The sequence below is a fragment of the Ictidomys tridecemlineatus genome, chromosome X, assembly GCF_052094955.1.
Source record: "Ictidomys tridecemlineatus isolate mIctTri1 chromosome X, mIctTri1.hap1, whole genome shotgun sequence".
NCBI lineage: Eukaryota > Metazoa > Chordata > Mammalia > Rodentia > Sciuridae > Ictidomys > Ictidomys tridecemlineatus.
The window spans coordinates 96,761,913-96,906,091 of NC_135493.1; the positions used below are offsets into that span (position 1 = coordinate 96,761,913).

The 144,179-nt window shown below is 37.2% G+C and overlaps 3 protein-coding genes and 1 pseudogene across 7 annotated transcripts; 1 reads left to right on the forward strand and 3 right to left on the reverse strand.

The window, feature by feature from the left end:
* Window positions 1-7,141: 7,141 nt before the first annotated feature.
* Prrg1 (proline rich and Gla domain 1) lies at window positions 7,142-104,315 on the reverse strand. Of its 5 annotated transcripts, none has more exons than XM_013358035.4 (4): window positions 104,228-104,315; window positions 59,106-59,158; window positions 38,069-38,229; window positions 7,142-9,939 (listed from the first exon to the last, which is right to left on the reverse strand). In XM_013358035.4, the coding sequence occupies exons 2-4, from the start codon at window positions 59,113-59,115 to the stop codon at window positions 9,454-9,456; spliced, it is 657 nt and encodes a 218-aa protein (XP_013213489.1). In that variant the 5' UTR covers window positions 59,116-59,158; window positions 104,228-104,315; the 3' UTR covers window positions 7,142-9,453. The 5 variants fall into 5 exon arrangements, with proteins under 5 accessions (XP_013213489.1, XP_040128929.1, XP_077891099.1 ...); XM_040272995.2 differs by lacking the exon at window positions 104,228-104,315 and adding an exon at window positions 101,240-101,284; XM_078034973.1 differs by lacking the exon at window positions 104,228-104,315 and adding an exon at window positions 99,565-99,683.
* Window positions 17,936-23,098, reverse strand: LOC101963230 (ferritin heavy chain). Its single transcript, XM_078034976.1, has one exon. It carries the CDS (start codon window positions 20,016-20,018, stop codon window positions 19,467-19,469), a length of 552 nt encoding a protein of 183 aa, XP_077891102.1. The 5' UTR covers window positions 20,019-23,098; the 3' UTR covers window positions 17,936-19,466.
* On the forward strand, window positions 31,048-72,032 carry LOC144371780 (uncharacterized). Its single transcript, XM_078034977.1, has 4 exons — window positions 31,048-31,176; window positions 69,390-69,439; window positions 70,646-70,734; window positions 71,580-72,032. Exons 1-4 carry the CDS (start codon window positions 31,102-31,104, stop codon window positions 71,681-71,683), a joined length of 318 nt encoding a protein of 105 aa, XP_077891103.1. The 5' UTR covers window positions 31,048-31,101; the 3' UTR covers window positions 71,684-72,032.
* A 7,083-nt stretch (window positions 104,316-111,398) lies between the features above and the next one.
* LOC101965338 (large ribosomal subunit protein uL24 pseudogene) lies at window positions 111,399-111,835 on the reverse strand (annotated as a pseudogene).
* Between the last annotated feature and the right edge of the window lie 32,344 nt (window positions 111,836-144,179).

The following is a 144,179-nucleotide window of genomic DNA, read 5'->3' on the forward strand; positions in this document are numbered from 1 at the left end:
TTCTGTTTTTTTTTTAATGTAGCAAATCAGTGCCATAAACTTTCTTTTTAGAACTGCCTTCATACTGTCCCAGAGATTTTGATATGTTGAATCTCTACCCTCATTTATTTCTAAGACTGTTGTTTATTTCTTCTCTGATTTCTTTCTGGTCCATTCAACATTCAAAAGTGTATTATTTAATCTCCATGTGTTAGAGTAGCTTCTGTTTTTTATTGTCATTGATTTCTAATTTCATTTCATTATGATCTGGTATTTGCTAAGATTTGCTTTGTGCCTTAAAATATGATATATTTTAGAGAAAGTTCCATGTGCTGCTGAGAAGTGAATCCATTTGTTGATGGATGAAATGTTCTACAGATGTCTTTTATTTATTTTTTATTTTTTAAAGAGAGAGCGAGTGAATTTTTTAATATTTATTTTTTAGTTTTTGGCAGACACAACATCTTTTGTTTGTATGTGGTGCTGAGGATCAAACCCGGGCCTCACGCATACCAGGCGAGCGTGCTACTGCTTGAGCCACATCCCCAGCCCAACAGATGTCTTTTAGTTACATTTGATAAATAGTCATTTTTAGTTCTGAAGAATCTTAGTTTATGTCTCATGACCTATCTAATGGTGAGAGAGGTGTGTTGAAATCATCCAGTATTGGGCTGGGGATGTGGCTCAAGTGGTAGCGCGCTCGCCTGGCATGCGTGCGGCGGGTTTGATCCTCAGCACCACATACCAACAAAGATGTTGTGTCCGCTGAGAACTAAAAAATAAATATTAAAAAAATTTTCTCTCTCTTAAAAAAAAAGAAATCATCCAGTATTGTATTGTCATCTGTTTGATTCCTTATATTGAGAAGGTTTTGTTTTATGTACATAGATGTACTGATGTTTGGGGCATAAATATTTATAACCATTATGTCTTATTGTTGGATGATTCCTTTAACTAGTATGAAGTGACTTCTTTGTCTTTTCTGATTAATTTTGGCTTGAAGTCTACTTTGTCTGATATATGAGAGCAGCTATCCCTGTTTGCTCTCATTCCATTTGTGTAGTATGTCTTCTCACATCCTGTCACTTTCAGTGTGTGGATTTCTTTGTAAAATGAGTCTCCTGTAAACACCATATTGTTGGGTCTTGACTTTTAATCCAATCTGCCATTGTATGTCTTTTGATTGAAGAGTGTTGACCATTTACATTCAGAGTTGTTATAGAGAGTTGATTTTTATACTTTTGATTTATTTCTAATGCTTAATTCAGACTTCTCCTTTAGTTAAGTATTCTTCTAGTGCAATTTATCTCTATTCTGGTTTTCACTTTTATCTTTCATTTCTTCTGCATGAAATATTTCATTAAGTATGTTTTGTAGTACAGGCATAATGTTTGTAAATTCTTTTATTTTTCTATTTATCATGAAAGGTTTTTATTTCATCTTCAATTTGGACAGATAATTTTGCTGGATATAATAATTTTGGTTAGTACTCATTTTCTTTCAGGGCATGGTATATATTGTTCCTGAAAGGAAAGTGACTACAACACTTGGAGCAACCAAGAGATCTTTATTGCAGCAGTGAGAAAGAGGAGAAGAGAAAGAAGGAGAGAGAGAGAGAAAGAGAGCAGGGAAAGACAGGAGGGGGTGAGAGAGAGTGAGAGAGAGAGCGAGAGAGAGAGAGAAAACGCACAAGAGAGAGGGACCCCGCAGGAGGGAGTTTATATAGCCAAAATCTAATGGGGTCTTTGGGTCTGCAAGCTGCCTTGTTGGCATACAGGTGTTATCTTCTGCCTTCAGGCAAATGGGGCAGGGATCAGATGTGGGTTTCTGTTGCACCAGACAGGTGGGGGTCGAGTATTTAGCCTTGAGTGGGGTTGAGTGTTCTGACTTGACGCAAACAAGTGATAAAGGACCAGACTGAGGGGGGTTTGAGTGTCTGGGTTATCCTGCAACTAACATTTGTTCAGCCTGCCCTGTAGACAACTTAGTTTAGCCTTCCCTGCACCTAACAATTCCAAGCACTCCTGGCTTTTAGGGTCTGGGTTGAGGAACCATTTGAAGTCTGAGTTGGTTTACCTCTAAATGTGACCTGCCATTTTTCTCTTGTGGCTTTTAAAATTTCTATCCTCATTCTTATATTAGACATTTTCATTTATAATGCATCCTGGAGAAGACTTTAAAAAAAAACACCTTGCCTATTTTCAAGATCATATACTTTATCTTTATGGCCTGAAAAATTGTCTTCAAGGTGGTCTAATATATTGGTGATGGTTTTCATTGAATTTTTACTTTGATTGAGCCTTTCATTTCCAGGATTTCCACTTGGATCTTTATCATGATCTCTTATCTATTATGTAAATAATCTTTCAGTTTTTGTATTTTCTAGTTCATTCTTTACTTCTTTTTTAGCTTGCAGAACATTTCAATGTTGAACTTTCTAAATGATTTCTCAGATATTTCCTCCACTGTAGTGTGAATGGGGTTAGTAGCAGAAGTGTTATGGGTTGATTGGTTTTCTCTCTTGCTTTTTCATATTGCTTATATATCTACCCATATTTGGGGATGATTATTACTCCTTCTTTTATGCAAGGGACTGTTTAGTGAGCTTCTTTCTCTTAAGAGCCTCAGGCTAGGTGAATATTCCAGATATTTGTCATCTGCTTTTCCCTGTATCAGTACTACTTTGTGACAAAACACTAAACCCTATTTACTGCAATTACTTCAGAGAAAAGCCATGTAATATTCAACCTTAGAGGAGGAAAATCTTGTTGATACTGTTCTCCACAGTTCCTCTAATCCAGGTATAAACTTTAGTAAAAATCTGAAATAGGTTGAAACATTAGCTATTAAATATAATCAAATTTCTATAACATTATATAGGGGCTGAAAGGAGGCAGGAAGAAAAAATGGGCAAAAGAAGAGAGAAAAAAAGAATAGATACAACAGAAAAGAATAGTATGCACCAAGGTAGAAAGAAAAAAAATGGGTTTTCAGGGTTGCTTAAGACAATAGCAGATAATATAAGAGGGAAAAGAAGAGGTAAGAGGGCAAATGTAAACTTGAACTAGGAAAACAAAGATAGAATGATTCCAATTAGTGCTTTAAAACATTAGAAGAAATATAAAATCAAATGGGTTGAGGGCACAATATTGAATATTAGCATAACAACTATCAAATCAAAATAGAGAGTGACATATATCAAAGTTGATATTAGAGCTATTTATAGTAAACCATGCTGAGGTGAAGAAAATTCTTTTTGAGTCTTGGTTTGGATTTTCTCATGTTTTGAGACCTTTAGAAGATATCTACTCCTCGGATGGCATTAGAGCAGATTATGCTAAGTTAGCCAATCCCCAAAAAACAAATGCCGAATGTCTTATCTTATATAAGGGGGTGTGTGACTCAAAATGGGGTAGGAAGGAAGAGCATGAGAAGATTACCTCTAGATAGGGAAGAGATGTGGGAGGGAAAGGGAGGGAGAAGGGGAATTGCATGGAAAATGGAAGGAGACCCTCATCATTATATAGGATGCATGTATGATGATGTTAGGGAAAGAAAAAAAAAAGAAGTGTGTCACATTAGTTTGGGTAGAGAGAAGTGATGGGAGGGGAGGGGAGGGGAAGGGGGGAAAGGAAGGACAGCAGAATGAAATAGACATTATTATTGCTGTGGGTATATATGTGACTGCATGACCAATGTGATTCTGCAACCTGTATACTCAGAAAAATGAGAAATTATATCCCATCTGATTCAAATGTATGATATGTCAAGATCATTGTACTGTCATGTGTAACTAATTAAAACAAATTAAAAAAATATATAAAAAAAGAAGATATCTATTACTCTTTGACTTTGGATCCCTCAGAGGTGCTAAGGCCCTAGTTGCTCTGGACCTCCCCCAGCTGGTTCTTGTTTGTTAGCCCAGGGGCCTGAGACTGGACTCTGAAAGGTTGCTGTTCTGGGTCTGCTGGCTGTTTCTGTTTTGTACTGGAGCTCAGAAATACAGGGCTGAGGCCTGTGGCTGTGACAACCGCAGGTTACTCTGCACCCACTCCCATCTACAGGGTCCTCTTCAAGGTGGCATAGAGCCAGTGGCTCTCTGCAAGTATGAAACCTTAATTATGGGTTCTCTGTGGTGCACAAGCATTCTCCTAACTGACACAGATTGCCAGGGCACTGTCCCTGCTACCAGGAAAGAGATTCAACTAGTTTGCCTGAGTTTTGAGTTATCACTGCCTAGAGTTGTAAACCATGGGCATTGCACCCCTTGGCTGACTAGGACAGAGACAACTATCTTGTCTGTGTCCAAGGTCTCATGGGTTGCAGCTGCAAATCCTTGGTGCCATCCTTCTCTGCTGTCTTAGATGGTGACTGCTCCCACCAGCCTGCTTCTGAACTCTCATTTCCTACTACTATGAATCTGTGTGCTCCATCTCTGCCCTCCCATAGAGTCTGTGAAGATGCAGAGCACTGGGTCAGGGCCAGCCCTTCCCAAGTTTCCTGCTCAGGTTACTCCAGCCCACTCCCCTTGTTGGCACTAAGGGGGAGGAGTTTCAACAACTTTCAACTAATCCCTTTACAAGTTCCTTCTAGATGGATTATTGAAACATCTGACTGCAGGGGTATGCCCTCTGGTTTCATTACTCCCTTCAAGTGGGGAGATGCCATATTGATTTAACTTCTTCTTGGGAGGCTGACAAGCTGTGGACTCCGTAAAATGACTGCTATGCCCTGCACAGTTTTCAGTTCATAATTTGGCTTAAACTACTTGATGTTTAATGATCCAGACACTGCTCTGGTTGTGTTTTAACTTGGTCTGTTTCCCCACTGCCCCCCTCCAGCCCGTGAGACCTGGACACAGACAATATGTTTTTTAGGGAGTGAGCTTATGTGCTTTTCCTCTCCTTTGGTCTTGGTTTCTGCCCTCCCCCCCAACACTGGTCCAGGTTCAGGGTCAAGGAGCTCTGCCCTTATTTTCTGCTATGGTAACAGAACTTCAAGTTTCTCCAGGTCTAGTCTAATGTTGGGTCTTCTAGCATTTATATCACCTACATCTCTGGTCAGCTGTTCCTTCATTGCCCCTTTCTGTGCTGTGGAGGGGGTCAGGGGTCACCACCAAGCTCTGCTCTACCTTCTTGAATCCAGAATAGTATTATCTTTAAGGAGAAGGTATGAGGTATCCTTGGGGTGTTAGAACTGTCTTTTTTTCCCCCTTTTTGCTGTGCTGGGAATCAAACCCAAGGCCTCCTGCATGCTAGTTGAGTGCCATACTACTGAGCTGTACCATTCCTAGTCCACAATGTCTTGATATAGGTGTTGAGTCTCATTGAAATTGCTATATATTTTAAAAATTATTTTTTATGCTTTCTTGGACAAGTCCCTAGGGAAGTATGCTTATAAAATACATACTTAAGACATAAATCATATTTAAAATTTTTCCTTGAATATAAAATACATAGTTTTAATTTTTATTTTATACCATAAAAATCAGCTTATATTTACATTTGCTTGCCTAATGACATGATGTACTAGCATTTACTCTTTGAGGTGTCTATACTTAGGAGAATGCCCTGTGGTCACAATGTTTTCATCTTGTGCTTTCTTTTCTCATCTTCTCAAATGTCAAGAGCAAGCTGTTCTGCTAAGCAGGATAAAACCAGCTTTTTGGTATCTGCAAATGCCACCATTTCCAGGGCTCGACAAACTACACTATAGGGGGGTTTCAATCTATTCCTTTGTACTAGTGTTTTGTTTCTTTCTTCTTCTCTTTTTGTTTTTTTGGTACCTAAGTTGCTTAGGGCCTTGCTAAGTTGCTGAGGCTGGCTTTCAACTAGCCATCCTCCTGCCTCAGCCTCTTGAGCTGCTGGGATTGTAGGTGTGTGCCATTGCATTTGGCAAGTGTTTTCATTTTTATCATGCCAGGGTCATTCCAAAGTAGTACAGAGAGGTTTTTATTATGTATGTATGTATGCACTGGGGATTGAACCCCTATACTTGAGCTATACCTGAGCCTAGAAAGTTCTTTTTTATGCTGAGAACATCCTGAGGTTTTTACCAGGTGATTTCTGGTTTCTTTACTGAGCAGTATTCCCTAATTCCACAATAAAGGAAACATAATCACTGTACCTTATCAAAAAGAACAAATTTAATAAGAGCTTATGCAGCATGTTTATCATTTAACCATAATATGATTAACACATGGCAGAAAAGGCCTCTTGGGTTTAAAAATAGCTTTATTTAGCATACTAAAAACACAGAAACATAAGAAAACCCCTACCTAGTATAAACATAAAAATAGTTAAATATCATAATTTAATGTAAACCAAGCATTTAAAAATGTGAAATGTTAGAATAAAATACATGCTATTTACATAGAACCAAGTTAAAGCTACCTCCACAGTTATTGGATCAAATCAGTCTTGAAGAAGTCATCATTAGCAATGTAACAAACACAACATCTCCATTTGCATTGGTCAATAGGCAAAGAATAAATCATTTTATTTCCTTTAAACAAATATGATTTATTGTGACTTTTAGAGTAGGGAAGCAAAAAGTGCCAGTTCCAGGAATCCAGACACAACCACTGCATGTGGAGGTTTGTAAAGCATTCCGCTGGAAGACCATTGAGTCCATTCTTTAATTTCAATACAAACTAGTTGATTCAGCTTAGTTACTGCTTAAGAAAGGTACTAAATACATTCTGCAAAAATAAACCTTTATTAAAAATGATCAAAGGTGAATGCAATATCAATCAGATAAGAAAGGCAAAAGCATAAAAATATATATTATTCCAGACAAGCCCCTTAATTATAATAAATGTTAAGAAACTCAGTTTATAAAACCAGATGGGGTAGCAAAAGGGATTTTAAAAATATAAAACCCAAACCATATTCAAACAAAACAAACCTAAGATAATGTTTCATGAAGAAAGTGGTATCTTGTTTATTCACTCATCATTATGTGAAAGCTGCCATGAGATTTTGTGGCTGATGGAGCTATTACTATGGAGTAGGTTTTCTTTAACCAACATTCTAAAAAGCTGTAGTTATCAGTTTAAAAATTTGGCTTTTGCGTCAAGGATCAACATTCTGTTTTTTTTTTTTTTTTGTACTGGGGATTGAACTCAGGGGCACTTGACCACTGAGCCACATCCCCAGCCCTATTTTGTATTTCATTTAGAGACAGGGTCTCACTGAGTTGCTCAGGGCCTTGCCTTTGCTGAGGCTGGTTTAGAACTCACAATCCTCCTGTCTCAGCCTCCTGAGCTACTGAGATTATAGGCATGCATCACTGCACCCGGCCAATATTCATACTTGTACTTCAATTCAGGAGATGGCATTAAAACCAGTATCAGGAGTTTAAAATGTAAAATAACATCTGAAGAATAGATACAAAATATAGACTATTGTGTTTGCCTAATCTTATAGTTCTCAAACTTTTGATCTCTAGATCCCCTCTTTCTACTCTTAACATTTATGGGGATCCGGATGCCAAAGCACTATTACTTAGGAGATTTATGTCTATCAGTATTTACCATATTAAAAAATAAACTGGAAAAAAACTAAGTATAATTCACTTAAAAATTCATTATGTGCCAACATAAATAAATAATATTTTGATGAAAAATAGCTGTGATTTCTAAAACAGAAAAAAGATGTGTCGGAAAACAGTATTGATTTACATTTTTTAACTCTTTGTTAAGAGAATGAGAGTGAAAAGTCAAATAATCTCTTTATATTATGATGAAAATTAGAAACCAAAGATCACCATGTAGTCATGGCAAAATTTGAAACAATATTATTGTTCCTGAGACCACTATCAAGATATCATCAGTTTTGGTCTATGGAAGCTGGGGCATCTATTAACTACACTCACATGTTTTATTTTCCTTTCCATTTCTAAACCTTGTTTGATTGAGTTGGCAATCATTTTTAAGTTGGCACAGCTTTGGTATAGACTAGAGTATAGCAAGGGTTAGGCAATAGCTCACATACTCAGACTGGGAAGATGTTAGGCATTTAAGGAGATGCCTGTTCTATTTCTCACTATGTGAAAGCTCTGATCAATTTTTGGGAAACAGAGGGAGAAAATTCTCCCTGAAGCACAATAATAATACCAGAATCTCATACTTGGATGGCTCTCCATGTTGGAGAAATTATAATATGCACAATCTCAGTTGATGCTTTTTTTTTTTTTCCTTTCTGAGCCTGTTCCTTCTGCTTCAAGGGAAAAATAAAAACCCTGCATTTAAAAAAAATCGAATGAAAATACAAAATGAAATGGCAACAATAATGAGATGTGTGTGGGACTGTAACTAGATTTAGTGTGCACCTGCCACAACATGTATCTTGTAGTCTTTTTTCACCAACTGAAGGGCAATGTAAAAACCACAGTTTAATTTAATGGCAAGTGGTCTTGTAATCATCTTGAGGCAAAGACTTCAGACTGTACAAAAACATTAAGAATTGCAGAATTTTTATTTTAATTGAACTCATGGGTGCGTGAAGATTTTGTGGTGGTAGGAGAGAGTGAGTTAATAGTACAGTATAAGGCAACAAAATTGCAAGAAGAAAATAATTACTGCCTCCCCCCAGGAACAAGGACTAATTGGTATCTATTGCCTGTTATTAATACATTTATCCTCCTTAGAAATTATTCCATTGCTAGGAAATCCTCCCCACCAAGATATTAATAAAAATAGCATGAGACATTCAAAGATGCTAGACAAAACATTTAAAGGCAGGGGTGGGTGGTGGGTGGTAGTCAACCAAGAAGAAAATCTCTAGTATAAAATGAGCCAGATACCACTAAGGAGCAAAGATTTTGTACATGCTCTCTTTATCTTTTTCTGAGATGTTTCTAAAATGGAGAATGACTCCATACTTTTTTTTGCTCTTTTAAGGAGATGAAGAAATAGGTTAACAAAAACCCGTAAGAATTAGGAAACATGCTAAGTACATCCTTTTTGCAAAACTCTACACCTTGTTTATGGCTATGTATGACAAATTCTTGGTGCCCTTTTTTCCCCAGTTATGGTGAGTAATGCTGTCTTTACAAGTGATTTAGATAGAAGTTAGTGGATTTTTAAGACAGTTGCAAATATACTGGGTTGATGCACACACATGGATATATGTATATGTGTGTGTGTGTGTGTGTGTGTGTGTGTGTGTATATATATATATATATATATATATATATACATACATACACATACATACATACATATACATATATCACATGAAGACTCTCACTGGTATGTTTTTCCTTTTTCACATATTTCCTCTAGCAAAAATTAGCATGGATAATGATTTTGTGATAGGAAACAAAACTAAAAAAAAATCAAACCAGTAAGAATGAAGTGGTATGCTGAGTCTAATAAAATAAGTCAATACACATTTATGTAGTGGTAAAGTGCTAGAAAGTTCTTTCATTAGTATTTTAAAAAATGATTAGAATAAAAAGAAGTTTGCAGCTTCATTTGATGGTGGTGACCACAGGCACCATAGCTATGGCACTGGCTGAGCTGGAGTTGACTATGTCCTCATATTCAGGGGGTGGATCTAAATGAGGTTCTGTTTCACTCCTCCGCAGGTTCACCTGGCCAGTGGCTTCCTCATAGGTTGGTGGGGGATCACAATTGGACAGGCGAGTGGAGACAGAATCTGAGCGCCCAACTACATATTCCAGAAAGCCTGGAGACAACCCAGTGCTCTCGAACACTTCATCTGGTGGGGGAGGTGGAGTGATGATGTTAAGGTGCTGAGGGAAAGGAATGTGGCTTTCAGTCACTGTCTGTCTACGAGTTTTGTTTCTTAGGAAGCATCTCCAGATAAGGAAAATGACAAGGAGGATAATGAAGAGGCCAAAGATTAGTGGAAAGGTAAGATAAAACTGAAACCAGTCACTTCCTCTGTTACTCTCTCCTTGTTGCGCTTTTGTGTAGGTGCTCCAAAACTCCTTCTGAAAATACAAAACAAAAGAAGTCAAAGTCAGTATGAGTGTGATCAAGAGATGGGAGATATCACATGAGCAAATCTCTGGGTTCAATGAATGTCATGAACAAAAGACCAAAACCAGACTTGTTGGTTTGAATAACTCACAGCCTGTATTTTCCATGACAAGAAATTACGAATATAGAAAAACGTTGACTTAGGATGGGGTGATGTCCCAATAAGCCCATCATAAATTGAAAATATCATTAATTTGAAAATTTTTGTAATAAACCTAACCTACCGAACAGCATAGCTTAGGATCACAGCACAATGTAGAGTCCTGGTTGCTTGGCTATTTGCCCTGGATATTGAGGGGCTGACTGGGGGTTAAAGCTCCCTGCTGCTGCCCAGGATGGAGAGAAAGTATTTTACCAAATAGTACCAGCCCAGGAAAATATCAAAATTCAGATTTTGATGTATGATCTTTACAGAATGCCTATCCCTTTCACCATCACAAAGCTGAAAAATTCAAAGTCCACCATCAGTAACTGGGGACCATCTATACTTTATTGTGCTCCACCTGGATCCTCCTTAAAATATTCAGACACCAAGACTCTTTTTCAAAACTTGGAGATATTTGTATTTTCTGCTATGACATTTTAGATTAAAAAAATCAGGAATGAGGATTTTTCTCCTTTTCAGATTATACCAAATAATTTATCATTAAAAATATAAGTTAGGGCTCAGTTGGTAGAGTGTTTGCCTTGCATGCACAGGCCTTGGGTTCAATCCCCAGCACCACAAAAAAAAAAAAGTCACTGTCCATATCCAACTTGAGGTCCTCATCACATGATCTCCATCATCATTAATAGTGTGTGTTTAGGCAAGCACTCTACTACTCCATCCCCAGCCTTTGCCTCTATTTTTCCATGCTTAATCATAGTCAATAAGTACTTTTCTTACCATCTGTTATTTATTTGCAGGTGCAACAGGTCACTAATATTATTTAAATCTTTTTGTATCAATGGAGGAACCCTTGGAATCCAACTTGGGAAAAAAAAAAGGAATTGTAGAAGGGATTTTGATCATTACCCAAATGGGAAAATTGAGGGAGTTTGACTACATCAGAGATTCTAAACTCAGTTGTTCCATGGGTACAGTAGTGATGCAAAGTCATAGTATTCTACTGTGCAACTAGATCTTCTCTGAGGGGCATTATTACTACAACATTTTGTGATTCTAAGATGCATTGGGATATGTTTTGAGAAATATTGTGTGATTTACAAGAGGCTTGTGCATATTTCAAAAGATATACTTAAAAATATACAAGGTTCAATATTAAAATAAGCTCCAAATAGAAAAAGTATACCCTGTGTACTTTTCAATTTCTAAAGATGATTAAAGATGTACAAACAGTTTCTAAAGATGATTCCAAAAACTTGAAATTGTCAAATGACTCATTTACTTTATTACTATTAACAATATAAACACAGGTGAAAACTTGTGAAATATAGATGGATGAAGACATAGATATATATTTAGTCATTCCAGAGTTAGAATCCAGGGTCTTGTGCATGCTGGGCAAGTACTCTACAACAAGCTACATTCCCAGCATAAGCTTCTTTTAAATAAGCGTACTTTAAAAATTCTTCATTAATTCTTTTTATAATTGTCATCCTAATGATGGAAAATTTAAATTTTGTACAATAATGTTTAAAATGTAAAAAATAAATTAATCATACAAAATTTCATTAATGCAGAAAAAGATAAAACAGAAAGCAAATCACTTGTAATTTCATCACAAAGATATAATGTACTATGGACATTTTGGTTTACATAATTAGAAAAGTATTTTCATCTGCTCTTTCTCCCATGCTTTTATCAATCATGGTTGCCTCCCTACACAAGTATCCACTCTTTACAAATTTGGAATCAAATTGCAATAAGTGGAATAAAAAATATTAATCAGCTATTTCTAGAGACCTATCAAGTATCTTATACAGGCTCAATTTTCCTTTACCTACAGGTGAAATTTTACCCTCTCTCTTAGTCTCTCAGACCACCACATCCTTTGCTTCCATTTCATCTTATCTATGAATGCAAATAAATGTGATATCAAATAATTATATAATGTTAACCCTAAATAGGCAATAAAAGTGGTCATTTCATATTATTCACATTGCTTTAGAATAACAAGCACTAATAATGCACATGAAAATGAATCTTTTTTGCATGTCTGGATAGCATAATTCAGTTTGTCTGGTTTCTTTGGTAAGACAGGATATCAAAAATCTATAAGCTATTTTTCTGTTTCCTTTCGAAAAAATTAAGGAAAAATACATTAATTTTGAAGGGACTTATTAAACCCAATTTTTATTTCACATGAAGCCACTCAGCATTTACTACATCAAATAATGCAGTTACTCTTATAATCCCTAATTTGCATATGAGGAAATGGAGGCCCAAAGAGATTACGTAATAATAAACTCAAGATCATTTAAAATGTAAATTTTGGAGCTGGGGTTTGAGTCCAAGAGGCTTGGCACCACAGCAAACTAAAAAGCAGTCTGTCTTGATGTATAAGGTATTTCAAACCAATTTGGCCACTCTCCTAGAAAATTCAATCTTGCCTTCATGTTTGATGTGTAGTCAAAAGCAAGCCTGCTCATTTTACAGATAAAATATTTCCAATTAAAGTAACAATGATCTGAATAAAAAGCTCCTGACAGATTTATTTCTTTGGGAAATACTTATTTTGTCCTTGAGGTCAGAGGATCAGAAGAAAATTCACTTAAAATCAAGACTAATACTGTAATTGCCATTCAGACAAATAGATTCAGTTCATGTCTCTAAGCTATTTGAGCGGATCTTTATCTCACTGAAAGCAGCCAAAATTTACTTAGAGCAAATAAATTTCAACATTTTAGTAGAACAGTGCTTTAGTAAGAATGAAAACTGATGGTTTATAGTTATGCTTACAGCAGCACAAATTTTGACATAGCCAATGAAGAACTTCTAAAGAATTAAAACATTTTATAGCAATCTACAGTTCCATATCAAATATTTGTTTAATAAAGAAAAAAGTGATTAAAGAGAATCCAAAGTTTTAGAACAGGCTAAAGTTATACAAATGATAGACATGATCTGAAGCTGCCAGAAAGGTCATGTTAGAAATACCCAAGTACCTGCTCCAAAGTGGGTGGGCAAGGCAAACTTTACTTCTGCCATAAAGGTGAGCTACAGAACCTGCCTAGCAAGTGCCTGAGCAGGCAGTCCATCTGTTTGTATCTCTCACACAACACTGCCCTTCACCCTGATTGGAGGAGCATGGGGTTACATCTACGTGATTGGCTAATTTTAAAATTGGGGCGGGCAAAGGGAAGCACTACAATTAAAATGGCTATAATTGAATCCAATGAAGGCTGAATACTATATTCTGAAAATGGACCACCAGACTTTCTGTTTCTCTCAATCTGACAATCATTTCAGAAGGAGGAGCCCAAAGAGGCAGACCTTTCATCATGATAGGGGAGTTATAGAACAAAATTCAGTAGATACAAGATTCCATCAAAGACTATCTGCTTCTCTTGTAGAGAATGTGTGCTTTTTTTACTTGCTGCCATTTATGAATAAAATTTGAGAGACTCAAGGCATGAAGGCCTGTTTTCCTAACTGGAAAGAGTAGAGCTGAGCATACTTTTACCATATTTGATTAATCAGCTCAGAACCTGGGAAAGTTGGGAAGTGAGTGATTTCCCTGTGAGTTTGTAGTGCTGAGAAGGGCCCAGCAGATTGACATAGAACACTTTCGTTGACTTCTTTCCTTGAACAATAATGACAGGGAAGGGAAGGGAAGGAACTAGGCTGAGCGCGGTGGCGCTCACCTATAATGCCAGCAGCTCGGGAGGCTGAGACTGGAGGATCGTGAGTTCAAAGCCAGCCTCAGCAACTTAACGAGTTGCAAAGCAACTCAGTGAAACCTTATCTCTTAAAAAAAAATGCAAAAAAAGGACTGGGGATGTGGCTCAGTGGTTGAGTTGCCCCTGAGTTCAATCCCTGTTACCAAAATAAATAAATAAATAAATAAATAAAAGGAGGGGCTAAAAATGAATTCTAACTCCCAAAGGCTGCTTTTGAAAACTATGGATTCCCTTTAATATCTCTTTTCTTCATTAAACAAATAATTTACTTGCTATTTAAAGTTGCTATAAGAATGTTTTAATTATTATAGACTGAAATTAAGAGCTCCAGTGAAATTGACGACAACTTCCTCAGGCCGACAGTACAAGCTGGAGGGCAGTCCCTGCCCTGGCCTGGGGGACATCAAGGAAACTGAGAGTGCAGATCTACCCTGTCCTAGGGCCTGTCTAGCATAGGCTAACTAAATCTGCATATGTTTATATTCCACCTTTTGTCTCATTTTGCTGCCTTTTCACTTTTAAAAGCTTTCCTTTCCCCAGAGCCTCCTGAAGATGGAAAATTTGAAACCAAAAGTTTCTTCTATCTTCCTTCAAAGCTGGTATTAGTGCCATCTGGTAACACTTTGTTGAGGTCAGAAAGTCAAAAGAACTGCAAGTTGGAAATCCAAGCAAGAAGTCCAAAATTCTTCAAATTCTTTATCAAGAGAATTCTAGGGAAAATGGCTGGACTTACATATAAGTCACCTAACAGGTGTATCTAACTTCTGAGAAAATAGAATATTTGTAAATTAATACAAAAAGTAAGGTATTTTCGTGAAAACGGACACTAGGAGGTAGTGAAGTGTCTGGGAAACAGTATCTGCACTGGGTAGGTTATGTGCCAACCCTTTTTTTTTTTTTAAACTTCTAGTTGAAATACAAACAGCTGGGGGATGAAGAAGAGGGGAAAGGCTGGCTTTGTCTTGTGTAGATTAATTTTGGGGACTTTATTTTTGCAAGGTGGCAGAGTACATAAAGTAAAACGTCTTTAATTTAGATATGATTATTCAGGACACTTGGATGAAACCAATCAAGGTGGTGGATTTGGTAGCTGTCTTGGTATACCAGGCAAAAGGAAGAATGCCAGGTCCCCAAATATCACTAGTAACTAGTATGTAAAGTTGATTGACAAAAATTTATTTGAGGAAAATTAGCAAGGTGAAGGAGCTTATCAATGAGGCTACTGTTTGGGTAAAGTGTGTGTGGGGGGCATATGTCCATGCATGCTATATAAAACAAATGGATGTAAGACTGTACAGAAAACTTCTGAGGAAGGCTACCTATTGTGGCAGGAAGGAAGATACTTGAGAACCTGAGGACAGCCCTAGGCTTCATCATTAATCATTTTATGTTTTATTCTTGAACCTTTTGGATATATTACTTCTTCCAAAACATAAAGAAATTCATTCTTTCAGGGAAGTCAGGGAATGACCAGATGCAACAAAGAGTGAAGCCAGATTTACAGATAGGTAGTTAGTGTAGTTAGGTAAATTGGGTCTGATATCGAGTAAGATAAAGAAAATAGAGACAGGATCTACTTTTGAGTCCTGTAATTCTCTTGGCCTTTCCTCATGGTGACAAGGTGACTTTGTCTGCTCCTGGCATCACAGTCTCATTCCAGCATCCCAAGAAGGATGATTACCAAAAAGATTAAATGCTTGCTTTCCACAAAGATTTGTCTTTAAAAAAAAAAAATCAGGGAAGCAAACATTTCTTAAAACCAGATATTTCCATGTATCCTTAGTCCAGAAGTCATATGGCCACCCCAGTGGCAAGAGTGACCAATAGAGTATCTTAAAAAGGGAACCTGACTGCCATGACTAATGTAGACTAATTATGATTTATTAATAAGAACTGGGCATACTGTCACTTCCCCCAAATCAATGTTGTGTTAATAAGGAAGAATAAGTGGAATGGCTGTTATCTAACAATGTCTATCCTACCATACATACTTCCCTTAGCTGGAGATGTAACATTAAATTAGTACAATCCTAAGGAAAATCAATACAGTTCATGCTTTCCTTTTTCCAGAGGATGTCTGAGGTGGGGAAATTGGTGATCAAACTGCAATGAGCATATTATAAGTATAAAGATAGTTGAAAAGATTTGGTAGTTTTGGCTAAATTAAAGGCCTATGAAAAGTTACTATAAAACAGTGTCAGGTATCCAGTGGTACATGCTTATAATCCCAGTGGCTTGGATGCTGAGGCAGGAGGATCACAAGTTTGAAGTCAGCCTCAGCAAACTAGTGAGGTCCTAAGCAATTTAGTGATACCCTGTCTCAAAATAAAAAAATTAAATTAAATTAAAAGGGCTGGGGTTGTAGCTCAGTGGTAAAGCACCTCTGGATTCAATCTGCAGTACCAAAACCAAACAAACAAAAACAAAACCAAAAGTGTCAGCAAACATTTTCTCTTAAGAACTTGACAGTATTTTGGACTTCGTAGAACAAAGTCTCTATCATACATATGAACTCTATGCTGTTGCATGAATTCAGCAATAGGCAAATGGACATGCATCTGTTCTAATGAAACTTTATTTACAAGGCCAGATGGGCTGGATTTGGCTTCTATACCATGTTTTTCCAACTCACGTTTGTGATAAAACAAGTCGGTTTTAAAACCACTTTTGGAACAGAATGATTAAATGTGTGTGTCTATGAAACAAATGGAAACAAAAGAAGGTATCCAAATCTCTTTGGATATTTGTCGGTTCATTAATAGCTGTTGAGATATTCTAAGTGTTTGGTTCAGTATGTGCATGAGGGCAGAGTGGATCAGTTGTTTAAGTTTGAAAAATCAGTATTATTTTTTAGCATCCTAGGTAATCCCAGGGTTGACAGCCAGTCTGCTAAAGAATGCTTCACAACTGTCATTGAGCATACTCATCATTTGAACTTTCTTTGAAGGTAGATTCTGAATCAGCAGGTCTGGGATAGGGCTTGACATTTTGCATTTGTTTAAGCTCTCTGGTGAGGTTCACGCTGTTGGTTCACAGACCATTCTTTGAGCCACATGATACTAGCATGGGTTTTCAATGACTTGAATGCCTTTGTCCATCCCAAAGGCTTATGCATTCGGTCTGGGAGGAGACCAGGCACTGAGATTTTTCAAAGGTGTTCCAGAAGACTCTATGTGCACCAGAGCTTGGGAACCTTCACGCTAAAGCTCATGGTGCTTTATCAGTTGTAGTTTTCATTAGACACAATATTGCTTCCTTGTTTTCATTCTCTCCCCACCCCTGACCACCCATTTCTCTCCTTTTCAGATCCAAATATCCAAACAAATGGGCAGCAGAGTTAGCACTTCATTCTTCTCCTCTCCATCTGTGCTGAGTGAGGAGGAAGTTCAGAATGGAACTGGTAGGCTCAGGCACCAGGCTTTCGGGAGGAGAAGCACAAATTGTTCTAGAGGTGATTTCACAGGAGGGCAGGTGGAGACAGAACTAGGGTGATAACCATGGAAAACCGCCACAGCAAAACTCACCTAGATTACTGGGCCTGGGTTTGGGGCAGGGTAAAGAGCAAACCACCCTCCTGAGACATTTGGCACCTGATAACCAAAGCAGTCTCTATGGATTTTCCCTTCTCAGTAGGCAGGGTGACATGGTGGATAGAAATGCAAGAGACCCCAGGGATGAGGGATGGATGTGAAATGTCTTCCTTAAAGCATAGACATCACAAAAGAACCTAGAAGTGATGAATTTAAGATGACAGTAGTGAAGCTGATGACAAAGGATGGCTAACATGTACAGTTCTTACACTGTGCCAGACACTCTTCTAAGAGACTTACATACCTTAACACAAAGGGTTGGATGCTTTTATTACCCCTATTTTACATTTGGGGAAATGGAGACACAGATAAGCTAAAGGCCAAGTCCATCTAAGAGGTTGAACAGGGATTTGAACATAAGGAATGTGAGGTTAAGAAACCACTAGAGCAAACTGCCTCTCCAAAATGGAGATATAGGAAGGATCCACAGTGAACAATTTTAAATACTCACCAATAGATGACTGTTTTGCTCTTCCTCATACGTAGGAAAAAATTGTATATTGACATACGCACATATGAGAGACAAAGAGAAGGGACTGAGTTTCTCAAAGCAACCAGAAGAAATACTGTGAGAAGAGGCAGTTAGATTATAGAGAAAGGACATTGAACACTTTCTGAAAACTCAAATAGCCACCATCCTTGTTTTGAAGAAAGTGCTAAAGTATAATCAAGAAATGTGAAAGGTAATTGCTAAATCTGTTCACATTTTACTCACAGTTCAAACCAGTCACTTAGCTATAAAAGACTCCAACTACCCATGTAACTTTGAATACTGCATATGAAATATGTAATTATTCTGTTTTCTTTGTAATCCACAAGTAGAAGAGAAGGCTTCCAGGCCTTCATCCTCAGACTGAATTGCACCAAATGGTCCCTCTTGTTCTGAGGCATGCCAGCTCCTTGGACTGAGTAACTACTTGTTTCTCCAGCTCTCCAGCCAGCAGATGGCCATTGTGAGGCTATCCAGCTTCTGACTGTGTAAGCAAATATAATAAATACCATTTCATGTTTCTGTTCTTCAGGATAACCCTAATACAGTCTCCTAACTGGAATTGAGGCCTTGACCTCAACTTCTCCTGCCCCTGTACATTATTCCAAGCTGCTAGAATCATAAACATACCATTCAGGATGACTTATTCTTTTATGTTCAGTATCAGAGGTATGCCCTACATACTTGGCCTTGTATTTTACAGTCCTTCTATGAGATAATGTAGATATATTTGGTACCACGTCACTTTAATGGAAGAAAGGATACACTTGGGGAAAAAAAACCCCCAGAAGTGCAAGTATTCGAGGGTAATATGTATACCTTTCATTAGTGACCAGAGTAAGTAACCTTGTGTCTATGGGGAAGCCTGGCTAAGGCATAGTCCTTTTATCACTGCGGTCTACTGTGAGCTGGTCAAAGTACTCTGACAATCATCTTTCCAGGGCTCTCATCTTGTTACCCAGACTCAACAAATGTTAAAGATTTACATTCTGGTAAGCTAAGTTTTCAGGTAAAGGTAAAGATTCCTTTATTTCAATATATGCTCAATCCCATTCCCTTCACTTTTCTCCAGAGGCACCAAGTTCTTACACTTTTATCCAGCAGTGAATAACCACAGAGACCCCATGACATCTCCCCACACAGTCCTATTCCTCTTGCACACATTCTTTATAAGGGAAGATTAATTTTGTGTTTTCCAGGGGCTCCTGGTATACCTTTCCTCTTTACCCATGGAGATTCTGAGTAGCCTGTGGATGGGACAAGGGTGGTCAGAAAGAATCCTGGATACACAAGGATCTGCCCTCATTCTGGAAAAGTGAGAGTTTCTCTCTCTCTCTCTCTCTGTCTCTCTCTCATACACACACACACACACACACACACACACACCAACTAAACACCTTTATTTCACTAAAAACCAAATAAATAACTTTATTGGAAGTAACAATCAAACGGAAAGGCCCAAACTGAAGGGAACTTGCTGAAAGGGCTCCGTGTAGGCCCGGCCTGGGGACCCACCCGGGGTGGGATGGGTGGCATGGGCTGGGCACAGTCCTGCTCAGTCGTCCTTGCAGCTGTGGCCCAGGGTGAGCCTGTCAAAGAGGATCTCGGCCATGGGGTCTTCCAGGGTCTGAATCCTGCGCAGGTTGGTCAGGTAGCCGGCCAGCTCGCGGATGATGAGGACCTGCTGGTGCAGATAGTGGCGCTGCAGGAACTGGCAGAGGTGGGGGTCGCCCCTCTCGGCGGCCAGGTGGTGCAGCTCCAGGAGGCCCTGGTTGAGGCTCTTCTCCAGGTGGAAGGCGCACTCCATGGCCTGGAGGCCGCTGTGCCAGGCGCTGCCCTCGGGCTGCTGGACGTCGTGGAGCCGGACGTGGCCTCCGCGCTGGTTCTGCAGCTCCATCAGCTTCTCAGCGCGGTCCCTCCACTCGTGCGACAGGCGCAGGAAGAAGCTGGCGAAGTGCTCCAGGGCCACTTGTGGGCGGTGGCAGAAGAAGGCCAAGGACAGGTAGACATAGGAGGCGTGCAGCTGCCCCTGGATCTGGCTGTTGACGGCGGCCTCGCAGTCGGGGTGGTAGTTGTGGCGCACCTGCGACACCATGATGGGCACCATGACGGGCGCGGGCAGGAGGGGTGCCACCACGAAGGCGAGGGCGGAGCGGGCTCTGGGGCTGCGCAGTGGGCAGCGGCGGCGGCCGCGGTAGCGGCGGCGGGGTCCCCGGGGCGCTGCCAGGGTGTCTGAGGGCGGCGCCTGGGGTGGTGGGCGGTGGGCGGTGGGCGGTGCCGGGGCCTGGGCGGGTCTGACCTGGGCGGAAGGCAAGCGGGTAATGGCGGCCGTGGAGCCTGGCAATGGCGGTGGCGTTTTCCTGGGGGTTGAGGGTCAGGGGTCAGGGGCCTGGCGGTACCCGGCTGTGCCCTGCTGTGCCCCGCAGAGTTCCCTCAGTAACCTGGGCGACTCCGCTGGGCGTCTCACCTGCGTAATGTTTGAGTTACAGGCCTAGAGGGACGGGCGTCGTGGTAATGGTGGTCAGGTAAGAAGAGGCTCCTGTGAATGCTGTCCAGTGGGACCCTCTCATTAGAGGCAGGGCTTCTGGGACGAGGCTTCATTTGAATGGCAGCTTTCCTCTGTGACGTCAGTGTCTAGACTAACATATCTTCATAAGGATTGTCAGGCATTGTGTTCATTGGTCCTTTGGGTCCTGAGTCCGTCAGCAATAGAAGAGACTGCATTGTACGGTCTCTAGTGCATTTTAAATTTTTCAGTAGTATTTGCAGAGTCTGGGGATTTTCTATTGCCCCTTTTTATCATAATTTGTTTTCATTTTATAAGTCAATGGTCTTCCTTATAATTCTGAGAATATGAATTTGAACTTTTTTTTGTAAAGTTTTGTTCGCTATATTATATCTGTTTTTTCCCCCTCCAGAATTAGCTTTTTGATTCATCATGATCTCCTCTTAAGTCCCTGAAATATTTGGCCCAACTTTGTCCATTCATATCTGGGAATCAATGACGACTTGGATTTGTCCTAGGGAATGAGCATGACTCTGATCCATAGTCGTTAAATCTTGTAAGGCCCACTTCACTAACAGACTTCTCTTCTCCTTTGGGGATGCATGGCATGGAGGTTGCAGGTGGGCTAGGGATCATCTCAATTCCAAAATTTGGGCATATCCAACATTAGAAAGCTTTAGTGGATCTGTCTTCTAGGTAATATGTGCTTTTATTTTGTGTCCCTTCTGTGCAGTTCCTCAGTTGTCTCAAGCTCTAGTGTTACTTGGGTTTTCTTTCAAGTCAAAGAATTCAGGGTCCTTGCAGTGTAGCTTTTGGAGATTAAAGTTGACCAAATGCTATTGGTGCTCATTACTCACTTTAACACATTTGGGTGAGGGTTATAGCAAGGCAGGGGAAGCAGGTCTGCTGTTTAGAGAGTAATTCTTTTTTTAAAGACTTTTTTTTTTAATTGTAGATGGGCACAATACCTTTATTTTATTTATTTATGTGGTGGTGAGGATCGAACCCAGTGTCTCTCACATGCAAGAGAAGTGCTCTACCACTGAGCTACAACCCCAGCCCTAGAGAGTAATTCTTTAATCTCACAGTTGACCTAGGTCTTCAATCTTATTGACTCTCCCTTAAATTTTCTCTGAATGTGCTTCAGTTAGTTTTCTGTTGCAAGGGTTTCATTTTTTTTTTGAACAAAGCAATGTGATGATATCTCCTTTTCCATCTTCTTAGAATTCCTAATAAGTTTTGGTAATGGTAAGGGTATTCTTGTGTGTGCCTGCATGTGTGTGTGTGTAGATACTTTTTGTGTGTTTAGTTACTACCATGATTCCATTAGCATTTTTTAAATTTCTAAAAATGCAGGCTGGGTGTACACTTTAGTTTCAAGTTCCTACCTTGTGTGTATGAGGCTCTGGGTTCAATCCACAGTACTGTAATCATTTTTTTCTAAAAATTCAGATAATTTTTTCAATAGTTAATATATTTACATGATTCAAAAGTGATACAGCCCTCCTCTCTAGAGGCAACCAGCAATTGCTTGTTAAGATCACAAAGTGAAAGACTAAAAAAGAAATAATATTCAAGTCATAGATGAAATGAACTACAAAAAGCTAAGTGATAAACACCCAAATCAAGCAGAAGGAAGGAAGGAAGGAAGGAACTGGTGTTTAAAAGGAGAATGCAGTGAATTAGAGGGGGTGGGAGGGAGAAAAGCAAAATTGCTGATATTAAAAAAAAAAAAAAGATAACTCTCAAGACAACTTGGTTAGGAAAAAAGACACAAATTACCAATAGGAATAGTAATGAAAGAGAAGGCATTACTACAGATTAAAAAAGAATAATACTTCTATGTAGTAATTGGGTATATATTCACTCCTAAAAATTGGGGTTCTCTTGTCAAGGAAGAAGAGGTAAAATCGGTTTTAGATCAGTAATCAAAATTTTCTGCTGTCTTTGTTAGCAACACAGAATATATTAATTCAAGAAACTGCTTTCTTTTATTCCCAGGGGTGGTAGTGGTAGGGCAATTAATGATTAAATTGCAATGAACCCAGAATTTGTAGGGTAATGAAATGAGTAGTACAAGAGATGATAGTATGAATAAGGCATAAGAAGGCAGGGGTCCACACTGAAAAAAATATCTCTTTGTGGTTTCAGTGATACTAAAATCTCTGATAGATAATTGTTTATCTGTTTTGTCTAGAGTTTGCCCTGAGTTTAAATATTTTAAATTAGAAACAAGCAAACTAAATGGAACATTTCTAGTGAAAAAACTAATATAAAAGTCTGGGTTTATTCAGAATTATAATCTTTTACTCATTTATCCCATTTCACTTATTAGCACATACCTAGATCTTTATAATATAATCTATACTTCAGAATAATAAAAAATGAATCTCTGTAGCATTGAAAAAGTATGATACTTTAGATAGGACTATTTGTTTATCATCTTGCTACCTCTTTATACTTATAATGGTAGATCTCAGTTCACGTCTATGTTCTTTTCAAATTGGTCCAATTATATTGCAAGATCTATTAGGTTTTTTTTCTTTTCAAGACATCTTTGTGTTTCAAGTGTGTCAACAACATATACTGATGGTAATTAAAAGCCATGAGTTCCAATTCCAGTTAGAAATCGTATCATTGGTCTTTATGACACACAAAATACTGTTTTAAAGATGGGAAAATATCACTTTGTCTATCCCAGTCGATATTGTTTTTAAAGCATATTTTTAAAGTCATAAAAATAAGCTAGGGCTGGGGATGTGGCTCAAGCGGTAGCGAGCTCGCCTGGCATGCGTGCAGCCCAGGTTCGATCCTCAGCACCACATACCAACAAAGATGTTGTGTCCACCGAAAACTAAAAAATAAATATTAAAAAATTCTCTCTCTCTCACTCTCTCTTAAAAAAAAATAAGCTAAATCCCAGTACTAGCCAGCACTTTTTCTATCATATTGACTTTGAATAAGTATTATGGGATGTACATTTACAAATGCCTAATTAGGACTAGAATAAGAAACTTGACGGTAAAATTGTTTATTGTAAAGCTCCTAGCATAACCATTACCAATTAAATTAGAAGAGCATTTATTTTCATTGAAGAAAGGGAGGAAGAAGGAAGTGGGGAAGACACAGAATTAGGAGACTTGGAACCTGGGTCCCATTTCTGACTTTATCAGTATCTTGTAATGGGAAAAATAAGCAAATCAACAACTGCTCTGGAGCTGTTATTTCCTCATTTGTGAAATGAAGAGTTTGACCTACTTGGTTTTTGTAGATCCTGTGAGAAGATGATTAAAGCTTACTCAAAGAGTCTTTTGTCAATAATGGAATGGTATGAAAAAGCAGTCTTTAGCCTATTCATGATAAGCAATGCTTGGTATCAAATATTAGCTTTGGGAATTATATTATCTTGACATTCAAATAATAGTGTCATTTTAAGTGTGACCCTCTAAAACATATAATTCAAGAAAGCCATTACCCTCTTTGGATCTACTGGTGCTGTGTGTTGCAGTAAGGGATATATTCCCTATTTCAGCCTGATGGTCCCTAAGACTTGGGCTAATGATATAGGTCTATAGTTGGGTTCCAAAATTATTTTGCAACTGATTTTATTGTACATTGGAAGTGGCTAGACTAAATCTTAACTTTTACTATTACTGATATTCCAACCATGAGAGCCATGGTCAGATGCCCTGGCCCAAGGGGACCATATCCTAACCCTAGAATAAAGAATCACTGACAACCCCCAGTATTAAAGGGATTGGCAGCCACCTATTGTAACAGAAATTCATTTCCAGTAGTGTCCTCATCCACATTAGAATCTCTGGGAGTAAGCAGGGGTGGTAATTGGTTGCTGTCCTTTGGCAAATATGCCATGAATTGAAAAGGATACCATTTTTATATATTGAAAAAAAAGTCAATTATTAATTAAATTTCAATTAATTCATGATATATCATTGTTTGTAAAATGCATATCAATTTCAGATAAGTTAAAATGTGAATAAATGAAGAATAAATGAAATATTATATATATTAGGTTTTGTCATCCACTGATCTGGATACATCTATCAAAATAGCTATACTTTGTTTTTTTACTATTCATGATTATTTATAATTTTGGTAATTTATTTATGGCTTCAATTAATAGTGTACACTGTCAGTTTTACAGTATGATGTACAAAGACAAACTATCAAAAACTGTAAAGATCAGCATTTTCTGTTGGCTATTGTATTATTTTGCATTTCAGTGATATTATAGAATTGTTATTTCCAATTTTTTTTCCTTTTCCTTTTTTGCAAGGAGAGGTTTAGTGCATTATATTTAGGAATATGATGTGTTGGGTGACAGGTTGCCCCCTGTTCTCTGGATTCCTAGCTTACCTTCTCTCAGTGGCTTAGGAGGCTGAGGCAGGAGGATCACAAGGTCAAAGCAAGTCAAGTTGCTGTACTGGGGTTCCATTCAAATCCCAATTTGAGCATGAGGGTTTTATTCTCATCAATTGTACTGACTAGCTGCAGTTCATTATTGGAAAGCCTCCACTTGTAGGTTACCTGCAAGAAGGGAACACTGACATCTCATTTCCCACATGGATGTCTGCTCAAACAGCTGACTGGTTGATCTGCCCCACTTCTGTACCATGTGCCTGTGTGATGGTTGGGGTAGATTTGAGGAAAGAGCAAGGTTGAGAATAGGGTCAGTGATCGAACAGATCCTTTACATTGACTAAAAAGAGCATTAGGAATTTTCCATAGGTTCATTGGAAAGCTTGAGCCATGTTGTTATGTTGTTGCCACTTTGTCCCAGAAAGCTGCTTGCTAGGCAGAGGGCCCCAACAGCAAGAGAGAGAGGTAGGCACAGTTGGAGTCAGTTGAGAAAGGAGTCAAAAGAGACCAACATGGAGTGATAACTCTGCTTCCCTGGAACTGTGTTGTAGGGAGGCCCCTTCTAGGCCTCCTTAAAGAATGCTATGTGGAGGAGAGCCAAGATGGTGGAGTAGAGGAGACACGGCTTCTGGTGGCTCTGCGCACAAATCTGAGAAAACAGTCAAAAGGCTTCTCCACCGGGTCCTGCCTTGACGGAAAAACTACATCTCAGAGCATGTGACAGGATACCATACAGCAAATCTTTCGCAGATTCTACCAGAGTGGGGAGCACAGTGAACGCAGAGGCTTTGCTTGCCAGTAAGACTCCAGACGCTGGCCCCAAAGCCCATAGTCTGAACGCAGGCACCGAACACAAGTGGCAGATCAGAAGTAGAAAATGAGCACCTCTACAGAACTGTAGGTCGCCAGACTACACTCTGCTCCCATGCAGGTCACCAGACCAAGTTCAGACCACAGTACAAGGTCACTCCAGCACCCCCACATCATCAAATACCCGACATCAGAAACATCTTGGAAAACCTTTCTCTCCATCTCTTGGTGGGTGTGGTTACCAGGGTGGTTCTGCGGCTGATCAGGTACCTGGTTCCCAACTCCCCCACCCCCAGATGTGATAACTCAAAAGCTTTCCCACAATTTTTTTGGGGGGGCATGGCAATTGTACAGGCATCTGGTTTCCAACTCAGAGAGACTAAGAGCAAGGAGGCTCCAGGCAGAAGCTCAAGCCCTCTCACACTGGTTACCTCCAACACCCTGAATGCAGAGACTCAAGCTAGGAATAGACAATGCAGCCTACTGGAAGAAAAGAAAACAGAATTCTAAGAGATTTTTTTTTCTCTCTTCTCATCCATTTTCCTCTACCCTTCCCCCTCTGGTCCTCACAACCCCAACATATGTGAAACCAAGAACTTTGCATGAAATAGGACTTTAAGAACTGAATCACCAGAATCATATAATATAGAGGAATTGCATAAGCCCCTCCCTTTTTTCTTATTTTCTTTCTCCCTCTCTCTTTTTTCTTTTTCTTTCCTTTTTATTTTTCTTCCTCCCTCTCTCCCACTTTCAACCTCCTAACTTTTACTATTTTTACTTCAGTTAATTTTCTAAATACATATAGGTGTTTGATTTTACGCATTCTTCCCTAAACTACCTCCTGTCTATTCATTAGCGTTCTCCTCCAAAGTTGCTAAGATACATTAACCCTATATCCTCATAGCTTCCCCCCCCTTATAACATCCTACTCCTGACCCTCAGTTCTCTATATGCCACCAGAAACTGTATGCCTTTTATGAAACTAATGACTGTATTTTAAATAATAATTGAATCCAACATCTCTAGACATAGAAACTAACTATAAATGTATTAATAATGAAAACTTGCCACAGATGATGCATTGTTGATATTGGGAACTGTTAACATTGTCTTTCCCCACAAAGGAGAGATTTTGGAACTATACAAGAGCAATATAAATCTATAGGGGATAAACAATAACACAACAGAAAGAAACGTGAACAACATGAAAAGACAAGGAAAGAAAGGACCATAAACAATGCAAGACAATACATCATTAGAAGAGGTAACATCTTCATCAGAAAAAATGTCAGATAAAGATTTCAGAATATACATAGTTCAGATGTTCTAGAGTCTCAGGGAAGATATTAGACAACAAATGCAGACAATGAAAGATCACTTTGACAATGAATTACATAAACAAATCCAAGAAACAAAAGATCAACTCTACAGGGAGATAGAGGTTATACAAAAACAAAACAAAACCAAAAAAAAAAAAAAACCAAACCAACAACAACAAAAAACAGAAATCCTAGAAATGAAAGAAATGATAAACCAAATTAAAAACTCAAATGAGAGTATCACCAGCAGAGTAGACCACTTAGAAAATAGAACATCAGACAATGAAGACATACTTTGTCAACTTCTATCAACTCAAAAAGAACATAGACAGCACAGCAAAACTGATAAGAAGCCATGAAAGCAGAATATCCAAGAAATATGGGATAGCATAAAGAGACCAAATTTAAGCGTTTTTGGGATAGAGGAAGGTATTGAGGTCCAAAACAAAGGAATAAGCAATCTATTCAGTGAAATAATATTAGAAAACTTTCCAGAAATGAAGAATGAAACAGAAATCCAACTCCTAGAAGCCTACAGGATGCTGAATGTGCAAAATCACAAAAGATCCACACCAAGACACATTATAATGAAAATGCCCAATATACAGAACAAGGAGAAAATTTTAATAGCCACAAGAGAAAGGAAGCAGATTACATATAGGGGTAAACCAATGAGGTTAATGGCTGATCTTTCAACATAGACACTGAAAGCTAGAAGATCCTGGAACAATATATTTCAAACACTGAAAGATAATGGGTTCCAATCAAGAATCTTGTATCCAGCAAAATTAAGCTTCAGGTTTGAAGATGAAATAAAAACCTTCCACGATAAACAAAAGTTAAAAGAATTTGCAGATAGAAAACCGGCACTTCAAAACATCCTTGGCAAAACATTTCATGAAGAGGAAATGAAAAATAACAATGAAAACCAACAGTGGGAGATAGTACACTAAAGGAAAAACTAATCAAAGAGGAAAATCAAGTCAAGTTAAAGAAAAAAATAAACAAATATAGCTGGAAATACAAACCATATCTCAATAGTAACCCTAAATGTTAATGGCTTAAGCTCACCATTCAAAAGACATAGGCTAGTAAACTGGATTATAAAAAAGACCTAACAATATGCTGCCTACAGGAGACTCATTTGATAGGAAAAGACATACACAGACTGAAGGTGAAAGGTTGGGAAAAATCATACCACTCACATGGACCTTGGAAACATGCAGGGGTGAAGTAGACTTCAAGCCAAAGTTAATCAAAAGAGTTAAAGAAGGACACTACATACTGCTCAAGGGAACCATACACCAACAAGACATAACAATTATTAATATATATGCCCCAAACAATGGTGCAGCCATGTTCATCAAACAAACTCTTCTCAAGTTCAAGAGTCAAATAGACCACAACACAATAATCATAGGTGATTTTAACACATCTCTCTCACCACTGGACAGATCTTCCAAACAAAAGTTGAATAAAGAACTATAGAACTCAGTAACATAATTAATAACTTAAACTTAATTGATATATATAGAATAATATATCAACCAACATCAAGTGGATACACTTTTTTCTCAGTAGCACATGGATCCTTCTCAAAAATAGACCATATATTATGCCACAGGGCAACTCTTAGCAAATATAAAGGAGTAGAGATACCACCATGCATTTTATCTGATCATAATAGAATGAAATTGGAAATCAACGATAAAATAAGAAATAAAAATTCATACATCACATGGAGAATGAATGATATGCTACTGAATGAACAATGGGTTACAGAAGACATCAAGGAGGAAATGAAAAAATTCTTAGAGGTAAATGAAAACACAGACACAACATTCCTCCTAGAAATAGAAAAAGCAGTCATGAAATTCATCTGTAAAAATAAGAGACCCAGAATGGCTAAAGCAATTCTAAGCAGGAAGAGTGAAACAGGTGGTATTGCTATACCAGACCTTAAACTATACTACAGAGCAATAGTAACAAAAACAGCATGGTATTGGCACCAAAACAGGCTGGTAGACCAATGATACAGAATAGAGGACACAGAGACTAACCCACAAAACTACAGTTATCTTATATTAGACAAAGGTGCCAAAAGCATGCACTGGAGAAAGGATAGCCTCTTCAACAAATGGTGCTGGGAAAAGTGGAAATCCATATGCAACAAAAAGAAATTGAATCCCTATCTCTCACCATGCACAAAATTTAACTCAAAATGGATCAAGGATCTAGGAATTAAACCAGAAACTCTGTGTCTAATAGAAGAAAAACTAGGCCCTAATCTCCATCACGTGGGGCTAGGCCCCAACTTCCTTAATAAGACGCCTATAGCACAAGAATTAAAACCAAGAATCAACAAATGGGATGGATTCAAACTAAAAAGTTTTTTCTCAGCAAAAGAAATAATCTGTGAGGTGAACAGGGAGCCTACATCCTGGGAGTAAATTTTTACCCCTCACACATCAGATAGAGCTCTAATCTCTAGGGTATATAAAGAGCTCAACAAGCACAAAAAAAAACCCAAAAAACAAAAACAAATAATCAATCAACAAATGGGCCTAGGACCTGAACAGACACTTCTCAGAAGAGGATATACAATCAATCAACAAATATACGAAAAAATGCTCATCATCTCTAGCAATCAGAGAAATGCAAATCAAAACTACTCTAAGATACCATCTCACTCCAGTAAGAATGGCAGCCATGATGAAGACAAACAATAACAAATGTTGGCGAGGATGTGAGGAAAAAGGTACACTCATACATTGCTGATGGGACTGTAAATTAGCACAGCCAATTTGGAAAGCAGTATGGATATTCCTTGGAAAGCTGGGAATGGAACCACTATTTGACCCAGCTGTCCTTCTCCTTGGTCTATACCCAAAGGACTTAAAAACAGCATACTACAGGGACACAGCCACATCAATGTTTATTGTAGCACAATTCACAATAGCTAAACTGTGGAGCCAACCTAGATGCCCTTCAGTAGATGAATGGATAAAAAAAGGGAGATGACTCAAAATGGGGTAGGGAGGAAGAGCATGAGAAGAAAATTACCTGTAGATAGGGAAGAGAGGTGGGAGGGAAAGGGAGGGAGAAGGGGTACTGCATGGAAGAGGGAAGGAGACCCCCTTAGTTATACAGAATTCAGGTATGACGATGTGAGGAAAAAAAAAAAGAAGTGGGTCACATTAGATTGGGTAGAGAGAAGTGATGGGAGGGGAGGGGAGAGGAAGGGGGAATTGAAGGACTGCAGAATAAAATAGACATTATTATTGCTGTGGGTATATACGTGACTGCATGACCAATGTAATTCTGCAACCTGTACACGCAGAAAAATTAGAAATTATATCCCATCTGATTCAAATGTATGATATGTCAAGATCATTGTACTGTCATGTATAACTAATTAAAACAAATAAAATAAAAAGTAAACAAATGTGGCATTTATACACAATGGAATATTACTCAGCACTAAAAAAGAATAAGATCATGGCATTTGCAGGGAAATGGATGGCATTAGAGAAGATTATGCTAAGTTAGCCAATCCCCAAAAAACGAATGCCAAATGTTTTCTCTGATAAAATGGGGGTGACTCAAAGTGGGGTAGGGAGGGAGAGCATGGGAGGAAGATTACTTCTAGATAGGGAATAGGGGTGTGAGGGAAAGGGAGGGAGAAGGGGAGGATGGTGGAAGGAGTTGGTCATTATTATACAAAATACATGTATGAAGATGTGAATTTGGTTTCATCATACCTTATATACAAACAGAGATATGATAAATTGTGGTATAAAGGTGTATTAAGAATTGTAATGCAAAAAAAAAGAGCTGACATATAATGGCATAATCTGGAGTGAACATACTTTATATACAGAGTTACAAAAAACTGTGCTGTGAATGGATAATTATGAATGTAATGCATTCCACAATTGTCATGTATGTAAGAAGAAATAATAATAATAATAAGTAAATAAATATTCAAGGAAAAAAAAGAATGCTATGTACCTCCCACCCAACTTATAACTGAGCTCACCATAGGATTAGTGATAGTTAAGAAGAGGCTATAGCAATACCAGTTAACATTTTTTTTCTTTTCACTTACTTCCTCCCAGTCCTCAAAATACCAGAGAAGAGAGAAGTGGGCGAGTGTAGGAGTTAAACAAGAGACTATGCCCCCCTCTCCTCATTCTATGATCTATGGTCAAAGTCTAACAGCAGCTGAAGGAGTGGAGGAGGAAGAAGAGGTAAGCATAAAGCACACTGAATGCTGAAGTTAAAAATGGACAGTTTTAAATTTTTTTAATTACTATTTTAATTATATAAATTTATGGCACACAGGGATAATTTGATATATGTATGCAGTGTGGTAATAATCAAATCAGGTAGTTAAAATTTCCATCTCCTTAAACATTAAAATTTTTATTAACTCATAATAATAGTACATATTTATGAGGTACAGTATGATATTTCAATATGTGTATACTTACTGATCAAATCAGGATAACATTTCTGACATCATTAGTTTGGAGGCTTTGAATGCCTTTCTTCTAGTATTCATAAAATATATAATAGCTTATTGTGAAATATAGTCATCCTACCATACTGTGGAACACCAAAACTTACTACTTCTGTTTTGTGTACGGGTTATCTAACATTGCTCTATTCTCCCTTCTCCACCATTCCTAGCATTTAGGAATCACTATTACACATTCTGATCAACTTTTTAAAACATCCACATATGAGGGAGAACATGTATTTTGTCTTACTGTGACTGACTTATTTCACTTAACTTAGTGTGTGGTTCAGCTACCTCACTTCTGGGTATATATCCAAAGGGAATGATATCAGCATAACAAAGAGACACCTACATGCCTATATTTATTGCTGTATCATTCACAATAGCTAAAATACAGAATCAGCCTAGATGCCCATCAACAGATGAATGGATAAAGAAAATGTGTTAAATATACATGATGGAATATTATCCAGCCATAAAAAAAAATGATATCTTTTTTTGGTGAGGGATGCTAGTGGGGATTGAACCCAAGAGTACTTAACCACTGAGCTACATCCCCAGCCCTTTTAATTTTTTTTTTTTTTGAGACAGGTTCTTGCTAAGTTGTTTAGGGCCTTGCTAAGTTGCTAAGGCTGGCTTTGAACTTGTGATCCTCCTGCCTCAGCCTCTAGAGCCACTGGGATTATAGGTGTGTGCCACTATGCCTGGCAAACAGGACATTTTTAACTAGACACTGCTGTCTATAATATGCAGAATTATTAAATACACAGTGCAGTTTATTCTGCAAGTGACAACAAATGCACCTGCCCATCTCACTAGTACGTGTTCACTAAGTTTAGATCTGAAAAAGGTTAACTGGTGCTGGGAGAGAAAACCTGCTGAGGTCACTGCAGGTCAATGTTAACACACTGCATAGAAGAAGGGACTCCCACAGGAGCCAGTATACTACTTTACTAATATCATATGGGTTGAAACCCTCCTAATTATGTTAGAACTATAACCCAACAAGAATAACTTGAGACTACAGAGGATTTATGAATTTACAAAAGGGCCCAACTACCAGAGGCTAAAATTCACCACAAAATTAACATCAAAATCAATAATATGATCAATAAAAACTTAACTTTGATCGTATAAGGGACAATGATGTCTGCCTATAGAAACCAGATCTTCCTCATCTCTGCAATAACTCAGAGTGCCAATTGTACAAAATGACATATTTTGTCCATTTAACTTATTCTCAAGAGTTCCCAAAAGAAGTAGTAAGGAAGCCTTTGAGAGCCCCCAGGAAACCATCTCCAGCTGTCTAAAGGGGAACATCTTATTTGGCTCACTTAGGAGGGCCTAGGATGAGTCTAGGAATGGTGCAGGGAAATATGGCCATAGTGATATGTCAAGTTTTCCTCCTGTATTTCTGTGCTTAGGTTCATCTTCCACCTTTCTTCCTTCCTGAATTAAAGTTCTAAATCTAGCTCAAGTGTCATCAACAAATCATGAGAACCTAATTGAAACAAGAGTATCTCTAAGAGTGCCAAAGAATCTGAGTTTCTGCCTGCAAGTAAAATGAGTAATCTCCAGGAACTAATGATGAATTCTTAAATACCTCAGACATGAGCACTTCTTATAATTATTGTTGGTAACCACAAGTGTTTACATGCTACCTTTTTGCCATAAACTCTGAATTCAAAGATTTCCAATGTAGCTTTTGTAACATGTTTGAGGGGATACTGCATGTCCTTTTCTTTCCCAGTAATTTCTACAAAAAATTAAATGACAGCACTTTGGAATGAGAGGGATTATCTTAAAATAGAATTGCTGGACTTAGATCTCAAATTCTTGGATATTAACAACTTAGTCTCTAAATACATCTGTAACTTGGAGGTGGGTTGAAGCATGGGGTGTACAGGAAGCAGAACGACTTGGGATAATACCAGACATAACAGTCATCAACACCCCCAGAAATAACACACACTGTAGAAATCCTCAAGTATAAGTTGGATTTTGCTAAACAATTTGCTTTAGAATCTAACAAAGTGTCATCTATTAAAGCAAGTTCCCTGAACCCATGAAGTCCTGTGAACCCTGGATTGGGCATTTTTAAAATGAACTCTCTTAGTTTGGAATAATTTTAAATTTTACAAAAGTTGCAGAGATGATATACAATATTTCCCAATACCCTCACCCCTAGTGTTTGTTAGCTTTTATATTAGCAATGGTAGATTTATTATAATTACTGCACCACTACTGGCCCACTGCTATTAACTAAATTTGGATTTCGCTAGTTTCCCCATTGTTGTCCTTTTATTCTGGCATCTAACCCACATTCATTTAATCATCATGTCTCTTTAGTCTTTGCCCTGTGAGAGTTACTTCAGTGTTGTTTTTAAATTTTTTTATGACCTTGACAGTTTTGAGGAGTCACAGTCATTGTTATGGTTTGGATCTTAAATGTCCCACCAAAACTCATGTGTTGAAGGCTTGGTCCCAGCTGGTGAAGCTAGTGGAAGGTGGTGCAAACTTCAGGAGGTGGGGCCTAGTAGAAGGAAGTCAGATCACTGGGGGTGTCCTTGTAGGGCATCCTGGGACCCTGGCATCTTCCTGTCTTTCTTTGCTTCCCAACTACCATGAGGTAAGTAGGCCTTCTCTGTCATATACTTCTTGCCATAAAGTACTGTCTAACCACAAGCCCAAACTGATGTAGCCAGTTGACCATGGACTTCTGAAATTGGGAGCCAAAATAAATCTATCCTCCTTTTAAGTTGATTTTCTCAGGTATTTTGTCACAGTGCAGAAAGCTAACTAAAATGGTCATGCATTTTATAGAAAAATTTTAAATTTTTTCTGTAACTTTATCTACACCTTGAAGTTTGGTAATAACCACTTTGGAAGTCAAACAAAATAAACCAGAAATTGTGAAAAATAAAGTTATGAAATTGTTGTTTTAAAGAGTTATTACTAGGACTGGGGATGTGGCTCAGTTGGTAGAGTGCTTGCCTAACTTGCACAAGGCCCTGGGTTTCAATCCCTAGCACACACACACACACACACACACAAAAAAAAAAAAAAAAAAAAAAAACACCAAGAAAACAATTATTACTATTTTCTTCATGGCACCTCCAGATTAAAAGCTCCAGTGGTTCAGGAGGTTGAGACATGAGGATTGCAGGTTCAAGGCCAGCCTCAGCAACTTAGCAAGGCCCTAAGCAACTTACTGAGACTTTGTCTCAAAATAAAAAATGAAAAGGGCTGGGAATGTGGCTCAGTGGTAAAGTGCCCCTGGGTTCAATCCCCAGTATTAAAAAATTATCAATAAATAAAAATAAAATGGACTGGGGATGAGGCTCAGTGGTAAAGTGCTCCTGCCTGGGTTTGATTCCCAGTACAAAAAAAAGTTCCAAAATGCAGAGAACCCTCATGGTCCCATAGACAGGAGAGAAAAATAACAATGGTAGAAATTAGTAATGATTCCTAAATAAAGTATCTATAATTCACCTAAAAACTAGAATAAAATGTATTTATTGAAAGCTTTCTCTATGCTAGGCTGTGGGTATAATTTTCCCCCTTCAAAAGACATAAAAATAAATGGTGAAATGTTTACTACAAAGCAATACAGTCGGTAGATGGCAGAGCTGAGACACCAACAGATCTATCTAATTCTCTACAGAGAGGATTTGGGCATGCCATTCAGATAATTACTGCTTTTTCCTCCTTGAGCTTTACTGAGGTATAAGTGACAAATAAAAATTGTATATATTTAAGATGTACAGAGTGTTTATGAACTTTTGTGTATATGTCAGCTAGCTACCTCTATTAGATCTCAAAAGCCATGAGTGAGTGGCAGGTTATTCACTGTTATGTGTCCTATGTCTGGTACGTAGTAGGTATTCAGCAGATGAGGTCTGAGTACATCTGACCTAATTTCTATTTGGTGATAAGGAGGAACATTAAGCACAACACATTTTCTCCCATTGTCTAATTATACTTGTGTTCCCAATTAGGTAAAGAATTATAAATAGAATTTCAAGTAAAATTTCAGTCTACTGAAAGTGGACTTTTAAAATGACAGAGTCTACATTTGGGGATGATGAAAATATGTGTAAGTAAACCTGTTCCAAGCAATAGAATTTAGTTTAAAAAAAAACATAATAAGAAGTCTAAGAGTAGAAAGCAAATCTCAAAAGCCAAGCATTTTCTTCGTTGCCAAGATTAAGATGAAACTGTGTTGTCCAATGCTAGATCCTTCTTAGCACATAAAAAAACCCACTATTCTGAAATAGTTGTTCTAAAGCAAATAAAGGATGAGATTGCCAATTTTATTACACTTAGACAAAAGCCCTTCAACACACTTTATTGTAAATGGCCTTTTAATGGCATAAGCAAACCTGGATTACAGACTTTAAACCATAAAGAAGAGAACAAACATAATGTCAATATAATAAAAATCCATTTTAAAGTCCACCTCTTTTAGTCAATGTGTGAAAAAGTTTTAAATCACATTTTCCTATGCATTAAATGTACTTCATAATATGCCAATCCATTAGTTCATTCCATCATCAAATATTTATTTAGTGCCCATTATGTGCCAGCTTTGCTAGGGACCATAGCTAAGAACAAAACAGATGAGAAATGCTGTTGTCATAGAGCTAAGAGTCCTTGGGAGAGAGTGATCAATTAACAAATACAACAAATGGATGTTAGATGGTGATAAATGCTGGGAAGAAAAATAATTCATGGAAGGGACTCCAGGTTGTAATTTAAGGTAGGATACTTTCTCACTGAGAAAGTGAACTTGAGCAAAGACCTGATCGAGATCAGCAAGCTCAGATACATCCATCAGGAAGAGCAAAGCACAAGTGCCAATGCCGAGGTAGAACTGTGGTGTGTGTGTGTGTGTGTGTGTGTGTGTGTGTGTGTGTGTGTGTGTGTGTGAAGGCACAAGCAAGCCACAGCAAAGTGAATATAAAGGGTGGAGTGTCATAAGAGATGTGGCCAAAAAAATAAAAATAAATAAAATAACTACAGAGCAGTGGAAGTTTGAGATGGAGATGATTATGTAGTATCTTATATATGATTCTGAGTGCTTTGGCTTTTACTGAGGGAGATGAGAAAATGCAGAAAAGAGATTTTAAAGTATGGCCTGCTGTTTTGAGAATCAATTATGGGAAAGAGGGCCAAGAAATCATACAGATGAGAAGGTGGTGGTGACTTGGATATATAATGGTAACATGTAGAGAGGCTGAAATGTGACTACATTCTGAATGTAATTTCAAGATAGAACCAACTATTGGCAGATGGAATGTGGGATATGAAAAGGAGAGAAGAATGGTGAATGAAGCAACTTCTGGACACCAGCAATGAGATGGATGGATGAAATTAATATTTATGAAATCAGAAAGGCTGTGGTAAGAACAAATTTTAGGGGAAAGGATATAAACTGAAAGAAGTCCTAGTAAAAATACTGACTTTTTTTTTTCCTGGAGCTAGGCAAGTTAATATTAAAAGTTATCTGGAACATCAGGAATGCAATGCTCACAAACCACTGAAGAAGTCAATACAAAGGAGAAGTAGTTCTAATTTACACTAAAACATACTACATATCCACTATAACTAAAACAGTATGGTTCTAATATTTGAGCAGCGGGATGGCCCAATGGACCTATAGGGAATTGCCAAATAGACATATGGAAATTAAGTACATGATAAAATGTTAACTAAAATCACTAGGGAGAAGAAGAGCTTTATATTAAATGGTGTTTGGAAAACTGGGTAGTCATGTGGAAAAATCAGATCCCTACCTCATACTATATACAACAATAAATTCCAAGTGAATCAACAAAGCTGATGAACTTCACAGATTATCAATTTCTAAATGAATTTTGCTTTCACTGTATATACTAGAACCTAGCAATCATGTCTCTCTAAGCATCTTCCCTTGAGCTCCTTCTGGGGCTTTCTCTACCTAACAAAAGATCAAAATCCCTCTCTTTAAAACTCTTCTGCATCCACTGCTCTTGAGGTGTGTTCTATATTCCTCCAGCACCTCAGCCATCACTTGTTTAGCAGCTAGTGATATTTTCATGGTGCAGGGCACTAGATCTTTCTACAATGGTTACCTCTGATAATGTGATTTCCAACTGTGAAGCAGTTCTATAGAATATACACCCCTGCCTTGTGATTTCCCATCCCTGCTCTCCTTGAAGAGCATACAGTCCAGAATAAAGAGAGGTAAAGGGAAATAGTCTCACTGAATGGGGATGGGGAGTCTAAATATGTTTTTTCTTTAATAGGAGAAGTAAAACATTTAAAAATATTATCAGCTTTCATTAGCTTCCTCCATCCTTTCTCTTTGGTAGTAGGTAAGGATATTATCTTTCTAGATCAAAGCCTTGGGTGAACTAAATTCTTCTCCCTTGCCAAGTTGATGAATCTTTGCTCTTGGCAGAATCCTGTGGAAACACACCAGTGAACAGGGAAGTGAACTTAGCTTTCCCACGCATGGAATGTTATTACATGCCACCTTTCAGGCTTCCTCGAAAAAGTTAATTTTTAATTAATAACAATGTGCATACTTCGGATCTCAAATATAAATCAAAACGTAGGCAAAATGCTCGTATACTTACAGTTTTCTCATTATTTTCAAAAGCTTCCCTGGCTTCTTCGAATGTGCAGACTTCTTCTTTGCACTCACGTTCAATGTTGCCCTGTCTTATTTCTTCAAAAAGTCCATTAGCTCTTCGGTAGCGTTTTAATACTGAATTGGCTCTTTCTCCCGTGAGGAAAACTAAAAAGAGATATAATAATAAGCATAAAAATGGAATGAAAATTCCATAAGGTAAATTACAATACAAGATGGAAACTGCCAGATGTTCTTCAGATAACACAGGCAACATCCTAAACCTCTTTGTGTGAGTCAGCAATGAAGTAACACTTAGCTCACAAGCACTGCATCTGCTAGCTTCCTCATATGTGAGTGTGTCCTTTCAGTAGCAGTTGCCCCATGACATAATTTACCATGTTATATTCAAACTTTAGCACATTCCTGCCGAGTATGAGTGTTTAAATATAGTAATAATGATACCACTACTTATATTCATTACAGTAAGTGGATACCCCAAGGCATTCGGCTGCTGGACAGCAGCAACCAAATCTAAATTCAGACTGTAGAAGTCTTTCAGTATTTGTCCATCTAACTAAGAAGAAATAGACCTGCAATTGACCTAATAATATTTACCCAGAGAACCCTGACTTCAAAAGAAGTGACAAAACAATAATAAGAAGTTAAGATCAATTTGGCTATAATTCCTTCCAAGGAAACACTAATAGTAATTTTGTTCTAAATGCACTTAAGTATAGTGTGGTGACACTTTACCACACCCCAAACTCATTTTACTGTCCTTCTTAAGGAAAAGGAAATTATTTTGCATAACTTTTAGAGGCATTTCATATAAACATTCAAAACATGTTTATGACGCCCAGTATAATAAATTAGGCAATAGTTATATGTGCTCTTATGGTGCATTCTTTTTATTTTTATACACTAATACAATTTAAGCTGTACTTTAACAATGTTTTTCTAAAAGTGTCTTGCTTGTTGGAGACATAAATTTAATACCACCAGAATTTAATCTCTGTTAATGTTAAAAGATTAGAAAATTTCCTAATTTTATGAATTTATAAAAAATATGGGAGAAGGCATGAAACAGATTTGGGGGGGTATCAGGGATTGAATCCAGGGGTGCTTTACCACTGAGCTACATCTCCAGTCTTTTTTATTTATTTATTTTATGTTGAGAGAAGATCTTGCTAAGCTGCTGAGGTTCTCACTAAATTGCTGAGGCTGGCCTTGAACTTGCCATTCTCTTGCCTCAGGCTCCAAGTTGCTGGGATTGCAGGCATGTACCACCATGCCTGGCTCAAAACAGATATTTTAAGATGATAAAGTGAAAGTTCTCCATTTTCCAAATTTCAAGTATTTTTTCAAAAAAAAATTTTTAGTTGTAGATGGACACAGCACCTTTATTTTATTTATTCATTTTTTAAAATGTGGTGCCGAGAATTGAACCCAGTGCCTCACACATGCTAGGCAAGCACTCTACCACTGAGCCACAACCCTAGTCCCTCAAGTATTTTTAAAAGAAGACAATGACAGTGAATTTATGTTTTACCTCATTATTTAAATATATATTTCAGTTTAAAGAAGATACAGATTAATTATTTAGGATTCTTTAAAGTATCCAAATTAATATCAGCTAGATGGTACTTACACTAGGGTAAAAACCATGGTTGGCCTTCAATAAGTATTTCTTTTATTTTACACCTTGTATGGGAAACCATCTATAAAATGAATTGAGTTATATAATATCATTAGAAAAATAATTTAAAAATACAAATTATGGAAAATGCTATGAAAGAAACCAAAAGGGCACTGTTGAGTTGGAGAATAACAACAGAATTTACTAGAAGTGCTTTTCACATTTTTGGCAACATCAGAATCTCCTAGGACTCATTATTACACAGATTGCTGGGACTTATCAGCAGTTTCTAATTCCAATGGTCTTGGCCAGAGTCAAGAAATTACATTTGTAATCAGTTCCCAGGTAATGTTGATGTTACCATTCTCATTATCACAATTTGAAAATTACTACTCTAATGCCAACTCCTTAGAAAACTAGTTCTCAGGAAGTTGTTTATGGAATGCGTTAACAAATTTAAAGAGAAATCTTACTACGTGATGTTTTTAGGGCCCTTAATATATATTTAATATATACTTGCACATCCCCTGAAAGGGAGCATGGTATATGCATTTGTCATATTTTTTGACTACAGTGGTCTTTTTCAAGAGACATTTCACTGAATTACAACTTCATAGCCATTAGTCTAAATTGGCTCTTATACAACCTAAGTCTCCTCCAACTAGCACATGAAGAAAGGCAGTAATTGTTTTCCCTTGGGGCTTCTCTTTTCCAAGGTAAACAGGTCTTTTTTCTTCATCTGTTTGTCATATAAAGTGAATATCTGCACCATCTTTCTCTCAAAAAATAGTGTCCTATGTTAAGTGCAATAATCTGTATATGGTCTGACAAGTGCAAAGTTGATCAAAACCATAAACTTCCTTGTTTTTAAACAAAGAACATTTACTAGTGCAGTTTTAAGCTATCTCTGGGTTTTCAATCTGTTTTCCTGAGGAAAAAACAAAAAATCAGCAATAATGTATTTTGAAGGCAGAAAGATCAGCAAAGTAGAGGGAAAGGGTTGGGGGTCAGGGGAGGGGAGGGGAAGGAGAGGTACTAGGGACTGAATTAGAACAAGACATATTCCATGATTTTATAATTATGTCAAAATGGATTCTACTGTCATGTAACTAAAAATAACCAATAAAATAAAAAAGAAGACAAGATATGAGATAATGTCTTCTGGATTTGGCAGAAATTCTAATGTTCCTTGGTAATAATACACCAGCATTCAAATCTTTAATCATCATCATCATAATAATGTACTTTGAGCTTTTAGGAGGAAAACTTACAAAACACTACAAAGAGAAAATATTTTTTCTTGCATGCTAGCTAAATAGAAAATAAGAGTTAAGGAAAACGGTTAACTCTAACCAAACAGACTAATTCAGAAGGATAAGTAACTGGGAGGTAATGAAGCAGGACACAAGATCTTCTAATCCCAGCCTAATCAAATTACCAAGAGCATTCCATAAACATCTCCTATGTATTTCTTGTACCAAGAGGCAATGTAATATAATACTGGGAACTCTAGATGGACTAAGCTGGTGAATATATCTTATCTCACTTGCCAAATACAGTCAATTAAAAGATATTACTTGGAGTAAAAATCTGACCAGCAAGAAAGAAAGACATTACTATAGATTAGTTATGGCCACCAGATACTAAAGAACAGGAATTGGTGGCAGAGCATTTGCCAGTCCTTTTCAAAGTAATCTGGAAATCTAATGAATCTTACATGATAACACCAGAATTAGAATTCTTTTTTTCAATGTGGAAAATAAAGGAGAAGGTTATAGCTTTGACTTATAGGATGAGATCAGATCATCTCCTTTCAAAAACAATGGGCAATTTCCAGGTTGGAAGGACTAGGATTAGAACTTCAAAATTCAAAACTAGGGGCTGGGAGTGTAGGTCAGTGATAGTACTTAGCACTTGTCAGGCCCTGGGTTTAATCCTCGGCACCAAAGGGGGTAAAAAATCAAAACTAAAGCAATGATGTTTGACACTTTAGTTGAACACTTCCCTCTACTTCCTTCTTCTTAAATTGTGTGAGTTAACCCACAGCTGTCAAGAATCACATGCATGTCTTAACCATAGATTACATGATGTGACAAATGTACACAATGTAAATGTGCCTTGAGATGCTACTTAGAACACGTAGTTTTCCTTTAATAGGAAATAAAGTAAAACCTAAACCTTTTTTCAGATTCAGTTGAAATTACTTACAGAAAATATTTCAAATCTAAGATTGATAAACTCACAAATATGTTCATTAAAGAATAATAACCACTTTTTCATAGTGGTTAATAAATAAGCTCTCATGCTTTCTCTTCAAAAGAAAACAATGGAAACAAATGAAATAAGAGGGCTACTCAATTTATTCCCTAAATTACTAACTTAAGCCAAAATATTTGATTGTCCCATCCATTTTATATTTAATGCACTGAAGGTTACTAAAATTGACATTTTAATGTAAACAATCTTTAGCTAAGTGAGATCATGTCCATAAATTTGCTGAAAAACAGCAGAGGATAGGGCCTAAAAATTAACAGCCTCTTTGGAAAAACCTTTACTCCAATTATCTAATTGGGTCTCTTATCTTGGGCCCAATATCATTGAAGGAGCCAGTATTTAATGGTTACATTTTTATTTTAAGTGAACAAAATTATTTTTCTTAGGACATATTTACTGTATGCAATGAGAATATGACAAGTCACAAAGATGAGTAGCAGATGATCTCTGCTCCAAGGTTCTTCAATGCAAGAGGTAACAAAGATAAAAGATACATAAAAACTCTGCTGTAAGACTGAACTTTGATATTCTTTGAGGTCTATTTCCACTAGATACATGTGCATTTAGAAGTGAGGGGAAGCACCTGGGGAAGGGTCCCTGAAAAGTATACCTGAGCTGGTTTTTCAAAGAGTGGCAGGATTGGAACGTGCAAAGCTGGCAAGAAAAGATATCCTAGGAAAACAAAACAATGAGAAATGGCTTGGAACTGAGCAAAGGGACACAAATGAGGCACAATGAGCTGGTTAGTAGGGCCAGAGTAGAAGATTCAAAATAGCTGGGAAATGCAACTGGAAACTGGCCAATTTCCAGGTCATGGAGGCACTTAATGTTAGGCTTACACATTTTGAACTATTTAGTAGCCAATCAAGGTTTTGGATCAATAGTTGGGGCAGGCGGGGTGGTGGGCAGTGGGGAGTAATCTAGAAAACAGTGTATATACACACAACAGGTTGGGGAATAGAATGATGGGTAAAGGCCAGGAAAAGACTGCTTACAATAGGCCAGGCTAAGAAATAATGAGCCAGGTGAAGTGGTGCACACCCACAATCGTGGCGCACACCCAGGAGGATCACGAGTTCAAAGCCAGCCTTGGCAACCTAGCAAGGTGCTAAGTAACTCAGTGAGACCCGTCTCTAAATAAAATGCAAAAAAGAGCTGGGGTGTGGCTCAGTGGTTGAGGGCCCCCGACTCCAATCCCTGGTACAAAAAAGAAAGAAAAAGAAAGAGAGAGAGAGAGAGAGAGAGAGAGAGAGAGAGAGAGAGAGAGAGAGAGAGAGAGAGAGAAGAAATAATAAGATCATTCATTAGAAAAGGACATGAAAGATATGAATATTGAGTGATTTCTTTGTTGCTTAACCTACCATGCATCTGATTATCAGCTAAACTAAATCTTAACCATTCTATAAATTGGCTGTTTTGTGCCTCTATAATTTTGCACCTGATATTTCTTCTGCCTAGTGAACTCCTATTCCAGTGTAACATCCTCTAAAGCCTTCCCCAGACTTGACTTCCTACTTCATTAGATAGACATGCTAAGGACTAGAGCTATTAAGCAAATTTTATTATGATTTTTATTATGACTCTGGTTTCCCCTTAAGGTTATAAACTTCTTGAGGACAGGAACCCATGCATTATTAGTATTTTGACTCAAACTCTTTCTTTTGTAACATCTAGTAAAGAACTTGGTACAGAATAGGATTAATGAAAAGGCAGAATGGGAAAGACTTGGAGAATGAATGAAAAGAATCTTGTAGGCCATGAACATACCTCTAATTATGAAGCAGTACTGAAATTTTAAAATATTGTTGTCAAAGGTATTTGTATGTTGTGTAAAATATGTTCGTAGCCAAGTTTCTAGGAGATAGCTTTTTTTTAGCTAAGAGAAACTAACTTTGAAAATTTATAGAATACTTCTATTTGTACTTCCCATAGAGCACACAGTTTTGTTGTTCTGTAAGAATGATTTAGTTTCTTTCAGTAGTTACTTAGATGTAAAATAGCTAGGCATCTACTGTTCTGGGAAGAGGGAGTAGTCAGTTGCTTTTTGTTTTGGCAAGAAACTAGCACCCTGGTTCCCAAAGTGTGTAACAAAGCCCTTGGGGGTAATCACAGAGGATATACAGTATACTTTACATTTTTGAAGGAGATCCAGTGATTTTTGAAGGAAATCATTGATAGTCAACATCTGTCAGACACCACAGAAACTAGAGCTTGAGGTACTTCACAGTTTTATCATTGGATAGATCTACATTCCTTTTCCTTGCAAAGCTGGATTTTCAGCTGTGGTTAAAAAAAAAATACAAGTGCCATGTGAAAAATCAGCATGGAACAAAAAAATGGGGGTAGCAGTAGCCAATCTGATTCCAATGTTTGAGAAGCCAGCAGGGCCCAATATGTGCATACTTTCTATTAGTATATTGCCATGTTATTTAAGATGAAGATAAAATATTGTTTTCTTCCAATTTATGCATATTACTCTTTCAAACAGCTACTATGCTGTCAGGATAAAAATGATTAAACTGTTTGGACCTAATTACTTAATAAATGTAACTATTAGGTCTTTCTTTCACCTGATAGCTGTGTTCCTCAGTGTGGTGGTGGACCTTTAAGAAGTGGAGTCTAGTGAGAAGTCCTTGTCACTGGGGCATGTCCTTAGAAGGGACTGTGGAACTCCAGAATCTCTAATGTCATCCTATTTGGAGATATGATTTCTTCTTCTCACACATGCCCCCCATCACTGCCATTTGCCAAAAGATGACAGTTGAGGGAGGGGCTCTTACCAGAGCCTCTACCATGTTGTTTGGACTTGCAACTTCCCAAACTGTGAGCTACATAAACTTCTTTATAAAATTAGCCTGCCTTAGGTATTTCATTGTAGCAACACAAAACAAGATAATACACCAGAGATAAGAAAGCCTAAACATTAGGTTCATTAAATACTGAAATATCAAAAAACAAGCCTATTATGCAATGAAGTAAGCACAGGAAAGTGAAATTCTGGGTAGAACAGTGTCCTCCTAGCATTGTAATTTACCACTAGCCTAGTTGGGATAACCTATGTTATTACTGTAGTGATTTCTCTAGATACATTGGAACTATTCTGAGTAATAGAAAGCCTGATTTTTGTGTCCTGTTTTTTATGTAAGACTATATACCAGCGACAGTATCAAGAACATCAGAATACTGGAGAACAGGAACTTTCTACAAACGAACCTAGCATTCCAGTATCTTTTCTTCAATCCAAGAATCAAGTCCTATCCCTCTAGACCTAATGTGAAATTCTGGAGTTCTTGGATTTACTATGGGGACAGGGTTGACTGGGAAAGGAAGAAAAACACTCTTGCTGTTATGCTTTGGATGTGTGATATTCCCCCAAAGCTCCTGCTAATGCAGGAATATTCAGAGGTAAATGATTAGATTATAGGAGCTATGACCCAAGCAGTGCATTCTAATTTGAATGGAATGTCTGGATGGTAGCTGTAGGCAGATGAGGTATAGCATAAGGAGGTGGTCCATGGGGGGTGTATCCTGGAAGGGTGCATCTTCCCTGCATCCTCTTCCCACTCTCTCTCTGCTTCCTTACTCTACCAGATGCTGAGCAGCTTTCTTCTATAGGGCCCTTCCACCATGATATTTTGCCTCACCTTGGACCGAAAGCAATGGAGTCTGCCATCTATGAACTGAGACTTTGAAACAATGAGCCCCAAATAAGATTTTTCTCCTCTAAGTTGTTCTTGTCCAATGTCTTGGTCACAGCAACACAAAAGCTGACTAAAACACATCATGGGTAGCTTGTGATTGTTTGATTTGAAAAACAAATGTGATGTCATTGTTATCCCAAACTAGTTAGAAAGTAAGTAAAAGTATTCCTCAAGCAAACAGCTATTGAGGAAAGAAAAACCTAAGTATCATTTTGGGATCTATAAATTTGAATAGCAGTAGAAGGAGGAGGAACAGGAAAAGGGAAGTACTGGGGATTGAATTGGAGGAAATTATATTTCATGCCTGTATAATTATGTCAAAACCAACCCCAATATGATGTATACTATAATGTACTAATAAAAGTTTCTTTGAATAAAACTAATCTCAGTTATAAATGAAGTAATGTACATAGACTGCTTTGCTCAGAAATTAGCAAAGAATGGATGTTCAATAAATAGTGTTATGACTTGTGGCAGTTATTGCATGAAAAGAAAAAAAAAGATTTACCAAACCGATAATAAAATTGCACTAAAGCAGTCATGGTGGTGCATACATGTAATCTCAGTGACTCAGAGGCTAAGGCAGGAAGATTGCAAGTTCAAGGCTAATCTCAGCAACTTATTGAGACACTGTCTCAAAATAAAAAAAAAAATTAAAAGGACTGGGGATGTAGCTTGGAGGTAAAGTGCCCCTGAGTTTAATTCTCAGTACAAAAACAATTGTACTTAGAAAAATCAGAATAAATGAGCAAGGACTGGGTTAGCTTGCAATGAGTCTATTTGCCTTTCTGCTTAACTTCAGGAATACTGGGAGTTTGGTTCCCCTAGGTCAAATCTGGGATAAAATATACTAGCTTTACAAAGCTCAGTTTAAAGTCTGAAACTCCTTTATGGGAACTCTATTAACTTTTCTTAGTTGTTTAATGAAAACGTATAGATAATGTTTTGCACTTGATTTAATTGATTTTACAGCCTAGTTTCAGCCATATAACTAGTGGGATATCAAAGAATCATGAGAGCCTTGTACCTATCTTGGTTGTTCACAATTAGAAGAGAAATGTGTTGTGTGTGACTAAAAATGGCCTTGGGAGCCATTTTCCCCTGTGCATCTTACCTTTGCTATTATTAAAGACTATGAGGATATACCCTATAGAATCTTCTAAGTCTTTTCAATTATCTAATGTGGTATTGTTGCTACAGTATATTTTGATGAGTCATAAATATTTAGGGGGCTGTCACCAGATTTTAAAATTTCAGAGATTCTTCTGAATGTAAATTAAGGACTGTTTCTAGTCCTTATTTATAAGGACCTGGTATTTGTAACAAACTCACAAAGAAACATCCTAGGCTATAATTTGTATGCTTGCTTTTACTTTACTTCCTTTTTGTCGAATGCATTTTGATAGATAACCTATCATCACTGGAATTTTAACAATAAGTAAGTCACAAAAAAAAACTTTTAGAAAGGATAGATTAAGAAAAGAATATTGCATATGTGACAGATATACAAGTTTAGAGAATCATGGGTAGTTACAAAAATACACTGGTTAAATTATGTTCTGTTGAATTTTAGGATGATAGTTCATGTGGCTATTCAATATTTTATATAATCATTGTGGATATTAATGATGGTAATACCTCATTTTTGCATAAGTCACTCAAATAAATCCATTCTCATAAACTCAGAAACAAAGAGATAACCAAGGTCATGTATTATAACTCATGTTATGCTTTACCTTCAGGGGAGCCCCAGCCTCCTTAAACAAATCAAGGGTCAGTTTTCTCTATCCATGTCCACCAGCCTGGCTGTGAGACTACAAAGCCTCACTGAACATTAAAACTGAAAAGTAGAAGGGTCAGTGTAGGCTGAATTAGATCAATATACTGACAGAAACAAGAAGTGAAAGCTAATTAATCCAAAGGCAAAGGAAAAGAAAGACAGAAGGCCCTTGGAGGGATATTTAGAGAAGGATCTAATTCCTCTCATGCTGACAGCTTCCAAAGCAGTAGACATCAATGATTATGTTTATCATGGCGAATCTGAGTCACCAGTAAAGGGCCATATGATGTTCAAGATAATGTTTACAGAGGCACTAAATTATATTATCCATTTAGAACTATTTCTATAAAAATAGTACTTTAAAAATTTATTTATTATTTTTAAATTTATATATTTATTTTTTAGTTTTCGGCAGAAACAACATCTCTGTTTGTATGTGGTGCTGAGGATCGAACCCGGGCCGCAGGCATGCCAGGCGAGCGCGCTACGGCTTGAGCCACATCCCCAGCCCTAAAAATTTATTTTTTAATTTTTTTTTCAGTGATAGGACTCAAACCCAGGGCCTTGCACATGCTAGGCAAGCACTCTACCACTGAGCTACACCCCAGCCCAAAAGATTTTAACACATTAAAAAAGGGAGGCAATCTGCCAAATATATTTATTCAAATGGAAAATTTGGTCCCAGACAATACTATGTAAATGTTGGTGTACCGCAGACTGAATCTGTAATAAGTCCACAAACTAACCAAACAACTGATTTTTCATTTCTGAATAAATCTCTGCTATCTTGTTTAGTTGTGAATTTCCCATACGAGACTGCAGAACATGCAAAGCTATCTGCTTATTCAAGCTTTCTGTTTGTCACATGAAAGGTGCCCTTTGTTGATATATTATTGTTCAAGTCTAAAAGAGCCAATATCCATTCACCACTTTCACCAACCCTTGCATGGAGGCCCATGAAGCTATAGAACGAAAGAGTGATATGGGCAGAAGGTCCTGAATTTGTGTCAGGAAATGTGATTCCTGTTCCCTTTCTGACACTAAACTGGCTGCATGATTCTAATATTTGTTGCTTAATTTATGTGGGCCTTTTCCTCCTTTGTGAAGCAAGGTGTTGGATGTGATTTCTTAAGTACTTTCAGTTGTCCTAATGAAGGGTTCCATCACTGGAAAGAATTTTGCAAACAGAGAATAGTGTATCATACCCAAATTCTTTTGGGATATGAATATACTATTTTCCAGCCAAGCAATAAACATCCCCCAAACCAACATACTAACACACATAGAAAACTGACAAAGCAGCCTCTCCATCCAATTCTGCGTGTGGATTTATTTATTTATTTTTAATCTTATAAAGTGTCACATTCATGCTTCCTTATTTTCTTACTTATAAGCCATTTTGATACTATTTATCAATTGTGCCTGCATACAATGCCTTCAATTTTTTTTCCCTGTTAAAATAGGTATTTCTTATTATAGACCAATGTAGCCAGGCACAGTGAAACACACCTGTAATCCCAGTGACTGGGGAGGCTGAGATGATCACAAGTTCAAGACCAGCTACAGCAACTTAGTGAGACCCTGTCTAAAAATAATATTCTAAAAAAGGGCTGGGGATGTAGCTCAGTGGTAGAGTACCCCTGTGTTCAATCCCCGATTTATATTACATATAAAAATATCTCATCCCTTTATCATAGACTGATGGAAATAAGTTTCCCTAGGAAAACAAAATCTCACAATCTGAAGTGATATTTCACTAGTAAAAATAAAATTATGCAAAATGAAATAGACTTCTTGAACCATCTTCCTATCTTTACTTAGGATGAATAGAAAACAGAATATTTCCCAATTTTATTTCACCACTGTAATCTATTTATGGAAATTAAGGTTGATTTTTTTCATGGATGGTATGTTTATAATCTAGAATTTATTATATGGTGGTGCTCATATGCCCAACCAGGTTGTCACTAACTTATAGTTTAGTTAGGATGGCATACAGTATTGTATTTACAAGGAATTAGGGAGCTGAGGCCATTCTAGAACTCAGGTGTTTAAAAAATAATTTGAAGTTTTGGGATTGAGTTCATGAGAGTACAGAGTTGCACTTGAGAGAAGAAACAATTTTTATTAATATCTTTAATAGCCAAAGTGTTCTTACAAAGACAATATGGTGGTTGTGATCATTACTAAGACTTTCTGAAAAATGTCTTTCTGCTACCAGAGTCATACAATAAAATGCCAGATGATTACAGGCAGGTTTCCTGAACTAAGTGTGGATAATATGCCAGGAATCAGTTTCTAGAAAAAAACAAAAGAAATAATGTATGTAGTAGTAGTCTTTTAAAATTTATTTATTTATTCTAATTACGTATATATGACAGCAGAATGCATTTTGATTCATTGTACACAATTACAGCACAGTTTTTCATTTCTGTGGTTGTACACGATGTAGCATCACCACCTGTGCAGTCACACATGTACCTAGGGTAATAATGTCCATCTCATTCCACCATCTTTCTTGCCCCCATTCCCCTCCCTTCCCTCCCCTCTGATAAATCCTTTGAAAGAGAATAAAGTCAATATTCTTTAAAAACAAAACAAACATGTTTCCCTTGGAGTGCTACTAACTACCTCAATATATGTTTTTTTCTTGTTTTGGTATCAGGGGTTGAACCCAGAGGCACTTAATCACTGAGCCACACCTCCAGCCCTTTTTATTTTTTATTTTGAGACAGGGTCTCATTAAGTTGCTTAGGGTTTTGCTAAGTTGCGGAGGGTGGCTTTGAACTTGCAATCCTTCTGCCTCAGCCTCCCAAGCTGCTGGGTCTCAGTATAGTTTTCTTTTTCTTTTAGTATTTTTTTAGTTGTAAATAGACCTTTATTTTATTTATATGCAGTGCTAGGAATCAAACCCAGGGCCTCACATGTGCTAGGCAAGTGCTCTACCATTGAACCACACAACCCCAGCCCTCTTAAAATGCAAATTTTAGATTGTATATTCATGTCACTTGCTTAATAATTTTATGCTTTGAAAAGAAAATGAAATATAGAGAAATGACCTAATAGGTTATGTTATCCTACAAAGGAAGGTAAAAGACAAAATTCTTTGAAGGGGTTTTACAGTTTCTAACTATTTATAAAAAGAATCCCACATGAAATGACAGATGGTAACATTACAAATTACATCAAATTACTAGCAATTATGCCAGTTGATATAAAGGCATGGTATTCTAATGTGATATTTTTGAACTAGAGGCAGTACCTTACCCACATGAATCAAACTAATATGGAATTAATAAATGATCTAATTTGACTAATTAAATACACAATCATATGGAACCATCAAAACGGGAGTATTCAAAAGATGACTATCTTTCCTATTACTAGTGCCTCAATTTTATCAGCAAGGATATCAGCAGTGTTCACATTTACAGTTGTTACAACCAAAAAATTTCCCTCTGAGTATATAGAGCCTATTTATACCTGATTATACTTCTGTCCCATATGGAAGAACATGGAAATAACTATAACTAATAATCAACATTTAATGGGAGAAAGGGCAGGTAGATAAAACTCCTTAAGTATGAAATACAGTTTTAAACACATATTTTTTGTTATGGTGATTGCTTTACAACCCATCAACAGACAGTACAGTGTGTATTCTATGTGACAGCTATAATCTAGACTCTAGGAGTGAATAACTGAGTAGGACACATAATGTAACAACAAAACCACATTCCAAAGGTGGCTATCGTAAAAACATTCAGCTCTCTCACTTCAGCTCACATCAGTGCATAATAGAGATGGAGTTTCACAGATGAATTAGTGTTTTGGTTATAATTAGTGCATGGATTTCAGAAATGACTTTTCAATGGTTAAATCATGTTGTTTATATATGAATTTGCTCTCGGAATGACAGCATCAAAGTTTGGCCTGATTACAGTGTACAAATATAAAGCCTGGCATTTTGTACCCTTAGAAATGGTGGTCAAGACTTTAGTCTTAAAAGGTCCTGTGTTCAGCTTGAAGGAGTCTTGGTTTCTTTCCTCTAACTACATATGTTAGCTGAATAATATTGCTAGCATGCTGTTACATATGCCTCAGATGAACTTTTCATTTAAGGTATTGTGGTGGGACCTAAAAGGGGAAAGAAATGGGACCTCATAGAATTGATAGAATATGTTAGATATTTCTTGTTGATTTATGTCTGTGTATATAGCAAAATTTGGCCAAAGACTTAGTTATTATCTAGCAACTAGACTGTGGAAAGACCTAGATCTCACATACCTTTAGCCAATTCCAACATTTACCAAAAAGAACCTAATAACTTTAAAATAAATTGATTTGGATCATTTCAATACCTTCTTTAATGATTCTTTATGTATATCAATACCAAAAGATGTGTTCAGTTGATGCATGGAATTCTTTAATTTTATATGCTTCCAAACTGGATCTTGAACCACCCATGAGGTACACACTTTTATATGAGCTGGATGCTTAAGAAGCCTCTGAAGTCAAGGGCTCCCTATATGCACATTGCATTTAAGTTGAGGCATATGGAATTATAATTTTTGAACACCCAAATCATGACTTTCAGCCATTTCACATGGTTCAAACTAATGTAATGAGTGTGTAAGACTACCCTGGAAACATTGGAAGAATTATATGCTTCACAACCATAATGCAGAGAAGCAACTGATTTGTCATGAGACTGAGAGGCACATAATATTAGCTATTCTTTTGTTCCCTGTGTCACTTTTCTTCCCTTTTACACATTATTATAGCTTCAAAAACTGGATTCTAAGCTGGGCATGGTGGTGCACACCTATAATCCCAGCAGCTTGGAAGGCTAAGACAGGAGGATAGTGAGTTCAAAGCCAGCCTCAGCAAAACTGAGGCGCTAAACAATTCAGTGAGATGCTGTCTGTAAATAAAATACAAAATAGGGGCTGGGGATGTGGCTTAGTGGTAGAGTACCCTTGAGTTCAATCTGCAGTACCAAAAAAAAAAAAAAAAAGGATTCTAATGAGAGTTCATTTATCACAGGATCTCAGATCTAGAAGGATATATAAGATTTAATTAATCCAGGGTTTTTTTTCTAAAATTTATTAGCCATGGAATCCTGTACAAATCAAACCTATAAGAAAACAAATAAAATATAAAACAGTAGAGTTAGTCTATCTGAAGGGGAAGTTCTATATACCAGAGGCACTCTACTTCCTTTCCTCCTTTCCTTCAGGGTCCCCTTTAGAAGATCAGGTGCTTAACTGAGTACACTGGACACTACATACAGATCCATCTCAATCTCTCCATTTTACTGACTGGACAACGGAGATGCACAGACTAAGTGACTTACTCCCAAATAGATATGTTTGATTATAAGATTAAGACTACACCCTAGACTCCACTTACTCCTATGGAAAACACTATACCAGGAGAATGAAAAGGCAAACCATAAACGGGTAAGAGTATTTTCAAAAGATACATCTGATAAAAGACTCTTATCCAAAATGTACTATGAACTCTTAAAACTCAAGAGTAAAACAACAGAATTTAAAAAAATAGGCCAAACACCTTACCAGAGAGGATATATAGATGGCAAATACACATATGAAAAGATGCTTCACAGCATGTCATTAGGGCATTTCAAGTCAAAACAATGGGATACCACTTTATGTCTATTAAAATGGCCCAAATCTAGAACACTGACAACATAAAATGCTGTCAAGAATATGGAACAAGAGGAATTCTTATTCATTGATGGTAGGAATGCAGAATGGTATAGCGACTTTGGAATACAGTTTGGCAGATTTTTAAAAATTACTCTTACCATATTATCTAACAATTATGCTCCTTGCTCTTTACCCAGAGTTAAAAATTTATGTCCACACAAATATCTGCACATGGATGATTACAGCAGCTTTATTCATAGTTGCTAAGACTTAGTAGTAACCAAGATGTCCTTCAGTAGGTGAATGGGTAAATTGGGTACATCCAGACAATGAAATATTATTCAGTGCAAAAAAGAAATGAGCTATCAAGCTATGAAAAGACACAGAAGAACATTAAGTGTATATAACTAAGTGAAAGAAGATAATCTGAAAAAGTTACATACTGTATGATTCCAACTATGTGACATTCTGGAAAAGACAAAACTATGGGAACAATAAAATGCTCAGCAATTGCCAGGGCTTTGTGGGGAAGTGGGGCTGAAAGGGACAAATAGGTAGAGCACACAGGATTTTTAGGGCAGTGAAACGAACCTGTATAATAACTATAATAGTGGATCCATGCATTGTCCAAACCCACAAAAAGTACAACACCAAGAATGAACCCTAATGTAAACTATGGATGCTGAGTAATAATGATGTGTCAATACAGGTTCTTAGACTAACAAATGTACCACTGGTGGGGTAGGCTGATAATGAGGGAGGCTGAGATGGTAAGGGAGGCTATGATAATGAGGGCAGAGAGCATATGGGAAATCTCTGTGCCTTCTGCTTAATTTTGTTACAAACTGAAAACATTTTCTAAAAAAACAATAGAGTATATTTAAAAAGAATGAATAATTTTTAAAAGAACAATATGTGAAGTTTGGCTTATCTCTTAAGATTCCGTTTGATTTATTTAATATCAGTGGCTCTCAACATTGGGCCATTTTTTTTCCTTAGGAGCTATTTGGCAATGTCTGGATACATTTTCAATTGTCACAACTTTAAGGACAGGGGTGCTACTGGCATACAACGGAGAGAGGCCAAGGATGCTGTTAAACATCCTACAATACACAGGACAGTCCCACAACAAAGACTAATCTAGTCCCAAGTGTCTTTAGTCACTGTTTAATGTGTACCCAAATAACTAAAAAACAACACTCAAACCAAAACTTGTACATTAGTATTCACAGCAACAGTATTCACAATAGGTGGAAAATAAACAAATTCCCACCAACTGACGAATGGATAAATGAAATGTGGCATAATCATACAATAGGATACTATTCAGTCATAAAAAGGAATGTGGTCTAAATAATAACAACATGAATAAACCTCAAAAACAGTATGCTACTTGGGGGGAAAAAACAGATGCATGTGCACAGTGTGTAGAACAAAATGTCACATATTGTATTATTTTGTTTATGTGAAATATCCAAAATAGGCAAATAAATAGAAAGCAGATTAGATTCAGTAAGCAGAGTCTGGAAGAAGGGAAACAGAAGGTGATATCTTAATGGATATGGTGTCTCCTTTGCAAGTAATGAAAATGTTTTGGAACTATTTGGTTGTACAACATCATGAATGTACTAAATACCACTGCGTGTTATACTTTAGAATAGTCAAGTCCATGTTGGGTGAATTTCGCCTCAAATTTTAAAACACCTCAACAGTGCTGAGGTTGAGAAACCAGTCAAGACTTACAGGTGAAATGTAATATTTAAAAAAGTAAAAGGCAGAAAGGACTACATCAAAGTTATGTCATTATAAAGAATTTTAAAAAGTAGACCGACCCTGAAATAACCCATTTTTTTTCTGGTAGGAAAGACTTGCCAGGAAAAAATAATGGCAGCTGTCAGCCCCAAACAGATTTGTATTACTATTATAAAATTATGAAGAGTTTACGATAAATTGGTGACATCATCTAAACTACAGAGACATGAAAATGTCACCATAATAAAGACTCTCAGATCTAATAGAGGCCAGAAAATGAAATAATTAATTGACTTTAAATGTATGCCTTCACTTGAACTATAAACCAGGGAGCTGCCAAATGAAATTAGGTACTACATTATGAGCTTGTCACTTTACACGGCTTGTCAGTTTGAAGATTCATTCCCTGTTTGAAAATATGGAGCTGTATGCTCAGAGTTAAAGTTTAGAATTGTCCTCAACTGTGCAGAAGTTCAGCAGTGAATCAAAGAACTCAGATTTACTCTGGTGGCTGTAAACCATCTTTCCTTTCAGTAAGTCTTAAGTTGGGGACATGGTTGGCTTCTTTGGGCCAAAGGAATCAAGCACACCCATAGATTTCAAAGAATCATGCTGGTCTGTTTTAATAAGAAACAAAAAAATTCTAAAAAAAGCAACAATCCTAGATTTTGTTTGTTTGTTTATTTTGGGGTACTGGGGATTGAACTCAGGGGCACTCAACCACTGAGCCACATCCCCAGCCCTATTTTGTATTTTGAGATAGGGTCTCACTGAGTTGTTTAGCGCCTCACCATTGCTGAGGATGGCTTTGAACTCGTGATCCTGCCTCAGCCTCCCGAGCTGCTGGAATTGATTATAGGCATGTGCCACTATGCCTGGACAAATTTTATTTATTAAAAAAATTGGGGGTAAGAAAGCACCCAAAAGTTGCATTCTGGGTCAAGACAATATTTACTGGGAGTATTGAGCCTTTTATCATTTTGTTATGAATAAACTACTTGCTCAGGGGAGGAATGGAAAGGGAGAATTAAGCTTTAAGTAAGTTCCACTTGAAGATGATTAAAAAATAATATACATACTATTTTGTGAGTCTATACATTTGTGAAGTCCTCACATTCCTTTCTTTGTGAAAATGATAATTCTGTTAGAATTTAATGTAATTTTATTTATATATATCATTCTTTGTTGAACCAGCATCTTACCTTGTCTTAAATTATTCTGATGTTCCATGATGTATTATATTATTTGTGCCAAGAAAAGGCATAAAGAAAATAAAAGGCATAAAGATGAAAAACTCATCATTCAAAAAGGGTGACTTTCACACAGGCTAGGTAAACATTGTAAGGTAAGCCCCTTACTTTAGGCACCTTCCTTTGTGGGTTATGCAGAGGAATGTTTCCAAATTAAATTATCTTGATATCTGGTATGATCAGCCAGCTAGTGCTGCTGCTTTTTGAATGATTACAAACAAAGACTGTTACTGCTCAGAAAATGTTTGTATTTGTCATACCCCACTATCTAATACATATGTGTTTTAGCTGTTATGATAAATGCAGATAGACACTGAGCTCTCTCCTTTTGCCTATCTTTCCTGTCTCCCAAAATATATGAACATCATTGTAGATCTTAGAAGATAATTTCTTCCATACTTTTGACAGCAATAGAGGGCTCCTAGGTTTTTAATCAATTTTATACATTACTGATGTTTAGGATATTCAGAACATGGTTTATTTAAGGAAAAAACTGTAACATAAGATGACCTACTTTTGCATTTTAGCTATTTACAGGCTGTAGACTATAAGATCTTCTGTTATTAACCTCAGTTTTTTACTATATAAATGGAGATTATTCTCCTCATTTTATATCATAGGGTTACCTCATAACTCTAGTAGGATAATGTAGAGGAAATATTTATGAATTATGAAACGTTCTACAGATACTTGTTAATATCAAAATAATTATAAATCAGAGTCTCAAATACTAAGCGATGGCTAATACTTCATATATAGTAAATAGGATTTCAGTGCCACACATAGTAGGCACTGGTGGCTTAATAATAACTTAAAAACACAATTCTGTTCTTACCTGTTCCCTTTTTTTAAAACTTAAGACTGTTTATAATCTTTTTCATCACATAATGAAAAAATTCTAACACATACTTGTAAATAATTTTTATCCTTATTAAATAATACTAAAATAAATTCACCTCAATCTTAATTTCTCACCTACACTGTACAGTTGGCCTGATGTGTTCTTTGTTTTCATAGATCCTTAATTTATTTAAGGAGGCTAGTGCCATATCTCTGTGATATTTCCCTCGGTGTCCCTTTGTATGACACATTGAGCTATGTTTGTGAGAATCTTTGCCAAATCCAGTAAAAACTTCATTGTATAGAACCAGAAAAGAGAAAAATGAGCACACAGTAGCATCTTTTTCCCCTACTCACAGTGTCAGCAATTAACAAATGTAATCAGGCTAACTAAGCAAAGTTGAGAGAATAAAGGATAGTGTCTCTTTGACACTCAGGATATTAATGATGCTTTTAAAGTTGTCAACACTAGGAGTCAAAATGCTGCTATCACAAGCTTCCATGTTTGTAAAAGCAGCATTATGTGAAGCACTTCCCTTATCTCATCTCCAGGTTGGAACATGCCCATCTTTGCAGATTACATTATCCTGCCCTGTTCTTTAGCAGGAACTTTATTAATTGCCTTCCCATTCGAACAAATATTTGCTGAGATATCTTTTAAAGTAAAGACCTAATGATCCCTTTGCTAGCAACTGATGATTAGTCTGAAAAGAAAAGAGGAAACAAGAAAGAATGGGTTGCTTGTCTCAGTGTGAGCTCTCTTCTCCATATGGCTATGGTGGCATGTAACAATCAGAACATTTTCCACATCTACTTGAAGTTTTTGGGATTGGGTGAGGACCAAGCAACAATGAAATACTCTGGAAGCTTCTATTGACGGCTGACTTTGTGGCAGAGCAGGGTCTGGATTAGTTCTAGAAATTTGCCTAGGTGATTCCAGTTTTTTTTATTTATTTTTAAAATTTCTAAGTCTTCAGAGATTGGCATCTTTTGTGAAGGTTTGGAAAGAACCAGAATCCCTAGGACAAATCAATTTCCAAGAGAAGCTCTGGAGAAAACAGGAGCAAAAGCTGATTTGTCAGGGTTCAAGATTTTTTTCCATGACCGGTCCATCATTTGGGGGCTGCTTACCAAGACACATATGTAGATGAAGCAAATGAGGCGGAGTATAAGGAGGAACTCTCAGTTACCTACACAACCCTTGCCCCAGCCTGCCGCCTACAGAAGCATCTGATCAAATAACTTCATTTTGTCTGTTTAAAGAACCAGTAAAGACACACTTATTCAATAAAGACAGCAATGAGCCAATATTCCATTATACTTTAGAGTTCTCAAAATACATGTATTATCACATTATGCCAACCACAACTTCCTGAGGCTAGAAGTACAGAATGCATTAATCCCACCTCAGAGATGAACAAACAATTTTAGGGAGGCTTTGAGATCTGATGGAGGTAGTAGATATAGAACTCAAATTCAGGCCTTCTCATTGCATCCAATACTTTTCTCACTATGCTACATCACACAAAGTCTTCTTCTGGGGTCCTTTATAGCACTCTGATTTTATCATCTTCACTGGTTAGAATTATTTATGAAGTCACTGTGGTAGCTGGTTAATATTTTCAATAAAATAACTTTAGGTTTGTCTTTTGACTACTTCCCGTAGCCTTATGAGAAAGCAAAAACAAGCACAAAGAATTGATCTAACGTTTCTTAATGCTGGGCCTTAAGATCTTAAGTGAAACCAAACTGTTTACAAATCAACCTCACAGATGAATCATTTTACTATTGTCATTGGTTGCATAAGAGAAACTTTTTTAGTTGTTTCTATTACCGTTAACAAAGCTTAGAAAACATTGAAAGCATAATGGGTAGCCTTGCTAAGAAGTGGGAAAAAGCTGGGTTTAAGCTGTCTTTCCCTTTACTGGTAGACAGCAGAATAAAAGACCAGTAGGCAACACGTGATATGTTGGTCTTTCTCTGCACAGCCCTGCTTCTGACAAAAACTTTCTAACACTAACAGGAAATACAATTTAGGTACACACAAACATACTTTGAGTTGCAAATGAAATTTCCTGACTACAATGGATTAGTATAGAGAGATTTTAAATTACTTTAAAAGAATGAGAAACTTACCCCTCCCCATATTTTTTCGTGGCCTCTGGCAGGTCCTGGATGATGAAGGTTCTCTGCACAAAACAGAGCACATACACAGTGAGATTCACAGAGACTGAGTCACTACATCAGATAAGCTCCATTATAGCTGATGTGGTCAATGTGAGCATTTCATTTCAGTGCATTCCAATCTTGCTCCCTTAGAAAAATGTTTCTTCTATCATAGATATCTAACCTCAGAGGACAAAACACAGTATTGTGGAAAGCACAGGCTCTGTATCAACTTACTATGAGCTTCTTTATCTGGTATTAGTTTATGTCCTTGCCAAACAAAAATCAAACTGGTCACACACTTTCTTTTAGGAAGGCAGTGATATCAACAAAAACTGGTGAACAAAACTGCCAAAAGGCCCAGTGTTAATAACCAGTCTAGCATGTTATTAGCTTGCTTGTCCCTGGCTTCCCTTCAATATCATTCTGTGACAAATCCAATACTCTTTACAGTTGAACATTTTCCTGAATGGTATCAAATAGCAACACCCCTAATCAAATTATCCCTGAGGCAAAGCAGCCCACAGAATGATTCCCAATAGACAGTATGAATCAAGGACCATGAACTATTGACAACAGGAACTTCGGAGAAACAACCACAGCCCCCCAGCACATGTGCATACGTGGACATAGCAGTTGTAAGAGGGGAATTTATGTGTAGGAGAGCAACATTTCTGTTTTTAAAAAAATCAAAAACATATACATATACAAAAACCAATTCATACTATAATGCTTAATTTTCTTACAAGTTTCAATCATAGAGCTACCATATATTTACTAGAGGTGTTCACTTGTTATGTTCCCAATACCTGAGAGGTAAAGCTGTAAGACATAATCTATCACTCCATTAGGAAATTTATAAGTTAAGCAGGAACAATCAAGGATTAATACTAGACTGCATTCTGATAACTAGCCATGTAACACTGGATAAATCATTTACTATTTCAAATTCTTTGCAAAAGGTGGGTGCTGAACTATATGGGTATTTCCCAAATTATATGCCACACGATGTTAAAAGGTGTTACTCAAAACCAAGGCTTTCTGATCAAATAAATGTAAGCTACACAGGTTTCTTTATTACAAGATTTTTCAGAGACTTTAAAATGAGCAATATGGCAAAAGTACAGTCTCAACCTATTTAGCTACACAGTGGTTTTTGTAAACAATGAGCAGTTCTTAAGAGTTCTAATTTGAAGGTCATTTTGGAAAACAGGATAAGATAACTGCTAACATCTTTTGTAACTCTGAAATGCGACTATTTTCTAACACGATACTAATTATATGGAACAATATTAACAAAGTGTATCAAAAAAGAAGGGAGCTGGAAAAAGATAAAGGAAAAAAAAAGATGGGATCTGGATTCTCAGAGAATTGTGGAGCTGAAAAGAATTTGAAAGACCATCTAATGTCTTCTCACTACTCCACCATTTTTTAAAGCATCAGACAGCCCTCAAAAAATCTTATGTAGAGCCAGGCATGGTGGCACACACTTGTAATACCAGCGACTTGGAAGGCTGAGGCAGGAGGATTGCAAGTTTAAGGCCAGCCTCAGCAACTTGGCAAGGCCCTAAGGAACTAGAGAGACCTTGTCTCAAAAAATAAAAATGGCTGAGAATGTGTAGCTCAGTGGTAAAGCATCCTGTGTTCGATCCACAGTACCAAAAAAAGAAAAAAAAACTTTTGTAGAATACCAATTTATAAAACATAGAACTCTTCAAAGGGCTTTAATCTTACCTGCTGGGACTTTTCCTTGAGGCACCCTGAATATAATTTATCAGAAATCCAGCACTATAGGAGTGTGGAGTCCAGTGACTCCTGACCCTTCTGAGGAAGCTATTCTAGGAAGGCTTTAGAAAAGAGCTGGAATTTTTACATATAGTCACAGGAGGGTCCTTACCCTTCTCAAATAGACCTCAATTTTAACTATAAACCCTTCCCAAGCTGATAAATGAAATAATCATTATGTAAACAGAATTATAAAACATTTCTTACTCCAGAAATAACTATAAGAAATTCAGCATGCTAAAGTGTAACCCATGTACAAATGAGAAGCCATGAAATAATTGAGCAGGGGAATGATATGGCTAAATTTGGATTTTAGGAAGATATCTCTGACAATACAAGGGAAAAGAGATTTGAGGGGTGAGGGTGGTTTGACCAGGGACAGTAATATCAGATAATGATCAATAAATTTGGCAGGACTTTTTATATTTTATTTCTTGTTTATTCTTTAATATTTAATAAAGTCTTTTTGAAAAGAATCAAGCTTATTTCAACAGTGTTGGGGAAACCACAAAGGAAAGGGTTATCAGATACAGTCCAAGATTTTCAAAGAGGAATTGCCTCTTCAGAGGTCAACATGGAGGACCCAAGATGGGAGCCAGCCATCTTCTAGGGGAAGAATATAACCAAGGATGCAAAAGTGAATGCCCCCTGTTAGCCATCTCACCTAGCCTTCTAGATTAGACTTTTGTTTTAAAGAAGATGATTTCCTTACAGAGAAACAGGGTTTGTGGCCTACTGCCCATATCACCCCAAACCCCAAATTCTCCCAGACCCAGGTTATTTCTGTGCTACTTCTTCTGTTGCCAATGGTTAGCTTGTTCTTTCTACTCTGATCTCTTGCTGCTCTAGTTTCTTCTTTCAGTTGGCGTGTGTGTGTGTGTGTGTGTGTGTGTGTGTGACTTTAGTTTTTATATTTCTGTCAGCAGTAATATTAATCTATCTTGATTCTCCCTCAGGTCACCACCCTAAACTAAACATTACTTCTATAGTAATGACAACATACTTAACAACAACAACAACAAAGCAGCTTTAAGACATCTAAATAATGGTTCAATGGATTTACCCAGCCTAGCACTAAATATCCTCTCAACCAGATTCCATTTTCCTTAATAGTGATACTACACCCTAGTGAAAACAGCCTCTACTGCTCCTTTAAACATGCTTTGATCTGTTCCAACTGCATGTCTCTGATCATTTCTTCTGTGTCATCTGCATTATCCTACAAAAGTTCTATTCATCTTTCAACATCAATAGTGAAGTCTTCCTTCATTATCTGAGCAGGAAGTAATCTCCTTTTCCTTTGAACTCTTATATAATATGGAACTTAGGTCCTACTGCATACAGATGTGCATACCTTATAGGATCTATCAGACTGTCTAATTTTTGGAGAGTAAGCAAATTTTCTTCTACACCTATATCTAGTCTGTGCAGGGCACTGGAACATCCCAGTGAGGATCCTAGTGGCCTATACAAACAGACTTATGGGAAGCTCACATACCAAGAATGTTCAAAACACATCATTTGCCTGTTCCCCTTAGTACAGATCAGTGCTTCAGACTCCAGTTATTCACATGCCACCTTAATCAAATTTATGATTCTTGCTAAATGCTTCTATTATCTACACTTACTTAATGTTATTTCAATTAAGTTACTTCTTTTACTTCAGTATCCACTTTATTCTTGTCTTATTAAAAAGTATGCAAAATCATGGGTTTGACATATTATATATTTTTAAATACACACAATGCTGAAATGTAATGTTCAATAGAATACTTAAGTCGAGTAAGCTAACATCCATAATATAAGAAGTCCAGTGTCACCAAAACTACCAAGGAACTATGAATAGAGTCATGCATCTCAAAATACAGGCTGGGTACTGCAAAGTGGACACTGCTTTAGATGAGGCCCTAGACCAACCTTATATCAATGTCCTAGAACCTGCTATCAATTCAGTTCAGCAAATATTAAACGCCATTTTATAACACTAAGCAGTTTGAACACTGAATAATTACTATGTAATACTATGCCAGGAAGAGTGTTAGGCTCCTTTACGTATTATTTATTTGGTGAGCTAAAAATTTCCTTAATTGGGGATCCTAACAATAGAACTTATATTTTCCCTAATTTTTTAGAATTATATCAGTTTTTTTCAGTCTCTTTTTAAAAAAAATTTGGTGCATAATATAAAGAATAGTAGATTTCATTGTGGCTATAGTTTTTGAATTGTATATATTTAAGGTACAACATGATGGGGTTTTTTTGGGGGGGCACTGGGGATTTAACCCACAGGTTCTTTATCTCCAGTTCTTTTTATTTTTTGAGACAGGGTTTCCCTAAATTGCTAAGTCTAGCCTCAAACCTGTGATCCCCCTGCCCTAACCTCCCAAATTGCTAGGATTACAGGTTTACACCAGCACACCTAGATATAATGTTTTGATATACTTATCTGTTTTTGTGCATGGTGCTGGGGATTGAACTCAGGGCTCATGTGTGCTAAGCAAGTGCTCAACCATTGAAGCACATCCGTAGCCCTTTTAACTTCTTTAAAAAAATTGAAGACAAGGTCTCACTAAATTGCCCATGCTGGCATTGAACTTGTAATACTTCTGCCTCAGTCTCCCTAGTACAGATGTACTGGGAGTACAGATGTGGGCTACCACGCCCATCTTGGTATAATTATCTTGATAGCCATGTACATAGTGAAGAGTTGACCATAGTTAAGCATGGCTTTTTAAATAATGACTGGCTTTATATATCCCTGATGAAGAATTCCAACAAGTTGGAGCATGGCTTTGCCACCACTTGTAATTGGGTTTGAGGCCTGGCATGCCAGTTACTATCTATCTGACCTTGGGCAAGTTATTTAACCTGTTTAAGCCTTTGTTTCTTCAAATATAATCGGGTTATTAATGATAGGTCTCATCTCATAGGCTTTGAGAGAGGATTAAATGAAAATAGCTATAATGATTCTTGATATCATTAAGTAGGAACTGTGAAGATGATAACAAAGGTTTGGCACACCCCCAATATCTTTATTCAATCTGATTCTTATAGTTTAATTTTTAATTGGTCAATCTGGTTCAATTCATTAAGTGTAACTATGACTACTTAAGACAGAGCACACTGTAAAATAGATTTTATGAGCTGAATTTGAAAAATCAAAATTTGATTTTTCAGTTTTAGTTTTAGCTGCACAACTAAGTTTGGGGTATGCACCCCCAGTTCTTTAAGAGCTTCCTTTGCTGTTTTGATGTCCATTACATATACTCTGCCCCTTTTTCCCAGCTTTCCTGTGTCACAGTCCAGAAGCTCCTATTCCTGGTAATTATTCTTCTTCCAGGAATCCTCGGAGATTCAATTATAGCTACCTATTTTATTAGTTTCAAAACACTGCAGGCTACATTTTTATTTGTAGAGAAGTACTTCCTCATTGGCTTTACTTTTCAGCCACACGGCCCATTCCAGGCTGGGTTATAGAGTCCCTTCACTGTCCTCAATGCACCATCCTCTGGCTACACTACTTAAGGTTTTTCCAGTTCTAGTCCCTGGCCTTTCCCCAAACCCCAAAGCCCTTCTAATTTTTCAGGACAACTGGGCCTAAGGGCCCTGTGTCATACTCCAAAGATGATATGTTCCCTAGAGTCCATTCCCTCCTGGCGCTATCTCTTAAAGACACAGCTCTCTTCAGTGGCCTAAAGGATCTTCTTTAAGTGAAAGGTTAATTCTATGAGGCCTCTGGGAGCTTCACCTCTGTAGATTCCATGTCTTTCAGATAGTAAAGATTCAACTGGTATTTTTTGTATATCTGTTTACAATAAGACATTTCATTTGTATTGTCTTGATGCTCACAACAATCCAATGAGGTAGGTACAACAAAACCTAATGATGAATGATAAAACTCAATTTCAGAAAAATCAAAGTCCTTATGTTCCTACAGCTAGTGAGTAGGAGTGTCCCATGATTACTTTTTTTTTTTTTTCATACGAGGATTGAACACAGGGCACTGAGCCATATCCCCAGCCTTTTAAATATTTTATTTAGAGATGGGGTTTCTCTGACTTGCTTAGGGCCTTGCTAAGTTGCTGAGGCTGGCTTTGAATTTGTGATCCTCCTGCCTCAGCCTCCAGAGGTCCTGGGATTACAGGTGTGTACCACCACGCCCAGCCCAGGATTGCCTTTAGCTTTTCAACATATATATCAAAAAGGCTAACATTAAAGCTCTATGATTTGTCATAAACACATTTGTGTAATTGGCATTATGATTCAGAACACATCTCAGGATTTTAAACTAGGATTTTTTCACCAAGTTCTGTGATCTTTCAATCACATGTGTAGGTATTCAACAAATATTTCCTTAATGCTTATGATGTTGCAATAATTTTGCTGAACATTGGGGAGTTAATGGTGAATAAGACAGATGTGATTCCTATTCTAATTGAGCTTAGCATGTAGGGGGAATTTAGATATTTTTTTAAACTGCAAATAAAGGAATTTAAGTTATTCAGAGGAATTTAAATAAGTTCTGTATGACGTTGGCAAGGCCAGCAAAAGAGGTTAGACAAATGGTCAAATCATACAAAGGCTTTACTGGCTGGTAAACCTCTTGGATTTCTGGCCTAAATTCAATGGAAAACCACTAAGCAATACCCCTGTGTTCACAAAACACCCAGTTCCCTAAGAGCTCGCTTAATTCTTTAATTACCCTAACCTTTTTGTTACTTCTTTTTTTTGGGTGGTGGGGGGCATTGGCTACTGGGGATTGAACTCAGGGGCACTGGACCACTAAGCCACATCCTCAGCTCTATTTTATATTTTATTTAGAGACAGGGTCTCACTGAGTTGCTTAGTGCCTCACTTTTGCTGGCTTTGAACTCATGGTCCTCTTGCCTCAGCCTCCCAAGCCTTTGGGATTACAGGTGTGTGCCACTGTGCCTGGCTTTTTTGTTACTTCTTATATGCTTTACATTTTACCAGGTCCATTATCTCAAAAGTATAAAAACAATAACATAAAATCCCAATATATAGAGATATTATATGCAAATATTATATAATAATAATTGTTTATAAAATTAATAAATTATAAGATTAAAATATGACATCCGCTTTTCAAAATTAATATGTAATATAAAATATTTGTATATATATTTCCTCACTAGGCAGCAGAACTAAGCTCAGGAAGCTGAGAATGGAGGATCACAAGTTCAAAGTGAGGTGCTAAGCAACTCAAACTTGCGATCCTCCTGCCTCAGCCTCCCAAGTCACTTGGATTATGGATGTGTGCTTTCATCCCCATCCTGCCTATTCATTCAAACAAGTATGCTAAATGTGATAAATGGTTGTACATACCAGCAAGACAATAAGAAGACAGGAAAGGAGGACAGACTTGTTTAAGTAATATTTATCTGTGTAAGACAAAAACTTCTGCTTTTTTGATACTTGTCTTTTACTAGTTTCCTTATGATACCATGGTTGGTGTACACTGGGGTCAGCAGATGTTTTATGTAAAAGGCCAGAGAGTAAAAATTTTAGGTCTTGAGAGTCTCTGTTGTTACTGCACAAATCTGCTATTATAGCATGAAAGCAGCCACTGAAAGGAATTTGTATGTATATGTTGTAATAAAATTTCATTTAAGGACACTGAAATTTAAATTGTATATAATTTTTATGTGTCACGAAGTAGCTTAGTTTTTCTCAACCATTTAAAAATGTTAAGGACATTCTTGGTTCATGGTTATAAAAAAAAACAGGCAGCAAGCCATTATTTGCTAATCCCTGATATACACAACAAAATTATTTACTGAATTTTTATCAATCAACAAGTCAAACGAAATACAAGGAACCTCAGTGTGTTATTGAAACATAAAGATCAGCACCATCAATAACAAGTTAGACAATTCTCTACAAACTTTCAAGTGTGACATTAATTTTATATGACAGTTGATCTTAAATTTCAAGTCCATGATAAAATATTAAAGATAATGGTATAACCATCTAAATAAATCATGTTAAAACTGCAGAAGCACCTCACTGAAAACTACGATCTAGATGCCTGATAAATCACCTGATGAAGTCAACTGTATTTCCTAACAGAAATAGTTTATTTTATCCACAGTAATGTTTCAGTTATCACTTCCATCTCAATAAAGCACAAATGTATATATCCCACCTTGACCTTTCCCCTGAATCCCACAATTTCAAATACACTTATATTATCTTGCCACCACCTGGAAAAATGCAGTTCTAACATGAAATATTTTCTCCACTTCATGTGTAAATGGGCTTCTCCTCAAATTCCATAATTATATAAACAATATCTTATTTCATTCAACCCTAGTATTGAAGGATGACATTTTAAGATATTAACTAAAGTTTCGTTTTTCTCTCTTCTTTCTTTACTCCTCACCTAACACTGTCCCAACTAGTAGCTAAGCCATTCTATGTTCATTCTATCATATGAAAGATAAGTTTTTCTAAGGTACTTGGGGAAAAGGAGAGGCTAGAAGCATAGAGAAAATGACTGAGAAAAGAATGTGAGCAGGGGACTGCCTTCCAATCCCACCTACCCACAATTCCCCTTCCAAGCTAGAAAGGTTACTCTGGGTTAAAGAGAAGAGAGAAGCCAGAGGGGCCTAGGATGGCAGGGTAGACCTAAAGGGACCAAACAGATTCTAAATGAAGGGCCATTTTTAGTGAGAGGCATTGCTTGAGTGCCCAGTAGCCCCTTGCAGAGAGTTGAACATCTACAGACCATATGAGCAAGCATATGGATAGACTCTTTTCTGGTAGTGAATACTGAAGGCCTCTTTTGGACAGTAGCCATTCCCTGACTGATCACCTTCCTGCTAGACACATGCCTATACATGCCTGAGGCTAACTCCAGTCCCTTTTGAATTCGCTCCACATAGATAACCATCCTTGCAACCTCCCTGAACCATCAGCCCTGAAGAATAAGAGGGCCCTGCTATAAGATGTACTACTAACTAGCCTGATTTCTTAAACCATATGTGACTTTTATGTGTTTTGATTGTCACATAAATAGAATCATAGTGTACATTCTTGGATCTAAATTCTTTTGCTTAACATCTTATTTGTAGAGATTCATCCACACTGTTGCGTATAGTTGTAGAACATTCATTCTCACTACAGGCTCCATGTTAAGTACACATATGTCCATTTACTTACTCATTCTCCTACTGATGGGCATTTGGGTTGTGCTGTGGTCTGAATGTTTGTATTCCTACAAAAATCATATGATGGACCTGATGTGTAAGCACATACAAGTGGAGCCTTTGGGAAGTGATGAAGTTATAAGGACACTGTCCTCATGAATGGGATTAGTGTCCTTATAACAGAGACTTAAAGGAGCTCTCCAGCCCTTTCTACTATGTAAGGACACAGGAAGTAGGTACCATCTTAGAAGTAAGAGAGTGAACCCTCACAGACACTGAGTCTGCTGGTGCCTTGCTCTTGGACTTCCCAGCCTCCAGACTGTGCATAACACATTCTTGTTGTTCGTAAGTTATCCAGTCTACAATGTTTTGTGATAGCAGACCAAACTGACAGAGATAGGCTGTTTTCAGTTTAGTATTAGTAGAACAAATCCCTGTCACCCAGGTTTAAGGCAGTGGCAGTATGCACATACATAACTGAATCTAGATGACCAACCAGTAAGACCTACTTACTTTCTGTTCTTTAATACCTGATCCCAGTCTTTCCATTCTCACTACTACAAACCCACATCATATTTCTTCAGGTTAACAGCATATTTCCCAAGGATGGGAAATATCTCTTTAAAATATATTTTTTATTTTTAATTGATACATAGTGATGGGGGATACTGTCTGACATTTCAATACTTGTATACAATGTGTAAGGGTCAGATCAGAATAACTGGTATAACCATCACCACAAACATAATTTCTGTGAGTTGGGAACATTCAAACTCCTCTCTATTAGCTATTTTGAAATATTCAATTAATTGTCACACCATAGTTATCCTATGAGCATTAGAAGTTTCCTTTTATCCATCTACACCCCTATACCAAGCTCTCTCTATCCCTTCCCTCCTTTTAACCTCCTCAAGCTTTGGTAATCAGCATTCTATCCTTGCTTCTTTGAGATCAACATTTTAGATTCCACATATAAGTGAAAACAAAGAAATATCTTAATTCCTTAATGTCCATTTATTTACTGATCACCTTCCTGCTAGACAGATGCCTAAAATATAAAAGAATATGCTTTTGGTATGTGTTTGAGCAGTAGCCACTGTACCATCAAGACAATCACTGACAAATTCTAATGCAGATATGTAATTGGTGTTTTCACATCTTGTCTTATAAGGTATTGGATTTTTTTTAAGCATCCTATTTCAGATATCTCTCAGCATTAAGAAATGTCCATAAAGCCCAATTCCAATTTCCCAATACTAAAATAGCCTCGTTTTAAATACACATCTTTCCTCATTTTCAGCAAGATGCTCAGAAGGAAGTGATAACTGAAGTAAGAGTGAAAAGGAAGAGGTAAGTTCTGGTAGGCTATTTGAATACAATGCTCTTTCAACTCATAAATTTAATATCACCAGGAAAAACTGAAGATGCTTTGAATATCACAACACATGAGAAGAGGAGCAGCAGAAAATCACATAAAGCATTGTTTCCAGATCGCTATGTTGATTACTTCCTTTAATCTTTGCAGTTTTATGACTTAAATATAGTACTATCATTGCCCCCATTTTACAGATAAGGTACTTGATACACAGTAGTTAAGCAATTTGCCCAAGGTCATGTAATTTGGAAAGTGACAGAGCTAAGACACTAACCTAGGAAGTCTGGCTCAATGATAGGCAATAACACATTCTTGACTAAGGGAGTGGAGGTTTACAATTTAACCTCAAAATTAGATTGAGCTACCTGTGAGCAAATATAAGTATGGATTTTAAAGACACATATTGTATGTGTAAGTAAAGCTTTCCAGCCCTTGAAAAGAATGAGAGGAAGCATTACAAAGAGATAGGAGGAAACTTTTGAGTGTTATTAACTTGCTTATTATCTTGACTGTAATAACAATTTCATGGGTATGTACATACATAAAAATATGTCCAATTTAGCCACGTGTAGTGGTGCATGCCTGTAATCCCAGCGGCTCTGGAAGCTGAGGGAGGAGGATCACGAGTTCAAAGCCAGCCTCAGCAAAGGCTCAGCAACTCAGTGAGACCCTGTCTCTAAATAAAAAAAAAAAAATTATATATATATATACACACACACAAAATAGGGCTGGGGATATGGTTCAGTGGTTGAACATCCCTGAGTTCAATTCCTGGTACCCCTCCCCCCAAAAGTGTCCAGTTTAAATATGTGTACATTTGCTAATTATATATATGTCAGTTACACCTCAATCAAGCTACGTGTGAAAAGGATGAAATAGATCTATAGATGAGCCAATCACAAATAATTTAATAAAGGAAGTCCATAAGGTATTGAGTGAAGAAAAAACTATGAAGCAATATTCATAATATCATTTGTTTTATATATATATATATATATATATATATATATATATATATATATATTTATATAACACATATGTAAAAACATGTATACCTGGTCCCTGGCTTCTAATGGTTCAATTTACTATTTTTTCAACTTTATCATGGTGTGAAAATGATATACATTCAATAGAAACCACAATTTTTAAAACTGGCATTTTCAATTTGGACTTTCTCACAGGCTAGATAATGGGTCTGATCCTCTCTGGCAATGCTGGGCAGCAGTAACAGCAGTGAGCCACAGCGCCAGCCAGCCTGGAGATCATGAAGGTGAGACACCTGACACTCCTCAGTAGACTGTGTTGCTAAACTAGGAAGTGTGGTAGGTCAGATGTAGTAAATGCAACTTTCACTCAAGATATTTTCAATTTATGATGTTTTTTGGGGGATGTAAACCCAACTGAAAGTCAAGGAACATCCGATATAAAATGTAATCCGTGGGGTTTTTTTTAAAAAAAAAAAAAGATTTTTTAAAAGCTTTTGGTAATACAAAGAACTTTCCCTGAGGCTTGCCTAAACAGGCATATGAGTCCATGAGTCAGCCATCTTGGAAGCAGATTCTACAGCCCCATTTAAGCCTTCCAATAACTGCAGCCCCAGTGTACATCTTGATAGCAATCCTATACCAAAACCACCCAGCTAAGCTGCTCTTGAATTGCTGGCTCTCAAACTATGTGAGATAACATGTTTGTTGTATGAAGCTGCTAAATGTTAGAATAATTTGTTTTGCAACAGTACATGTATAATGCAGCACATATCACTCTTTTATGTAATATTTTAAAAATATAGAATACATATAGAAAAGTTCAATAACCTTTTTGAATTTTCACAAAGTGAGCACACCCATATAGCCAGCACGCAGATCAAGAAACCTGAACAAAACATTACTAGCACCCAAGAAACTGCCTTCCTGTCTACAGTCCAGTTTCTACCTCAAAGCTCTTAGGCTGATTTCTTATACCAGATAAGTTGTACCTGCTTTTGAACTTCATACAAACTGAATCATGTGCATTCTCATTGAGATGAAGCTTCTTGCTCAACATCATGTCCATAAGATTCATCTATATTATTGCATATACTTTGTTCATTCATTCTTGCTACTGATTTCATGTTAGGCATAATGAAGGATATGGAAAATGACAACCACCCAAGACTGTGTGACCCGGAAGGAGGAAGAGAGAGAGGATCCTTTCCCAATAAATCTTTCCTTTTCCAGTGACAAGACAATCCCTGGGAAGGAGATGAACATCAATCCTAAAATGGCAGTCCCTGGAAAGAGGGAAAATATTGATCCTTTCCCAGTAAATTCTTTCCCAGTGACAACAGACCCCAGAGGAAGAAGCCAAACATTAATCCTTTCCCAGTGACAGTATAATGATCCCTGGAGGAAAAAGATAAGCACTGGACCCTCCATCCTTGCCCAGTAAAAACAAGCTTCAAATTCTCACAACCTGTTTCCTGAGTGTACAAACTGACATATTCTGTCAATAATTAAGTCAACTCTCAGTGTAACTATAAAAATCCAGGCCCCTCTTGTAACCGGTGGCAGAAAGTGAACCCCTCCAATGCCTGACTCCATTGCTGAATAAAAGGCATTGCTGATCCATGAAGTCTGCTCCTGTGCCAGTTATTGGTGCTTTTATTATGGTGCCAAAACTGTTTTGGTTGTTTTTGCTTACACATATATCGCTGTTTATTCATTCTACTATTGATAGACATTTGGGTTGTTTCTAAGTCGTTTATTACCAACAGTGCTGTACACATTCTTGTAAATGTCTTTTGGTGAACCTATATATCTATTTCTTTTGAGCATATGCCTAGAATTGGAATTGCTGAGTCACTGGCACACCTATATTCAGCTCTACTCATTTCTGCTAAATAGTTTTGCACTATGGCTATACCAATTTATACTCCCAGCAATAGCACAGCAGAGTTCCAATTGTTCCACATTCTTAAAGACTCTTGGTACTGTAGTTATTACATTCATTATTTTGGTAGGAGGTCCTGGTATCACACTGTGCACTGTTTTGATGAGTGATCAAGTTGAACACCTTCTATTTGTATGTTAATTGGCCCTTTTGGAGATCTTTTGTAAAGTGCCTGTTTCAAGTCTTGTCCACTGAAGCATATATTACTTTTAAGATCAGCAAAAGACCATAATTTTCTAAACTAATAAGTTCTCTATGGTATTGTGAAAACAAATGCCTTTGAGCAGCAGGACTAATAGCAGGAACATGGTTAGATGTGTCGTCTAAATCTAGAAATGTTTTAAGAAGAGCAACAAGAAAAGCAGTAAGGCAGAAGGAACTTTTAAGAATGAGAGGAAAAAAAACGGGAGGCTATTATGAAGACAATGCATCTGGGTAGGATCTGCTTCTTTCTAATAGATGGAAAATAACCACATCCAGGAAATAGCTTGAGAACTGTGTTAGCCTGTCACTGTCCAGAAAGGCTTTTTTCTAAGGATAAGAAAGGGCACAAATGTTCTTTAGGCCTATGTCACGGTGCTATATAATTCAGAGAAGTTTAGTGCTACTAGGCAAAAGTATTCTGCAAATGAAAAAGTATATCACCTATAATTATGGTCCCGTTACATCACATTTCTCAAAGGAAAAAAAATAGTCATTTATATATACCCTTGAATAGCAAATAAGTATATACTAACCTTCCTTTAACCTATAAGCCTACATTAAGCTTCACTTTCTTTTTTTCCCTTTATGATTTACCAGAATGTACTGTGGCATTAGCTGTGTATTTTTAGTTTACTGATTAAATTTTAATAAGACTCTTCAGATAGCAGAACAATCAGTTAAAGAAAGTTAATATTGCTGGACAAGATCAATGCATAATGGACACCATGTATGAGTGAAAAAGTAGAAGAATAAACAATGTGACTTTGTTTCTTTTTATCTTAGGCATACCACAGCACAGAATTTCAGGCCCAAATGCAACAAACTAGTGTTTTTTGATGTGATCATGTAACAAGTTCAGATATTCCAATTATTAAAATAAACAAGGTCAGATAACCAAATAACTTCAAGAGCTCAACACTATTAAACCAGAAAGAAATAGGTTTTCTCACATTTAAAATTCTTCTATTATCCTATTGTGTGAATGTCACCAAAAAAAAAAAAAATGACATTAAGAAATCATTGCAAATAGTATATGGGACAAATTTGATATTTCTGAGACCTTAAAAGGAAAGGTTTCTTTCTGTGACCTGTATTACTATTTCATCACTGTCTAACAAATCATTTTAATAATTATGCAAGCTACTGGGAGATCAAATTTTATGACCTAACACAATTAAAATATTAACCTAAGGGCTGAGGATGTAGCTCAGTTGAAAAGCACTTGCCTAGCACGCATGAGGCCCTGGGTTCAATCGCTAGTACACACACACACACACACACACACACAAAAGAAAGAAAGAAACCCAAAGCCCCCAAATATTAACCTCAATTCTTTTTTTTTATTTTTCCAACTTTATTGAGGTATAGCTTACAAACTAAAATTGTATATGTTTAAGGGGTCCAATGTGATTTTATTTTATTTATTTATTTTTTTAATTTTATTTTTTTTATTGGTTGTTCAAAACCTTACAAAGCTCTTGACATATCTTATTTCAAACACCTCAATTCTTAAAAAAAAAATGTATACTTTGTAGGATGAAGTTCTTAAACAAGATTTATGGTTATTTCAATAAAAAATTATTTGTAGCTGGGTGTTGTGGCACACACCTATAATACCAGAGACTCAGGAAGCTGAGGCAGGAGAGTTGAAAGTGCAAAGCCAGCCTCAGCAACTTAGTGAGGCACTAAGCAACATAGTGAGATCTTGTCTCAAAATAAAAATTTAAAAAGGCTAAAGATGTAACACACCCTCCAAGAAAAGATTATTTCCCAGTAAAGGCCCATCTTTATCTTATTATTATTATTTTTTTTTACCCAGCACCAGGGGTTGAGCCCAGCAATCCACCACTGAGCCACATTCCCAGCCCTTTTTATTTTTTGTTTTGACACAGGGCCTTACTAAATTGCTGAGGCTAGCCTCAAACTTGCAATCCTCTTTCTTCAACCTCCAGAGTGACTGTGATTACAGGAGTGTGCCACCATGCCAGATTCCTATAATATCTTTTCAAACATTTTTTTTTAAAAGAAATTTGTCTCAAAACATTAAATTGATAATGCTACACAAGCAGTAAGAATTACATCCTATAAAGGCATGAGTGTGGGTTTATTTATTTATTTTTTAAATATTTAATTTTTAGTTGTAGTTGGACACAATACCTTTATTTTGTTTATTTATTTCAAACCCAGGGCCACATGTGAGGTGAGCGCTCTACCACTGAGCCACAACCGCAGCCCTGAGTGTGGGTTTGTTTATAAGGCAAAATTAAAAGGCCCCTGCAGAAATGCTTTTTTCCTTTGCAAACTAATACCTTCTCCTGAAGAAGCAGTCCAGAAAAAAATTACAAGGACTGATTCCTAGGAGAAACTATGTTACTGGGTAACACTAACCATAGAGGCAAAGAAAATCTAAAGATGATAGAGAATGTTAGGCTTGAATTGTCTCTTGCTTTTATTTTTAAACTCCTCTGCTCAATCTAATTGAACTGGAGAGTTAAGGATTAGGAGACAAAAAAGCAGAAGAGAAATGAAATGAAGGTCCTGAAGAGTCTACAAACTCTTAATCTCCAAAGGAAGATTTAATTTCGTGATGATGACCTATTTTGTTTAATGCTGGCAGCAATCATGAATATCTTTTTTGATACTATATCCTCACTAATCACTATACTTGACATATACTGGACATGCAAAATTTACCAAATAAAAAATACATATTTTAACAAGTTTAGCTCATATGATATTCCATTTTCTGTTCTGCTTTTTTACTCATACTTATTCTCATTTGGAGTTATTTCTGGATTTGGACTTTTGGAGTTATAACTAACTTACTCTTTGAGGCAAGCAAGCAAAGAGATGGTTTTCATACAAATGTAAATCATTTAATCAGCTTGCTTCTTAATACCTAGCTGAAACAGACTACAAAAACTGGTAAAGTGGAGATGACATGGCAATGAAAGTGTTGGATCACAGAGGGTGCATGGAGGGTAACTAATGCCAATGAGGCAAGACGTACCAGGTCAGCCTGTTCTGTTCCTTCATCAGTTGTGAGATATTGCTGAAGTTCTGGTTCCTCTCCTATAAAAGGGTTCTTGATGAAATGTATGGAGACTCAGGGAAGCTTGGGAAGGGAGGTATCATTTATGTATACCTGAAGGTATTCATTGTGGGGGTCATTGTATACATATGATCAGTTGTTGCTTTAACTCTCAAACTATCTTATCTAAAAGTTCAATTGTTACATATTTCTATATATCACCTAATTGGTACCCTAGGTTATCAGCAAATCATGACAGACAAATAAAAAGGAAAAAAACCTGTGCTAATTCCACACTATAGATGGAATACTTCATAAAATTCACTTTATTTTCTCACATCCTACCTAGTTCTGGGAAGAGTTAAAGACCATTTGTATAAAAATCATAATAAAAGAAATTAAAGTTTATTTTAAAAAATTTGAGGAAAACACAACAAAGGGGAAAAAATCAAGAATATAAAAGACAAAGACAGGATTCAAATTTGTATACAAAAAGTGCCAGAAAGGTTCTGGAACTTTGATAAAGGAAGAGATAAGTTTCCCAGTAGCTAGTGCCAAGAAACCCAATTAGTTACATGAGCCATGATATCACTGAGATAAAAACAAAGCAGTTGCCCAGAAACTTCATTACTTATGTTTTGGTATTCCAAAGAAAAATTATCCCTAGGGTCCTCAAAATGTAGTGGACAATGGACAGTGTTGTCAATATGGACATAGTAAATGTAGTGACACATTTTATAGTATAATTTCTTATAGCTTCTCTCTTATAAGTAGGCCAAAGGTAAAATAGCACAGAAGCAAGGTACTCTATATTTGTATAATATATTTAGAAATTGGCCCATTCAGCTTCCTAAAACAGCCTAGACATACAATTAAAAACACCCAGTGGAATGACCCTCCAAAGACTCAACTGCACCTGGCTGATCCAGACCAATGTCTGATAGCCATTCTATAAACAAAACCTAAAAGATCCAACTCCCTCTGCTGGCCTTTCTCCAAAAAGAATAGCAGTCCTGAAAGAAATGCTGATAAGGAACCCCAAGGGCCAAGAGATTTCAAAACGTCAATCTATTCTAAATTATTAAGGGCATTGGATATACTCCTTTTAGGGATAGCCTTGGGTCCCTAAGAATTAGTCCCCAGCAGCAGAATGGAAAGCTTGCCAAGTTGGTTTACCAAATCAGTACAGCCTTGGGATCAATAAACCAAAACAAGACAGGATGTTTGCTATTATATAGTGAAGACTAAGGGATAATCCCAAAACCTCATATTGGTCCCAACTGTCTAGGGAAAATGTACTAAGGTTCTAATGCTGGATAGGGGGAACATTTTTTCTGGACTTTTGCAACTTCAGTATTTCATTTTTCACATGAGTTAAAATATCTCTGTAAATCATTTCTCCTAGTTACATACCTTTTCATCAGATTTGAGGTGAGAAAACCAAAGGTACAGAGGGGATTTTGTCAAAAGATTTTTCCTTTTGCTTCCTCAGCAGTCCATGAAGAATGTACCATTTTACTTAATCTGTACATTTAAAACCCTGTGAGTTCAGAAAGGTAAATAATATACTTGTTTCACAGATGAGGAAACCAAGGCTTGGATTGGCTACAGAGCCACTACTTGGTTACCACATCTGAGGTCTGATTCTTAACTCTAATGTTGTCCCCATCATAGTATTGAACTAAGAATGTAAAATTTTCAGTTCTCGACTGAAAATACATGTCCCTGCAGTGGAGTCTATAAAATGGCTATTTTTGCAAATTCCAGTTAAAAGCAACAAATATGATGGTATGCAAAGCTGAATCACAGGTCCTAGGACAAGGCTCTCAGAGTTCTGGCCTTTTTTATTGGCTCCTCAAGAACACTACAAATGGAGTCAAGCCCCCTCTCTACAAAGGCTATGTACTTTCCCACTTCCAATCCTTTGTTCACACCATGCCTCCTCATTTAAATGCGTTGTTCCTTTCTTTTTGGCTTAGCTGAATCCTAAAGCCATTATTAATGACAGTATAATTCCCAATTCCCCACCTCTTTAGAAATAAATTTCCATTAGCCTAGCAGGATGTCATCTTTCTGTCCTCTGAATTTCTAAAGAATTCAAATCTATAGTACATATTCTTACTTGCTCAGGGTTTTTTTAAATTGGTTCTACATGACAGTAGAATTCATTTTGATATAATTATCATAGTATTTCCCCCAGTTTGCAAACTGCTTGAGGGGTAAGGCCAAGAGTTGGCCTCTCCACACTGATAACAGGATCCAGCACTGAGGAAAACACTCTGTAACTGATGGCTCAGGCACTGAATCCTCTGAGCAGTCTAAACAAACCAGTTGCATATTTTGCTACCTTTCTTTCACTGGATACCAATCTTTTAATGTCCCATTTCCCCCTTTACTTTTCTTTTCTACTGTATACACAACATGAAACCATATGTTTGAACATTCAATGGACTATAAATGACATTTATGGGAAGTATTTTCTATTCACCAAACTGGTGAATATGTAAAGCAGATAACTTTGGAAATGCTTTGCTGTCTGCTTCATAATCCATGATATGCATATTTACCTTTTATTTAACCAGCCCTGTTGGTGTTCATTTAGGATGGTTCCATTTCTTTTTGTTATAAATAATGCCAATAAACATACCTATCTTTTAAGACACACCTTTTTTGTTGAGATTAAATTCCTAGGGTGAATAATTATTGCCAAATTGTGATCCAGAAAGCCTGTATCAATCTCATTGTCAACACCAGTATTTTCACCACATGGGTTCTTTATATTTACAGAAAGTGGTTGCCTCCGGTTGGCAATAAGGGAGAGGATATTGTCAGCCAAGGAAGGAAGGAAGGAGTAAGGGAACCAGATTAGGGAGGATTAGGTATTTAAAATATGATTTAAAATAAAATGGTTGACACAGAAGTTTCTGTTTAACTGGCTTCTCTAATTTTTGGTATGCTAATCTTTTATAATTAAAAAACTTTTAAGACAACCTATTCTGCATATTTATTAGCAATGAGTATTAGCATTTTGTTTTTCAATTTTGTGAATTCAGTAAATTAAAAATGGTATCTCATTAGTTTACAATTCCTTGCTTACTGGGAGGATTTGTTACTGGCAACTCAGCCCAGGGAGCCTGCCTGGATCCCAGCTGGCTGAGTTCTGCAGCCTGCCTGTGTGAGAAATAGGCAAAAGGTGGAAATAGGAAAAAATGAACTTTATGCACTTTGATCAAATTGGGAAAAGCAGCAGCTAGACTGCTTCTCCCATTGGTCCTACAGAAGCATTACAATATAAGGAAATGTGCACTAAACGTGTAGATTTAGTAAGCCAGAGAAGGCTTTTAGAGGAGTAGAAGAGGCAAAGTGAGACAAAAGGTAGGAAATATGCATATGCAGATTGAGTTAGCCTACAAACAGGCCAGGACAGGGAGTGGTCTCCACTTAGCTTCCTAGCTTCTTTGGCAGCCCCTCCAGGTGTATGTGTTGGGGGAGGGGCAGCCTTTACTTTTAGCATGAGTAAGTTGTTTTCCATTTCAGAGGGTCCCTAGCTTCAGTCTGTTTCAGACTGAATATATAATATACAATGTGTGTATGAGCTAACTGTATTTTTTTTTCTCTTACAGCTTGTGGATAAAATTGTGTGCTCTGTTTTTTTATGGGTATGACATTCTCTGTTTTAAATTTTAAAAGCATGCAAGAACATTTTCTTCTCAAAAAATAAGTCTTCTACCCCAAAGAATTACACTCTTAATAGGATCTTTTTTTTTTTTTATTTGCTTATTTTTTTTATGTGGTGCTGAAGACCAAACCCAGCACCTCACACATGCTACGCATGTGCTCTATCATTGAGCCACAACCCTGGCCCTTTAGTAGGATCTTTATATATGTGGACTTTTGGGATTTTTTTTCCTCCTCAGATATGTGGCCATCAAGGGGGAAAAAGACTTTACTACCAAATTGGACATAAATTTGGTAGGAACAATTCAACACTAGAGAAACATTCAGAAAAGCTCTTCCTTTCCAAGAACAATTGAATGGAAGGCCTATGGAGGAAAGTTCAGTCTCTGAGGAAAGGGATTAGTCCAGATATCAAGGCAGGGTTTTCCTGTTACTGTAACAAGGACAAAAAAAATTGTGGCTGAAACAAATGTTCTGAATTGGGAGAAAGAGGCATTAAAATGTTCAACTATGTAGAAAACACATAAAGGACAGATGTAAATTCATGAATCAAAGGAAGGAGGGCCCTAAGAAATCAAGGGAGAATAAAAGCAGGGGGAAACATCAAAGATTAGAGGGTACACAATGGATTCCCAGCTGCTCCTAGCCTCAATCCAATTAGCTTAAGGAAACTATCTCGTTGATAACCAGAGACTCCTCATTGATTCAGAAATTAAGCACACTACACGTAAGGAGATCCACCAAATGCTGCAGCCCCTCCCTCTGTCAAATTCAATTCACAGGAGGAAGGAATTCAAAGCTAAAGGGCACCTAGAAATCATAGAATCCTAGGAAGCAGACACTATTTTAATATTTATGAGCCCATCATTTACAGAATTAAATGTTTTCTATACTGCTGGAGCCATTTATGGAGTTCATCATTTACACAGTTAAATGATTTTCATACTGCTAAGGCCAAGTTCTTGGAACCATATTCTCTTGTGCTATTGCTTATTTCAACCTTAACCATATCCTTCATCTTGGAAATGGCCAGAGTCAGTTTAATTTGAAACCATGAGCCAAACCACACTTTTAAAATAGTACAAAGAATTTGGAGTAATAGCAAAGAAGCCGATTTTGTCCTTTAGATTTAAAATATGTTAAATGAATAACATCATTTACTCAACATGTGGCAAGACATTTTCAAGGGAGGCTCCAATCATGAACATGATACTGTGGCCATCCACAATGCCTTTCCCCCTGCCTTTTTCCAATAGAAGGACTGGAAAAGTTTTCAGATTCCCTTGCAATTAAGGGTGGCTATGTGACCCAGTTCTGATGAAAGTGATACAAGGGAAAAAAAAGTCTTTTCAAAAAGAGGATATACTTCTGACAAACCCTTCTGCCATTTACCCTCTTTCTTTGTGCATTGAATACAGATGTGAGGGATGTACAGCCATTGTACAATTGTGAAGATGAGAACCACATGCTAAGCTTGACAGATTGCAAAAATAGAAAGATATGCATCCTTGAAGACTTGCCCTGAACTGTCTATCTTCACATTAATTCTGTGAGATAGCCACATATTTATTTATTTCTCTAGCAACTGTACTTTCTGTTACTTGTAGCCACACTCTAACATACCAAGGATAGACAGATAAATAACAATTGAGTTCTCTACTGTGGTAGAAAGAGGTAGATGCACATTTTAAAATGCAATAAACTCATCATAGAACTACGAATGAATGAAAGGGTACATTGAGAGAAGAATGGTTAGGCTAATTGTACCCAGAAATGATCTGAAAGCTTCAAGGATAAGACAACACTGAAGGGTCTGGAAAAATGAAAACTTATTTGTCAGGAGTAGAAGAGAAAGGACACCTTATTCTGCCTCTTGTCTAACACTGCTATCCCTTTTTAAAAAAAAAAATATTTTTTTTAGTTATACATGGACATAATATTTTGTTTATTTATTTTTATGTGGTGCTGAGGATAGAACCCAGGGTCTCTCATGTGCGAGGCGAGCGCTCTACCACTGAGTCAAAACCCCAGCCCCTAACACTGCTATCTCTATTTCTATGCTAAAATAAAAAGGTAAGGAAACCTAGGACAGTGTAATAACAATATAACTTCCCATTCTTCCAGCAAAATTAATAGGCACTGGGCTGGGGTTGTGGCTCAGTGGTAGAGCACTTGCCTAGTATGTGTGAGGCACTGGGTTCAATTCTCAGCATCGCATGTAAATAAATAAATAAATAAATGTCCATCAACAACTAATAAAATATTTTAAAAAATAATAAGGACATACCACAGTCAACTATATTGGCAGGATTCAATGATTACCAAAATTATATAAAACTTGCCTTCACACTGCTTATGGTCTAATGGACATCTCTGAGGCTAGCTCACCAATCCAACTAGTCACAATTCTGTGGCTGCATAACTATATACTGCTGTGTCTGCTCTGAAGTCTGCCAAGTCTTCCAAACTAAACCTACTCTTGTTCCTTATCAGGTAGTAATTACCTCACTCCTAGAATAAAGAGAAGGACATCATGTTGTCATTTGTGATCATTAGAAATCTCAATGCAATTACAAACCTGGCAAAGATCCCAGGAGATCAAATCAGTCTGTTGGGTAACTCAAAGCTTCTAAGCCTCTGGGGACAATCAGGATCCAAGAACTTAAAAAATTACCTCACCACAGTCACCTCCTTGGAAACTGCTTCTAAAATGTCTAGCTGCATCGTTTGTTAGCTACCATGGAAAGCCAATCTTAGGAAAGATTCCTCCCACATACCAATGTCACTATTAATTTGAGGAGAAAATTTTCTTTGGCCAAGCATTCTGCTTAACTTTGCATAAGCATTATAGGATTCAAATACCTCATGCTGCAAATTCTAAAACAGACTTTCTCTGTATCCATATCACACAGACATTGAAATATGAGGAAAGTTCTTTGAAAATGTAGCTCCTTACTTCCCATTTAATTGAAGCATTCATCTACCTCAGAGATGTTAGAGTAAGACAAAGGGTAATAATTAATGTGGTCTGGTACAGAATCAACAGGAATTCAACTAGGTCCTCAGAAGAATTAAAAAATCCATTAAATTATAAATGAATCTTTTGAATCATCTGGAAAAGATATCCTTCTGGCAATATGCACAAATATCCACAAAAACATTCTTTAGCCTTGCTTACCTTGTTATTCTGGTCTAAAATTGTTTTTCACATTTTCAGTGCTCACTCATGCAATTAAAGCCTCAAAGCAGCTTGGAGCACTGGATTTCTACCCAGGATACCTGAGGGAGGGAGAAAGAGACTATGCACAAGGTTGATCTGTAGCCATGGAGCCAACAGCAAGATGGATACCACAGCCCCTTATGAACCCAGAAATTGCAAGTCTTTTCAGGGTATATCACTGAGTAAATGAAGACCTATCACAGAGAAATGAAAGCAGTTTCTGATTTATGATGCTAAATACTTGGGTGAATCCCAAGAAAAAGTTCCACAGTAATATCTCTTTTACAATATTCAGCCTGACAAGTCAAAGCCAAAACTCTAATTTTAGTGAGGTTACTTTGATCTCATTCCCATTCAATACTGACCAGCTCCTATTGTAAGGCCTGTACTTTACCATAACGATATTAAGACTCCACATAATCTCCTACAAGTGCATTAACAAGAGGATGAGTCAAAAGTCGAAAATGTTGCAAGTTATATTTTAAAGAATTTTATACATTATTTGTCTCCAGAACACTTTAACTCCAATATCAGAAAAAACTTACTCTTTGCTATTCTATACTCTTGATTCCATGATAATTTCTAGAAACCTCCTAATTTCTATGTGTATCTTTAAAGTATTCCTGTTAACATTCTTATTTACTTTGGCTGTTGTAAAAGGCAGAAACTACAAAATAGAGAACTTTATTTAATTAACTAGCTCACTATTCCCTATAGTCCTTCAACAAATGAGTTAGACTGAAGTAGGAAACATTACAGGGACCTCTCCTAAAACATTTCACTTATATAGCACTATATAGCAAATTATATGACAGATGAATCTTTTAGTTAAAATGACTTGAAATGTTGACTGCATATCTACATGAATATAAGAAGAAAAACATAAAAATAATTTTTAACAAATCATCTTCTGAGATGATCAAAATGTTAACATTTAGCTAATTTATGAATACCGAGTAATTTTCTTATGGTGACTCCAAACTAAAGAACTCAACTAACATTTATTTAGTATCCAACTTCATGGTAGGCATTGTGGTAAGCACAGTAAAAGAAGCAAGCATTTGGTTCAAACCAGTCAGAAATATATATTCTTTTAAATATCCTCAGATTCTATAAAAAGTTATTCAAATTTTAACACAATTTAAGGCCCTGGAATTATGTAAATTGCTCATAACCTCCAAAGGGTTCTGCTTATCTCCCAAATTTCTCCCTCCCCTACTTCCTGTTTCATGGACAACAAAAGGTTAGGACATCACAAGATGCCACTTTACTGACAGTCACTGATAGTGGTTTCTAAGAGATTATTTAGTAAAGGAGAAGTAAGTTTTTTGTTTGTTTGTCCTCAGGGAAATATTTCCACTTCTAGGTAATGATGAACTCAGAACCTGTAGGATCTCCTCCATCCTCGGCACACATGGAAAACAATTACAAAATCTGGATATAATAGAAAAAGAAATGAACTTAATGTACTGGACAGTAAACAGAAGCATAGAAACTCTGATGAGGAACCCACAATTGCAAGAAGGAATGCAGACAGGGAGCTATACAAATTAAGTTTTCATCTCCTTGGCATTAAGCCTGGGCTAAGTGAAGCCCTTGTGGTGAAGAGCAGCTAGTGGAAGAGGGATGATACATGGAAAAAACCCTCATTTTTCTGGCACAGAGAACCAGAAAAGTTAAGTTGGAAAATGCTGAAGAGTGTGTGGGAGGACCAGAAGAAAGAGCCAGACAGGGAATTCCCAAACTGTCTACCCACATCTACAACTGAATCCTCAACCAAGCTTGTGAAGAACAGATAGAAAACAAAAGAACGATGCTGAACTGAGACTAGAGTTGCCCACCCTGAAGGTACCAGTGAATGAAGAAGCAGAAACACACAGATGGAATATGTGTGCTCACTTGGTGGAAGGGACATGGTAGAGTCAAAAGGCATTCAAGCAGAAATGGACACCCATGAAAAACCCAGTCATTCAGGCCAGGAAAACTAGATTAAAAGAGTCCATCCAGGAAACCATGATTATTAAAAAGAAAAAAAAAAAGAGTAGAATCTTAAGCCCTATCGACTCATCTCTGACTAAACTCTGAACCATGTTTATGCCCAACAGACATTTGGTGCCTCATCCAAAACCAAAAGATCTGAGAAAAAGACAAGAGCTGCTGCACAAATAACATTTAGCTGTTCAAGTCCAGCTACGAAAACCAGCTGCTAAAACAAAGCAAACAAAACAGCATAGTACAGTCACACCAACAGACATATGGACCAATGAAACAGAACAGAGAACTCAGATATAAACCCAGGCATTATAGTAAATTGATTTTCTCCACAGGTGCCAAGAATAGACAATGGGAAAATTCGGCCAGTCTCTTCAACAAATGGTATATGAAAACTGGATATCCACATGCAGAAGAATACAATTGGACCTTTACCTCACAATACAAATAAAGTCAACTGAAAATGGATTAGAGACTTAAAGGTAAGACCGAAAAACCAGCCTCTACCTCAGAGCAAAGCCTGTCCAAGGAAGGGACATGATCTATGTCCTTGGAAAGACCCACAGAGCACTCCTAGGCACATTCCCACCCTGCTAAGTGATTTTATCTACAAATAACAGGAGAGATCTGCTGCACCAGGTGTCCCTGACTCAGTCAGGCTAGGTGGGGACCCATACCAATCCCCTAGCAGCCACCAATCAGCATGAGACAGGGAAATACCTGGGATGCCAGATGACCCTCCCAGTAGTTTTTGGTGTTGGGAAACCACGTAGTTCAGCACGAACCCCCTCTTGGCTTAAACCAGTCAGTTCAAATGAATCCCCCTCTTGTAGTAACCAATCACTCCTACCCAACTTGTTCCCGTCAGTGAATGTGCTAATCATGTTTTAGAGTTGTTATTTGATTTTCCCGCGGTGTGTGATGATTTGCTAAGAGATGCTATGATGTATGTGAAGTCCCTGCCTTCCCCAAAGGGTGTATAAAACTGCTGCAAACCCTGGGCTCCTGGCCTCTCAGCATCAGCAGTTGCTGTGTGCATGTGGAGGACTGAACTAGCTTGCAATAAACACCTCTTTGCTGTTTACACTGATCTTGGGTCTCTGGTGGTCTTTTGGGGGTCCTGAATTCGAGCATAACAAGACCTGAAACAACAAAGCTTCTAGAAAAAAAAAACAGAGGGAGAAAGCTTCATGACATTAGTCTGAGCAATTTTTTGGATATGACACCAACAGGATGGGAGACAAAAGGGAAAATATTGTCTCAATATTGATTGTCTCAAACTAAAAAGCTTCTATGCAGCCAAGGAATTAATCAACAGTGAAGAAAAAAGCCGTGGAAAAGGAGAAAATATTTGTAAGCCATATCTCTGATAAGGGATTAATAGCCTAAGTATGTAAGTGCCTCGAACAACTGAACAGCAAGAAAACAACCTGATTTTAAAATGAACAAATGAAATGAATAGACATTTCTCAAAAGAAGGCACACAGGTTTATGAAAATATGTTCAGCATCAGTGATCATAGGGAAATGCAAATTGAAATCACAATTAGATGTCACCTCAAACTTGGTGAATAGCTATTGTCAAAAAGACAAAGGACAACAAGTGTTGTGAAGGATGTAGAGAAAAGAGAATCCTTGTAAAGTGTTGATGGGAATGTAAATTTATAGCCATTTTGGAAAGCAGTCTGAAAGTTCCTCAAAAATTTTAAAATAGAACTACCATATGATCCTGCAATCCCACTACTGGATATATATCCAAAAGAAATGAAATCAGTGTATCAGAGAGATATCTATACTCTCATTTTGGTGCGGTATTATTCACAATAGCCAAGATATGGAATCAACCCAAGTGTCCATCAGTGGATAAATGAACAAAGAAAATGTATGTATACATACAAAATTACGCACACTACTCAGCCTTTAAAGTGACAGGATTTCCTGTCATTTGTAACAATATGGATGAATCTAGAGGTTATTATAGGTAAGTGAAATAAGACAGAGAAAGACAAATATTACAAAATCTCACTTATACATAGAATCTAAAAACATTAAACTCATAGAAGCAAAGGGTAATAATAGTTACTAGGGCCTGAGTAAGGGAGGATTGGGGAGATGTTGGTCAAAGGATAAAAAATCCAGACAAGCAGAACCAATTCTAGACATTTTTGTTTTTCCTTTTGTTTTTGTTTTTGCAATACTGGGGATTGAACCTTGGGGTGCTCTCCCACTAAGCTTCATTCCCATTCCCATTCCTTTTTTTATTTTTTGAGACATTGCAATACTTAGTTGTGAGACTGGCCTTGAACTTGTGATCCACCTGCTTCAAGCTTCTGAGTTATTGGGATTACAGGTTTGTGCCACTACGCCTAGCATCAAGAGATGTTTTGTAAGACATGATGACTATAATTAAAAATTATATATTGTATATTTGAAAATCACTGAGAATTGATTTTAAGTATTCTCACCATACCACACCAAAAATTTTTTTTAAAATAAGTATGTGAGGTAATACATGTTAATTAGGTCAATTTAGCCATTAGACAATATACATCTTTTTAAAAACATGTTCTATACAATGAAAATATGTGTGTGTATATATGTATACATATATAATTTTAATTTGTTGATTAAAAAGAAGAGAGAATCACAGCTATTGGGACAGAGTGCCCTGTTATTTCTTCTTTGCTAGAAAAGCAATACAACTTCTTTTTCCTTTTTCTCAAAACCATGTTCTCGTTATTGGATTGGCATCAGGGACAAGGATCGAGCTCAACAACAAATTTGGTGACCCAGAGGGGACCCGAGGGCAGCTCCCACTCCAGCTCTCTTGCGCAGGCCTGGCCCTCCAAGGAATCCCACTTTTATGCTGAAGATTCATGATGCTGTCAAACTTGTTGAGAGTCAACTGCAGGAAAGTTAGGAGAAGGTGGGTTTGCCTCCAGTTGAACCAGAGGACCTACACCTGTGAGTAAAAGGAGGACCTGAGGGACCATCCCAGCAGCTGATGAAGCTCCTTTGCTTTGGAAAACTCCTGCCTTCTCTCCTTGAACATGTAGGTTGCTCCATCATGGTCCACTTTGAGAAGAAAGAAACCAAACTCCTGAAAGTTAGACAACTTTGGCCATTTGCATGATCCCTGCCCTATGTATGCCTTGTCCAGTCACCTGCCATCTGCCACTGTGGACCTCTGGACTGCTCTGATGCTGAATGCCCTTAATGGTCCACACCTCATCTGATAGAGAACAAGGACTTTGGGTTACTTCCCCCAACTTTGCCCCCTTTCAGCAGGAAGCAATTTGAAGATGTCATCACCCATTTTTCCATAGAAATGGAATGTAGAAAGACAGTGAGGGAAATGTAACAGTGGTCTACTTTATGCTTTGAATATAACTCTTGCTGCTTTGCCTTGTCACTTATTTTTTAAATGGACATGTTTCTTTCTCTTCTTCTCTCCCTGCTCCTCCCTAAATCTCTCCCCCTCCATAATCTCAAGGGAAATAGGATAACCTTTCTTCTGCATTCTAGGCAGATTTATCTGTACTTGAGCACACACCCACCATAGGAACAAGTAATCCAGACTTTCGGGATATTACCAGAAGAGCTCAGAAATGACGGTCTCCCAAATTAACAAATGAATCACAACTCCAGACAGAGAACATGTGGAATGTAGCCTCTGAGGCACCTCTTTAAAAACCCCTTCCTGCTGATGGGCAGAATCATAGGCTTTGGGACACGGAGTCCCCTTGTGTTTCTCCTTTGCTAGCAAAGCAATAAACCTTTTTTTTTCTTTTTCTCAAACAAAAACAAAAATAAAAAATAAAGAAGAAACCATGGATGCCAGAAATTAGAATACTGGAATAACATCTTTGATGCTTTGAGGTAAAGAAAGAAATGTTAACATAGAATTCTATATCCAGCAAAAATATCACTGAAGAATTAAAGTGAAATAGATATTTTCACATCTAATGGTAGAGAGCCTGCCTACCATGTATGATGCCCTAGGTTCAATCCCAGCATCACAAAAAAGAATTAAGATATTTTCACATGAAAGAAAACTAAAGCATTCGTCATTGCCCTGCCTACGCTGTAGAAATGCTAGAAGTCATTTAGATAGATGAGAAATGGAATTAGGATACTCAAAAATGAAAAAGAACATTAGAAATGATAAATGAAAGAGATCTTTTTTTTTCTTCTTTCTTTTTTCTTGGGGGGTGGGGTGGGGTGGGTACCAGGGATTGAACTCAGGGGCACTCTTCCACTGAGCCACATCCCCAGCCCTATTTTTTTATTTTTCTTTTCATTTTCACTGAGTTGCTTAGCACCTCACTTTTGCTGAGGCTGGCTTTGAACTTGTGATCCTCCTGCCTCAGCCTCCCGAGCTGCTGGGATTATAGGCATGCGCCAAGGACCCAGCTCTTATGTATTTCTTATACACCAAAGAGCTGTTAAAACTAAAATGATAACAGAATCTTATAGGGTATATGTGGGGGGATGTGTTTTACATATAACAATTTTAACGAAAGGATGGGCATGGGCCTATAAGTTTGCAAGACTTCCATATTTTACTTAAAGTAGCACATTATTAACTAATTCAATGGACTGGGGAAAGTTATGGATATATATTGTAATCTCCAGGAAATCCACTATAAAAATAGTGCCAAAAAAAGGCTAAAATATCAATAGAAAAACAAGTCTTATTGTGTGTGTGTGTGTGTGTGTGTGTGTGTGTGTGTGTGTGTGTGTATTACCCAGGCTGGACTTGAACTTGCAATCCTCCCACCTCAGCCTACTAACTACTTGGGATTACAGTGTGTGCCACTGCATTCTGCTGAATTTTTATTCTAATGGAGTATAAAGAAAACTTATTCTAGCATACAAACAAACACACAAAGAGGGAGAGATGAAGAAAAAATAGGAGATGTGTAGAAAATTTTTAAAAAATAGAATGTGAGGCCTAGGCTCATCCATATTGATAATTATATTTGATATTGCTGGGTTAGACTCCAATTCAAAAGTAGGTTGTAAGAGGGTTAAAAAAAAACAGAACTAAGAAACTATAGAATGTCTATAAGACAGTCATTTTAAATATGAATACACAGTTTAAAAGTAAATGAATGAAAAAGACCTACCTTGAAAAGTGTGAGCAAAAGTTTGGAATGGCCATTAATATCAGAATACAAATGTAAAACCAAATGTATAATCAGAGGTAAAGAAAGATGCTTTATAATGAAAAAAAGAGTCAATTCAATAGGAAGGCTTCATGTCAAATATTTATGCATCCCATAACAGAGTTATGAAACAAGAATTGACAGAATTGAATGGAGAAATAGACAATTCCATAACCATAATTGAGTATTTTAACACTCCTGTCTTAGCAACTGATTGAACTAAGAAAAAATACAAAGACATAGAAGATGTGAACACTATCAGCTACTTTGACCTAATAGATACTTACAGAACAATACACTCAATAATGGCTGAATACACATTTTTTCCAGGGCACATGATGCATGTACCAGAAAAGACCATATTCTATATCATAAAGCAGTTCTCAAAATTAAAAAAAAAAAAAAAACACCCTGAAGTCATACAATGTATGTACTCTGACCACAACAGAATTAAAATAGAATACAGTTGGGGCGGGGGGTACATAGGACCATCAACAAGTTCAATGATAATGATTAGGGCTCAATAAAAGGTTATACTCAGCACTATAATGTATTATAGCAAAGACTAAAGTAAAAGCAGCAGGAAAAAGTTATGCAATGGTAAAATTTCCATGAAAACTCATGGTAAAATTTAATCTTGATTGTGAGGTATTAAAAGGTAAGGCACTGTGCTTATTAATGAATTAACGGGTTATTGGGTTAATGATTTATCTCATTTTGAGAGTGGGTCCTATGTGTCCCTCTCCCCACATGGTTGCCTTGGGACTCTCTGCATTGCCTTAGGACTCTGCAGAGAGTCACCACTAGGAAAAAAAAAAAAAAGTACCCTCATCAGATCTGATCCCTTGACCCTGGACTTCCCAGCCTCCAGAACTGTAAGCTAATAAACATTTGTTTTTACTTTATAAATTTCCTAGTATGTAGTCTTCGAGTGACTGAAAAATGACTAAGACAATTTGGTAGCATCCAGCCAGCAAAACGTTTTTTATAGGTGCTTTTTCTCTACTAGCAAAATACAAGGACATGTGTAGAATATGTCTACCTAGGGAAGAGCAGAAAGACATTTGAATCTCAGCATTCATGGATTTCACAGAGGCTGACCATATATGTATATCCTGCTAGGTGACCAGTCATGATAAGGGACACTCAGAAACCAAACACATCATCAAATTGCTTCAAAAACAATTCTAAAAACAGGTACCCAGAGCACAGTCCATTGCTCCAGGTGTACATAAAAGGTCAACCATTAGCATAAAAAACAACCTGAAGGCCACATTCCTAGGGATTGGCTAAGAGTCAGTCATAGTTCCAAGTTCCCTTGACACCGAAGGAGTTTGCAACCAGACCTGCTGTGTTAACTTCTTCCTCAGAAATATCAATACAAAACCCAGGAAAACTCTACATATTTGGAAAATAAACAACACAACTCAAAACAACCACTGGATTGAAGAATAAATTATGAGAAATTAGATAAAAATTCCAACTAAATGGTAATGAAAATACAGCATCAAAAGTCTGTAAAATAAACTAGGCACAGTGGCGCACACCTGTAATCCCAGCGGCTAGGGAGGCTGAGACAGGAGGATGATGAATTCAAAGCCAGCCTCAGCAACAATGAGGCGCTAAGCAACTCAGTGAGACCCTGTCTCTAAATAAAACACAAAATAGGGCTGGGGATGTGGCTCAGTGGTTGAGCGTCCCTGAGTTCAATTCCTGGTACAAAAAAAAAAAAATCTATAAAATATAGTTAACATAGTTTTTAGAAGGAAACTTCAAAGCGGTAAAACCAACAAGTATTGAAGAAACTTTTTTAAAGATGTATAATTTTGAAATTGTTTCATATTTCCTCCTATTTTTTCCAGATGTAATGCCAGAATAGGAATGTTTTAGAGATACTTATATGATTTAGTTCCTTTGGAACCTGAAACATTATAGACTGAAGAGACCACACGATTTATGAGCAGGAGGCAGCCACATATTTAAATTATGCTTCCTTTCCTACCATACTCAGGTGAGTGAATGTGAAGGGGCAGCTTCAGAATTGGCATGATCCTTCCAATTATGTACATAAGACTTTCTTTATGAGGGGGTCTTGGTATTTGCCTTGGTCTAACAATATGAGAAAAGCAATCCAGAGTAATTTAAATAGAAAGCCCTGGCCTCTATCTGCCTGCTAAAGTGGGGGCTCCATTCTGCCCAGAGACAAGTACAAGACTCCAAGAATATCTCATGGCACACTTGCCAGCTGTGTGTTTGGCAAGTGAGAGTCCCCTACTAGGCCACATAAACATTCTCAAAGAAGCAACCTGGTGACTAACAAGGCTACATGTATTACTATTGCAGCTGTTAGGTTTGCTTGCCAAATTTCCATCAGTTTGGCTGGTAAGGAGACAATTTATTACATACATAGATAGCAAAAGCAAAATCAGCATGGTATCAGTTCCCCGAGTCCCTAGTCTCATATGATGACACCAAACTGTAGGAGCCAAATGACAGATGGCCCCAGCAATGGGTCATGCTGCTCTTGAATAGCCATTGCTAAACTAAACTAAACTTACAGACTTACAGAGAAACATGTAGTTGTACTCTCACAGGATATGAGGTGGAAAATCCTGCACTCAAACTAGAAGATGAGTGAGAAATGGCCATATGGCAGTTTTCTGTAAGATAGGGAAGAGCCAGTGCCTCACAGAAGCTCACAGGCTTCTTATCTTCCTTGGTCCAGCAAGAATTACAGGATACTTTGCTATGATTTGGGTCAGAGTATAGTCAGGCATTGGCCCAGTGACCTTTACGAAGTCTTGAATGTATGTCACGGTGCTACTCAATGAAGCTTCTCTACATTATACTAAACTTTTCTGCTTTTCTGTGAACCAGGAGTAGTAGAATGATATTTGATTCCAAGACTTTTTAAGTACTTACTAAGAAGGGACACTGTTTTAGCTAAGCCCTGAATTAGTTAAAAGGAAGTGATAGTGAAGTAGGGCCAGTGTGAAGTTTTTAATAGAACATCCTCTGTCACCTCCCATAAAGTCTAATGCAATTAGTCACTCCATATACAAGCACCCTTGAATCAGGGGACCTATTTTTGGGAGCTGTGTGTTATGAACAGTGAAGAAAGCACTTGAAGCAGCTATCTGACTTCCCTAACCACTCACTCTTAATCCCACAGAAGGATACTTTTAAGGTCCGGTAATACTCCCTGGAATTAATGCCGTTGCTTCTGGTCAAACACAGTGAGGTCAAATCAAAGGCTATGGGTCTTAAACAACCATTGCTCGATAATCAGAAACATCTACCAAGCCACTGCCAAAACCTGAGGCTGTAAAACAAGCTCAGATCAGAGCTCTCTGAGATACTTTGTCTTAGTCCTCCAGCAAAATAAGTTTGAATCACATTGCTTTTAGTACAGATACAGACAGACAGATGATGGGTAATTCATACAGCAACTAAAATTTACCTATGCCAACAAAGCTAAGTTTTGGCTATCTTAATAAAATTCATAGCTTTCAACAATACTACATAAGGAGTTATTTTAAATATTTTTTAGGATAAAAAATGCAATGACCCTTATAAAGTTCTATTTAATATGACTAAATGTAAAAAGGAAACATTTAAGATACTTTTGTTGGAGCTAGGGTTGTGGCTCAGAGGTAGAGTGCTCGCCTAGCATGGGTAATAAACTAGGTTCGATCCTCAGCACCACATAAATATAAAATAAAGATATTGTGTCCACCTATAACAAAGAAAATAAATATTAAAAAAAAAAAAGAATGGGCTGGGGATATAGCTCAGTTGGTAGAGTGCTTGCCTCACATGCACAGGGCCCCGAGTTCAATCTATAGCACCAAAAAAAAAAAAAAAAAAAGATATTTTTGTCAACATTATACAGAGACAACATCTGACTTAATTAAGGCTGTTTGGAAACAATTTGTATACAGTTTTAGACAAATCAATCCTGCCCAGTGTGTGATTAAAAAAAAAAAAAAAAAAAAAACCCAGAGGCAAAACCACAAGCCATTGAAATAATGTAACGGAAAAAACACCACCATCCCAGCCGCTCAGGAGGCTGAGGCAGGAGGATCATGAATTCAAAGCCAGCCTCAGCAACAGTGAGGTGCTAAGCAACTCAGTGAGACCCTGTCTTTAAATAAAATACAACTAGGACTGTGGATGTGGCTCAGTGGAAGAGTGCCCGTGAGTTCAATCCCCAGTACTGCCCCCCCCCAAAAAAAATCATTGGGCAGGGGCTGTAGCTCAGTGGCAGAGCACTTGCCTAGCATGCATGAAGCACTGGGTTCAATCCTCAGCACCACATAAAAATAAACAAACAAAATAAAGGCATTCTGCCCATCTACGACTACATTTTTTTTTTAAATACCACCATCAGTTGAAGTCCAATAACTATAGCACAAGAAAGATAAACCATGATCCAGAGAAATAGGTTAAGAGTTAACTATACTGTGTCAGTGGGCAGGCTCTCTGCTGAGAGCTGGAAGTAACAGGAAAAAGAATTTGCAAAACAACTGTGGCCTATTATCCAGCTAGGAAAGAAATGGACAACAGGAAAAAGTCCACACGAACCTTGAGAGAGTTTTGTGGATGTGAAACCTCAATGGTTGAGAGACTATAATTGTCTTTACTAATTAAGGACTACAGCCAGACAACCAGATGTACTAAACCTACAACAGAGAATAAAATCTCATAGTAATTTATAAATTCATGTGATTATTGTAGTCAATTGAATGTTAAATATCAGATGAAAAATAAGATGATTTTAATCCCAAGATCTGCATTTTAGACATAAGCCTGGAATGAGACCTGTGTAAATGATAATCAGAGTGTGTTTTCTCACACATTATGCTCAAGAAAAGGAGATAATGAGAAAGAAGGCTTCCTCTCTTCCCATCCCTGCTTGTATCAGCAAGGAAGAGTAGAAGGTTAACGAGCAAGAGAAACACTTAAAGGCAGAAACTTCTTTGGAGGGGTGATGAAGATTACCATTAGCCCCTTAATTTAGGGACCTTAACTCAAGGACCAGGCCTGGGATTTTTCCAAGATTGGAGAAGGGAACTCCATGGGGCCACTTTTTCCCAGGGTGCTTCTTATCCAGAGGTCTGAATTCAGAGCTTTCTTCCCATTTAACAATATGAGAAACAAAGGAGAAAAAAGCAGATAATACAGATTGGGCAGTAGGCAGGGGAGAAGCTCTGTTTTAGATATTTTAGTTTGAAGTAGGCAGTCATGTATATATTCCTGAATCTTCTAGAAAAAATTCTGACTGGATATAGATGTGGGAATTTTCTGTGTGCAGAATGAGTCTGAAGTCATAGGAAATGATGATGTTGTCCAGGGAAAGGGCAGAAGTCAAAGAAGAAATTTTAGGGACTGAGAGGTCAAGTAACACACAGGTAACAAAAGCCTTCTTTTTGAAGTATGCGTCATCATATGAAGTAGGGTTAACATATGATATCAAGGACATTTTGAGGGATCCAAAGGAAAAAAAATCCATTACAACTAGTTTTTTTTTTCATCAGAAAATTGGAGCTGTGACTCAAATACTTATATTATCAATATTATCATCATCAATTTTAACAGAAAGGTATAGTGGATAATATCATTAATTCAATAATATTTGAGTAGATAATGTCATCAGTTCAATTAATACTTTTGAATGTCTATCATAAGCCTGCCACTGTGTAAGCACAGGGAAGTTACCATTCTAACTAATTTGACTAATATCCTCTCATCTGATCACTTACCCATTCATTAGCACTAACCCCTACTAGATCATAACACTAGATGGTTGAAATGCATATGTAAATGCTCAATATACATTTTCTCTTCCTAAACTAAAGAGTTCTACTGTGTGCTTGCCATGTGAAAGTGAGGATAGGAAGACAAAGTCCTCAAAGCAAGCTTCATGCATGGGGGCCTCCTGAAAAAAGTTCCCACCTTTCATTGTCAGAGAAACCTGGACTGGGATTCCAGCTCTACCATATACCCACAAAGTGACTTTGGAAACTTAAAACTCTTTAAACTTCAGTGTTCCCACTACAAAGTGAGGATAAAGTCATATACTCTAGAGGGTAATACAAAGTCATGAAAATATCTAGTACAACATAGAGAGGTTACTGTGATTGTGGTTATTGTTATGAATAAAGATGATAATCCATATGGGAAGGAGTTTTTTAAGAGATAAGAAGAAAAAATAGTTTGAGCAATCTTCCAAATAATGAACTATCACTATATTTCTGAGAATGACAGGGCTGTGAAGAGAGTGGGTTTGGGTCCCAGAGGAAAAAAGAAAATCCCTACACAGGATTTTCTCCAGGCTCCTTCCTGGTTCACTGAAGATTCTGATAACCTTTTCCTCTTAAGTCCAGTTAAGGTAGAGTAGGATCCTCGCAGTCTAGTGGCAAGGATTCTGACACAGAATTAGCACCAGTCAAAAGGCTAAGAATTGAAATGCAAATGAGGAGTTCAAATAGAAAAACAGAAGAATGGTTAGGCCTATACAACTCAGAAAAGTTAGATACACACAGCTTTTGACTGAGTGAATAGTTCGGTCTATAGGGGTAAATGGGGCTTTCCAGGAACCTTTATTTTATTTTATTTATTTATTTTTATGTGCTGATGATGATCAAACCCAGCACCTCACACATGCTAGGCAAGTACTCTACCACTGAGCTACAAGCCCTACAAGCCCAGCTCCAGGAAGAGGTTTTCTTTTTCTTTTTCTTTCTTTTTTTTTTTTTTTTTGGACTGGGGATTGAACTCAAGGACACTCAACCACCGAGCCACATTGCCAGACCTATCTTGTATTTTATTTAGAGACAGGGTCTCATTGAGTTGCTTAACACTTCGCTTTTGCTGAAGCTGGCTTTGAACTCAGGATCCTCCTGCCTCAACCCTCCAAACTGCTGGGATTATAGGTGTGTGACCACGCCTTGTTTAGAAGGTTTTCAATACCTGTGGATAGGCAGATCTGGATTAAGAGCAGGGAACAAGTGACTGGGGAGACCACTTAAAAAGATATGGCTAAAGTGTTAGGAAAGATGTAAGAAACCCTCAAACTAGGACAACAGTAATAGGAATACACTATTCAAAACTTCAAAGGTAAATTTTATAAATGTTGGTGAACATTCATAATTTAGAGAATGAAATAAAGAAAATGCTAATAATAAATATGAGTATCTACCATTTGCATTTTAAAGTTTAAAGTTCAAAGAATAGTTATTTTTACAATACTCTTCATATTAATACAACAAAAATATTTGTATTTTCAGACTCTCTGCTTAAAAACCTAATGAAGATATTTCTCTCATTTTTCACTTATATAATATTTTCTTGATAAATCCAAGGGATTTTGAAGCAGGATAAAAGTACATATGAAAGTAAATACATTCTTAACAAAATAAATATTCTAGTCCCATAAGTAATACTAATATAGGAAAAGAAACTTGAAATATATCCCATTAACTGTTTTTTGGTTTTGGGTTTTTTTTTTTTTTTTTTTTTTTTTTGCAGCAACAGCAAATTTTAAAACTGGGCTTATGTTCCTGACTTTTTCTGCTTTCTCCCTGAAGCAAACATGTCAGAATAGATTATTGTGGCAAGTTACTTATATAGTTTTTTTAATAAAATTGGAATGCATAACACTAGAAACCAAATCACAAAGAATAGGCACACCAGAGAGAGGCTGGAAGTGATTCACAGAACATAAAGTGCTTTAAATAACAAGGCTTTGTCACTGAAAAAGGAGGCATGTGGTTAACTAGGACTCCAAAAAAATAACACACATCTTCTGAGACAATTTTGAAAGGAGGAAAGAAAACAGAACACAGGGAGCTTACTCTATGTCAGAGATTTTAAATATAACACATTTTCCTAAAGAAATTCTAGCTTCTACATTCTGAGGCACTGAAAAAAATGTGCCTAGAGTTCAAATGGTTATTTCAATTCTGGTCCATTTAATTGCTAAGCCTTTGAAGAGATAATGTGCTTTATCAAAAATTCATCACCAAGTATTTGAATGAGCTTGAAAATAACTATGTCAATTATTACCACACAATAATGGAGAAAGCAAAGCAACTATAAGCATTTTTAAGAACTGTGATTACTCCAGCCCTATGACTCTTTGATTCTCACTTCATTATGCCCAATAACCAATAACATTCTTTTTGTTGTTGTTGTTGTTTGTTTTTGTTTTTTGGTACTGGGGATTGAACCCAGAGGTGCTCTATCACTGAGCTACATCCCCAGCTCTTTCTATTTTTTAAATTTTGAGACAGGGTCTCCCTAATTGCTTAGGGCCTCACTAAGCTGCTAAGACTGGTCTCAAAATTGCCACCCTCTTATCTCAGCCTCTCTAGCTGCTGAGATTACAGGTATGCTCCACTGCACCTGGCCCAATAACATTTTTAAGAAGTATTTACAAAGGATCACGCTACCACACACACACTCCTATATACCAAAGGTGTTCAATAAATGCTTAATTTAAATTTAACATATAAATTCACTTCTTTTTTAAAAAATATTTTTTTAGTTGTAGATGGATATAATATCTTTATTTTATTTATTTTTATGTGGTGCTAAAATTGAACACAGTGCCTCACATGTCCCAGGGAAGTGCTCTGCCACTGAGCTACAACCCCAGCCCTAAATTCACTTCTTTAGGAGGCTCTACAAGTCAACTTGCAATGATAATATCATTTCTATAGTCCTCCAGGTTTTCAGGCTAACCAAATCACTTTGCCATTATAGGAAAGATGTTACAATAGAAAGAGCTTGTCTTCAAAGCCCCAACAAGAAAAAGAATCAAAACAAAACACAGGAGCTATTGTTTCCTATAAAAGCCCTTTTAAAAAAGCTTTCTCTCTTGTCTGTTACTCCCATACATATCCGAGTGAGCACCTACTCACTTGCACACAGGGCACCTGATAAGTCCTTTCTAACTTTTCCTTATGTCAGAATAACCTGAACAGAATAAAGTTGGCAAAATCTTGCCTATAGCTAAAAAGGCAATGTGAGAAATGTTCTGGGACCATATCACTATTTTATTCAAATCTTCAATTTACTATTCTGATGACAATACCCATGTTAGTATGAAATAATTTGTTCCTTCTTAGTTCCCAATCCTAGAAAGAAAAAAATTTTGTGGAAAACTAAAGGACAGTTTCCCACGTCTTTTCTACCCTAGGTGAATATCTGTACAGTAAATAACTGAAGTATTCAGAGCATATTAAACAATTGAAAGTGGAATGAACTAGAACCATATTACTAAAAACATTATTTGTGAAAGAGCAAGATCAGCATCACATGGGAAATTGATAGGTAGAATCTCAGGCCCCATCCCAAACCTCCAGGGAATTCAGGTGCACACCAATGTTTGAGAAGCATACAACTAATTGACATTATCTCATATATGTAATATTGAGCAAAAAAATATGGATATGTGGATGTTTTCATTTAATAAAACAGGCAAAATTAACTAACAATTTAGAAATAATTATATGGCTAAAGTCTTAAGAAAAGCAAAGCAATGAGAGGGAGGGAGGGAGGAATTAGGAAGATTTTATTTTATTTATTTATTTATTTATTTTTATTTATTTTATTGGTTGTTCAAAACATTAAGGAAGATTTTATTACAAGATACTTGCACTACCCAGGGGGAGAACAGTGTTTTTAAAAATTTATTGGATTCACTGCAAATGTATATTGGAAAATCTAGAGCAACAATTTTAAAGTTTTTTTTAAAAGCATACTTGATATACCAAAAAAGAGGAGACAATAAACCATAATTTTAGTCAGCTTTCCATCACTACAGCAAATTCCTAGATAATCACCTTTTAAAGAGAAAAGATTTATTTTAACTCACAGTTTCATAGATTTCAGCCCATGGTTGGCTCCATTGCTTTGGGACCTGTGGCAAGGCAGCACATTACAGCAGGAATGTTTGGAAGACAAAGCTATTCCCCTCATGGCTGGGAGTGAAAGTGAGATAGGAAGGGGCCAGGGTCCTACCATCTCTTTCAAGGGCATGCCTATAATGATCTGAAGACCTCCCAGTAGACCACATCTCTCAAAAGTTCTGTCACCTCCCAATACCACCTTGCAAGGAGCCATGAGTTCACCACATGGACCTTTGAGGAAACTTATCCAAACCATAGCACATATAAAATGCTTAATTAAACCCATAAGAGGTATAAAAAGTGTGGAAGACAAAAATAGTAAGGGCAATACACAGAAAACAATAACAAGTTCAGTAGATGTTAATTCAACTAAATCAATAATTGTTTTGCATGTGAATAGTCTAAATACAATTAAAAGAAACTCATTTTTACTCTAAAAGCACATAACACTGAAATTAAAGAGATGGGGATAGATGTACCATGCCAACACTAGGTAAAAGAAAGCAAGATTAGTTATATTAATTTCAGATAGAGCAGACTTCAGAACAAAGAATATTACCAGAGATAAAAATAGATAGAACTACCCATACTTATGAATTCTACCTGGCTATGAAACAAACATCTCAAATTCAGCATGGCCAGTATTTAATCTTTAATCTTTTCTTTCAGAAAATGAAATGGCAAGATATTCCATGTTCATGGATAGGAATACTCAATAGTCTCAAGATGTCAGTTCTTTCCAAGTTGACCTACAAATTCAATGCAATCCCAATGAAAATTTCAGCAAGTTATTTTGTGGGTATAAAAAAATTATTCTGAAGTTAATAGTCAATATAATATTATAGAACAACAAAAGTAGTGCAATCTTTCATATTTCATTAAAGAGCTACTCCATTCTCCCAGGTGCAGGTGCTCAGCTGAAACTCACTGGCAGCATCCTTGACTCTCATCTTCTGTTATATTCTACTTCCAAATCATCAGGAAATCAGATCATTTAACATCACCTCCAGCATTACACTACCTTAATCCAACCACCATAATCCCTCTTTTAATTGACCTCTCTTGTGTTTTTTCAATCTACTCTCCACACAGCACCCAGAAAAAAAATTCCTATAAAACAGAAATCTAGTAAGATCACTCTTGACTTTAAAGTCTCTAATTAAACTATCCTCACCTTACAATGTCTTCCAATATTGAGCTGAATAGTTCTACAGGATTTTCCCACTCTCCAACACTCCTTTTTGCTTACCTGACTCTGTTATTATTCACCCCATGCTACTCTAGTTGCAGAGATCACTTTGCTGTTCTTAGCAAGGTCTCAAAAAGGTCCCACTTCATGACATCTGCACTTGATGTTCTCTGTCAAAAATGCTCTTTCTCTATATAAATAGTTTTCTTATCTCTTATGGGCCTTTGTTGATAGTGAAGTCTTCCCTGATCACACCTTATTCACCCACAGGTAAGTGTTCCCCCAATTCACTGGCCCTGTTTTTTATTTCTCCCCCCAAAATACAACACTATATGACTTCATATATATGTGTATGTGTGTGTATGTATATGTGTGTAGTCATATGCTACTTAACAATAGGGATATGCTTCTTTGTCAATTGTGTTTAGACAAGCATCTTAGAGTATACTCACATAAGCCTAGATGGTATAGGTCAATCATCCCTCTTGGCCTTTTGATGCACTTGAGAGATACAGTAAACACAAGATGCATGAGGCTCCTGCTAGAGTAAATGGTATTTACAGTAATTTTTTATAAGTAGAAGCAATATACTTTAAAATGATGATCTAAAATTATAGTATAGTAAATACATAAATTGGTAACACTCATGTATTAGCATTAGCAATTGTTAATGTACATACCTTATACATACATTATTGTATGTGTTGTATTTTTATACAACTGACAGTGCAGTATGCTTGCTTATATCATCATTACCACAAACACATGAGTAATGTGTTATGACATTACAATGCCTACCATATCACTAGGCTGGAGGCTGCCAGCTAATTTTGTTCCTTGCAGATGAACAATTTTCTTTCACAAAGCTAGCAACATCACCTTTATTTGAAAACTTGATAGAAATGGAAATTTTCAGGACTTATCTCATATCATAAACTCTGGGGGTGGGACCCAGAAATCTGAGCATTCTTGTGATTACAGTGCATGCTAAAATTTGACAACCACTGTGCTATAAACAACTTGACAGAGATATATAGAAGGAAACCACAAATACACAACTGGAGTTTGAATAGGGTGTGAGGTGTCAAAACATCCACATTTTGAAGTCAATTGATAACTGAAATGATGGGAGCTCACAAGAAATAGCAAATACAAATAAATTGCTGCCATTTTAGAACATTAAGATAAGCTATTAAAATACCTGATCTCACTATCAGGTAAGTATTATCATTATCATTTTTTACAGATGAGGGAACTGATACTAAGAAGTTTAAAATTTTGTTTTCCTTCCATATCCATGTCCTTGATTGCCATAGTATTGTCTTCAGCATATAGTAAGAAAGAAAGTTTTGCATAGAACTCAAAGACTTGGTAAAATGAACTAATCAAGAATTAAAAGAAAAATGGAAATACAAGGAGGGAGTTATATTAGTCAGTTTTTCATTACCGTGACCAAAATCTTGACGACAACAACAACTTTGATGAAAAAAAGTTTATTTTGGCTCATGGTTTGGAGGTTCAGTCCATGGTTGAATGGCTCCATTGCTCTGGGCTCAAGGTTAGGTAGAACATCATGGCAATGTTCTATCCTCCACTCACGATAGCCAGGAAGCAGAGAGCAGGGGGAAGGGGCTGCAGGGAAGATAAACCCTTCCAGGATACATCCCCAGTGACCCACGTCCTCCAGCCATGGCCCACCTGTATACAGTTACCACTCAATCCATTCAAACTAGGCTGGACTGATTAGGTTACAGCTCTCATAACCTAATCTTTTCACCTCAGAATAGTCCTGCATTAACACAGGAGCCTTTGGAGGACACCTCATATCCAAAGCATAACATCAGTCTAGGTGAGGAAAGTTTTAGGAAGGAAGATATACTTGCAATGGTTTGGTTTGTAATATTTTTTTAATAGGTGGGTATATAAGTCACAGAAGATGTAGAACTTTAAAAAAAAATTATGGGGCTGGGGATGTGGCTCAAGCAGTATCACGCTTGCCTGGCATGCGTGGGGCACTGGGTTCCATCCTCAGCACCACATAAAAATAAAATAAAGATGCTGTGTCCACCGAAAACTAAAAAAAAATATTAAAAAATTCTCTCTCTTTAAAAAAAAATTATGGAATCTGTTTATGTCTCTGCGTCTCAAGTTTTATTAATAGAAATGTTGAACATGACCAGGCGCAGTGTTCTATACCTGTAATCCCAGCCAAGGCAGGAGGCTCATGAGTTCAAAGCCGGCTTCAGTGAAGTGCTAAGCAACTCAGTGAGACCCTGTCTCTAAATAAAATACAAAAATAGGGCTGGGGACGAGGCTCAGTGGTTGAGTGCCCCTGAGTTCAATCTCTGGCACCCACTCCCACAAAATAATAAAATTAAAAAAAAAAAAACTTTGAACATGAAGTGGGGGGCGGTAAATGGTTAATATTATTTAAAGAGGTGTCATGGAAATAGAATTAAGTCACTTTTACATTTAAGTAGATAGAGGTGAAATCAAGGAAGAAAAACAGAAGTTACTAATGACCAGAATAGATTCTGTGCACACAGAAAACTGGACTAACCAAGTAGTCAATCAGGACTCATTTTTAGACTAAAGAATCAATTACATTATTTTACAAAGTGAGTGATCATTTGCTTGTGATAGTCTCTCCAAATGGAAAATCCATTCATGAAATGAAAGCTGGGGGAGGGAATGATGAGATTGAGTGGATCTGGTGAGGAGCTGGGGGAAGTTAATTTCTGTTTGAACAAGAGGTGAATGGAAAGCCAGTAAGGCTGGTGGAATTAAGAGAATATGAAAGGTAAGATGGCAGAAATGGTCAGACCAAACCCATCAGGGAATACTACAACTCAAAGAGATCCATTAACTAAAGGCTCAAACCACCTTAAGATATGGAAGTATAACACAACTGACCAGATTACAATTTCTTTTGTTACATCAGGCTTCAGAGAATACCACCTGGCAAGCTTTATTGTTTGTAATACCTCCTAAATTCCAGCAGCCCACTATTTGTGTTTTTCTACAGATGGTTAATTTGCCACATGTTGATTTTTCACAGTTTCAGTATCAGAAATTAGCCTTTTAAAAACTTGGTCTTGGGGGCTGGAGGTGCAGCTCAATGGTAGAGTGCTTGCCTAGTATGAGGACATGAGTTCCATCCCCAGCACCCCCTCAGAAAAAAATCTGGCCATTTTCTGATCCCCTATTTTCCCTTTATATACAGTTTTTGTACTTCTTTTATAAGGATAAACTAGGACTAATACATGGGAATATAATCCTGTACTTATTCCTCATCAATATTCCAAATAATGTTACTCAAATATTAAAAACAATTTTAGCATTTTAAATCTTTTATTATCCCATGAACTTTATGCAGAATGAATTACTATCTTTCTAACAACATTGATTAATACTTAACTATAAGTTTACTAGGCACTCACCACATGCCAGGTAGCATTGTGTACTGGGGTAACACAGAATCCTGAGGTTCTAGTAGCAAGAGAGAAATAAGGTCAGTGATATCAATTTAATGGAAAAAGGAATGTTTAATTTATTCTTGGTATGTTGGCAAATTTGTCCAAGAAGTGAATTGGGCTGAGTCTGCACAGGGAGTTCATTTGGGAAGTTCCGGGAGTTCCTTATAAAAGGGACAAGGAATCACTTACTCCTACCTCCCTAGTTTGATAATTTAGCAATTGTTTCTGTTTCTTAAAATAACAGAAAAAAAACAGAAGAAAGAGTTACAAGAATAAAGGAGCAGAAATCTTATTTACTTCATACCTGAGGTGGGGCAATTGTCTTTAAACATATTTCAAGTCTGAAAGTAAATGTTTATAAAACAGGATTCACAATCAAGGGAAAGGGGTGGAGGAAAAGGAAGATCAGTTTGTTGTATTAAGTTAAAACAAATGAGTAAAAATCAATATTTATGCTTGGGAATACATATACCATCTTTCATAAAAGATTCTAAAATTGAAAATGAAAGCCTATGGACCCATATCCAACATCATAACATTTGCCCTAGTGTTTTGTATTTCTAATATCATTTTTAAAAAATGTTTTTTTACAGTTGTAAATGGACAACATGCCTTTTTAAATTTATTTTTTTAACGTGGTTCTGAGGGTCAAACCCAGTGCCTCACACATGCTAGGCAAGGGCTCTGCCACTGAGCTACAGCCCCAGCCTTCCTAATATAATTTTTAAAAGTTCTAAAGAGAGTCTGCCAAAGTACTTGGCAGCACCCTACCCCCTATAGTATGCTTGTCTTTGAAACAATCAACAGTACCCCAACCAAGTTCTTACTTACCCTGACTTGCCCATCTTCACATCTTTCTAAGTCTGGCTTTAAACTATAACTTTTAAAAGGCAATTTTTTTAGCTGTAAGTTTTGTCATTCCACCTCCTCACCGCCCCCATTCAATTACTCCTTTCAAATTCTATTAGTTTCGCTTTTCTCCCTGAAGGGACTCTAGAAAATATATGAACAACACAATCACAAAAGCAAAGGCTGCAGCAGCCAGAGCCTGAACATGCACACTAACACCCAGTCCTATCCCTCTTGAGGTTGTTCTACCACTGATCAAAATCAGCGGACCAGGAAGAAGGAAAAAGCTGAAGCAGGAAGGTTGTTCCCTTCCTTCCACTTCCCCCACGCCAGGCACCCCTTAGATCTCCCGTCCCCAGGGCCGCATCCCGACTTTTCAATCACCGCCCCCAGCACATACACACACCCGCCCCCGCTGTCACCCGCCACTGCCTGCGAAACAGTCATAGCCTTTGTTAAAACGTCCACGAGCACAATGGACCAGAAGAGGGACACATTCCCGGGGGCGGGGTAAAGGAAAGTCACACGAAAGCTACGCCCTCCTTGGCACAAGCCCGGGCCAACAGCCCACCTCTAAATCCTCTCCCCAGCGATGGTGAAGGTTTCTGGCAACTATGCACCCCGAGAAGGCAGTGAGGGGGAAGGGATGTGTCTGGGACGCTGCTCAGGGGCACCAAGCAGGGGGACTGAACTTGAAGCTGGGACACTCTCCAGCGCCCTTGGCCAGCTTCCCGATCCTGCCAACCCCGTGTGTGGACTTCCAACCTCTGGAGCCTTTCTCCAATTTTTCTCCTTATACACACCCTCGCCCACTCTCCACAAGCACTCAGTTCCCCACGCGGTCCTGGCCGGACACCCTTAGGCAACGTCACCCCTTCCCGTCCTCTCCTGCCTGCTAGCTCCCGCTGGACTCGGCAGTTGTGGGAGCGCGCAGGCGCGGCGAGCAACTCTCAGAGCGCTGAGTAGCGGAGAGGGACGCGCGGTAAGTGTGGCAGGAGCTCCGGGCTCCTCCTGGGTAACTTGGTCCCAGGCGAGCGTCCCAGGAGGGATCGGGGTGCGTGGGGGTGATTTCAGTACAGCAAAGAGAAGCTAGCAGGCAGGAGAGGACGGGAAGGGAGGTGATAAGCTACAGGACCGGGTTGGGGCGGAGTTATGAAATAAGGGGCGGGGCTAGTCAGGGTGGGGAATGAGGGGCGGGGCCAGGCGGAGTGGGAAACGGAGGAATGAAGGGAGGAGTGGAGCCTCTGCTGTCACCACTGCCTCTGCCAGGAAGACCGACTACCCTGTGCATCGGTCTGGGGCTCTCCACTCTTGGTAGACAGAAAAGCCATCGAGGCGCCTCTGCACTCTCAAAAAAAAAACAGACCTGGCGCAGGGCCAAACAGTCAGCCCTCGGGACTTCCTCAAGCCACATAGATTCCTGCCAGACTTTACCCCTTCACATGCCTATCTAACTACACATTTTTCTTTCCTTTGTCACTGCTCATCATGCACAGTCCTCAGCCCTTGTGAAGGGAGTGGAGATTTCTCTTCCACAGATGACCTATGCAGGTATTCGAGCGAGTCCAGATCATGACTGGCAACCATCCAAGCATTGCCCACTGTTACAGTTCTGGGAATTGCCCTTTCCCTAAGGACAAACTCTCTTGCCCTGCTTCTGGACAACTTTTGGGGACAACAGTGTGCTTTCTCTTGGGAAAAAAAAAAAATCTTGAACAAACCTACAGTAATATTTTGGAAAGGAGAGAACATAGATTGTCAAATAACACCCATCTTTGAATCTGCCTTTTAGGCTGCTACTTTAGAATTTGTATTTTAGAATATTAAAAGCCCTTCTTAGAAACAAAATAAAAGATCTGTGCTGTTGTGGAGATGACAACCTAAGAGCTGAAGGTTTTCTGGAATTTAGCATTCTAGGGAGCCTAACTTGATTATTATTCCATGCTGCATGTGTGCTTAATTGGAAGTTCTATGCTTTTCTGTTTAGATTCTGGTCAGCTGTGGCACCTCACATGCCTTCAGATCGGCTATTAAAATAAACACACACCTGAGTGAATCCAAAGTGAATTGTGCTGTGGGCCTGAAGTGATTTATTCCAAACTAATTTCCCCCTTTTCTTTTTACTTTAGTAATGATGGAATTAAGGCGTGTTTGGTTCATTAAGAATAAAAGAATCACCACAGGATCACACCAATATTCCTTCCCAGCAAGTATTTTGATTGTAATTGTAGCATTTTTACGGAAGAATCTGGTGATTGCCTTTAAAGATAAGACTATCATGAAAATCTTCTTATCAACCTTTATGGTTCTTTCATTTGTGTATTTTACAAAGCCAACTTTCTTGAACACATTTCTATTTTGCATTTGTCAAATAAGCATAAAGAGATTGTAGGAAGGACTTATTGCAGAAAAGTATGTTGGCAAATACAGACACAGATGAATACATCTGTAAGTGTCCGGAAGCAGGGCATTGTCCTATTCATTTCACTAGTAAAAGTTTCCCTTATGGAAGGTACTTTAAAAACACAATGGGTTAATAAAAATAATTTTTTGCATCCTAATAGATGTGTATATGTAGGTTTTTAAAAACTTTTCATTTAATTACTGGGTTTATTTATTTATTGTCTGCATTTGTCAGGTTATTTTGATTGGAGTAACAAATACTAAATTGAAGTAGCTTAGGTTATTGTGTAACCCAAGTTGTAATTCTATGATTGGTCTTGGGGATAAATGGAACCAGAAGCTAGAATGCTTCAAATTCCAGTTCAGGCTCTCAATCTTACCATTCTCAGACAGGGTCATTTTTTTTCTAAACCTCCCAAAGTCATGAACTACAGGCTTGGAACCATGGCCTCTGAGAAGTAGGAATGGGATTATGCCTATTAAATTGCTATCAGACAGAAGATGTCTTTCTTTCCCCATTTCCAGTTTTGTTTTGTTTTATTTGTTTGTTTGTTTTTGATTTTGAGACAGGGTCTCAACATCATTCCAGTTTTTAAAACACCAAAGGAAGAGCCTAATTGTGTGGGTTTGGGTATCATAACCACTCCTGTAAAGAAAATACATGTGTGACCTAAGGAAAAAATAAAGAGAAATATTTCTAAATGAAAAGGTTAGATGGACATGCTATTTTCAGAAGAAGAAAAAGATACACATCTTACATTTTTAGAGGACAGAAGTCTAAAAATAGTCACACTGGGCTAAAGTAAGATGTCCACAGAGTAGAGATCCTTTCTGGAGACTCTTTGGAAGACTTCTTTCTTACCTTTTCCAATTTCTAGAGGCTGTCCCCATTTCTTAGTTCATGGCCCCCCTCCATCTTCAAATTCAGCCATGATATTACTCTGACACTCATTTTTAAAACTGAATTGCTGTGTGGCGGGGTACTGGAGAATAAACCCAGAAGTCCTTTACCACTGACCTATATCCCCACCCTTTTCAAACCTTTTAAAAATTTGAGATGTGGTCTCATTAAATTGCTGAGGGTCTGGCTAAGTTGCTGAGGCTGACTTCAAACTTGTGATCCTCCTGCTTCAACCTCCTGAGTAGCTGGAATTATAGGTGTGTGCCACTGTGCATAGCTGACACTGACATTTTTGCCTACCTTGTCTACATTTAAGGACCCTTGTGATTATATTAGGCCCATCCAGATAATCCAAAATAATATTTCTTTAGAGGAATTAGAGTTATAGATAGAATTATTGTTCTTGTGGTTGTTGTTGTTATGGTTGATAATCACCTGACCTTCAGATTTTCACAGGTTCTGGTATTAAGACATAGATATGTATGGGGCAGGGATTGGGGAGAGCTGGCATTATTATCCCTACCAAAGTATTTATTTTCATAAAAATAATGGAGCCTAATCCATTGGTTTTCAAAGTGGGGCATTTATAAACAAAAATACTGACTTCTGGATCCCACCCATTATAATTTAATTGGCCTGGAGTTCCTTCACCCCTTTAAACATACACACACGTACAAAGCATGCACACATGCACACATGCACTCACACACACACACACACACACACAGAGTTAACTGGATTAAAATGGGACATCTCACCACGCTGGGCCAATGGAGAACTTCCCTGGGGATTTAGAATAGGGAGAGGCAATTGGTAATATTGAGTTCCAATGCTATATCATATCCATGTAGGTGCTGTAGCATCAGGAGAAGTAGAGAAAACAAGACTGGAGGGAATGGGAGAGACAAAGAAAAAGGTAGACAGAGTGTAGCTGAGCCTGCATCCTCAATGGTTGTCTGACTCATGATTAAAATAGCTTTCTTAACTCTGGGATTCTATGAGGAATCACTGAATCCACATAAGAAAGTCACTTATTCTACCAAAGCTAGCTCAAGTTGATTTCTCTTACAGAAACCCTAAAGTGTTCTAATTAATATGTGATGTAAGCTTAATTTTCCTCCAGTTACTTCTTTTGATATGTCTGTTGTTTAATAAATAAGGCAAGATTAAAAACCAAACTTTTAGAGTTGTTATTACAGATCATCCTTCTACATCACTAGCACTCATCTGTTGAGAGCCACAACCAAAGAGGCCCCAGCAAACACACACGCCTCACCACAGGAGCTCTTCAGGAATTCCCTCAGAGCCCAACTGCCACCACCAGGTTCCGCTGAACCTCTCAACCCGCACTCCTCCCGCTCTTGAGGGCCATTGGCTGGGTATCATGGGCGGAGCCAAAAGAGTCCCCCAATGAGCAGTTTCGGGATCTGAAAGGGCGGGGAAACAACCCAATGACCATCACTGCAGAGGAGCCAATCAGCTGGAAGTTTGCTGGGGCCATGGTGAGCCAATCAGCTGGAAGTTTGCTGGGGCAACTTCAGCTGTGGCACTCAACACTCATCTCTGTTATCCCATATTCTTCTACTCCTCCATTCTCTTAATAGTTACTCAAAGTCTTTGAAAGGGGCTTCTCCCTCCAACGGTCCAGTTTCCCTCAGACATACCAGTCAAGTATAGATCCTGCTTAACTGATGTCCAGTCAATAATAATGACTTGCAAATCAAATCTCTAGCATTAAACCCTTTCCTGATTTTCAGATCTATGGTAACAGCTGGCTAATGGATCCTTCTTCTTCAAGGTAAAAGAAATAGAACTCAGTTTTTCTCCCCAGATCTGCCTTTTTATTGCATTTTCTTTCCTTGTTAATGAAACCACCATGAACCTACTACATACATTCAAAGTGGAAATAACTAATGACCACTTTGTCTTAATTCCCAGGTGTCTATTCATTCTACCTCCTTTATGTTTCACATATTAATTCCTCTCTCTTGCCTCACTTCAGATTGATCCTCAATCACTTGAGCTACAACATGGTCTCCCAATTCATCTTCTTGTCTTTAATTTCTCACAAATCCAATCCACCTGTTATGATTTGGAAAGGAGGTGTCCCACCAAAAGCTCCTGTGTTAATACAGTAATATTCAGAGGTAAAATAACTAGATTATGACAGCTGTAACATAATCAGTCAATCCAAGTTTGAATGGAATGACTGTGTGGTAACTCTAGGCAGATGGGGTGTGGCTGGAGGAGGTGGGTCACTGGGGGTATGCCTTTGGAGGTTATATCTGGTCCCTCTGGCTCCTCCTTTTCTCTTTGCTTCCTAACCACCGTGAGCAGAGCAGCATTCTGTCATTGTGCCCTTCTGCCATAATGCTCTGCCTCAGCTTAGGCCCAGAGCAATGGAATCAGTTGACCGTGGACTGAATCTCTAAAACCATGAGCCAAAATAAACTTTTCCTCCTCTAAGTTGTTCTTCTCAGGTATTTTTGGTCACAGTGACATAAAGCTAATACACCATCCTTCCCAATTTTGCCGATTATCTTTACAAACACAAATATGATCAAGCCTCTGTACTGCTTAAAAACATTTTATGACTACTATTCACTTAAATTACAAACTCCTTAGGCACAATCAAATTTTCTAATTATCTGGCTCTATCACGCCTTTGCAAATTCGTATCCCCACTCATCATATACATATACCCTAGGCTATTATTTCAATTTGTCTTATATTTTCTTTTTCTTTTTTGATACGATAGATTTTACTTATAAAATGATGTAAATATCATTTGAAATTAGGAAACAGTGCAAATTTTTATTCATAAAATTATAAATAAAAATAGAAAAAGTGAATTGATAGAGCCACACAATAATAACAAAACAGGAAGGCAATGAAACATTCCAGAGACATCTTGGAAAGTTCCAAAGAAACACATTTGAGGCTAGGAATCCACTTAAGCTGTAGTTGCACAACAGGTTATATTCATTCCTGCATTTTCTCAATAAGCTCTTCCTTATGTTTGCCTTTTTCTTTTGCAACTTGTTGAGACTTGGCTTCACATTCAATAATTTTTTTTTCTATCTTTGTCCAGTTTTAGCCTGATGATAACCACCTTGCTTAGATGAATGCCCACTTGAATGGTCGTTTCATTAGCTTTCTCATGCTGCAACCATTTGATATAGATGACATATTTCTTTCTATATACCTGGACTTCCTTGCCAATTTTGCAATCATTTTAGAGTCTTAAACCCTGAACTTTGTCATTCTTGCAGGTGGGTATGGAATGAATGTTTTACTTCTGCTGCAACTCGTTGGAGAGCAGAGACTACTGTAATCTTCCTGCGCATGTGTGAGAGGATACTGAAATAGCATTTATAGTTTCTGCTGCATCACAGGATCACCACAAGGTTGAACTCCATAATGGTTGTCTACCTGATGCCTCTGTCTTATATTTTCATGCTGTTAGGCATTTTTCATTCTCTCTGTCCAGTAGACACATGTTTAGAGACCAAGCTCAAATGATATCCTCTATCTAAGATACTCTTGATGCCACTCCAGGCAGAGTAAACTAGTTATTTCTACTTCACCTTGCTACTCTGGTACTAGCTGCCTCCTCCTCCTCCTCCTCCTCCTCCTCCTCCTCCTCCTCCTCCTCCTCCTTTTGTACCAGGAATTAAACCCAGGGGCATTTAACCACAGAATTATATCTCCAACCCCCTTTTTATATTTTATATAGAGACAAGGTCTCACTAAGTTTCTGAGGCTGGCTTTGAACTCACAATCCTCCTGCCTCAGCCTCCCAAGCCACTAGGACTACAAGCCATGCACCACTGCCCCTGGCTAGCATCCCACTTCTTAAAGCTTGTACTCTACCAATTTATGCCTGTGTCTTCCTCTTCACTAAGAGATCTTTGGGTGCAGAGACAGTGCACAGCCAGCATTTATCCAAAGCATGAGACATATTAAGTTAGAAAAAATTCTTGTGGAAAAAATATGTGCTATGATTTAAATATTAGTTCTCTCTAAAATTCATGTTGAGATTTAATTTTCATTGTAACAAAAATGAGGCCTAGGGTTGAGGTTGTAGATCAGTGGTAGAGTGCTTGCCTTGCATGTGAAAGGCACTTTGGTTCAATCCTCAGCAGTACATAAAAAAATAAAATAAAGGCACTGTGTCCATCTCAATATATATATATATATATATATATATATATATATATATATATATATATAGAGAGAGAGAGAGAGAGAGAGAGAGAGAGAGAGGCCTAATAGAAGGTACACAAATCATGAGAGCTCCATCCTCATGAGTAAATTAATGCTTTTATCACAGGAGTGGGTCAGTCATAAAAGAGAGGGATGGGGCCCTCTTTTCTTCTCTTTCACATGCAGTGGATTTCTGTTACCATGTGGTACCCTCCATTAAATTATGGGAGAGCAAGAAGGCCTTCACTAGATATAGCCCTTTGATCTTGGACTTCTCAACCTCCAGAACTGTGAGAAATAAATTTCTTTTCTTTATAAATTACTCAGTCTGTGGCATTCTGTTCTAGCAGGAGAAAATGGACTGAGACAGAAGGAAAAAAAGGGAAAGAGATTCCAAACTGTCTTTTGTTCATGATATCCCAGTTCTCTTTTTAAAATCTCTTGTGTTACATATCACTTCACTAATATTCACTCCAACAGATCATTCCCAACACCTGTTTTAAGAATTGGCTCAAACACTCACATCCAGAAATAGTGGAGTAGTACACGTGCTGATTGAGCCCCTGCTCTGATAGATAATTTCCTTTAGGACTTTTCATCACTTATGTATTTAATCCATACTGACAACATAATTTTAGCTGTTCTTAACTTTGTATGTATGAATATATGTGTATGTCTGTCTGTCTATCTATCTATCTATCTATCTATCTATCTATCTATCTATCTACCTACCTATCTATCTAATCTATCAGGGATTGAACCCAGGGGTGCTCTACCACTGAGCTACACCCCCAGTCCTTTTTATTTTCATTTTAAGACAGAGTATCATAAAGTTGCTGGGCTGGCCTTGAGCTGACAATCCTCCTACCTCAGCCTCCCAAACTGCTGGAATTTCAGGTGTGTACAGCTACACCCTGCATCTTTATATTTTTAACACTTCCCTGTGACTGGTAAACTGCAAGAAAACAGGGTTTTATTTTTGTATTTCTTTCATATCTTTTCAAAAACTGTTGGTAAACATAAATGAAGTAAGATAGAGCATCTGATGGACCATAAAATTTGGCTCAATAAATTTAAAAGGATTGAAATTATACAGATATGTGCTGTAACTACAATAAAATTAGAGATCTAGAAAAAGCCCCATATATTTGGAAATTAAATAACATAAACATTAATTACATTTTATATACTAGCACACATTAGAGAATAAAATTTTAATTACAACAGCATAAATTATATAGTGATTAGGAACAAATATATCAAAGTATATTCAAAACTTCTATATTAAAACCTACAAAATACTACTGAGAAAATTTCATCAAAATCTAAATGAAAAAATGTACCATGCTTCTACATAGGAAGACTCATAATTGTTAAGATATCATTTCTCCAACATGGATTTTAGAGGCAGCATACTCCTAATTGTAATCCCAGAAGAGTTTTAAAGAAATACTAATTGGATAGGGCATAGAGGAAAATAAAGGCATATGGAAATGCAAAAAATAAATCTATATTATGCAAAGTAATTTTGAAAAAGAACAAAGCTAAAGAACTTAAAATAACTGACAATTGAGGCTTATATTTTAATAGTAATGAAGACAGTGTGACATAAGGATCAACAAATATATCAGTAAAATTGCATAGAGTGTAGAAACATCCTCCCACCTGTAAAGTCATTTGACTTTTGGACAAAACAACCAAGGCAATTCTTTGGGGACAGAAAAGTCTTTTCCATGAATGATACTGGAACCACTGAAATAAAACTCAATTCTCTTTTGGGAGGGTATGAGGGGTAACCAGGGATTGAACTCAGGGGCACTCAACCACTGAGCCACATCCCCAGCCCTATTTTGTATTTTATTTAGAGACAGGGTCTCACTGAGTTGCTTAGGGCCTCGCTTTTGCTGAAGCTGGCTCAGCCTCCTGAGCCACTAAAATTACAGGCATGCGGGCTCAATTCTTACTTTATGCTATAAACAAAAATTAATTTGAGATGGGACAGATATGTAAAATAAGAAGTAAAACTATAAATCTTTTACATAAATACGTAGATTATCGTTGTGACATGAGGTCAGGTAAAGGTTTCTTAGGATAAAGAAAGCAGTAACCATAAATGAAAAACAATGATAATTTAGACTTTGTAAAATTTTAAAAATTTGCTCATCAAAAGGCATCATTAAGAAAATTAATGAACAACTAGGCACAATGGCACAGGCCTGTAATCCCAGCTACTTGGGAGGCTGAGGCAGCAAGACGGCAAGTTTGAAGCCAGCCTCAGCAATTTATGAAGGCCCTAAGAAACTTAGTGAGACCCTGTCTCAAAATAAAAAATAAGAGCTGGATGTAGTTCAGTGGTAGAAGTACCCCTTGGTTTTATTGCCAGTATCAAAAGAAAAGAAATTAAAAAACAATCATCAGGCTGGGAGAAAAATTTGTAAAATATATACATTTGACAAAATACGGTATTGATATACATACACAATCTTTGCAACTCCACAATAAAAAGAAAAAAAACTATTTAAAATGAGCAAAAACATTAAGTAAAACCCTCACATATATGGACAATGAATACATGAACATATGTCCAATATTATTAGTCATCAGGGAAATGCAAAATAAAATTACAATTAGCTAACATAGAATACCTACCAGTTTGACTAAAATTGAAGGTATTAACACCATTGGTTTACATATAAACTAGTACAAGAAGGTTCATAGCAGCTTTATTTATAATAACCCAAGATTGAAAACCCATGTAACCTTCTTTAGGACAATGGATAAACAGTATCTTCACAGAAAGAAATACTACTTAGCAATCAAAAGGAACAACGTAGATGAATAGGAAAAAAATATGTTAGCTGGGGGTGGCTCATGCCTATAATCCCAGTGGCTTGTGAAGCTGAGGCAGGAGGATCAAAAGTCAAAACCAGCCTCAGAAATTTACGGAGGCCCTAAGCAACTTAGCGATACCCCGTCTCTAAATAATTTAAAAAAGGGGGGGGGTGTGCTGGGAATGTGGCTCAGTGGCTGATTGTCCCTGGGTTCAGTCCCTGAAAGAAAGATGAAAGAGAGAGGGGGAGGGGATAGGAAGGAAAAGGAAAGAAGGAAAGAAAGAAAAAAATGTTGACTGAATAAAGCCTTAACAATAGAGTATGTACAGTTCTAGTTATATGAATTTATAGAGCATATGAAACTCATTTATGATGAGAGAAAAGTATAGAATGATATTTTCTTATGGAGTGTTAGGAGATTGAGAAGTGACATGAGATAACATTCTGGGGTAATATTGTTATTCTGTGTTCTGGTTGAATAGATTTGTGCATTTATGAAAATTCATTGAATAATCTATTCAATACATTAGCATCACATTTTATCAAAATTTTACTTCAAAAGAAAACACAATTTTTATTGGTTGTTCACAACATTACAAAGCTCTTGACATATCATATTTCATACATTAGATTGAAGTGGGTTATGAACTCCCAATTTTGCCCCAAATGCAGATTGCAGAATCCACAATTTTACATAATGCCCAATTAGTAATTGTTGTATTCTGCTACCTTTCCTATCCCCTACTATCCCCCCTCCCCTCCCCTCCCATCTTCTCTCTCTACCCCATCTACTGTAATTCATTACTCTCCTTGTTTATTTTCCCATTCCCCTCACAACCTCTTATTTGTAATTTTGTATAGCAATGAGGGTCTCCCTTCATTTCCATGCAATTTCCCTTTTCTCTCCCTTTCCCTCCCATCTCATGTCTCTGTTTAATGTTAGTCTTTTCTTCCTGCTCTTCCTCCCTGCTCTGTTCATAGTTGCTCTCATTATATCAAAGAAGACATTTGGCATTTGTTTTTTAGGGATTGACTAGCTTCACTAAGCATAATCTGCTCTAGTGCCATCCATTTCCCTGCAAATTCTATGATTTTGTCATTTTTTATTGCTGCATAGTACTCCATTGTGTATAGATGCCACATTTTTTTTATCCATTCATCTATTGAAGGGCATCTGGGTTGGTTCCACAGTCTAGCTATTGTGAATTGTGCTGCTATGAACATCGATGTGGCAGCATCCCTGTAGCATGCTCTTTTAAGGTCTTCAGGGAATAGTCCGAGAAGGGCAATAGCAAGAAAACACAAATATTAAACTTCATTTAGTTCTGATGTATTTAAGGAAAATAATGCTGATGTATATATATATATATATATATATATATATATATATATATATATATATATATATATACACAATGTACTTTCAAATGCATTAAAAATAATTTGGACTGATACAAGGTGTACTAATCTATTTTCTGTTACTATAACAAACTAGGTAATGTATAAAAAAATGAGGTTTATTTACTCACAATTCTGAAGAATCAAGAACATGGTGCTCACTTCTACTCAGCTCTGGTGAGGCACCACTTGGCTGTGTCACAGCATGGCAGATGGCATTGTGATAGAAGCATGTGTGAATGGGATAGAGCATGTGATGATACAGGAAGTCTGAGGTATTCAGGGACCAGGCTCACTACTTTTATAACAACCAACTCAGGAGGAACTAACTGGAATCCCGGGAAAACTATGCTGAACCCTTCCAAGGATGTGCTCCCAATGACCTAATCACCTTTCATTAAGTCCCACGTAAAGGTAAAGGTGGCTTCCACCACCTCTTAATACTTCCAATTGGGATCAAGTCTTTAGCACATGAACCTTTGGGGAACAAATCACATCCAAACTATAGCACAAGGATAGAGAAATGGCTTGACACACAGATAAATGTGATAGGACAAGTGAAGTTAAATGCTATTTGTAGAATCTAAATGTGAGTGTTCACTATACAGTTCTCCCCACTTTTCTGTATGTTTGAAAACTTCTATGTTAGAACACTGGAAAAAGTACACAATAAAATGTGGTGTACTGCCACGTGTGGTAGTGCACACCTATAATCCCAGAAGCTAGGGAGGCTGAGGCAGAAGGATCGCGAATACAAAGCCAGCCTCAGCAATTTAGTGAGGCCCTAAGTAATTTAGCAAAACCCTGTCTCTGCAAAATAAAAATGGTCTGGGGTTCAATCCTTGATACCTAAATAAATAAATATGGGGTACTTAGATGATGTTAAATTAATTTTTTTTTTTGCTATCCATATTTACTGATCTTATCAAAATAGAAGGATTTTTTTTGGCTGCAGAATCCAGAAGTTAGTTACATAATAACTATGGTTTATTTATGTACAGAATAAATTTCTTAAATCTTTAGGCTATCAAGAGAACCAATATTCATATTTCTTAAAATGTCTTAAAGTGAATTGGAAATTCTAGTATATATCTATAGGATTCAATCTGTCAGTTCATATGTCTCTGTAAAAATGTATGTGAGCAAATATCCTTGGTTTGCTGTCATAATGAATAATCAGAGTATGGCTTTTCATTTCTAAAGTTCATGACTTGTTTGGGTCACTTCTTTCTATCACAGAGCAATGCAAAACCATAGTCTATTACCTTGAATTTGGTAAAATGTAAGGATACATATAAAACATATTTCATTTTCAATGTGATTTATATATCTCACTTATGTGAAAGATATTTTATGCTATCATTATTTTGCAGTACTAGGGATTGAACCCAGAGGCACTGTACCACTGAGCTACATCCCTAGCTCTTTTTTTTTTTTTAATTTTTGAGACAGGGTCTCACCAAATTGCTGAGGTTGGCTCAAACTTGTGATCCTCCTGCCTCAGTCTCCCCCATGACTGGGATTGCAGGTGTGCTCACCATGCTCAACTGAAACATATTTTAACTAATCCTTCACCACATTCTAGAAATGTGAAGTGATTTTTTGTCCATCACAATTGAGCAGTGCAGAACTTCTTAGAATATACTTGCTGGTATGGATATAGCTCTTATGCTTAAATAACTAGAAGAAGAGAATGTTGTTTTTGTAGTTAATATGAGCATGTGATAATAAAATATGACCTCAAAATCACAAATTTTAATTAAATTCAGAAGATGAGTGAAATATTATAATTGTCTCAGCATTTTAAATGCCAACTTTATTGTTAAATTTAGGAGCAGAGCAATGAGGTCTTACTTAATTGCCTGAAAAATAAAGTAAGTAGATCAGCATTTAAAATATATATTTTAAAATCCTTTGCTGCAATTTTAATTTGTTATTTAAAATGAACAATTCAAACATTTGTTAAAATATGTACAAGAAAACTATAAAAGATGTTAATTATAAAATTTTAAATTATTTCAGGCATGAAAAAATAGGGAAAACTTATTCTAGTAAAATATGCTGAAGGTATATATATTCCTGGAAGCTCTTGTTGGCATGCATTCAAGTGCACCACTTAGATCTTCTTCAAGAAAGAAAATTGTTTGTCTGCAAGGAACAAAATTAGCTGGCAGCCTCCAGCTGTATTACCTTCAGGATGAGCAAAGTCAACACACACTTCCTGTGCTGTTCCGCTGGGTGATTGAGCATCATGAGGCTTGTGATCCCTGAGGCCTGGCCATATCTACCCAACGCAGCACTCCTCTAACATTCATATAAAAGAGCAAGATCAGTTACCAGAGATTTGATTAACTAGGGTGTGGTCACTCGGGGATTTAGGGATTTACTATATGGTACCAACATTTCTGTAGAGGCTTAGAAATTTGTAAAGAATCATTTAAAAAAATAACTCTTCTTGCTGGGCATGGTGGCACACACCTATAATCTGGGTGACTTGGGAGGCTGAGGCAGTAGTAGGAAATATTTGATAGCATACACAAAATGCAAGGCCAGCCTGGGCAACTTAGGAAGACCCTGTCTCCAAATAAAAAATAAAAAGAACTGGGGATGTAGCTTGGTGGTAAAGTGCCCTGGGTTCAATCCGCAGTACCAAAACAAACAAAAAACCCCCAAATCCTCCCCTTCCATTCCTTCCTGCCAGTCTCACTGATCTCATCCCTAAGAAATGAATAAATTATAGCTAGTATTTATTGAGCACTTGTATACCAGATACAGTGCTATGCTCTTTGCATATGTAAATATTATTAGCATATTATAATTATTATCCATTATTCCAGTAATAATTATTAATTATACTATATACATTTAATCATGGAATATCCATAATAATTTGGTTCAGTTAGCCCTGTTTTTGCAAATAGTGAATAGGAAAGGTTAAATGCTATGTCCAAGGTTCTATGTCAGAACCCAATGAGTATTTGGAACCAGTTCACTCACCTCTAAGAGGTTAAGAGTTTTCACCATGTTCACATGGTTGATTTGGGACCAGAATCCAGGTATTCTAACATGTCACTTTGTGCTCTTGCCTCTAAATGGTGAGTATTTCTTTTAATGTTAAAAGCTATGATTCTTAATCTAAGACATTTGATTGAATCTGAATTATTTTAGTCAAACAAATCCAGCTTTCAGAACAGAAAAACAAAGGCAACCTTTAGTAATTTCCTATTTGCCATCATTTAGTCTGAATTTTTGTTGGCCATTTTGTCTTCAACTCAAATGTATCTTTCGTTTTTTCTCCATCTGAGATGATTTTCCTAAATTGGAGGAAGAGGGGCCAAGTCTCATTTAGTCCTTAGGAAGAAGCTTCTTAGTATTTTAATGATATTTTCTTCCTTATTGTTAGTCTTTCCTTTGAGTCAACAGCTATAGACTTGGGGGTATTTCCCCCAAATCCAATTCAAATAATTGGGAAATATTTTGTCCCTCAATAATTTTTAATTTCTAATATAAATAATTTAGGAAAAGCCCAATTTCTAATTATTAAAACTTCAAGATGATTCTATCAGAAGCAACCTGTGAGCCCACTACCCTTTTCATTTTAGCCCTTATGATCTTGAAGAAGAAAAAGGAACTGTTTATTTTCTCAGCAGGTAGTGATTCATTTCTCTCACTTCTGATCAGTAGGGTCAGTAGTCTCCTTGGGGTGATTCCTGAATCAATACAATACAATACAATAGGCTAGGTCTCCAGATAGCTCAAACACCATGTACTTCAATATGATTCTGTAAGGTAATGTATCAGCAAAGATGCGACAACATTGAAATATTTAGTAGCATATACAAAGAGAGTCCACCAGGACAGCTACAGAAGACAATCTAAGCTTGAAAGGACCATGGCCTTTGTATACAATGAGTGGTGCATGGAAAAATCCAGCAGAATCAGAGTGAATAAAATGTCAGATTACTTTACTATTTTAGACTCTTCAATCTTTAAAAAAATGCATGAGTAGAAAAGATTGGGTGAGTGATACTTATATGTCCCAGGAGCTGTGAATTTCTATAGGATTATATATATATATATATACACACACACACACACACACACACACACACACACACACACACACATGAGGCTAATAAGTTACAGAAATTTAAACCAATCTATAGAAATTCTTCATCAGTTGTGACTAGGACTAGAAATGTTTTCTTAATTGGCAAAATTGGCCAAAGTGAAGAATAAAAAATCCTATTTTAACATAAAGCTACAGGTACATGTATTTATCAATCTTTTAACAAAAAACCCAGGCCCCTTCTTTGAGTATGGCATCACCAATAAATTATTCAGGTAATTGCTGTTAGTTGAATAAACCACATATATATTAGCAGTAATAGTATAATAATTGAGCATTTACTGTGCATCAACTATTGCTAATCTTCCCAGTATCTGTTTGAGGTATCAATTATTCTTACATATTCTCATTTTACGTATGAGGTTAAGAAACTCGCCAAAGATTACGTAATTAGTAAATAGAGATAAGATTAAAATGCAGGTTGACTGGCTCCCAAGTTTATACTCTTAGCCAGAACAACATTATCTTTGATTTTCATTTCTGAATGTTTTTAGACTGAAGAAACTGAAGACATTTTCAAAACACTTTAAGTATGATTTTCCCAAAAGTTTATATATATATATATATATATATATATATATATATAATTTTTAAAAATATTTTTTATTTGTAGATTGGCACAATATTTGTTAATTTTTATGTGGTGCTGAGGATTGAACCCAGGGCCTTGCATGTGCTAGGTGAGCGCTCTACCGCTGAGCCACAACCCCAGCCCTCCAAAAGTTTATATTCCTCATACATATTTCAATTAAAACTTTTATTATTCATTAGCATTAAGTCTTTCCTAAGTGTATTTATATAACAATAGATTTCTTTCTAACTTCTGTTTCATCCCTGTGTGAGTCAGCTTTTTATCACTGTGACCAAAATACCTGACAAGAACAACTTAGAGAAGGAAAAGTTTATTGTGGGCTCATGGTTTCAGAGGTACAGTCCATAGTCAGCTAACTCCATTGCAGAAACATCATGGTGGAAGAGTGTGGCAGAGGAAAGCTATTCAGCTCATGGCAGCCAAGAAGCAGAGAAAGTAAGAGGAGCCAGAGTTAAGATAATAGTCTCTAATGGCATGCTCCTAGTGACCTTTCTCCTCTAGCTGTGCCCACCTCCTTCAGTTACCACCCAGTAGTTCATTTAAATTATTAATCCATCAAATTCTTCAAATGGATTAATCCACTGATGAGGTTACAGCTCTCATAATTCAATCTTTTCACCTCTGCACATTGCTGTATTGACTAACGAGAAGTTTTCGAGGGACATTCCTAGATCCAATCCCTTGGTGACATATTTAGTCCAATTGTGTAGTTAAATCTGTACATAAAGAATTATAATATTTGTCATCAGATTATAGATGTACTATTGAAATTAATAGGTTTGGGAACAAATACAATCATTCTTAGAACAGAACACTTAACTGGTGGGATCAGAAGTAGGCATGGGTATTATTGCCCTAAAATATTCAATGTGCTGTGAACATGAGTACTATGCTTTACAGTTAAAATGGAGATTATCAATTGATGCACAACTCTTTTAAGAGGAAGCCAATTAAGCTGGGCACAGTGGTGCACACCTGTAATCCCAGGGAGGGTAAGGCAAGAGGATTGCAAGTTCAAGGCCAGCCTCAGCAATTTAGCAAGGCCCTAGGCAACCTAAGGAGTCCCTATCTCGGAAAAAAAATAAAAAGAAGTGGGGGTGGGGTTCAGTGGTTAAGCTCCCCTGGATTCAATCCTTAGTACCAAAAAAAAGAAAAGTGGAGGCAAATTAAGAGAGTTTCTGTTATATTTAAATTTTATTTTTGTTTTATCACTATTCTAAGAGATATAGTGGTATTGGATATTATAATATTATAATTATATATTATATTTATTATATATTAATATTATATTATAATAGTATTTTCATGATTCCAAAGGAATGTGTTGCATTTTCCATTTTCATTAAATGTGCAACAAGTCAGATATTGTGTGTGTGTTTGTGTGGCTCTCCTTTTTTTTAGCTTTCAGATTTATTCAAACTGGCTTGCTCTTTTATTTTCCTATTGTTTCTGTAACAAATTATCACAAACTTAGTGACTTAATGTTTATTTATTCTCTTACAGTTCTGGAGTTAATTTCTGGAAGTCATCTGCATTTCTTTGCCAATGGTCCTCTTTGTCTCCTTTCTTACTCTTGCTTCCATTGACATATTCCACTTCCATTGCCAAATTTCTCTCTTAAAAGAATCCTTGTGATTACATTTAAGGCCTGCTTGAAAAATACAAACATAATCTTCTCATCTCAAGATCTTTAACTTAATCACACCTGCCAGATCCTTTTTAGCATGTTAGATAATATATTCACGGGTTCCATGGGTTAGGACATATATACCTTTGGTGGTCATTACTTAGCCTCCCACTTTTGGCTTAATAAAAGTCTAAAATCCAATATGTGTGTATATATATATATATAATCTCCATACCTGTATTCATATATGGAAGGAGAATAATTATTTCAATTATAATCTTTAATATATGTGTGTACCATATATACATCTATATAATATGTAACCAAAATAAATATATATAAGTAGGATAATTTATTTTCCTTGCATCCAGTGAAAAAATTGCAAGATTGCTTTTTCCCCAACTTAGACTACAAAATTAGATTAATTAGTTTACCTCATACAGTTTACAGAAGAAAACTACGATTCACTTTATCTACTCTGAAGTTGCACAGGGCTTGTAGAGCTAACATCATTTGGTTTGGAGGTGACATCAGTTTTTTCTCTATTGGAGGCTAATGAGCTGTATCTTTTTTCATCAAGGAACTGGTAAAAGGGATTTTTTCTTGATCTAAGGGATTTTGTGGTTCATTACTTCCCTTTCTTTCCACTTAGAAAAATTTAAAACTCTAACAGTTTTACTCTATTTCAATCATTTAGTCACTTTATGCTCTTTTAAATACCAATGTGAAATTGCCCAGCCCTCTATTTCTATTAATCACCTCCTCAACTAACTAGATAGTCATAATTTTGCAATAGATTTGCTCTCTATCCATTTACAAATACCATTAAGTTTTCAGCACAAAAGTTTTCTAAATTTTAAATAGTAATTAGAAGATTAGACTATGAGATTTTAGAATTCCTTTTGACTTTAAGGGGATATTTCTCATTTATTTTATTATTTATTTATTTATTTATTTATTTTTGGTGCTAAGGATTGAACCCAGGGCCTTGTGCATGCAAGGCAAGCACTCTACCAACTGAGCTATATCTCCAGCTACGTTTTATTATATAAGTTCTGTAGTAGAAAATATTATACACTATACTTAATAACTTTTCATTAAATTACCCACTATAGAAGGGACATTGGCTCTTTCAGAAAATAATTTTTATAAGTTCTGCACAAAATACTTGTATTGTATATATCTTTTAATTTCTCTCTTCTCTCCTTCTCTGAATATGTGTATGAAAGGAGTTCAAAAATAAAACTAAATACATTAACAAATTTCCTAAACAAAATTGAAGAGTTTAAACTAGAAAGTTATGCCAGTCGCTGTGGTGCATGCCTGTAATTCCAGTGGCTTGGAAGGCTAAGAAAGGAGGATTGTGAGTTCAAAGCTGACCTCAGCAACAGTGAGGTACTAAGCAATTCAGTGAGACTGTGTCTCTAAATAAAATACAAAATAAGCCTGTGATTGTGGCTCAGTGGTGGAGTGCCCTTGAGTTCAAACCCGGTACCCCCCGAAAAAAGAAATTAGAAAGAACAAAGAAATCTATCAAATGAACTTCTATGAATAATCAGCTAGTATAGTCTAAGTTTAAAATTTTAAGCCCAGGGGCTGGAGATATAGCTTAGTTGGTAGAGTGCTTTCCTCACATACATAAGGCCCTGGGTTCAGTCCCCAACACCACACACACACACACACACACACACACACACACACACACACACACACAAAGCCCCAACTAGAATAATAAAACCATCTGCACAAAGTAAGATCAAAATCTATTTCAGGAAATACTTTTAAAGAGAGAATCAGTAATCAGTGGGGAACATTGCAGGCTTTGGGGTTTCTGAATTACATGTAGGCCTCTCTTACATGCTAGGAACCCCAAGTTCAAAGTTCAGCCCACAAGCCTCCCTATAGTTAAAAGTCGATTACTGTCATAGCAGCCTCAGTGCACCAACCCTTAGTGGTAGGTCTCCAATACTCCAAACCTTCATGTAGGTTGTAGCCCACTTTCTATTTTTTATTTAGAAACCACAATATTATACAACAACCACATGCTCTATATTGCTGATATAATACAAACTTGCTAAGAAGATTTCTGAGAAGGTAGAGTTGGAAAGACATCTTCTAAAGCACTAGAAACTCCCCAAATATTCTGTCTATAAGTAGAGATATTACTGTTCATTGCTTTGCTCCTTTTGTATCAAGTCTATAAATACTTTTCTAAGATAACCTTGGTCCTATCAATGTTCTTGGAAATATGCAAAAGTAGCAACTGTAGAAAGAAATACCATTCCCCTTACAGAGAAGAGAAATGGGGAGTGAAAATCTTGTTTTTCTTCTTCTAGCCTTGATTAAGAGACCTTGATTAAAGAAGAACGTGTAACACACAATGCTGTGTTTATCATACCATTTTCTTTTCTTGGACACACGGAAAGATGACATTCTCCTTCCCTCCCACCCAACCCGGCACCACTTCCACCCCCGCCCCAGATGGACTAGAAACATCTCACTAGTTCTCAACAATGGAAAGTAGACAGAAATGACAAAACCTGTGTGCAGCTATCTGACTCTCTCCCTGTAACAAAAGTTATGCAAGTCACATGTGTATATGACATTACAGATGGTGGGAACCTGGCTTCCTAAGTGACCAAATGGAGGAGAGGTACTGAAAATCTACATCAGATTTTGAGAGAGAAAATGTATACTAAGGCAGCCTCAGCCTCCCAAGTTGCTGGAATCACATCTGTACATCAGCACACCTAGCAATAACTCATATTACAAATTAGGGATATTTGAAGAAACAAAAAGTGACTAATTACAGAAGCTATAGGTGAGTAAAATAAGTAAAAAGACTATAACCTTGATTCTGTTAGAGTACTAAGGATTGAACCCAAGGGTGCTTTCCCACTGAGCTACAGCCCTTGCCTTTTTTCTTTTTTTTAAATTTTGAGACAGGGTCTTGCTAAGTTGCTGAGGCTGGCCTCAAACTTTCAATCCTCTTGCCTCAGCCTCCCCAGTTGCTGGGATTACAGGTATGCACCATAGTGGCCATCTTAGAATAACTTTACATTAGTGATGAAAATCTACAGTTCTGGAAATTTAGTTCTGGAAATGATTACTGCTCTCACTGCCTTTCTTCTTTGAATCTTATCCTATTGCAGTTTTCTTTCCCAAACCCATTTCCCCTTAAGGCCCATCTTTTTTTTTTTTTTTTTTTTTTTTTGTACTGGGGATTAAAACCAGGGGCACTATGTCACTGAGGTACATCCCCAGCCCTGTTTATTTTGAGTCAGGGTCTCGCTAAATTGCCAAGGCTGGTCTTGAACTTGTGATTCTCTTGCCTCAATTACTGAGATTACAGGCCTGTGCCACCATGCCCAGTTAAGACCGATCTTTTAACTTCACTTTGATTAAGAAGTCATTTTGTTTGTAGAGAAAAAATAAAGTTAATTATAAAGGAGTAAATGGGAAAGAGGGTGGCAAGGGGAAAAAATGGGGAACAGATGCTAAGGATGCATCTTAGAGAAAAAGAATTTGGAACTCTAATCTCAGTAGATTAAATCTCTTTCTTAAATGACTACTTATTTTCTAGAAACACCGCAAAACTACATAAAATGTTTTCAAGACTGTCATAACATTGCACTTTATTCATTTAAAAAAAAATCACCTTTTAATAGGTGAAAAAAAAGGGGCTGAAGCTGTAGCTCAGTGGTAAAGCGCTTGCCTTGCATGTGTGAGGCACTGTGTTCAATCCTCAGCACCACATAAAAATAAATAAACATACTGTGTGTTCATCTACAACTAAATAAATGTTTTAAAAAAATAAGTGAGAGAAATTACAGAGATGTTCAGACCATGTGCGTGGATGTATTGTTTTCCAGCATTTTATATTGTGTTACAGTAGCTCATTGTGACATATTTATTATGGATTGGCATTTTAATTCAATTTGATGGCAGGAATATTTTCTTTGAATGTGGTGATCTCTACGAATACTCTGCTTTCTTTCTTTGTTTTCAATTCAGTTTCAAAACATACCTACTACATGAATATTTTTCCTCCCTTTGTTCACAAATATTCAATAGCTACCCAGCAGCTAAAAAGAAGAGCACACACTGACATAGCAGCAAAGGTAATGCTTTTGCAATTTTGAACAATGGTATTAATATCATAATCCTTTTCTATCTCTGCCTACTTTCTCTTTCAGCTGCTATTTTTGGAAGTCCCCAGGAGATCTTTGCATGGCTTCTTAGATTTTTTTTTTCCACACGATTCTCTGAACAAAGAATAATTGTACCCCAAGGCTGAAGGAACAATGACACTTGTGCTTATTTTTCCTTAAAAGTGCACTATTGTTTTTACTGTTTGCGTTCCCTGCCTTCCTGATTTCCTTCCAGAATTTCTTAGTGTGTAAAATGTTTGTTGCAAAGTGAGGCATTGAAATCACAGATCGCAAATATATTTGGTGTTTTATTTATCTTATCACTATAGGCGCCCAATGCCAAGTCATCCCACAACTCTGTGATGAAGTACATAAACCACACAGTGCTGTTTCAATTAAAGTCTGGGCATAGAAGGTGCCTGTGGAAAGTGGCTGTGTTAGGGTCCCCAGGATCATTCCCACGTTTGAATATTCACGGGAAGAACTGAGGGACAATTTATTATAGAGATGTAGTATGGAGACATAGCCAGATCATAGGGGAAAACTCATGGGTGGAATTGGAGGAATCCATATGCAGGCCAATCACATAGGGTATACTCTTTCTCCAGCCACAAAAACCCAGTAACATGTATGTAATGTTTGTGCTCAGGGAAGTCCACTAGAGACTCAGCACCTAAGGTTTTTACTGAGGGCTGGGCCATGTAGATAGCCTCTGCTGATCACGTATCTAAATTCCACACTCCCAAGAAGAAAAACAGGAGTTCATCATAAACCTCATTGTTTACAGAAACATTGTAGGCACAGTGAGCCACTTTAATCAGTTCTGGGAATGGTGGGGACACAGTTGCTAGGCCAAGGGCCAACCTTACAAACAGACTTCTCTGTGGATAGCACTCTCAGGCATGGTATCTTTTTGTTTTTAATTGGTGCATTATAATTATACATAATACTTTTTTATTTTGTGTGGTACTGGGGATTGAACTCAGGACCTTGTACCTACTAGGCAAGCACTCTACCAACTGAGCTATATCCCCAGCTCAATTATACATAATAGTGGAATTCATTATGCCATATTCATATAAGAACATATTATTTTTTTCACTTTTATTTTTATTGATTCTTTTTAGTTATACATAAGTATTCACTTTTGACATAATTATAAAAGCATAGAATAAAATTTGCTATAATTAAGTCCCTAGTGCTTCCCCACATATCATAAATTGATCATCTCATTCTCTAGTACCTTCCCTCTCTCTCTTCTTCTTCCTTACCCCATCACTTGTTATACTCTACTGGTCTCCTATTATTGTTATTGTTGGACATAGTATAATTTGGCAGATTTCATCTCTAGTACTTCCCCATACCCACCATTCTTCTGCCTCCTTCTCAATTCCCCTTCCTCTATTTCATGGTAACTTAACTTTGTTCTTCACAGTGACTACCAATTTAGCCTTTGAAACAATAAATTCTTAAACAACAACAATTTTCCTAAAAATAAATGCCCTTTATATGGTAGGCTACCTACCTCTCAAAGTTATTATAATAACAACTTATTTTCTGGTTACCAATATAAATTTACCCCATATAATTTATCAGCCTTTGTTTATAAAGGAAATATAATTTAAAACAACACCATAAAAACAATTGATCTTGTATTCTTTTGTCAATGGTTTCATTAACCAGCTTGTCAAGGTATGCAATTAACAAGATGTTAAAATTAATCAGGGTTAAATATGTAATTTCTTTCTGATCCTACTGAAAACTAAAAGCCTATTATATAGAGCTAGGGTTGTGGCTCAGTGGTAGAGGCCCTGGGTTTAATTCTTAGCACCACATATAAATAAATGAAGTTCCATTGACAACTAAAACAATATTTTAAAAGAAAGCCTATTATACACTTTGGCTACTGTAAGTTTCTTAGCATGCTTAGAGGTTCATGTTTAGTAGGTGAGTTTAAGCTACTACACATTTGTTGCTGTTTTTCTCTATCTTTAGTAAAGAAGGCTTTAGTATATTTAACAGTTTAACTTAGTTCTTTTGTATAGTTAATTCCCATCTAACATTACAAATTTAGCTACTGCTGGACATTGTGGTGCACATCCGTAATCTCAGTGACTTTGGGAGGCTGAGGCAGGAGGATCTCAAATTTAAGTCCAGTCTTAGTAAATTAATGAGGCCCTCTGCAAACTTAGCAAGACCCTGTCTCAAAATAAAAAAATAAAAATGGTTCTCAAGATGTGGTTCAGTTGTTAAGCACCCCTGGGTTCAATCCCTAGTACAAAAAAAAAAAAAAAGGAGGGTGGCCTGGGGATGTGTCTTAGTAGTTAAGTGCCCCTAGGTTTGATTCCCAGTACCAAAAAAAAAAAAAAAAAAGAATTCAGCTATTTATAAGTTGTAGCAAAATAATTGAAGAGATGAAACTGTCTTTATTTTCAGATGATGGCTATTTTATTTACTTAGAATATCCAAGAGGATCTATGACAAATTCTTAAAATTTAAGGAATTGCTATTTTTGAATTTGTTTCAAGAGTAAAGAATTCCCATGCACCAGAAATAATTAAATATAAAATGCAAAAGAAAATACTAAGGATTTCATTCATAATTAAACAGGAGTGTATCTGTGCAGAAAAGAGTTAACATAATAGGTCTGAGATTCCTATTCTTGGAAAGGCCTGTGTCTTGGAACATGGTTGGTTTCCCTACACTGATATGAAATGTTTCCCAAATGATACAAGTGACTTGCCACACCTACACTATTTGCACAAACAGTGTGGCCTGTTGCAACACCTATTTACTTCTGGGAGCCTGGAACTGTGGTACATCAAAGGCAGAGGGTATCTATATGAGCCTCTAGTAGTACCTTAGATACCAAATCACTAATGTTGTCTACTCTCTGGTAGACAACACTTCTCATGAGTCGTCACCACTTGTTGGTGAAAGATTTAAGTGTGTTCTGTGTGACTCCAGTGGGTTGTGATTCTTGTACCTGGTTTCTTCTGAACTTTGCCCAAAAGCCTCTTTTTCCTTTGCTGATTTTGCTTTATATTCTTTTGCTCTAAAAGTTTTGGCTGTGAGGGAAGGAAAATAAAAAATAAATAAGAATTGAGCTGCTTATCTTTAAGCACAACTGATTCATTCCTGTTCTTTTAACCTATTAAAGCCCACTACTCACCACTTATATACTTTACACAGATATCATTATATTGGGTTCACTTTGTGGGGCTTGGTCAGAGATTAAGCACAGGGTGATATTTAGAAGCACTGACTCTGGTGCCAGGGAGACTGTGATTTAAGTGTTCCCTATGCCACTTCCTAGCTGTGTGACTCCGGATAAGTCCCTTAGTGTAAAGTGTGTGTGTGGGGGGAAATAATAACATTATTATTTCTAAGCATTGAAAGAATTAAATAAAAATTTACAGCAGGGCATGGTGGTATATATGTCTGTAATCCCAGAGACTCAGGAAGCTAGGCAGGATGAGCACAAGTTCAATCAAGGCCAATTTCAACAATTTAAAGAGACCCTAAGCAACTTAGCAAAACCCTGTCTCAAAATAAAAAGGGATGGGGATGTAGTTCAGTGGTAAAGCACCCCTGGGTTCAATCCTCAGTACTAAAAAAAAAAAAAAAAAAAAATTACATAAAGCACATAGTACAGTCCCTGCTTAGTGAAATTTAGATCTTTTCAATTTAATAACCATTATTTTTTCCATAACCATGGATGACTCTGAGTTTACTTTAAGTGTAAAACATTGTATTCTTTAACTGGTATTACCAATGTTAACTTAAAAAGAGAATTATAGGGCTGGGGTTTTGGTTTAGTGGTAGATCGCTTGCCTCACATGTGTGAGGCACTGTGTTTAAATCTCACCACTGCATATAAATAAATAAATAAAATAAGGGCCATCAATAACTTAAAAAAAATTAAAAAGAAAGAAAACTATACTCAATGCTTATAATCTAGCAAAATTGACAGACTTTCTAAAAAAATGTAACTCCTGGTCAATTTCCAAGGAGTTACTTTGAAAAAAAAAACAATATGAAGCCAGGTGTGGTGGTACGTGCCTGTATGAGAAACATGCTCACCTGTCCAAACCCAAAGAATGACTAAGAGACACGAGGTATAGCAAATAAGCAAGGCTTTATTGATGATCTTGCAAGATCAGGTTCCTGGTGGCCAGGCACACCCAGAGCAGTTATAATCAGCATTTTATCCCCTAATGCACAAGGTCCTTCCCCCAGTTTCTCATTGGTTAAGTACTATGGGGTGCAGAATCTTCCCACATGTCACCTAGATTTTGCTGTCTTCTATTTGGTTGTTTAAAGAAATATACCTTTAGTTGTTCCCGTCTTCCTTTGTTCTTTTGTGGTAGGAAAGCCTTCTTGGGGTGAATGCATTCTGACATGTATGCAACTCTTCTTTACCTAAGTTACTATTTCTTTTTTTTTTTTTAATATTTATTTAGTTGTAGATGAACACGTAGTATCTTTATTTATTTTTATATGGTGCTGAGGATTGAACCCAGTGCCTCACACATAAGAGACAAGCACTTTACTACTGAGCTACAGCCTCAGTCCCCCTGAGTTACTATTTCTTAACAGAGAGATTTCTAACTCTGTTGGTTAGGATGACTGACCCCTTCTCCCATCTCCTGTTTGTCAAGAGGTACATGGACTTTGGATCTGCCACATGCATAGGCTATGGCGCTACTGTGTCCTTATAACTTTCCATTCTGTTCTATTTCCCCTCCATTTGCCTTTCTTTTATCCCAATTTTACACTTAAGGTTAAATAGTGTATTCTGAAAATGGACCACTGGGCTTTCAATTTCTCACACCTGTAATCCCAATGACTCAGGAGGCTGAGGCAGGAGGATCACAAGTTTGAGACTGGGATATCAGTTTAGCAAGACATTCAGTAACTTAGTGATACTCTGTCTCAGAACTTTTAAAAAGGATTAGGGATAGAGCTCAGAGGTGGAGTACCATAGGTTCAATCTCCAGAACAACAACAAAAAAACAATTTGAATACATATATGCACAATTTGAACATAGGAAGAAAAGACAGTATAGAAAAATATAGATTAGGAATTATGTATCTATGCATTTAGAATGATACAAAACAACTCTGGAAAAAATTCTCTTTATCCCTTTATTGTTCTAAAGTGGAAATGAGACAAAAGTGACTTTTTAAAATGCAATTCTCTCTTGGACAACTGAAGTGTCTGAAAATTACATCATTCTGCTTGTGATTATTGTTTTCAAAAAATATACAAGTCATGTAAATATTAAAGACTGAAAATTTTGAATTTAAATAATTTGCAGTTAAGGCTCAGATTATTCATTTCAGATTGACTTGTATTTTTTAATTTCAAACTATGCTTATCCATGTCAAGTGAAATGAAAGTTAAAACTAAAAAGAAAAAAATAATTAGAATATTTTAGAATATTCATTTTTGTAAGTGGCTGTCCAGCCCAGGGACCCTGCCTGGATCTCAGCTGACTGGATTCGGCTACTTGTCCACATGAGAAATAGGCAAAGGCGGGGGGGCGGGGTGGATTTTATGCAGTTTGATCAAACTGGAAAGAAGCAACTAGATTGCTTCTCTGGCTGGTTCTACAGAAATCACAATTTATAGAAAAATCCAGGTGACTACACATATGTAGATTTAGTTGGCCTGAAGAAAACTTTTAGAAGAGGAGGTAAAGTGAGACAAAAGGCAGGAAATATGCATATACAGATTTAATTAGCCTGCAAACAGGCCAAGGCTGGGGGCTATCTCCATTCTCAGCTTTCTAGAAAAATTAGTCCAGGGTAGTGGGCAGCCCCTCAGCTTTCACTTTTAGCATGAGGAAGTTGTTTGCAATTTCAGAGGGACCTCCAACTTCAGTCAGTTTCAATTTTAGCATTTAGAGCTAAGATAGGGTCTAAATACTATTGCTAGCTATTACAGCTCTTTTTAATAGGTACACAGTACTTTAACCATATCTGATATACAAAGTTGGTTTTATCCAAAATTTAAATTAGATGACTATGAATTGCATTAGTAAAATATATTCCATTAGATTTTTTAAAAGTCAATTAATTAGCTGGGCCTGGTGGACACACCTATAATCTCAGCAGAGGCTAGTGCAGAAAGATAGCAAGTTGGAGGCCTGTCTCAGCAATTTAGCGAGGGCCTAAGCAATTTAGTGAGATGCTATCTCAAAAATAAAAAATAAAATGGGCTGGGCATACATCTCAGTAATGAAACACCTCTGGCTTCAATCCCCAGTACCTAAGGGGAAAAAAAAGTAAACTTATTAAATGAAAATGTAAATCCACTTGCAAAAATCAAGTAAGGCAAATAATAAATTGATATAGTTTATTTATCCTGATTTCTGAACTTGTAACAGTTGTAATAAATGGCATGAAACAAAGCTTCCTAACTAAATCAAAATGTAAGCAAACATATTGAGATGTTTAGCCACAGAAAAAAGGCAATTTAAAGATTTGAAAAAATATGATACTAGCTTAAGAGTATGATATTATCCTACTAGTATGATATTGATTTTAGTTTCCCTCTGTTTACAAGTTTTTGGGAAATTACTGTTATAAAAACGGTCACCAATCCCTAAAAAACAAATACAGAACGTCTTCTTTGATATAAGGGGGGGACGACTCAAAAACAGAGCAGGGAGGAAGAGCATGAAAAGAAGATTACCATTAAATAGGGACAAGAGGTGCGTGGGAATGGGAGAGAGAAGGGGAATTGCATGGAAGATGGTAGGAGACCCTCAGTGTTATGCAAAATTACATATAAGATGGTGTGAGGGGGAAGAAAAAAGAGAGAGAGAAACGTGTCACAATAGATTGGGTAGAAAGAGGGGAGTAGAGAGGAGGGGGGGATAGGAAGGGCAGCACAATACAATAGACACTAGTATGGCCCTATGTATAAATGTGACTGTATAACCAATGTGATCCTGCAATCTGTACACGTGGAAAAATTAGATCAAGATTACGTACCCCATTTGAATCAAATGTATAACATGTCAAGATCATTGTAATGTTTTGGCAACTAATAAAAAAATTTAAAAAAAACAGTCACTGTATATTCTGAATGCTTCTGTCTCCATATATTTAGATAATGATTTGTAGCTTTCCATTTGTTTATTTAATTTGTTTTAACTTTTAGTTTAAAGATATTTAATAGACAATTAAAATTGAATATTAGGGGGAAAGAAATATAAATAGCCATTATTACATGCTGTTACAATACTGGGCTTCTATGTAAATGCATAAGACTGCCCATTTTGACTGATACAGTTTGTATATTATGTTGAAATAATTTAAAATGTGCTTTTGCCAGTGTCCACTTTTTTGGTCTGTCTAAATGCTAAGAGGACAAACTTCCCAGTCATCAAAGTAACATTTTTATATTCCTTTACTTTCCTGCCATTTCATTAATGAACCCATCCATGGCCTGCGAAGGAAGGTAGGAGAGACTGTGCACGCAGTTGGGGTGCAGGATTGAGGAATCTTAACATATATGTCACCCTCAATCAATAAATATCCTTACTCCCACCAGACCCCAGACATCATGCTCACCAGGCTTGTGGTGCAAGTTGGGTGAGGGATGAAAACGTGAGATGTTGTTTTAGTCAGCTTTTTCATCGCTGTCATCGAAAGACCTGACAAGAACAACATAGAGAGGGAAAGTTTATTTTGGCTCATGGTTTCAAAGGACTCAGTCCATAGATGACTGACTCCATAGCTCTGGGCCAAAGATGAGGCATAAGGGTTTGGTGGGGGAAAGACAAGCCCGAAATGGGGAGAGAAAGAAAGAGAGGGGGGATGTAGGGAAAGAGGGAGGAAGGGAAAGTGAACTCTACTCACCAGGGACAAAATATAAACCCCAAAGGCACTCCCCCAGTGACCTATCTCTTCTAGTTATACCCAGTTACCACCCAGTTAATCCGTATCAGTAGATTAATCTGTATCAGTGGATTAATCCATCCATGAAGTTAAGACTCTCACAAACCAATCATTTCACTTCTGAAAATTCTTGCACTGTGTAACACAAGAGCTTTTGGGGGGACACCTCAGTTCTAAACCAAAACGGATGTGGAAGATGAAGGCAAGGAAAACAACTAGCACAAAGGCAATCATAATTTTCATTAGTTGTGTGACTGTGAACTTAGGGTATGATTCTAAGTGCTTGACATTTATGAACTCATTTAATCCTTAAATAACCCTATTAGGTAAAAAAACAACTGCATTTTACAGATGAGGCACTGAGATGCTAAGAGTTTTGCCCAAACCTAGAGTTTGGAAATGGCACATCTGGGATCCAAGCAGATCTCAAAGAACATGTTTCAGGAGTTGCGGCTTGAATAAGTAAAAATTTGCATGTAAAACATGAAGCAAAGCCATTTCTTTTGTCTTAGAGCTTTCAGATCAATCAAAAAACTCAAAACCAAAACATATGGTCTCAGTGCAAAGGGAGTCAATCATTATTTAACAAGGAAGGATAAAGAGGACAAAGCCTTAATTCCCCTAAACAGGGTTCATTCGTCTCTTTTTAGAGGCCAGGCAGATGTATGAGTTCAACCATGTCCTTGACCCTTTCCACTCCCTCTGCCTGCCACATTCACTCACAATAAATTCCTTCACTCTGAGGGGCTGGGCTGCTTGCCAGCTTCACATCCAAATTCAGCCAAAGGAAAAGCTCACTGTGTAGAGAGACAGGACTCACTGTTGCTGTTTAGATACATCATTTTATTTCACACTTGCTATTAACAGCTAAATCAGTAACACAGCTTTCCACACCTTGGGGCCTGAAGAAAACATTCAGTTCTGAAGAGCCTCAATTGAACATTTTAGGAATATATTCAAATTGGGTTGGAAATGTGGGTAGAATGGCAAAGTTAACCTCCTTTCCTCAGTGGCTTTCACTAAGAGGACAGAAATCATGAAATTGATCAGAATCTCTTGACAGTCATTTTTCAAAATATAAATATTTCTGTCCAGGGCACTAAGAATCATCTAGATTGATCTACTCTGAAAATATCCCCAGAGATTTGGGGCAATAAAAACTGTTCTAGAGGAGATCATCCCATTTAGGGTTAGGCAACTGTAACTTGTTTGAATTATGTGTCCATACCTCCTTAGAAAACCACTAATGTAGCCTCACTATATAAAAGGTAACTCAGAATCTCTCTGATGTTTTTACATTATATCCTTACTTCCCTCAGATGTGTCTCTTTCTGTTCATTGTGTAATGTGGTGGCCTATTGGAAGGGTACCCCACCAGAGATCAAACTTGTGTTTCCTTTCTTTTCATTATCTTGAGAGCATTCTTTTTTGGAAAGGGTAAGTACTTTGGAATCCTTTGGAAAACACTTTTGGAATCACTTTGCCAACTTGAGAGTCACCTGAAGAGCATTTTAAAACCCAGTCTGCTGGGCCCTGTCCCCAAGGTTTCTGATTCAGGAGAGGAAGAGGGAGGAGAAGGGAGAGGGGAGAGGTAGAGAAAGCAAAAGGGAGCTCTGCTCACCAGGGATAAAATAAAATAAAATAGCCCTGGAATTTACATTTCTAACAAGTTCCCAGGCAGTGCTACTGCTGATGGTTTAGGGATCACATCTGGAGAACCACTGCTTTTATCCTACTTCCTTGCAAGCATTGTTGCAACTTTTTCGTCATCATCACCCTATATATTTTGTCACAGTTCATATCCAGAGTGTCCTGGCTTTATGGACTCCTCCTATCTTAACTTCCCCAGGGAACCATTTTTATAATTATGCTCTTGCACACTGGGGTTTCCTGAGCAACATGCATATCTTCTAAGCCATTTGCCTTGCCTTGGACATAGAGACTTTGAACAATCATTTTGGTTGAAATGATTTTGCTATTAGCCAGATATTTTGCTTGTAGGAGGGGATGAAAGGTGCAAATAGTGGCCAGAAACTGGAGACTCTCACACCTCAGATCTTGACCTCTGAGTTCTGTTGGTTCCTTTTTATTCTTTACATACAACCCCATATTCTGTTGACTCATTTCCCTACTTTTAACAGGCATAATTTGGGGGCTACAAAGCAAGAAGGCCCTGAGACTCACAAGTAAAGAAACCTTGAGTGGCCAATAATAAACACTTTGAAAAGCAATTTTGAAAAGTATAGATTTTCAAGAACAGGGTGTGTATGGTGGACAGAATTCTAAAGATGTCTCCATCCCAGATTCCTGTTTTCTGGTTATTCAAGCACTAATCTAGATACTACAGTGAAGGGACTCTACAGATTTAATTAGTTACTAATCAATTAACTTTATAATAAGGAGATGATCCTAAAATTTCTGTGTGGGTCTAATGGAATCAAATGAACCCACAAAAGCAGAAGAAAGAAAATTAAGTCAGAGAGATTCAGCACAAGAGGGAAGCAGAAGAGAAATATAGTAGAAGGGAAGACTGGGAAGATTCAGTGTGTGAGAGGTATACACCAGCTCTTGCTGGATTTGAAGAAGGGGACCACAAACCAGGGGATGTGGGCAGCTTCTAGAGCTGGAAAGTGATTCCTGGACAACAATCAGCAATAAAATGGGGATCTCAGTCCTATAACAGCATGGAACTAAATTCTGCTAACAACCTGAATGAGTCCGGAAGGAGACTAACTCCTCGAGCCTCCAGAGAAGTATCCAATCTGACCAATACTTTGATTTTTGCCTCCTGGGACCCAGAACAGAGAAACCTGCTGATCCAGCCCAAACTTTTGACTTACAGAAATGTGAAATAGCAAATTTGTGTTTAAAGCTGCTAATTTCGTGGCAATTTATTAGGATGGCAAAAAAATGGATATAGGGAATAATAGAAATCAAAAGGAAATACGGGTTTTTAAAAATACTCATATATTTTGAAAAAAGGGTAACAAAGTAAATAGAAGAGGAGCGCAGGAGAGAAAAGATTTTTTTCCTTATGCATCATGAGCCTCATGTCTGAGACTCCTATAACAAGGGACACATTAACAAGAGAACAGTATATGCATTTTTTTAAACATAGTTTTTTTTTTCTTTTTTTTTTTTCTGGTGCTGGGGATTGAACCTAGGGCCTTGTGCATGTCAGGCCAACCATTCTACCACCAAGCTATACTCCCAGCTCTATTTGATGTACTTTATGTGACATGAGAACATTCTGAAATGAATACCCAAGACCCAGGGAAATTGTGTGTATTTTGTTATAAATCTGATGAAAAGGAGATAGTTTGGAAGAAACATGATTAGACAAAATAGGATCAAATAGTCATAAACTGGGGCATGGGGACCTTAACAAGGCCTATTTGTTCAGATACTTCTTGGCATCCCTGTGTCACATTCCTTTCCTCCAGGCACAGGGCAGGACCCTTCTGGAATGAGAGTCTTATGACCTGTTTCAGGCAAAGGTCAGCTAGGTCTTATGGCCCAACTCAGAGGACAATGAGTAAGAGAAATTCTTTCTAGTTTTTGTGGATTGCTTCTTCTGTTTCTTCAAATGCCATGTATCATATTTTGGAGTAACCTGTCCTTGAACCCCATCAGGAACCACAGTATTCATTAAAAAAAGGATGGTTTTGAATATATGTAAAAGGTTCAAAGTGTTTGTTCAAGAGAGAAAAGCATTAAGAATCCTTGTTTTTTAGTTGGGTTTTGAATTAAATTTGCGATTATCTGGCTGCTGCCCTCCTTAACTCCAGTTTACAAAGCTGGATTTTCTCTTGGATGATATCTTGCATTTCTGCTCTTGTCAACCTTCTAGTTCCCACGTTTTCTTGCAGGCGCAGCAACTCTGCTATGCCTTTTTTTTTTTTTTTTTTTTTGGCTGGGGATTAGAATTTTGCTTTGGAATATCGGAGTTGGATGGACTATAGTCCAAAGACTGGCCTTCCAGATACCAGTTGCTCTTCTTTACTACTGTTTTTGAGTGAGTATTCTGCTCCTCTCCCAGGACTGACTATATCAGAACTAAACTGGAGAAAACACTACCCTTGAAGGACCAGCTTCTCAACTGTAAAATATTTATTGAACATTTCTTCTTTATACCATGACCACAAATTAATCATCCAGCACTGTGGACAGTGAAGGGGTGCTGTTAATTATCATACCAGGACCATAGGCTATAACTTAAACTACCCTGGCAAGCCGGTATGAATGTTCACCTTGGCTATATTCCAAGTGGTAATCCAGGGCTTATCTTAGAGCAGTGAACATCACGAACAGGGCACAAATCAGTGTCTTCCCGGTGCTCATATTCTACTAAGGAAGAGAGGCAATAAGCAAAACAATGAAGAAAATGCTATATAATGTTTGATAGTGATAAAGAGCTATGGGAAAAATAGAAAAAGGAAGGAAAAATGTGCATGTGAAGAAGTGCAAATTAAAATGTGCTGGTCAGTTGGGCCTTAACCAAATGTGTACATTCTGTATGATTTCATTTATATGAAATTCTAGAATGAGCAAAACCAATGTATAGAGCCGGGCACAGTGTGGCACACCTGAAATCCCAGTGGCTCAGGAGGCTGTGGCACGAGGATCTCAAGTTTGAGGCCAGCCTCATCAACTTAGTGAGGCGTTTTCTCAAAGTAAAAATAAAAAGGCCAGTGGATATGGATATGGCTCAGTGGTGAAGCACCCCTGTGTTCAATCCATAGTACCAAAAAAAAAAAAAAAAAAAAAAAAAGAGAGAGAGAGAGAGAGAGAGAACCTCAGTGAGAAGGTGACTATTTTGGTTTTATTGGAGATGGGGTCTTTCCCACGCTGGCCTTGAACTCCTAGTTTCAAGCAGTTTTCCTGCCTCAGCCTCCTGAATTGCTGGGACTATAGACATACACTATCATGCCTACAAAAAGTTGATATCTGTGCAGGGACTTGTAGAGGGTTGTGTAGAGCAACATAAGGAAATCTAGGGGAAGAGAGTTCCAGTCAGAGAGAGAAAATGCAAAGGGTCTGAGGAGGCAGTGTTTGTGATGTTCTAGGTAAGAGGAGGACACGGGTCAGATCAAGGAAGGCTTGCAGGGCATTGTGAAGATTTTACCTTTACTTCCAGAGAAATGAGAACCCAAGGGAGGGTGTGAATCATTAGAGTGGTATTGATCTGATTCCAATTTCAACAAGATTCCTGTAGTTGTGATGTTCAGAATGTGGGGCCCTAGTAGAAGCACAAAGACAGGCCATTTGGTGAACCTTGTGCCCATCGAAGGCCCCCTCCTGCCAGTCTAAAATGTTGTGAATAGACAGAGCTTGATGATGATTACCAAGGGCCAAAATGAAATAGGAACCAAAGTTATAAATATTTGTATTATAAATGAAGGGCAAAATAGACCACATTTTCTACTATATCTGATCCTTGTAGGGGATCATGATATTGTGAGATAAGAAGGAACATATATTTGGTCTGAGCCCCAGTTCCTGGCACAGAGCTCCTTAAATCCTTGTTATTTCCAGACTGATAAGGGTGCTAGATACACATTCTGATGTTCGGCCTTTGATGCTAGTTCCTTGACACAGAACTCCTAATCCCTTGGAATTTCCTGGGTCATAGGAGTAGCTATTGGGATAATGATATGAGTCTCTGTGGGCTCCTGGGTGGGGACTGGTCACCAGAAAGACCAAGCCCATGATTAAAAGCTTAGAATTTTCAGCCTCAACCGCCCCCATCCCATGCCGCCCTGCACGTCCTCCAGGGAGGAGAGAGGGGCTAAAGACAAAGTTAATAATTGATATGTCCACATGATGAGGCCTCCATATAAATCCTTGAACTATAGAGTTTGGAGAATTTTAGGTTGCTCAACACATGAAGGTACTGGGAGGGGACTACGTGGAAGAGGGCACGAAAGCTCCATGCCCCCTCCTTCATACTTTGTCGTATGTATCACTTCTTCTGACTCTTCATCTGTAGCCTTTAGAGAATTCTTTATAATGAACCAGCACATATAAGAGTCTTCACAGATTCTGAGCCAATCTAGCAATTGATTAAGCCTGAGAAAGGAGTTGTGGAAGCGGGGCTTGGTGGTGTATGCCTATAATCCTAGCAACTCAGGAAACTGAAGCAGGAGGATCACAAGTTCAAGGCCAGCCTGGGCAACTTAGGGCCATCCTGTCTCAAAAATAAAAATTAAAAATAAATAAAAAATAAGAAGGGCTGGGGATGTAGCTCAGTGGTAAAGTACCCCTGGGTTTAATCCCTAGTATCAAAAATGAAAAAGAAAAAGAAATAAGTACGGGGTTGGGATATAGCTCAGTGGCAGAGTGCTTGCCCAGAATGTATGAGGACCTGGGTTCCATCTCCATTAAAAGAAATAAATTGAGAAAGGGGTTGTAGGAATCTCTAGTTTGTAGCCAAGTTGGACAGAAGTTGTGGGGAGACCGGGAATTCTCCACTTGAGATTGGCATCTGTGAAACAGGGAGGAAAAACTGTGGAACTGAGCACCTTAACCTATGGGATCTGAATGCTATCTCCAGGGAGTGTCAGAATTGAGTTAAACTGTAAGACACTCCCCCATGGTCTGAAGAATTGGCTAGTATGGGAAAATCCCCATATGTCTGGGGTCATAGATATGATCTATATTGACTATAGTATCACAAGTGAAGTGTTCTGAAGTATTGAAGTTGTTTAGAGTATAGTAAAATAATATAGTTTTTTTCCCCTTATTACACAGGGATATTTGCTCTTAAATTAAAATTTCCACAGAGCAGCTATGTAAAATATGTAAATGCCCCAGCGTACCTGCTAAGCCAAGCATCATGCTTGAATCTTTCTCTGTTTCAACAAAACGATTTTGTTTGAACCTTTCACATAGTGGCAGAAGTTGCCTGTCATCCAACCTTTCACACAATGGCAGAAGTTGCTCGAAATAGCGGGCAGCCAAGTGAAAACACAAGGGACTTAGATGATAATTTTAACTTACTTTGCCAAAGACCAGAAGGAAGACTTTTCCTGAAGTGTGAACATCTGAGATGTGAGATAAATTAACATCTGTAAAGCTCATTGATATTTTCTCTCATACTGAGCTGGAAACAAGCCCTTGATGCTACTGTATCATGAAAATGTGGAAAAGTGATCCTCACTTGTCATTCTGGAAAAACGTCAAAATAATCCAGGCAAAGAAGAAGTTAATAAATAACCCTTTTAAATGTCTGCTTTGTGTCCAATGCTCACCGTATTCAATGTTTTCTGCTGTACTCGTTTTTCCTCATTGTTCTAAATACTGGCCAACATAGCACACCCAGGTTTCCTAATCTAAGAGCTATGCTTATGAGCAGCTTCATTTGAAAGGCAACTTTTGCCTTTGTCATACAATCATTCAACTGTGAAAATCCTCCTGCCATTTACTGTAGTCTGAAGTGCAACCACTGACTACAGCTGAACACTACAGTATTTCCCCAGGGCTTTCCAATGGAAGATTTGCATTTTTTTCACATGTTCACATTGATGGGCTCAGACTATCATATTAACCTAAAATTCCTTCAAGCCATAGTGAAATGTTCTCTTTACGACCTACGAGAAATTGTTTTCACTGTGGTTTAAACAAATATAGATTCAATGATTTACCTAGAAATAATTCAGATTTTGATATAAAGTTTCATTCATATAACATGTATTTATTGTATACTTTTTTCTTTTTTAAAAATATATATTGCTTTTTAGTTGTAGATGACACAATAACTTTTATTTATTTATGTGGTGCTGAGGATCAAACCCAGTGCCTCACACATGCTAGGCAAGCGCTCTACCACTGAGCCACAGTCTCAGTCCTATTGTATATATTTTACTGGGAGTGGGTGGGTAGAAAATAAACTCAAAGCACAATAACATGATTTTATATATATAAATTATTATATATATAATAAATTAAAATTAAAATTAAAATTAAATCAAATATATTATATATTTAAAAAAAATTTTTTTTAGTACCAGAGATTGAGCCCAGGGGTGCTTTACCACTGAGCAACATCCACAGCTATTTTATTTAGAGACAGGGTCTTTCACACAGTGGCAGAATTTGCTTAGGGCTTCGCTAAGTTGCTAAGGCTGGTTTTGAATTCAAGATCCTCCTGCCTCTGCTTCCCAAACTGCTGGGATTTCAGGCATGCACCACTATGCCCAGTGACATGGTTATATATTAACAGCATCTATCTATCCATCCTTCTATCTATTCATTTATCTATCTTAGGGTTGTGAAAAGTGCTATAGTAAATAGAGAATTAAAACAGAATAACAAGTTTGAGGATGCTGGGCACTATAGCACATGCTTTTAATCCCAGCAACTCAGGTGGCTGAGGCAGGAGGATCACAGATTCAAGGCCAGCCTCAGCAACTTAGCAAAACCCTGTCTCAAAATAAAAAATAAAAAGGTTTGGGAATATAGCTCCATGGTAAAGCACTCCTGGGTTCAATCCTCAGTAACCTCCCCTCCCACATGCATACATGCTACATCTTCAAAAAGAATAGACAGAAAGGACCTTTTGAGGAAGGTAAATTTTGGAAAACATCTTTAAAAATGGGATGATGCAGATGTCTAGAGAATGAGCACTCCAAACAGATGGATTCACCAGTGAAGAGGCCAGGAATTGTCTGAGGGAGAGCAGGGGGATCAGCAGGCCTGGAGCCAAGTACATACGTATGGGAGAAGTGGGGACACATCTTTGGTACAGATGTCAGAATAAGGACCCGTTCAGGTTCATAGGACCTAAGTCATAAAATTTCATGCTTCTCTTTATGGAAAAGAAGATTTACAAATACAAACTTAGATATAAATATGGACATTTAATTAGAACATTTAATTAGATATAAATATGAACATTTAATTAGAAATTGTAGAAAATT

What these genes read in the sequence shown, in the direction of transcription:
- LOC101963230 (XM_078034976.1), bottom strand. Translation starts at nt 20,018, where the DNA reads ATGGTGCCCATCATGGTGTCGCAGGTGCGCCACAACTACCACCCCGAC.
- LOC144371780 (XM_078034977.1), top strand. Translation starts at nt 31,102, where the DNA reads ATGCCCCCCTCTCCTCATTCTATGATCTATGGTCAAAGTCTAACAGCA. An exon ending in GAGTGGAGGAGGAAGAAGAG is followed by an intron (nt 31,177 to 69,389) that starts GTAAGCATAAAG and finishes CCTCATTTTCAG; the next exon opens with CAAGATGCTCAGAAGGAAGT. An exon ending in GTAAGAGTGAAAAGGAAGAG is followed by an intron (nt 69,440 to 70,645) that starts GTAAGTTCTGGT and finishes ACTTTCTCACAG; the next exon opens with GCTAGATAATGGGTCTGATC.
- Prrg1 (XM_078034973.1), bottom strand. Translation starts at nt 99,668, where the DNA reads ATGAGGGGAATAGCTTTGTCTTCCAAACATTCCTGCTGTAATGTGCTG. An exon ending in ACGAAAAAATATGGGGAGGG is followed by an intron (nt 38,230 to 59,105) that starts GTAAGTTTCTCA and finishes ATCTCTTTTTAG; the next exon opens with TTTTCCTCACGGGAGAAAGA. An exon ending in TTGAAAATAATGAGAAAACT is followed by an intron (nt 9,940 to 38,068) that starts GTAAGTATACGA and finishes TTGTATTTTCAG; the next exon opens with AAGGAGTTTTGGAGCACCTA.